This window comes from Passer montanus, unplaced genomic scaffold, assembly GCF_014805655.1.
Source record: "Passer montanus isolate IOZ18808 unplaced genomic scaffold, ASM1480565v1 scaffold15, whole genome shotgun sequence".
In the NCBI taxonomy this organism is placed as follows: Eukaryota; Metazoa; Chordata; class Aves; order Passeriformes; family Passeridae; genus Passer; species Passer montanus.
In genome coordinates, this window is record NW_024362051.1 from 9,651,026 (window position 1) to 9,792,116 (window position 141,091).

Consider the following 141,091-nt stretch of genomic DNA (forward strand, 5'->3'; position numbering starts at 1 on the left):
CAAAACTTCAAACTTCTGGGGCAGGCTGCTCCCCAGGGCTGAGGTGCTGCTCCCCCAAAAGAGACACCTGCAGAGCTCTGGAGAGCTCAGAAGGGTTTGCACAGCCTCTCTCAGCCCATGCAAGAGAGGGGATGGGGATGTTCCCCTCCCACCAACATCCAGCCAAGGAGGAAAGCGCAGGGATCAAGCAGGACCTGAAGCTTCACTGGGTTCCTAAGTGACTCAGAGGAGGAGCAGCCAAACAGAGCTTCCTTTATTGATTTATTTATAGAGAATGAGATATTAATGCAAGACCTGTTGTTTGAACAGGTTTCTCCTGGCTGTGCTGGGAGAGAAGCCCTGCAGTGAGGGGGGTGTGGGGAGGCGTGTGTGGAGTGCTAATCCCTGCCCGGTCCCCTGTCCCCTCCTCACTCCATCTGTTCCTTCAGATGATTCACTGTGACTTCTCAACTTCTCATTCCCCTTTCCCCACCCTGAGCAGGGAGTAGCTGGCAATTAAAATATTAGCAGGGGGGAAACGCTTCGTAATGCATATGATTATTTCTTAGTCCGAGGAATTTTAATTAGCTGAACACATGGAAGACCAGGCTAGGCCAGTCAGACCCCACAGCCTGATGCTGAAACCTCTGTGGCTGCCTTCTCCTGCCCACAACATGCCTGGATGCTCTGTTATGGCTGGGTCAGAGCTTGTGCCTCCAGATTTTCCTGCAGCTTTATTATTATTTTTATGTCTTGAGTTTTACAATACACAGGCTGCAGGGAACTTTTTGTGATGCTGTTTTACCTTGGCTTTGTTTTTTGCTCAGGAGCATAACAAGGTGATGGGATTTATGGGCAGCTCTGGGTTTTCTGTTACAGCATTTCTTAGCAAGATCATCACTTTTGCCACTATCCTTGCTGGCCTTTTCCTGTGGCTTCGGTCGTCCCCAAGAGTCACAGCCCACATTAATTTCCAGCTGTTGTTCAAGCAACCCAAGCAGAGATCACACAGGAGCTATTGTAACTAAATAAAAGTTTCAAGAGCAGCAGGGTTTTAAAAGTCTTCTGAGCTGTTTCTGCTGTCATCTGTTAACACCAGTCTGAGCAAAGCCCTGCTTACTGGGGACAGTGGCAAAAAGCATCCTTGGCTGGAGGGCTAAGGACTAATGCAGAGTCCTGGATGACCAGCTGGGGACTGAGAAAGCAGCCAAGAGCTGCACAAAGCCAGAAGCTATAAATTAGTGGGGAAAAACAAACATAAAAAGGACCAGGGTATTATTTCTTAATGATGCCAAACCCAGGATTCAGGTGGGGAAGGTGTGAGCCAGCTCCAGCCCAAGCTGCTCCAGGAGGAGCTGCCTCCTGGCAGGGGAAGCAAAGGCTCCCCCCAGATGTGGATTTGGGTCTGTGATTTTGGGGACAGCAGCCATGAAGGCTGAGGGATCCCCAGAGGCCACCAGGGATGAACCTTCCTGCAGTTTCCTTGTGAAGGGAAGCAAAGAGCATCCCTGAGCTGAGAGCAAGGTGAGAGTTTGGGGGTCCCTGCCAGGCAGCCAGCAGATCTGCAGGCTGAGTCTGATCCAGCCCCATCCCAAAACAGCCTCATCTGCATTTTACTGGAACTGGGCTAATGGGATTCACCCACCAGCCACAGCAGGAGGAAGAAGACCCAGCAAAAATCTCTACCCCCTCGGTTTTGCGGAGTTATCACTTGAGCTTTGTGGTTTTGTTTAGCTGGAGTCCCAGGCTGGCACCCAAGAACAAAGGGGAGCTGGCACTGCAGCCTTGCTCCTTCAGCATCCTCAGGAAGGACACGGGCCACAGCTCCCTTTGCACACCCTCATTTCCCATAAATGTGCTCATCTCCCTCATTTCCCACAGCTTGCAGAGATGAGCACATTTCAGTGCTTTGCTGACACTTTGCAAATATTGCTCCACGTCTTTGACCAAATGCTGGATTTTTTCCCCTCAAGGGAATATCCCAGTTGCAATGTGCTCTGTGACAGCGCTGAGGCAGGTGCAGAGTCTGGGGGTGGCCCTTACAGGACTGCATTTCCTAGAGCTATTTTTTATTTTGGCAAGTGCAAGATCATTATCTTGCAAGTTCCTCCCTGGAAAAGAGCAGGGAGGAGTGCCTGGGGGTTTTACAGGAGTGGCACAGCCACAGGCAGGGCTGACCCTGTTGGGATGGGGCAGCTTTGCTCAACCTCCTCATGGGCTTCCCCCAGCTCTGCTCCCCCCAGTGCCACTTGTCTCATCAACTACCCTCTCCTTACCACGAAATTTTATATATATATATATATATATATATAAAATATATAAAATAAAAAAATAAAATATAAAAAATAAAATATAAAAAATAAAAAATAAAAAATAAAATATAAAAAATAAAATATAAAATATAAAATATAAAATATATAATATATAGTATAAAATATATAATATAACATAACATATAAAACATAAAAAATAAAATAAAATAAAATAAAATAAAATAAAATAAAATAAAATAAAATAAAATAAAATAAAATAAAATAAAATAAAATAAAATAAAATAAAATAAAATAAAATAAAATAAAAAAATAAAATAAAATAAAATAAAATAAAATAAAATAAAATAAAATAAAATAAAATAAAATAAAATAAAATAAAATAAAATAAAATAAAATAAAATAAAATAAAATAAAATAAAATAAAATAAAATAAACATAAAGAAAGGAGGAATATTTTAGATGATCCTATTGCAGAGGCATGGAAAGCCTTTCCCACAGCAGGAGCTCTCCTCCTCACAGCAGCCAGGGCATGGCAGGGCTGAGCCTGCCCTCTGGCAAGATGAGGAATTGCTCAGTGGGCAGTGTAAATATCTCAGCAGGGTTATCCCCATGTCTAATGCCCTGCCCATTCCCTGCTAATTCCCAGGGGTCCTGTGCAGACGAAGGCTGCCAGGAGCCACTGCAGGGGCACAGCCCTGAGCGGGCTGGACACACATTCCCAGAGCCCCTCAGCCAGGGCAAGGCTCACTTCGGGGCACAGGAGGTTTGGGGGAGATGCTGGGTGTTCATCCCAGCTCCAAGAGCAGGGCAAATGGGAGGCATTAAAAACAGGGGAGGCAGTATTGATCAGCACTGGCACTGGGAGAGCTGGCCCTGCCCCAGAGCTGAGGGGTGATCTCTGGAGTCCCTCCCTGAAATCTGCCTGTGGAAAATAAAAACAGTGACGCCCACCTGAGATTCATGGCAGCACATAAACCTACTCCAGCAAGGTGTGACCACCACTCTGCAAAGCTTCCCTCCCCAGAACTGCAACCAGCCAGGCCAGCAAGACATTATTCCTTTATAGTTGGGAGCAAGATGAGAAATCTTGTCTAGTTTCCCTGCAAGGAACAATGCAAGTAGGGCTGGTTTTCTTGGAGTTTTTTTCTGGCAGACCACAATAAATGGCAGAGGAAGAGGGGGCCAGCCTTTGCAGGCACTGGGCAATGTGAGGTGGAGCAAGGGATGCTGGTGGAGCTTGGCTGAGCCCAGCTCAGGTCTGCAGGGCTCAGCTGCTGCAGGACCAAAGCCAAGCTGGGCTGGTGCAGTGCCACTCAAAAATCATATCAGGAAAATGACAGCTCCAGCTTTAGCAGAGATTTCAAGGGAAATCTCAAAGGGGTGCTTGCTATCAACAATCAAATAAAAAAAAGGGGAAGGATGTGGGATAGAAGCAGAGCTGTAGGTGCTCTGTAATTCCACTTGGTATTCTTCTTTCCCAAACTGTTGGAGAACTCAGTCTGGGCTCAGCTGTCCTTCATCCCACAGGAGAGTCATAGCAGCCCCAGGAGGAACAGTGCCTCTCCTCAGCAGCTTGTGGTCAAAGTAATAATTAAAAAAAAGAGGCAGAAAGCAATTGAAGCTCAGGTGAGTGAGGTGAATTTCATATCAGGTAGGAATTTCCCATGGTTACAGCTTGCTGGCTCTAATGCCACTCTCATAAAAATGAACATTTCTTCCTTGGGAATATTTCAAGATTGATGAAAAAATATGAGTTTCCTCTGGGAGAAAGGGTGGGAGAGCCAGAGACATTCACCTAGTCCCATTTCTGCCTTCAGGGAGAAAACAAAATTAATGGGCACCGGTTGAGCAGTCACATGTTGAGCTGAAAAACCCCACTGAGCTCTCCTAAAGCTGTGCTGAATATCTCCTCCCATGGAAAAAAAAGAAAAGAAAAGAAAAAAAAAAAAGTTATATTGCATTTCACCCCAATTCAGGTACAAAAATCGCTTCAAAATCACATTCTTGAGTAGTGGGTGGGGTTTCATTTCCCAGCTGGCAGCAGATGCCTTCTGTCAGCAAGACCTCTGCTCTCTGCAGCGTGCCCTGCCCAGCCTGCCCCAGTGTCACCAGTTTAATTAGCTGCTGCTCCCAGTGCCTGTGGCTCAGCTTAACTCCATGTGAACAAACCCTGCTGTGCTCCACAAGCTGGACCCCTGCTTGCACCAGGGAGAAATCAGTGCCTTTGTCTCTGGTTTTTTTCCCTAGCCTGGCAGAAATTAAAACTCAGAAACTGGGCCCAGCTGGATTCATATGCTTGGTCACTCAATCCTGTCTTTTATCTAAGGAGGAAAATAGATAAAAAAGGGACCTCAGGGAAATGAATCCTCCACTGAACCTTGATGTGCAGCTTTCCAGATTGCTGGTGTGTGCCTGGGAGTGGGATTAGTACCCATCAGAGGGAATGCACCCTCAGCAGATGCAGGAGGGGACAGAGAGGGTCCAGGAGGGCCACATGGAAGGCTGGCTGGCAAAACAGCTTCAGGCTCAGAAAGAGCAGGATGCAATAAGGAGATAATGGGGAAAGTGGTGGCAAGAAAGGGAGGTGCCTGTTCTTCATCCTCTGCTGGGCAAGGAGGGATGGGTTGAAGCACAGCAAGGACATTGTGTGGACATCAGGAAAACCCTCCCAGGACAGCAGTGAAAGCTGGGGCAGGCTGGCTGGGGAGAGCAGACACTGTCACTGTGGGCAGCAGCCCAGCTGCACTCTCTGCCTCTGGGCAGAGCAGAGGGAGCTGATCCTGCCTGGACACACAGCTCCGGACCACACAAATTCCTGAGGTTTCAATGGCTCCATTTTCCACAGCCCAGGGCCAGCCCCTGCCCGACTCTCCTGGGGATGCATTTACAGCCACTTTTTGTCACTTCGCCACTTGATTTCCCAAGTAGCAGCAGCACCCACACACGTCTTGAGTACCCAGTGGCTTGGGCACCCAGGCACCCCTCCTGTGAAGGGAGCTGGATTTACTGGGCTGCAAGACAAACCTCTACATCCCTGGGTGAGCCAAGGGGCTGCCAGTGTGCATGGCAGGGGGACAAGGACAACTGCCTGCAAATTTTTCATGGGCTCAGACAGATGAGGGGATGGGAAAAGTACCTCAGAAAGGTTTGCTGCAGTAGGATTTTTCTTGCTTGGCTCCATGAACTGGATCAGGAATCTCAGAGCACTAAAGGGATCTCTTTCCCCTTGGATACATGACCAGCAACTTCTCCAGAAAGGTAGAAGAGAGGGGATATTCTTTTTCCAAAGAAGAAGTGCAGCATAAATGGGCTAGACTGCTTCTACCAGACTGACCTGCATCTCCCTGCCTGCCCCAGGCACGTCCTGCTCCTTCCCCAGGGCTCAGCCAGCAGCCAAACCTGCCCCAAGCAGAGCCAAGCCCCCTCCCCACGGCAATGAGCAGCAGTGACCTCAGGGACAGGGCTTCATCTCACTCTCAGGGTAGAGGAGGGGAGTGGGAGGGATGTGCAGGAGGGGGTAACCCTGCTGCTATGGAGTTTACCAGCGTTTTATGGTGTCTGATTTTTGTCATCTGCAAAGCTATCTGCTGAAAACGTCAAATTAGTGCTGTTAGTCCACTGCACAGCTCTTATCTGCGTCTCTCAGGATGGAAGACACTTCAAGATGATTATTGTTCCCCACTGCTCCTGAAATGAAATTGGCCCTCCCAGAGTGCTAAAAGGGAACCGAGAAATTGTTTGCCTGAATTTGCATGAAAAGCCCTGGAGACGTAATGAAAGCGGGTGACAAGCCCAGTGTCACCTTCTGCCAGCTAAATGACAGAGGGAAAACTTCCTTTGTGTTTCTGCTTCACTGCAGGGCCCTGATTCCCTCTCCTGCCCTTTCCCCTGGCCTGTCCCCGAGCCCCTGAGCCCCCTGCATTCTCCTGCCCCACGACTGACATGGGGCTGCCTGTTTTGGAGCCTGGAGGATATTCTGCCACCTGAGGAAGGATGGTCTGTCCTGCAGGGAGATCTGGACCCTATTCCCAGCACAGCAGCAGTGTCTGTGTGCCCTGAGCACAGCTCTCCCACCTTCACCCCAGGCACAAAGCAGGTCCCCCCTGTCCTGGAGCATCCCATCCTGCTGGAGCTTTTCCCCACTTTAGGAAGTCCTTGCACACTGCAAAGAGGTGCAGTGACACAACTTTAAGTCCCAGCCATTGCAGCTTGATATTTTCCTTTTGATCCACCTATTTGGCAGTGAGTAAGCAAAGTGACATGGTCCCTCAGGACAGGCTGAGTGCTTCCAGAGCTCCTCCTGATTGCCACGGGACCGTCAACCCAAACCTGCTACATCCTGGATGGGGCAGGGGGGTAATGATGGGGCTTTGCTGGTAAAAAAACCCCACAGCATCAAGGAAGGCAGTGCTGGGGAGGGGCTCCTCGCTGGGCTCAGGGCAGCATTTCAGCTGCCAGCTCCTGCAGTGCCCAGATGGAGCTCCAGATCCAAGGTTGGCCCAAGCAAGCTGATATTTTGTGTGTGTGCTTGCCCAGGCTGGGCAGACAGCTGGCTCAGGGAGAGCTGCAGCCAGCTTCCAGCAGGGAATTTGCTCACAAGTCACAGTTTGTGAAATTGCTAATTCCCACCAGCCTTGTGGTGTCTGCTGCCTTCTCCCTCCAGGGCTGGTTGTTCCCTGCCTTGTGGCTTTCCTTTGTACCAGGAGCACCTTTTGAGATTTCATACTCCACGAGGAGGCCTGGAAATAATGATGCAAACAGGCATGAAAGCTCAGAAACTCAAAGGAGAATACTGAGATCACAGAAAATGTGAATAAATGTAGAAATTCATGGTGTGCTCAGTTTGGGTTTGCTTTGTCAGGGCAGGGCTGAGCCATCTCCACCCTGAGGACTGTGGAAGCTTTCTGCGAGTCCAGCTTCACTGGCTGCTCTGCTCCCAAATCTTCATCCCACATGGTTTTTCCTTCTTGTGCCTCCAGCCACAGGGGCTGCTTGGGCACCAGCACAAGGATCTGCATGGGTGGAAATGCCTGGAGCTCCAGGGAAGAGCTGAGCTGCAGAGACCTTAATCCACTTTGTTTCTCTTTTTAATCCATACACAAGGAAATGTCCTGGAGGCAGGACCAGCTTAGCTGGGACCTCCTCCTGAGTTTCTTTCCCTCCCATCAGCAGGGGAAGGCAGACAGAAGCCCCTGCTCGGCAGATGGGTGGAAACAACAGAGATGGAGAGTCCAGCAGTGACCCCCAAAACTGGTCCCAGGGCAAAGCTGGGACAATCCCAGAGGATCTGACACAGGGCTGCCACCACGGAGACCGAGTGGGACATCGCCACCTCCATCACTGTCACACAGCTGACACCACCAGCACCACCCCCTCTCCCAGGGGACACCTCCCAAGTGGAACTGCAGCAGACACCAAGTCCCACGGGGTGTTTCCTCCAGGGCCCTGTCTGCTCTGAGCCCTGCAGCAGCCTCTGCCTGTTTGTACATCCCTCCCTGCCCCGGGGCACGGGCTGTGGGGCTCCTCACCCGGGGGAACACAGCCAGAGCCACGGCGTGTCCTCCTGCTGTGCCTGCAGAAGCTGTGCCCGCACATTTTCCCTCTCCCCATCCTCCCACCTCCAGCAGTGGGAGTTTTCTCGCTGCCTCACCTCCCACAGCCCAGCGAAGGTGGATGTTGTGTAACAGGACTCCTCGGGAGGGGAAACTGAGTCACGGCGGGGCGGGCTGGGGGCGAGGGAGGGCGGTGAGCGAGCCCTGCTCTCCTGGGGGTGCGTGGCCAGAGGAGCCCCTCGGAACGGGGGCTCAGGCACAGCAGGAGCATCCCTGCGGCAGAACTCGTTGCCATGGCGGGGAATAAGCGTGCCCGGGGCGAGGCAGGAGGATCTGCAAACAGCCTGCACAGCCCTGGGAAGGCTCCTGTGCTCTGCCTGGCTGCGAGGGGAAAAAATCACAACGAAAAACACACAGCTGGGAATTAGGAGGGACCTTTCAGAGTCAACAAGGATGGTTACGGGGTCAGAGAAGGGAGCTTGTGGGTCAGTGGTGAAATGAAAGCAGCGATTGCAATGGGAAAATGTACGTCTGTATATATGGCCATATGTATATCTTCCTTGTTATGGAGGATATGAGATGTTAAGAATTCAAAAAACAATGAAAATGCCAAGGAAAAAGCATACCCAGAAGGGCTGAGGGCAATAAGAACAGAGTTTTTAAAATTGTATTTGTATTGTTGCAGACAAATGCTTAATAGAGATGGCAAAATTGCTAATGATACATAACAGGCAGAAACAGGCAGCAAATATTTCTGTTTGGTACTTGGAAATGAGCAGGCAGCTATATTTGTCTCACGTCAAGCTGCTGAAGCACTTTCTAGTTCATTAATTATGTGGCCTTATTAAATATCATCTGCCAGGAATAAACACTGCAGAAGTGGCAGGCCAGGGTGCCTCAGCTCCATGCCCTGCCTGAGCCAGATCCTGGAGTGAAGCCCAGAGCCAGGGATGCTGCAGGAGGAAAGGTGAGTTGGCTCCTGGAGAGAAAACAGGGGATGACCCAGATCGGTGCTGCCTGCTCAGCCTGGCTTTAATCCTGTGCAAGTAAAAGACAAGCTGATGTAAGATTCAATTAATAAAGAATTAAAGGATAGAAATCTAATTAATGCCAGTCCACATGGTTTATGGAAAACAATGTCTTGTCAAACAAAGCTGGCTCGTTCCCTGGTGGGGTGATGTTGGGTGAACAGAGGTGACTGCAACGCTGCACCAACACACAATTCCTGGGGTCTGGCTCTCAGCTGGAGGTGCCTGGTCCCCAAAGCTGAGGCTGGCAGACTGTCAGCAAAGGGTGTGCAGTCGGGGTGAAATGTGGGGCTCACAGCCCGCAGCACTGCAGGAACACTCCCCTGCACAGGCTCACCCCAGCTCTGCTGGCAGACTGGGGCTGTGGGACAGGCACAGGGACCCTGCTGCCACCCCTCAGCAACTCATGGCTGGAGTTTCCCGTGTTAACTGAGGCAGAAGAAGGTCTTTGGTGGATGCCCCTCCTGCAGGAGGGACTCTGCCTGTCCCCCTTGACGATGTGTGAGGTGAAATGACCTCATCTCCACTCCTGCTCTTTGCACAGTCAGCCCACCAGCTAGTTTCACACTTTTTTTTTTTCATGATTCCTTGTTGCTTTTGTGCTGATTTCTTTCTTCCCCTTTGTATAAGATTTTGGAGGCAAAATAGACCCACAAACAAGGCACAAGGAAGGGGACAGGCATCTGTGCCACGTCCAATAGTGTCCTGCACATCTGCCACCCCCAGCACAGTGCCAAGGCATGCAGGGCTCTGACGGGCACTGGGCAGCATCCCCCACATGCCAGGACAGGGGTTTACCATTCACATTTCCCCCATGCTGCACAGAAGGAATTGTCCTCAGAAGAAATGCAAAGATGTCCTGCAAAGGCAGGTCCCCAAGTACCTGCCACATCACCTCGATGTGCAGCACCAGAGGAGAGCTGCTTGCAGGGAGGGCTTGAAAATCTCTTTATCATTGGGAAGGAGATGGAGAGAACAGCTTCTGCTCCAGGCAGGTGAGCAGAGGGAAGAGGGAAGCATGGTGGATATCCCAGCCACGAGCCTGGCTGGCCATGCTCCGCAGCGAGGCCACGTCCCTGTGCAGCTGTCCCCTGCTCGGGCACTGTCCCCTCCCCTGGCACTGTCCCCTCCCCGGGCACTGTCCCCAGGCACGGAGCTCAGCGCTTCCCCTGCCCCGGTTTTTGTCAGCGCTCCGAGCTCAGCTCATTGCGATTCCGTGTCCTCGCGGCGTCTCCTGACACTGGATCATTTACAATGCCCAGGAGGCAAATACAATGACTCATTATTATTAGTTAATGAAGCATCCAAGCACTAAACCCACAGTCTGCGAACGGATAAAGAGCTGCGGCTGGATCCCGTTTAGCACGCACCTCGGCGAGCCCCCGGCCCCTTCCAGGCTGGGTGTGGGCAGCAGGCAGAGCAGGGAGCAGGGAGCATCCGTCCCCCTGCCAGAGGGGCTGATCCCGCTCTGGGGTCACCAAAAAGGCACTGGGATCCCCCTCCTGCAGGGGAAAACCCCCGACACGGAGCTGGCTTCAAAGCCACCAGCCTCAGGGGACAAGGGACACCAGGGGACTGGGGATGGTGCCTGCATTTCCAGCCTGCACCGAGGGGTCAGGGTGAGGTGAGGGCAGGGGGAGCCATGAAGGACGTGGCACGTCCTTGGCTGGCAGCACGGATAATGCAGAATTTCTCAGGCTGCATCTCCCTTCCCAGAAGAATAAATATTTGATAACAAATTGCTTTGAAGATAATCCACTTAATCCTTTGCCATGTCTCCAGGTTTCAATATAATTAAAGTGTGATTAATGTTCTAAAGAAAAGCTAAAACCCCATGCCTCTTCTTGCCCCCTCTCCCCAGGCTGCAGGGGATGGGCTCAGCCCATGACAGGCATGATGGGGTCCTACCAAAATCACTGCTGGTGGCCAAGTAACGTCCAAAACTGGACCTACAAACATCCTGCATGGCTCAAAGCACCAGGCTTGGACAAGGACAGGCAAGCCAGATGTGCTTCTGGCTCTGGGAAGGGCTGACACGGGCATGCACTTCCCACTGCTCACACAGATGTATCCCTGGACTGGGAAGGGGCTTTCGACCCCATATCAGCTTCCTTCCAATTCTCCACCAGCCTCTCACTTTCATTAGCCCTTGTTCCCCATTCAGGGCTGCTGATGTCCCTCTTTGGTATCCCAATTTCAGGCTGTGGTCTGCAGAGCTGGTAGGATGTCCTTCTGTGTCTCCCAAGGGCTGATGCAGCTCCAAACCAGGACTTTCAGATCTTCAGCCCCTTAATCCCACCTCCATCGAGGCAAAAATGTATTATAGTGGCATCTTGGCAGGGATACACACGTGCCAGAGCAGAACTGTGTGGGCTGGGGAGCAGCACAGAGGGGAGATGTGTGGGCTGTGCCCTGATGATGGAGTGGGATCACCTTTCCACTCCTCAAGCACTGAAACCAGGGTTGAGTCAGTTGATTAAAAATAGAGAGTGAGGGGAGGTGTGAAAGCCATGGGAAAAAAAAAGAAAACAGGAGAAAAATAAAGAAAAGCCAACCAACCTAAGACAATCTGCATTTGCCTCCCTGAAGGTCCTGGATCTGGGAGGTGGGGGCCTGGCACTAGGGTATTTCAGAGCTGAGATACCTCCAGGGAGCCGTGGTGACACCTCCGTGGGGCTCCCAGATGTGGCAGCACTGTCCCCACGGGGATGGTGGCAGCTCTGACTGGTCACACCTCACAGCACTCAGCCAGGGATCCGAGGGATGGGTGGGAGATACTGGCAGCAGGTGACACCACTGGAGCTGGAGGACAGGACCTTCCCTCTGCTCCTCACTTCCCAGCACAGCTATCAGGGACTCAGATATGCAGAAACACCACGAGGTGCATCCCTCATTCCCAGCAGTGTCCCTTGTCCTGGAGCTGCTTGCAGCAAACCCAGGCTGGATTTTCTGGATTTTGCTGATCAGTGTTGAATAAAGCTCCCTACAGACCATCACTGCAATGTGTCTGGGGCAGCACAGGCAGAGCTTGTCCCAGCCACGTGTGTGTCCCCTACCATCAGGGAGGAGCAGGAGAGGAAAGAGGCTGCTGACACTCATATATTCCACTTCCCTTGTGGCAAAGCAGCTCTCCCAGCCAGCACTGGGAGGATGGATGTTGCTGCATGCCGCTCTGCTCTTGGTCCTGCATGACTGGTGCCACCACCTTGTCATCCCCAGGGGACTCCCCAGTTCTGAGCCAGCTGCTTCCAAGGCTGGGTGCCCTGAGGAGCTCCCAGCTCCAGCACAGGCTGAGGGCAGGCAGAGGAGCAGCCACAGTGGTAGAGCTGGACTGGGCTCCTTGCAGGAGATGATCCTGCCTGGGGACATTGCAGCACATCACAGGCATGGAGCCTTGGTGCCAGGCAAGCTGAGCTGCCCGTGCCAGCCCAGGGAATGTCCCACTTTGCCTGCACCTAACGAGGATATGAGTCCTAAAATTAACACTGTGCTTTCACTGCTCCAGTCCTGGCAGGGCTTTCCTCATTGTGTGCCCTAGGATAGTTGTGTCTCCAGGTCAATCCTGTTAAGAGGAGCTTTGGAGCTCAGGACCATTCATCATGAAGTTAAAAACCCCTTAGCTCAGGGAGCGTGGGAGAGCGGCACGGAGCTGCGCTTATCAGGCAGCTCAGCCCAATCAATGTGGGCTCTAAGGACACTGATAAAGCTGCAGTATTCAGAATATGAGGTCTAGCTATTGAATGTCAATAGCTGGCCAGTGCTTTTAAGCATCAAACACAGCAGGCATCTCGCTGCAAGTCAGGATGCTGCCCTGGAGCACGCGGGCAGGGACATGAAAATCTGCTGAAGAGAAGGAGCCAGTGGTCGAAGCTTGCCAAACTGTCAATGGAAAAAGAGTTACACTGCTGAAGGATCAGTTATTCAACAGAGATGGCAGTTTCATTGCTGGGATGAATCACGGAGCTGTGGCAGCCCTGGTGGGGGAACTCTGCCCGGCAGAGGCTGTGCAGCCATCAGGGTCCGTGCTGCTGGGAGCTCTCAGTGTGATGCTGGGCACCAAGAGCAGGGTGGGTTTCCAACACAATACCATCAGTTTTTGCATCACAAGCTGCAGGGTTGACATTAAATTATAATGACAATGATAAGGAATAAAACTCAGCACGTTCCAAGTTTTTCTCTCGCAGGTGCTCAGCAGAGTGCAGCCTGCAAGGCAAGAGAGCTCTGCTCTTGTACTTTGCTTTTGCTGTACCCCGGGGTGGCCCTGAGGAAGGGAAGAAACAATTGCTTTCACAAGCCTTCCTCCCTGCCACTTTCCTCCTATTTTCCTCATTGAATTCAGACTCCCAAACAAAACTAGGCAGAGAAACTCTCCTGGAGGTGTCTGACCGAGCTCTCTGCAGCAAGAAGAGGTATTTTAGGAGCATCCTGCTGGCCTTCCTCTCTCCCCTTACAGGACCTGGACAGCCATAGTGCTGAAGATCAGTGGTAAAGGGGTTGAAATCAGCCTCAAACAGCACCTCCAAAAAGCACTTGGCAGTGCAGGAACCCCAAAGTCCCTTCCCTGGCTGTCCCTTCCCACTGTCCCCTGAGCCCTGGGATGCTCCTGAGGGCTGTGCCCACACTGAGGCACGTAAGGGTTCACCTGGGGCAATGCCAGCAGGCAAGTTTTGTATTTATTTCCCTTGAAAATATGTCCTTAACAAGCAGTTAACATTATGCTTAAGTGACAAAGAATTACACATTTCATTTAAGAGCAGGCACAAGGAACAGTGTAATTCCCTATAGACTAATGGTGCATTTCTCCTCACAGACAGTCAATTAAATATTTAATCAGCACAATAGCCAGTTAAGTATTGTATATGGCCATAAATACAACCCAATACATTTCCATGCCACATTAAGCTGAAGCTTGTAGACACTTGTCTCCCCAGCATCAGGCACGACAGCTCGGTCAATGCATCCTTCGAAAGCAGATTCTATTTATTTTCTGTCATATTAAGCAGGCATCATTTCTGTCCTGTCCCAGCCAAATGTATTAACTCCTCAGCAGCACCATGTGAATAATCTGCATCAAATTGTGGACTAGGGGAAGACTCCTGCCTTCCGGCTCAGCAGTTGTTTGTGAGGTGACTGCAAATTTATTTGAATAATTTCTCTCCGGGTCACATCCTGGAGCTGCAGCAGTGGCTGGAGGGCCACTGCTCCCTGTGCTCTTCAGATGCTTTAGAAGAGATGAAAGATTCAGCAATTAAAAACACAAGCTACAAAAAGAAAGGGAAAGAAAAGAATTCTGCTTCTTCTCATTTAATAGAGAGGGCTGAGGTTGGAAAAGCATTAAAATTTAGGTTTGCAGACAGGGCACTGCCAGAAGGAGGGAGGGATGGGGCTGATGGAATCCTCCAGCAGAGCACTGGGTGTGGGTTCTTGGTGGCACAGCACAGGCTGTGGGCACAGTGTCCCCCATGGGCAAGGGGAGCTGGCCCCAGAGGAGAGCAGTGCTGGATCTGGGCATGCAGGGCCATTCCAGGGCAGTGTCCAGAGAGAGAAACATTCATTCCTCTTTCCCACCATCTGGGAGATGTGTTCACTCCACCAGTGTCTTCTTTCAGGCTTGATTTCTGCTCTGCTTGCTTTCAGTCCCCACTTCCCAAGCTCTCATCGGCTCAATTATAACCGTAAGAATAAATCTATTTTTGGTGCCTTGTTGCAAAATGAATCAATACACCTGAAGCAAGCACAAGGCCAAATCTTCAACATCCTGAATGGTTTTGTGTCAGCTGCAGCAGGGGCTGCCTCCCACATCCCCCCTGAGTCTCTCAGGTGAGTGCTCTTTGCAAGCATGGGGGTCATTCCTGGGACAGAAATTTAAGCATATGGATTATTGACAGATGATTTTCTTTTCTGGCTTCTGAGCAACTTCAGATACAACTCAAAATCCTCTTTTTAGTTTTGGCAGCCACGGTGATCAGTGCTGATAAGGAATATGAACCTCCTCTTGTGCTTGGAAAAGGTGTCTTTGCCTGATTTCAAGATTTCAAGCACATATCAAGGGCACGACACCTGAATATGGCAGAGCTCCCAAAAATTTGGGACCATGTAACTGGAGGGCTGTATCACAGTAAATGCTACAAAATGCCACTCTAAAAGGCTTTTCAAGGGTTGTGAGCCACCTTTTGGTGGTGTGTAAGGAAAGGTCAAACTATGGGAGGGACACCAGATTTTGGTTCATTTTGCCTGTTTTAGAATAGTTTCTGGAGAAATCTGTCACATTACATAAAGCTTTGGGAAAGTAAAGACTGTGTAACTCACTGGAGGCCAATGCACAGACGAGGCACCCCAGGCTGAGGGGGTCACAGCTGTGGTGGCCAGCCAGGACTGTGACAAGTGACTTCATGACCTCCCAGAGCTCCATTCTGACACACAATTCCATCCTCAGCCCAACTACCAGCATGCTTTTGCTGGCTGCATCCTCTTGGCTGAAGCACAGCAAGGCTTTAAGCCACACGAGTGCCCTCAGTTCTGTGCCCCCTGCCTTAATTACAGCCTGAATTTCATCAGAAGTCAGTTTGATCCTGGGCACGGGGAGAAATGGAGCTGGGAACCCACCCACAGGTGCCCCCAGCCACCCCCACATCATTTCTGTCCTGTCCCAGCCAAATGTATTAACTCCTCAGCAGCACCATGTGAATAATCTGCATCAAATTGTGGACTAGGGGAAGACTCCTGCCTTCCGGCTCAGCAGTTGTTTGTGAGGTGACTGCAAATTTATTTGAATAATTTCTCTCCGGGTCACATCCTGGAGCTGCAGCAGTGGCTGGAGGGCCACTGCTCCCTGTGCTCTTCAGATGCTTTAGAAGAGATGAAAGATTCAGCAATTAAAAACACAAGCTACAAAAAGAAAGGGAAAGAAAAGAATTCTGCTTCTTCTCATTTAATAGAGAGGGCTGAGGTTGGAAAAGCATTAAAATTTAGGTTTGCAGACAGGGCACTGCCAGAAGGAGGGAGGGATGGGGCTGATGGAATCCTCCAGCAGAGCACTGGGTGTGGGTTCTTGGTGGCACAGCACAGGCTGTGGGCACAGTGTCCCCCATGGGCAAGGGGAGCTGGCCCCAGAGGAGAGCAGTGCTGGATCTGGGCATGCAGGGCCATTCCAGGGCAGTGTCCAGAGAGAGAAACATTCATTCCTCTTTCCCACCATCTGGGAGATGTGTTCACTCCACCAGTGTCTTCTTTCAGGCTTGATTTCTGCTCTGCTTGCTTTCAGTCCCCACTTCCCAAGCTCTCATCGGCTCAATTATAACCGTAAGAATAAATCTATTTTTGGTGCCTTGTTGCAAAATGAATCAATACACCTGAAGCAAGCACAAGGCCAAATCTTCAACATCCTGAATGGTTTTGTGTCAGCTGCAGCAGGGGCTGCCTCCCACATCCCCCCTGAGTCTCTCAGGTGAGTGCTCTTTGCAAGCATGGGGGTCATTCCTGGGACAGAAATTTAAGCATATGGATTATTGACAGATGATTTTCTTTTCTGGCTTCTGAGCAACTTCAGATACAACTCAAAATCCTCTTTTTAGTTTTGGCAGCCACGGTGATCAGTGCTGATAACGCAACAAAAGGAATATGAACCCCCTCTTTTGTTTGGAAAAGGGGTCTTTGCCTGATTTCAAGATTTCAAGCACATATCAAGGGCACGACACCTGAATATGGCAGAGCTCCCAAAAATTTGGGACCATGTAACTGGAGGGCTGTATCACAGTAAATGCTACAAAATGCCACTCTAAAAGGCTTTTCAAGGGTTGTGAGCCACCTTTTGGTGGTGTGTAAGGAAAGGTCAAACTATGGGAGGGACACCAGATTTTGGTTCATTTTGCCTGTTTTAGAATAGTTTCTGGAGAAATCTGTCACATTACATAAAGCTTTGGGAAAGTAAAGACTGTGTAACTCACTGGAGGCCAATGCACAGACGAGGCACCCCAGGCTGAGGGGGTCACAGCTGTGGTGGCCAGCCAGGACTGTGACAAGTGACTTCATGACCTCCCAGAGCTCCATTCTGACACACAATTCCATCCTCAGACCAACTACCAGCATGCTTTTGCTGGCTGCATCCTCTTGGCTGAAGCACAGCAAGGCTTTAAGCCACACGAGTGCCCTCAGTTCTGTGCCCCCTGCCTTAATTACAGCCTGAATTTCATCAGAAGTCAGTTTGATCCTGGGCACGGGGAGAAATGGAGCTGGGAACCCACCCACAGGTGCCCCCAGCCACCCCCACGGGCTTCCTCCTAATAAATCCCTTTCCATTAGGAAACAACAGGCGAGCACCAAGGGTGGTTTACACTCTTCTGTCTCTGTTGCTCTTTGTTCAACCTCTGCAACAGCTGCCAGGAGCCATAAATCACCCAGCACAGTCCTGGAGCTGGGGATCACTGTCTTGTAAAACAAACATCTTCCAGATTTTGTAGCACCTGACGCTGGTTACAAACTGTTGGTTGTCAAATTCTTCCTCTTCCATTTATTTCCCAGCCCCTCATCTCTGCTGCTCCTTGTCTGCTATATATCTTCTGTTTATTGTTATTTCTTTTTCCCCTTTGTTTTAATAACTCTTTTACTGTGGATTCTTGTAAAAACAGCTGCTCCAGCCAGTAAAAGAAAAAAAATAAAAAAGAATATCTGGAAACAGATGCCCTGGCATTGCTTCAGCTGTAATCTGTTAGATTTATAATTCCTCTTCAGTTCAATATTGATTCAGAATAAAGCAACTCAAAACACACTGGCAGCTCACATCTTTTTGTAGTCTTCTCCAGTCTTTCTTCTTCTCTGCCACAACATTTCTTTTCTTTTCATCCACACAACTAAAATATGTAGGGGAACAATCCAGTCCAAGCTGATGAGATATACCCAAGTGCCTGTAGAGCAGAGGTTTTTTTTCTGTGGAAGCTCAGAGGAATGATGTCAGCTCATTTTTTATTGCTCACATTTCTTTCCTCTTGTCCAGCATCATCTGCCTCCTCCCAGCACCCTCTTTAAGTCAGTGCCCTGCATTTCAGGGACTCTGGGAGCCCCCAGAGCTCGCAGGGAGGCAGTGGCAGCCCTGAGCCAGAGCACAGCACCTGCCAGAGGACACAGAGGGGCCATTCCCCTCGGGCTGTGGGTGCAGGAGCCCAGAGCACTGGGGCTCCTGTCTGCCTCTGAACAGCTCCACAGGGATTACTGAATCCCCTGGCACCACACTGGGGAGGAAACACTAGAATTTCCCTTCCATAAAGTGCCTTGAGAGCCCCCACAGGACAGGAGAGGGCTGTTAGCACACATCTCAGGTCTGTGGAGAAGAAAGCCCATTTAGGATGCATGTGTTGGAGATAAGGCAGCAGATGTCCCTGCAGCCTGGCTGAAAGTGGCTTGAGGGCCACCCACCCACCCACCAGCACACAGATGCCTTGTGGCTGACCCCACACCAGTGAGACTCTACCAAAATTCTGAGTGGAAGGGTTATCTGAAGCCTAAAAGAGGAATCTGCTCTTTCGAACATTTTCCCACACTTTAGGCAATGCCACCTGGCTCTTACAGCTCCATTTCTCTCAGGACTATTTACTTTGAATGTTGGGACTATTTATAACTGGCCAAGTTCAGGGTTCCTGCCTCATTCCTGAGAAAGCTCTGCCAGTCCCACAGGCTGTGTCTTCCCAGTGGAGCTCTCATTTGGCTACTGTAAATGTTTTCATTTCTTCTTTAGGAGAGGTGGCCTGAGCTCTCATCAGATTGTAAAACCTCAGATGGTCTCCAGTCTCACATCTCACCCAGATATGGTACCACCCACATCCTCCAAGCCCAGCAGATCCCCTTGGGTTTCCCCACAGATTCTCCCCTGTGTTCTCATCTCCTCTGACTTTTTTTTTTTTTTTTCCTTTTCCCTCTGAGGAAATGGGTTTCCCCTCAGATTCTCCCCTGTGTTCTCGTCTCCTTTGACTTTTTTTTTTTTCCTTTTCCCTCTGAGGAAATGGGCCCGGCTCAAGGGCAGCACAAAAAGCTCAGCAGCCACACGTGCCTGTGCTTACCTAAAGCCAGGCTCTAAGAGGCAGAAATTTAGGCAGTATCAGTCCTATGATAAGGTGGAAAATGCCAATTCCAGCAAAGCCAAAGTGCTGCAGGGAATTTGGTTTGGGGGAACAACTCCCAGTCCTCCCAGCCCACAACCAGGCTGTCTCAGCTGGGAAAGAAGTTCACGGATTCCCCTGGCTGTGTCCCACGTCAGCCCAGAGCTGAGAAACCCTCCAGCAATCATTTGCATCCCTGTGCCAGGAATGGCAGAAACGCTTCTAGAAATGCTCCCAGAGGCTCTACGTCAGCAGAAGAGCTGCTCTCCACTCTCTCTGTCTACAGCCTGGAGTGTTCTGCTCTCCCCAGCACGGAGCCTCGTGTGGGGTGGGTGATTTCTCCAGGAGGGATGGGAAGGCACTTGTTTCCAGCAAGCTCAAAATCCACCTGCACCATATTGGCCCAACCTAAATGATGTGTAGCCAGGGAAAATGCCAGACAGGAGCAGCTTTCTGTGCTGAGAGTCCCCGTGGCCCCTAGCTGGATGTCAGGCACAGCCTGCTGTAACCAGACAATGTCCCCTGCACTCTGCCCCAGCAGAGCACACAGACAGTGCTGGAGAGTCACCAGGGAATGGCAACGGTGAAGTAACTGTGTGCTTCCAGCACAACAACTTGGAATAATGGTGGCTGGTTGTGGGTCTGGGGGTGCACCAGAGTGTCAGCACATCTCGAGCAGGCTAGCAGGGTGACAGACATCAGGAACGCCTCCCTGCCTCTGTGTGCAGCTCTCAACAGCACTGGGGGGGTTGCAGCTCCAGTGTGTCACATTTTCTGTGCTGTCCCCTCCTTCCCATGGGAACAGCACCAGGACCGAGCCCTTATGTGAGCTCTCAGGTCTGTCAGCTGGAGAGCTGGAGCCTGTGACCTGTCTGAGGTTTGTCACAGCGTCCTTGAAGTCTGTTGGTGCAAAACAACTGGGATTTAACAAACTGGCAGTCTCTGAGGGGGAAAAAGCCCTGTTCTGTTGAAGAATTTCCCACCAGCTCTGTGGTCACTGTATTTTTCTTTCAGGAACTGATGTGCTGGCAGAGATGCACCACCCACACAGTCCCCAGGGTGGCCTCTCCCTGCCTTGCACCTCCTGCCTCTCCAGCTCGTTTCCAGCACATTCCCCACTGCTGTCCATCACCACTGGTAGTTCCTCTGCCACTCAGCATTCCCGGGAATATGCAGGTGCACAGCCTTTCCCACTGGTGCCCAGGCAGGGACTGGTCCTGCCCTGTGCCAGGAGGGTCCCATGGGCAGCAGGATGGTGTGGGGAGAGCTGGCTTGCCCTGTGCCAGCAGCTGGCAGAGCCATGGCCAGCCAATCCGGGATTGTCCTAATTTGATTATTTGTTGGCTGCCTTCAGGGTGCTAGAGGACAATGCACACAGCCAGGACACGCCTGTGGGCTGGTGATGGAGATTCATTAGGCTTATTGCATACCCCATTACACAGTTATGAGACTCTCTGTGGCTCTGACACAGCTCTCCAGAAGATTTGCAGTCACATTGCTCTTCCCTGGTCTGTCTGTATTTATTTCAGGGGAGAAAGGGGGAGCTAGGCATGATGGTGGCTGGAGAAACAGTCCATGTGGAACTATTCCCATGGGAGAGTCCACACTTTTGCAATCTCTGTTCAAGGAGCAGGGAAATGTGATTTTCCAGATGAGAGCATCTCTTCTCCAGTGCTGGACACATTTACTGTGTTTTCCTTCCCTTCTCCCTTCCCAGCCAGCCCAGCAGCAGAGCAAGATGTTGCTCTCTCAACTCTGCTTCACCCGGTTCCTCCCTTGCTTGCTTTCCTGGGCAAATCTATGCGTCAGCTTCAGGCTGAAATCCAAGAGTCCCACAACTGACTTTCTTGCTCAGTTTCCAACAAATTAAGCAAGCAAACACCAGGACTGTACAGGAGTGTTCTGGGGCACAGAAGGACATCAATTCCTTCCCTTTGTCTCTGCCCTGGTAATAGGGGGATCCCCAATACCACCCCTCTGACCTTCTGACCCCACAGCTCTGGCCAAGGGACTTTTCTGCCTGCTATTTCCCCTGTGTGATATGGTCAGGGTTCAGCCTGAGGTCTTCCTTGGGTGGATGAGTTTTCCTGTCTCCTCTGAAACTTTTTGATGTGTTTCCCAGGAGGGAAAGTCTGGGGGAATCCTGCGGGAAGTGCTTTGTCTTACAGTGCTGTGCCCTGCAAGCTGGTGGTTATTAGCACGCTCAAAGCAGCTGTCAGTTATCTTTCATCCTGCTGCATCCCCTGGGAATAAGGCAGAAAGCTCTGCACAGGGCTTTGCTCAGTAGGCTCGAGTCTTTAACAGAGGGCTGCTGAATTAACAACCCTCAGCAGCAGCGACAGCAATGGGATGTGACAGCCCCAGCCTGGGATGTCTCTGGTGCCTCCTGTGGGCCCTGCAGACTCACCTGCTAATAACACGGACGTGGGACGTGCAGGATTTTGCTTCCCAGGCTCCCTCCAAAGGCAGCAGCATCCCTCCTCTGCTGCTACCCCCAGCCCAGCACTGCTCCTCCCGTGGGGTTCTCCCTGCAGAAGGAGCCCGGGGAGCACTGAGAGCCTGTCACAGTGAGAGCTCCTGGTGGCCCCAGGTTAACCACTGCCTCTCACACACACAGACACCTGAGGCTGTTGTTTGCTGCCCCAGGAGACTCGTTGCTGGCTGCCTCACAGGGCAGGAGCAGAGGAAGGAGGAGGATGGGAGGGATGAACTGCAGACTGCAGGGAGAGGAGACGAAAGGACATTTGGGATTTTCAGGATGAAGGCAGCACTGAACTTCACCTCTCCAAGTGCAAACGTCTGGTCCAAGTAAGTCACTGTAGCATCTTCCCAGCCAAAGAAGGGGAAAATTCCTCCAAAGAAGAAGCTGCCTGTTAGAAATGCCTGTTGGGACAGGGCCTTCCAGGGAGAAAACTGCCTTTTCATTGACCTCCAGATAATCTCTGTGTACTTCTGTATATCAGAGTCAAAATGTAACAGAATTTTGGTTGAATTACAAGATTCAGCTGATGGGAGCTGTACAATTCCTTCCACAATGTCTTTGTGTGTCTCAGAGGCCAGAAGCTTTATCAGGCTCTGAAGAAACAGAAAGAACAAGAGCAACCCTGGGGATGTGAATAAGAAAACATGAGGTATCCAAACCTCTGATGTTAAGATACGAATTCATCTCTAAAAGATAAAAAACTGGCAAAATACACTGAGCAGCTGAGCAGCTCCATCCCTGGCTGATTTCTGGCTGCAGCCACAGGGCAGCCTGGAGCAGTGAGGCTCCCTGAAGGTGCAGAGGGCAGTGGCTTTGAGACACAGCTGAAGGTCTGAGCTGACCCAGTAGGGCCTGAGCAGTGAGCTCCTGGTGCCAGAGCTGCTGGCTCTCTCTGTTCATCACACAAACTTTCCTAAACACCATAATTTTTAAAAAAATACTTATTCCTAAATACATCAAATTATAAAACCTCTCTACCTAATCACCCATAAAAAACCCACTTTCCACTAAAACCCTAAACAACAACAAACCTTTACCCAAATTAAACAAAAAAAAAATCACTCACACAATAACCCTTAACCCAATCAAAACAAACCCAAATATAAAAATCCTACTCTACTCTACAACCAAAAACCATAATTTATCTTAAAACCTTTAACAAAAAATACCTTAAAAAACCTCAAAACCAACCACTAAAATTTTAAAATCAAAACTACAAAAAATATAAAACCAACTATACTCAAAAAAAAAAACCCAAAAAACCAAAACAAACAAACAAAAAAAACCCCAAAAACCCCCAACCTATTAAAAAAAGGGATCAGCACCACGATTCCAAGGAGCACCTGCCCTGCCAGTCTCATCCTCTCATCCCATCCCATCACCACGACTTCCTTCCTTCTCTGCTTCTCAAACTCAGCTTTTTCTGCCTTTCTTTGTAGAGACAGAATATGAAGGACAGAGGTCCTGGTTTCCTTCTAGCTCTTGAGCACAAGAGCCCTTGGAGAGGATCTATTTTAAGAGAGGAGAGCCTTCCCACTGCTGGCGAGGCGGCCCAGCAAGGGCAGGCTCAGTGCCGTGCCCTCGTCGGGCACTTGAGACACCTGCTAACAGCCACTCCAGCTGCCAGGGCTCCTCCAGCAGTGCCAGAAATCAGCGCCTCCACGGCAAGCCCTGCCAGGATCCAGGGGAAGAGGGGGGAAGGCGAAGCCCCCACTGCACATCTCCTGCACTGGCTCATGGCACGGGTGCAGCAATGCCACCTTTGCCCTGGCGTGGGCAGAAGCACCTGCTGGGGGGCTCAGGACCCCTCCAAGGCTGAACATGTTGTGCTTTTAATCCAGAGGGCTGGAGAATCATGAGACTCCCATGGGAAGAGCTGCTCAGGCTCCTCTTGCTGAGGGCAATCACTTTTTTCTCAGTATGAAAAATCCTGTAGCTGATTTTATGTCAGATGCAGAAGGCAGGGCAAGATCCCACAGAAGCACATTTTGTTCTGTGCTTAGAATCATAGACTCACTTAAGTTGGAGGAGACCTTTAAGATGATGGAATCCAACTGTTAACCCAGCACTGCCAAGTCCACCACTAAAGCAGCCCCAGGCTTGTGCTCCAGGGTCACATCTCATCTTGGAAAGCCTCAGTGTGCCCACTCCAGCCTTGCCTGGTAGGTAATTCCCTGCTTTTTTGATTCTCCACTTGGGAAGGTTCTTCTTGACATCTGTTCTGAATTTGATTCTCCTCTATTTAGGTTTTATAGCCCTTTTTCCTCTCCCCTTGGTAATTCAGATGATATTATCTGTATCACTTAAGTTTTTAATCACTTCACCTAAATTTTCTTATAATCAGCTTTATTTTTCCTTTTCCATATTTTTTTTAGTGGTGGGTTAAGCACCTTTATCCTGATTTCCCCTTTCTACATGGTTATTTCTTAGTGGTGTAAACAGAGTTTATCACATTTAGCAAATAATCTGTTAAAAGAGAGCTTGAGCTTATAAGCATTCTGATCCACTGCAGACCCACCCTAAAGAAGACTTTGGACCCCAGTGATGTTCCTCTCACCCCAGAATGCATCCAGCCAAGCTGGAAGAAGAGCAGACCTATCCTCCAGGCTCAGCTCAGTGATGTAGAAATGAATCCTGCTCGCAGCAAAGCTGCAAACCTCCATTGAAACCAGCTCTTTGTTGCTCTCACATATGCATTGGAGAGTGTCTTTAAATTCCTCCTTGTCAAAACCATGCAAGCCCTTGGCGTGCCCATTTTAAGAGCTGGTACCTGTTCCAAGCACTAATGGCTGCTTCAGGGAACAGAAAAGCAAGGCTGAAGGCTACGACGTTCAAAGCTGCCTTAATTATTAGAGCGTGAGCTTCCAAATCCCTTGAGAAGCACAGGGAGTGTTGGCCTCAAAATCCACAGCCTGCTCAGAGGAGCCAGGGATCCAGGGAGTTTTGGGGACATCTTGACTGCAGTCTGTCTGCCTGGCTCCACTGGCTTTGGAATGAGTCCGATTCATTGTAGCAGCTCTGAATTCAGAGCAGAGGGAGCAGACAAGGCTCATTGCCTATTCCAGCCAGAGAGACTGCAACAACATTTGTGGTTTGCGTTTTTTCTTTAAAATAAGGTTACTTGAGTAGACAGCCAGGAATAGACGCTCTGTCTCCTCGTTCCTACACTGAGCCCCACTGATAATTATGCACAAACTGTCAGGGCTGCTTTGGAAAAGCAGTTCTAGGACTGAAGCAGCCTGACATGCAAAGCTTTGCCTGGAGAAGTGGTGTCCTCAATGACCACCAAAGTCCAGCAGGGAGAGCTGGGACCATTCAGACCTTACAGAGTGCAGCAAGAACTTTTTCTCTTGGCCACTAATGTTCCTGAAGGTTGGGCAGCCTGGCCAAGAGGGGCGTGGAATCATGTTGCTCCCGAGGAAAAATATATTCCTGTGCAAAGGAAATCTCTGGATGTGTAGGTGCATCTGTTTGCAATGTGGCATGCGTGAGGCTCCCTCCTTGCTTCACACTCTGCTCTGGTATTTATCCTCCCAGCAAGCCATCACTGCCTCATCTTCCAGGACTGTGCTTCAACTTACACATCAGCAATTTCCCCTGCCACAGGCAATCAGTGAAATTACCTGATTTAAGGCCAGAGGAGTCAAAAATGTTACACTTTGGAAAATTCTTTCCACAGCTCCATTGCTTTTGTACATCTCCAGGCTGCAGACGGACCCAGTCACTTCTTCCATTTTGCACCAGGCTGGAGGAGTGACCACTGGTGATGGCACCACTTTCCATACAGGACCCTGAGCATCCTCCACCAGCATCCAGCTTCAGCCACCCTCTCCTGCCCTGCACTGCTGGGCTCTGTTTGTCCAAAGTAAATTCAGGCAGATTTCCCTGTTGACCGTGGGGATTTTGCTTGCTCAAGTGGATCACCATTTTTATTTTATTTATTTTTCTGCTAAAAGTCTGTTCTATGTGGATAAAACCCCAGGTCAGTCATGCCACAGGTAACTCCCAGCCAGGGCACAAGGATTCATGGATGTTGGTGCTGCCTCTTCATTTCTTGGGAGGGATGGGGAGAGGGTTGGATGCTCTCCCGCAGTGACAAGGTTTGCAATTTCTTTTTAAAAGCCTGTAATCATCTCACTTCTGTGAGCTATTCAGGCATTTACATTGTTTTTCAGCATCTTGAGTGCTGGCTGGAAGCAGCTCCAGGGTTTGGGGGAGTGCAGCAGGATTGCTGTGGGGGGCTGTGCTGACAGGCACCCCCATACTGAGCAGAGGAGGGCTGTGCTCCTGCCCACAGGTGAGCAGGTTCCTCAGCATTGTCTTTTATCAGGAAAGAAAAAAGGGGGTAAAAAACCCCAACAAATCAATTCTGTTCACATGAAATATGAGCTGAACTTCAACTAATAAACACTGAAGGATAAAGAAATGCCACGAAAACAAAAGTCCTGTTGTGACACAGCCATGGCTGAGGTTCATTCATTTTTTAGAGATTGTTTTTCCTTTTCTCCTCCTGGCTAAAAATGAGATTTTCAGAAAAGAGAAAGCATCACCAGCATACAAACACATATCAAAAAAAGGAGCTGTTTTTCCCTGTGGGTGCAGCCATCTGACACAGGACACAGTGTGGACACAGAGACCTGGGTGGGAGCTCCCAGACTCCAACCCCACAGTGGCAGCATCTGGGAACCCAAGGGAAAAACCTAACAGGCTCTTGGGTGGTATTTCCCCCATTTTCCCCTGGCAGATATGCCATGCCTCTGGCAGTGTTTTCTCCCCTTAACCCATGCTGTGAGGCTGGCACAGCAGTGGGAGCATGGAAAGCCAGCTCTTGTCTCACTTATGACCACTTAGCAGCAGAGGGGGGATCCCATAACCATTCACCTCACTTAGAGGCATCCAAAGGACTCCCTGCCTTCCTTTAGCCACCCCTGCAGAAGCTCCAAGGTCGGAATGCAGCCCTTCACAAGAGTCAGTCCCTGCCCCGAGGAGCTGCAGTTGGAGACAGAAGGCAGGGAACACTGATTCCCTCAGCCTGTGCCATCTCGTCTCCATGCTGTCATGCCATCTGTGGGCTCTATCCCAGGAGCTCCTGTCACATCCACTCCCATTTGCATTTTTCAGTGCTCTCCTGCCCTTTCCCAGCATCTGCTGATCAAGTCCCTCTGGTCAACCCTGCTCCTCATCCTTCATCAAGGCTTTTAATTTTGATGATGCTGTTACCCACTTTTGCTGCACTCTGCCCTGCAGCAGCTCAGCACACGAGCTGCAAACCAGGCAGCCCAGCTCGCTAGCAAAGAGAGCTTCCAGACAGGGATTGAGATGCTATTAATTTATCCTATATTTGTTTTGAAAAGATGCCTGGGGAAGGTACACCATTTCCCTTTCCAGTTAGAGGCTTAGCAGCCACAGGCTTTTTCCTTTCTCAGAAATGTAAATCCATGTTTATTTTGCATGTACTCGATCAATCCCCAAGGCATTGCATCCAACAGGCCAAAATCAGAGCTCTGACTCCACCAAAACACTTCAGGAGAAAGAGGGGAGGGAGACATGCTCTACCTTTACTAGAAGAAACATCTATTTATTTGGGACCAAGGCAGCTGCATGGAGTATAAATTACTTTAATTGGTAAGCCCAACAGGACTCACTCCCTCTTAAAGCAGAGAGAGAAGACCTGGAACAGCCATTTCCAGAGTGATCACTGAGGAGCAGCCAGACTTCAATTTCTACGAGGCTCTTCAGAGGGTTTGATCATTCAGGATGCTCTCACATATACAAAATACTAATCTACCTAAAATACCTGCAGCACCAGCCATAATCTGCTCCCAGTTAGAACTTGTGCAACTCTGCTGAAGCCAATTTATGAAGCAAACATTTAATTTAGCGAGCAGGCTCACAATCCTAAATTCAAACATATGTCAAGCCAGCTAGTGGCTTTGTTTTAATTAACTCTCAAACTTTGTGGCTGTCATTTCCTTATAGAAATGAGGATGTTCTGCCAAGGGCAGCCCGTGTGCATCCCTAGGAAACCTCCTGCTATTTCACAGCCACTTTTCAGAGAGCTCTTGCCGAGGTAAGGGGATGTGGATGCTGTTATGAGGGTCCATATGGCAGTACACGGGCACTGCAGCATTAAATCAGGGGTGTTGTAGCTCTCCAGCCCGGATTCTCACAGCGCCAGGTAAAGCATACGTAGCTTTATTGTTGTACAATTTTAGCGGCCATGCATTATTCAGGAGCAGCCCGAGTCTCGGCGCTGCCGGAGGTGATTCAGCGATGATAAAGGGAATACGCTTTGCTCTAAAGGCAGGAGAAAAGGGATTTCACGGGTCGCTATCTTCTCCTCCCACGGAGAAACAATGGAAGCGTTAACACTTCTGCTAAAGAAATCAGCTGGCGACAAATTCTCATCGATAATTAAAATGAAAGCGCAAGCTGCCTTAACGTGTAGTTAGACTCAGGAACTCTAACCTGCTCTCTAAATTAAATGCTTTCCTTGATAATTTGCCTCTCGCAGCAGGCACTGAAATCTGCCAGAAGATGCCATCTAGTGGGTTATGGAAGTTTATTTAAGTTTAAATCCACTTGCTGATGTGGGGCGAGGGTGACAAGAGCCGCAATTGCTGGGGTGCATAATGGTTTCCCTAGATTTTTTTTGTTCTTGCTCCAGGAAATCCGGTATTTCCCTGCGGCTTTTACATTGGAAGACAACTAATATTTATTTTCCCAGTGCCCAGCAGGGCACCGGATTGTCACAGCCCTGCTGTTGACACAGCCGAGCCTCGCGGCTGCTGTGCTGGCAGAGCATCCTCCCGAGCGCCGGGAAACGGAGGAAACGGATCCGCTCCCTATTCCTGGGAAAGCTCTGCCGCCATTCCTTTTTTTCCCTAAAAGCACCCTCCAAACGCTATCCCGTGCCTCTGAATTATGTAGTTTTCATTATTAAAGCCGCTTAATTGCTATCCAGCTACCCTAAAAACACCCTTCAAACGCTATCCCGTACCTCTGAATTATGTAGTTTTCATTATTAAAGCCGCTTAATTGCTATCCGGCTAAACAGCGTTGTTTTTTAATGAGAACCAGGGATGGATCTCCATCCCTGGACTGGCTTGTTGTGCCCCGGTTATTCCGAGCCCCTGGGGCGAACTCCAGCCCTTTGGGGAGCATTTGCAGCCCTCACCCTTCGGACCGCTCTGCTTCTCCCAGTCCCCGCTCCCACCTCAGGGCCCCCTCCCTAATTAAGGCGTTTTAAGCCAATTAACCACCGTGACTCCCCCCCCACACCGCCGGCCGGTTCGAATCCCGCTCCGCCCAGACACCCCGCCGTGCCGCCGCATCCTCGGAGCGCCGTTCTTAGAGAGTCATTAGCGGGCAGTCATTAGCGGGGAGTCATTAGCGGAGGGTCATTAGCGCGGGGTAATGAGCGGGGAGCGGGGCGGGGCCTCCCGGGGCGGTGGGCGGGGTCTCGGCGGCCCCGCCCCCCGCGCGAGCGGAGCGGAAGTGCCGGAGTTGCCGCCCGGCGCCGCCGAGCGCGGGCGAAAGTTGCGCTCCGGGAGCGCGGCGGGGGCGGCCGGACCGCGCTCCCTGCTCACCGCCCGGCTCCTCAGCCCCATCCCGCCGCTCGGCCCGCTCCCGCCAGCCGCTCCGATGCGGCGGAAGCAGAAGCGGCTGCTGCAGGCGGTGGGGCTGGCGCTGGCCGCCCTCGTCTTCTTGCCCAACGTGGGGCTCTGGTCCTTGTACCGCGAGCGGCAGCTGGAGGGCGGCGGCGCGGCCGGCGGGGACAGGGCGGCCGCCGCGGGGGCAGCGGCCGGCGAGGCGCCGGTGAGTGGCGACTCCCGAGGGAACCGCCGGGCGAGCGTCGGGGGGCTCCGGTGGGAGCCGCTGGGCGAGGATCGGGGGGGTTCCTGTGGGAACCGCTGTGCGAGGATCAGGGGGCTTCCTGTGAGAACCGCTGGGCGAGGGTCGGGAAGGTTCCTGTGGGAGCCGCTGGGTGAGGATAGGGGTCTCCCGATGGAGCCGCTGGGTGAGGATAGGGGGTTCCTGTGGGAGCCCCCGGGCGAGGGTCGGGGGCTCCCCAGGGGTCGGGGTCCCCGAAGGAGCCGCTGTGGCGCGGGGCTGGGCGCGACCCCTCCCATCGCAGAGGGCAGCGAGGAGCGGCAGCCGCCCCCATACGAGGAGGGGGCAAGGGAGGGGAGCCGGGGTGGGCTGCTGTGGTCCCCGGGAAGGAGCTGGTTTATGTATCCTGTGTTGGAGGGGGAGCGCCAGTACTTTCTTGGCAATGTGCGGGGACGGGAGGGTCTCCTTGCCTTTTTCTGGCTGAGCGCGGTAAGGGAATAAAGCAAGGTCTCTGCTCCTTGCGCCAAGGAGCGAGGCAGGGGAGCTCGTCCCACCCGTGCACAGAAAAGAACGGCAATCCCGTCTCCCAAGGGTGTGCCTCCGTGGCATTTCTGTTCCCCTGCCTCGGAAGGTGTGGGAAGCAAACATCACCTGTTACTCCGCGTCCCCGCAGAGCTCAGGGCGAGGGCTCGCCGAGAGTACCAGGTGGAGCTTGCGGATTATGTCAGTGCAGCGATGCTCCTTTGGGAAGAGAGAAGCGGATAACTCTTCCTGAGAGGCAGAGGATGCCCGCCGGATATGTGGCCTGAGGATGTTGCAACACATGGCTGCGTTCCTTTCTTGTCCCACTGGTGTAGTAGTACATTTAACAGCCAACCTGTCTGTGCAGGGTGTGAGTCAGGAAGGCTGGATCACCCAAATTAGACGTTTGGAAGCACAGTTTAGCTGCACGTACTTTCGGCTGTGTAATAGCTTTGTCCCCTTCTGGGTTTTAGCTTTGTGCCATTAAGAATGATTGGGACTTGAAAGCTTGAAATGTCATTGTGTAACTATCAGTTCAGCTGCCACTCTAAAAGGCTTCGCTTGTTCAAAACCACTTAAAACTCTTAGTCGTCTAAATCTTTTCCTCCTTGGAGACTTCCTGCTGTAACTGCACCGTAAAGGTGGAGAAACCTGCTGTGACAATTTCTGCTCTGAGGGAGAGAAGGCTCTCAAAGAGCTGTACTCAAACTGGGACTGAGCTCTTCTTTCCCCCAAGAAATGCTTTTTCAAATTCAAGCTTTTCAGTGTAAGTCTGGATAAAACCATTCCCATGTCCCATGCTGTTGGGGAAAGGGATCAGCTGTTGCCTGTCGTAAAACATAAATTTGCAGCAGATCCTCAAATCTGCGCAGAAGTCCTTCTGACTTGATTGCACAGTGATCATTATATGCCTGGAGTTCCTGATGTTACTGCCTTATGCTTGTATTTCTGTGGGATGCAGGGAATCTATTTTGCATGACTGCCAAGCCAAGCCCTGCTCCACAGCTTCATGTGTTAGGGCGAAATGATCTTTGTAAAATCATGTGTCCTCCGGAAGTAATGAGGAGAAAGTTGGTAATTATTCTTAGGAGGCATCAAAGTGGCAAGTTGGCTTTTATGGTTTTAGTCTTCCAAAATTGTCCTTGTACTGTAGGTTTTGGGTAGATGCAAGCCAGGCAGCATCTCTGCTGATTTCTGTGTCCTTGCAGTGTTCTCGGCGTTCAGCTCTCCCGAGCTGCCTGTGTTGTACACAATGCCTGCTCCATTTTTCTTTATGTCTCTGTAAAGTATGGCAGCTGTCAGTGATTTGAGATCTGCTTTTGTTTTGATGGTGTGTGGAGCTGGGCAGGAGACGCCTGTGCAGCTCGCAGGAAAATTTGCAGTAAAACCTCTCTGCACTTGTGTAAATCACAGTTGCTGGGTTTTAGGCTGAAGGCTTCATCTTCCACTCTAATTAACGTGGAGTTATGGGCTGCAGGGGGTCTGTGAGTGAAGATATATTTGTGTTATGGGCTTATTTTTTGAATGATTTGGCTCTGCAATGATAGCTCCAGTTACACTGAGCAAGGGAAAACACAGCCTTAAGGACAACAGGCTGTCTTGGTAAAAATAATTTCAGATGAAGCAGAATAAAAACAACTCAAATGTGATTTTGTTTGTCTGTTTAGTTGTGTGGGTTTGTTTTACTGTTGTCATAGAGGTATCTGCTAGCTGACTGCAGAGAGTTTTTGGGCATCCTCACAATCATTGGTTTCAGCCTCCCTTCCTTGGTCCCGACAAGCATTCATGGGTTTTGTACTTAATAATCAACTTCCAGCTTGTAAATGAATATGCTGTTTGTCTGCTTGTTCTTGAAGCCTTTCGAAAGAGCTGACTTCTTAATACAAAAAACTCCAGATGATAGGAAGGAATATAATGAAAAAATATATTCAGAGCAGTCAGAAAAGATTTTCTTCTGTTTCTGGGTTTAATTTGCCTTTTTGTGCAGGCTAATCTTTGAATTGAGGACATTTCCTATGTACTTCAGAATTGAGCTTTTCAATGAAATCTCTGTCCAGGCTCATTCTTTCTCTTTAAATGGTGTCTGCTGTTTCAGTCAGTAGTTTTATCCCTCAGAGTAAAAGCAGAAGAGGGAAAAAGGTTTTAAGAAACAGCTGAATTAAAGCTATAAAGCAATTCCTAGAACCTTGTTGTATTGCTACAATTTTGAAGTTAGAAACCACCCAGGAGTTTTTGTTGTCTGTCTGTGCTGCATGTTACCTTCAGTAACATGGCAATATGCATCACTGTAGGTGATTTGGCTTTATTTAATCTTTCTAGTGCCCAAAACAAATGTATCAGAAAATTAAGCAATCAGAAATGATGTAAATATATTCTAGGGAAGATTATTCTAAATGGTTTCTGCGGAAGTGCCTAGGCAGCTAATTGCTTCTGTATTTACATGTTCAGGGGAAACATTATGGTGGCTGAAAATAGTGTCTTGCTTTAATAAGGAGGGTGAGGTATCTGCTCTTTCCTCTGCCTTTGGGTTTGTTCTTTTGCAGCTCTGTGGGTGTTTCTCCCTCCACAGAGGGGAGATGGAGAGAAGTCATCAAGGTCTTGGCCTCAAGGTCGTGCTGCAGATCTCCTTAGAAAAGCTGAAGCTCTGAGTTAGTCCTCGCTTAACTGCTGTGTGCTCAGAAGTGGCCTCTGTCACTCTGTGCAGCGCTCAGCAGAGGAGATGATCTGGGAAGTCCTTTTTTCCTGGGCTGTGTAACAGGTCTGGCATTAAATGGGGCTGGTGGCATCGTGGTACTGAAGTGTTTCTGCTGACAGCTTAGAAGCTGCCTTGACTTCGTGACTGTGCTGTTTGCTCATCACTACGTGTGTCTCAGTGTGCTCACGGAATGCAGATTGACTTTTCTGTAGATTCATCTTTTTCTTTTTTTAACAACTATTCAATAAGTAAAAACATACGATCTGTGGGTGTGGGGGTAGGAAGAAGCAGAAGGAATGCAGCTATTCCTTTTGTCTCTTGGATCTCTGCTGTCTGCCTCAGAGGCTGCTGAGCATCCTCAGCCCAAATGTTTAATTGATGTGGATGTAGCTTTGCAGTGTTTAAGCCCTGGATGAGTTAGGCTGTGGGCTGGTGGCTTATGTTTGGGCTAATGCAAGTGTTTATGTGGCTTTCAGTGCTCTGCAGAGCTGCTGCTCTGCTCTTCTGTGGTTAGGCTGGAGATCTGCACTGTGTGAAACCTGCTGTTCTGGGAATGTGGCTTTTGAGCTCAGAGAGATACTAAGCTGGAAGGTTTTTCCTTGAATTGCTGGCTGAAAGCACTGTAGCAAATTAGCTGCCTTTCGTGGCAGTGCGTTTTTATCTGATATGATGAATGCTTTATGGAGTCGCCCTGTAGCTTGTTGTAGCAGTAATTTGTGCTCTATAAATTAACTTGGGAGCATGATGGAAGTGTATAAATCACATCGGTGATTGTGTGGTGCCCTCTGCTGCCGGCCGGCTGGAGTGATGTGGGGTACACCCTCCTGCTGCTTCCTTGGCAGTGAGAAACCAGCTGCAAACTTGGGATTGAAAAATGCCTTGGGAGGGTGCTGCTCTTGGAAAGTTTGGGGTGATAAACTTTGGTTTTAGTGCTATTGAGCCTAAAGTTTCCAGCCAGCATGGCTGAAAATGCAGCCCTGGTGATGACGGAGTGGGGAGTGATGCTGCTCGTGTCCTCTGCTGAGGAAGAGGATGGGATTTGCTGTTCTGACCTGGGGGCAGCTGTGAGCTTGTCAAGGTTTGTCAGCATTGTGGTGTGGTTGGCAAAAACTAATAAAGAAGGGGGAGCCTGTTAAACAACAGGCTGGAGATGGAGGAGAAGGGTTTGGGAAAAATTAGAGGAACACCTGTTCTGCTCTCTGCCAGCCAGAAGGGAATTGGACAAGCAGCTTGCTGTACTTCACAGGTTCCTCTGGCAGACTGGCGTGTCCTAGACCTTGCTGCTGCTCCTGTCTGGGGCACTGCTGTGTTGGCAGCTGTGTTTGCCAGGCACTCATCAGCTGATGTAAAGGGAAACTTTGAAAAGCTTGTTTTTGTAAGTATAGTGGCATCTAAGGACTGGAGTGCAAGTGCTACAGCTGAGCAAGCCTGTTTTGATTGAGGAGTGAGTGATGGAATTTGGGCTACTCTGAAGTTTATCACTTCAGTGAGTGCACTTGTAAAATAAGCAGGGTTTCCTGAGCTTGGTAAGTGTGGCCTGCACTTGGGATTGGCACAGGGAGCTGAAGTGTCGTGTCTAAACCATCTCACAGCTGCAAAGTTCAAAGTAAAATTTGAAAATATGCTTATAAAGAAACTGGACCTTTCAGTGGCCTTCACTCCAGGTCTCCAGATTGTGGTGATCTTTGTTGTAATAGCAACACAGAGCTGAATGAACAAATGGGCTGTATTGTAGGTCTCCTAGGCTGTGTGAAAATAAAAGGTTTATTATACCTTGTTCTTCATCATCGAGCAGGTCCTCCTGTTATTGGAAAAGTTTCACTGTTCAAACATGCTCCATATGCACTTAATTGCTGCAATGGTGACCTTTCTTCGTGGTAGGAAGAGTTCTACTGCAAAACTTTTTGGGTCCTGGCATCTGGACTGTGCTTTAGATCACCGGTGAAAACCATAATCGTGTGGTGATCTCCAGAGCTGTGTGCTTTTGCTGAAAGAATATGAATCCAGTTGCAGGAGACAGCTGATTTAAGAGCAAACCACAGTTGCAGATTTCCTGGCAGACAATTACTAGGTATTTGACTTAAGAGGACTGAAAAACTAACAGGAAGTTACTTATTACCAGTGAGGAGGGTTGGTGAAATTAGGCAGAAAAATGTTATCAACCAGACTTTGTTAAATAGTGCCACCTTCCACTCCCTGTTTGAATACAGGTAAAAGGTAAAGAGCTGCAGTTTCCCTTCCTGTCACTCTGTATTTGCTTCCTTGTGGAGCCAGCTGTAACCTTGCTTACACTGTGTAGGAACAGACCCTGTCTAACTTTCAGGAAGTTGTATCCAGGTGTTAAAACAAATCTGCATGCTGCTCCTGTTTGTTTCAGCCTTTTCCAATGGCAGGTGAAGGCAGGCAGCCTGCAGCTTCCTTCTGGGAAGTGCAGAGCTGGTGGGGTGCATTCAGAGTGGGTAGGAAGGATTCTGCTGTGTGCTGGAAATATCAGTAGAAGAAAAATTGTGCTGCAGGAATTTGTTTTGATTGCCCATGAAAGCAGCCATTTCAACCTGCGAGCTTGTTATTGGGTAGGTTTTAGTGGAGCTGTCAGTGGTGGGTTTTTATGGAGTGCACGTCAACCGGAGTGCAGTGTGCTGAGTTCCCTGGTGTTCAGCAGGGTGGAAGTGCTGTAAATGCTCGTGGAAACAAAGCTGCTGTGATATTTGCCATCAGAGGACACTCTCTTTCTCTGCTTCATGCTTCCATCCTGTTAACTCTGTAGAGTAACTGGAGTTAACAGTTCAGCTTCTGTTCAGTAGTAGCACAGTTCTGTGTACACTCAGGGAGAGAGGTGGCTGCAGTGACTTTGTGAATATGGAATTTTTTATTAGTTACAAGTCCCCTCAGGTGAAGTGACCTGAGTGTGTGTGTAGATTTATTTTTTTTCCTGGATCACTGTGTATAGAAAACTGGAAAGGCTGAATGGATTAAAAACTGTCTGCTGTGATGGAAAGCAGACATTATAATTATTTTAACAGTCATTCATTTAAATATTACTTAAATGTTGCTTCAGTCAGACTGAGCTAGATTGGGAATAGTTACTTTCTGTTAATTTAATTTGCTCTTTGTTCCTATTCTGAAATCAAATCAGGAATAGCCTTTCTGCCTGACATTTGCACTTTATCTTAACCTGATCTCCTATCCCTGGACAGAAGGATTTTGGTAAGTCCTAGTGCAGTTTGGCCACTTGCATATTCCTTCTAGATACAGCTTGGCCTGGGATTCCTCTGCTTCTGGAGAGTTGTATAAATGACATTCTATCCTGCCTTCAGGCCCCAGATTGTTTGCAGAACCAAAAGCTGTCGGTGAGGATTTTTAGCAGTTCAGGGATAGTGTGAATTTGTTTATCATGTTTCACAGACTCCTGAGCAAATTCTGGTGCCTGAGTCACTTTCAAAAGTGTAACAGTGTGATGCTTAATTTCCAAACCAGGGATAATAGCCCCCTCTTTCTAATTTTAAAAATTCATGTTCTGCTTTCAGACTGCCTTTTGTCTTGGTGATGGTGAAAAAGCTTCCTTATTCTCTGTTATCTCTTGAAGAGTGTGCTTGTGGTTTTCCCTTCAGGTCATGACTTCTTACAGCTCAGGGAGCCAGTAAGTGCTGCTGGTGCTGCTTTATTCCACATGAAGCCTGGCCTCTCAGTGGCAATGGTATCTTTTTTATCAGTGTAACCAACACCCGTGGTGGTATTTCCTGCATTTGTGTTATCCTGCATGGGTGATGGATAGGCAACAAGGAATAGAGTGTTTATCTACACAGCTTTGTTAAGAATATAAGTAGTAGTGGATATCAAATTATGGCTAACTTGTCAGACTCTGCCTCTTTTGTTAGATTTACAGGGTCTGGCAAACGATTGGAGAAAGCTACAGATCAGTAAATCAATACGAGCACAAAGAGTTGCCAGGCAGTCCTCCTTTTCAAATGCCTGGGTAGAAGAGTAACTTCTACTGTGTCTGAGATCTGCTGGCAGCTCTGCACCCCCTAAAATACAAGAAATGAGTTGTTTGACATGTCTCCTTATTGTTCCTTGTATAAACTTGATAAAGCTTTAACTTGCAGCTTCAAAGAAGGGAGGTCTTCCATTTTTTGGTCCTTAAGTTTGCTTTTCTTTCTAAATAATTACCTCTCTTCCCTTTTGCAGTTCCTCCATTTTCTCTAATCTTAGCTCTAGGTTATAAGAGAGCTCCCTAGAGCATATATCTATAATTAAGGCTTTTAAACCACAATTACAGTGGAGCATCAGTGGTGCTCTGGTGCGACCAATATCCAAGGGAGAAACTTGCTTCAGCAGAAAAGTTGTTGATTTTATTACAAACGAAATCTCTCCTGTCCCACTCACAGTTTCCTCTGATACTGCTTCATGCCTTCCCACTTTGCTAAGTTATCTTCCTAAAGCTGATGGCCATTAATGGCATGTCTTGTGTAGCTCACAAGAATAAAAAGGTTTTATTTAGTCCCTCTGTCATTTTCTGGAAACACAGGCTGCCAGCTCTACTGCAAATCATGTCCCTCACGAGTACATTCAGAAAACTCGAGGGTTTAAAATGGAAACCCTGTTTTAAGCAAACTCACGTAGCTCATGTGGATATTTTGATTCTTTCTTTGGCCAGAAATAGAAAGCAAAGGAAGGGAAGGAGGATGGTGTCTATGAAGGCTTGACTGTGTTTTGCTGCCCAGCTTGGTGGAGAAGCTCACTCTTAATGTCACCAAATAAGATGACTGTGTTTTCCAGTCTCAACTACTTATTAATTTCTCAGCTTTAATACCCTTTTCCTTTGCAATTAGCACAAGCAGCAGAAAGCAACTTCTAAAACCTGTCTTTGAAAACAGTGAATGTTGAAATCCTTCCCTTTTAGGGTGCAAATTGCTTCTGCCCAGAGGTAACTAATTTCTGATCAAAGCATCTCCCCTCACCACTAATGTGTATTTCTCATGTGTGTGCCATGTGTAGCTGATCTAACAGTGACCTGACGCTTTTCCCTCATGTAGCTTTCAAAGAGAGAACTTGTCCTGTTCTTTGTGGTTGCAGATCACAAGGCAACTGCTGAAGTGAAGTTTCCAAAAGGCTCATTGGAATTTTTTTTTAAATACTCAGAAAATGCAGCTGTTTACTAAAATAATGACCCACAAAGGGGTTAATTTCAAACAAAAAGGACTCGTGTCTTTACAAGACTTGCCTGTAAATGAAACCTGTCTTCCTGCTGCAGAACTATTTGGTCATAAATGTAAAAGATTCACAGAATAACAGTAAATCAGTCTGTCTCCTGCAAGAATTTTAATTTTCTGGATGCATGGAATTTCTTGTTTGAATACTCTCCCTTTCAAAAAATCTGGTTAGATTGGCATTTTGTCTTTGTTAGTCAAGGTCTTGTGATGTTTTGGGACTTCACCAGATCGTATCTGTAAACACGGTCAGCTGTCCCTCCTCCACACAGAGCTGCCTTGCTTCAGCCCTCCTGAACAACTGGGCCTTTTTTACAAGCTTAAGTTGCTATGAAAAGTTCTGCTCTGCTTGATCCCTAAAGCCTGAAATCCTTTGCTTGCAGCTATGTGTGCAAGCTAAGGTGACTTTTCAAAGCAAAGTAATTTCATTCTCTGTCTGCTTATGATTATTCAGAAGACCTAATATTTGAAATCCCCTAGTAGCCAGTCTTGGTTTTTTTCTCAGTGGAAGATCACATAGGCTTGTTTTTCTGTAATTTGCCTTTATTTGTGTTCATATTAATTTGGGAGGTTGCTTTTACCTAGTTCATCACACTAGCAAGAAAACAATTTTTCTCCATGATGGCAAAGAAGTAGTTTGGTTTTTTTCCTTCTTGAGCTTCCCTAATGTTTCCCAGCCTTCAGATGGAGTCCAAAGAAGAAATGTTCACAGGGATTAGTAAGCATGAGGTGTTTCTTAATAAATAAAACAGGTGAAACAGAGTTTGAGTGTTCTTAACACTTAGACCAAAGTTTTCAAAGATGTCTTAGAGTAGGATGTTCCTTTGAAAAATAAGAGTCTTAGTGACTTTGATCTAGGGTATGGTATAAAAATAACCACAACCAGGACTGGCATCCCGTAAGATTTCTTTTTGTTTGTTTTCTGGGTTTTTTTATAATATTTTTAAAAGAGTTAGCAGCTCCTTCACTTCTGCTCAGACTGACTTTAATCTTCACTCTGCTTCCTTGGAAGTGGCTCTCTTTAGAGACTGTAATTTCAGCTCAGATAAACACAAGCAAAATATATTCCATCACTGAAGAAAATCAGAACCCCAAAAACTAGATAAATACGGACATAATGATGTTGTAAAAGGCTTTCATTGGGCAAGGAAGTAATTTTCTGTAACATTACAGAAGGTCACTTAAATTTAGCCTGTCAGTCCATGTTAGCCACTGTGTAACAGGCTTGTTCAGGATCTCAAAAAGAAGTGAACCCTGTGATTATCTTCTGTTTTCTCATTTATCTCCCTGGTGGCCTGTTGCCAGTGTTTTATGTGTGATAGCCAAGTAAGAAGGAATAACTCCTTTTTTCCACTCCTGTGCATGTTGGTTTTGCTGATCTACGAAATACACTCTGGGCTGTCACTTCCCTTTGATTCTCAGGCTGTGGCTTACTGTGTCAGAAATATTTAAAACTCCTATGGATATCTTGCTGCTGCATGCTGCCTATTTTTTTAATGTGTGTGGCTGTTTTGGAAACTGATTCAAGGTACTAATTTAGCCTAGGGAAAAAAATCTCCCTTCAGAAAACCAGCGTCTGCTCACAGGTCTTATTTGCAGCAGTGAGAAGTTATATTGGTACTGTTAAAGTGTTTGGAGTGAGATTTCTCAAGATTATTTTGCTTGCTTGGTACTGAGGGCATGGAAGTAAACTGCAAAAATATCTGCAAAGTATTGGAAGACCTGGAATTTCAGTGTAGAAACTGGCAGAATTGTATCTGGTTATGTGTATGGAGACCAGAGAACCATTCCAGGTTATCATTGCTGCTGTTGCAGCTGATTTTTGGAAACGTGATTCTTGACCCATTGTGCCCCAGATTGTTTCTGATCTTTGGATATGAATTGTGTGCTGTGCTAATGGAAGATGGGAAAAGTCTTATCTGCAACATGTGAAGGTCCTACTTGTTGTCCTTGATTTTGACTGCTGCAGAGAATCTGTGTAAAATCTGTTAAATTAAAAACATAAGTTTTCATTCATTGTACTGTCATATTTTCTGCAAATAGGAACTTGGGCCTGCTGATTACAGAAAAAGAGTCCTTGGCAAAGCAATTGCAGACTAACAAGAAAGTGTTTTGAACCTCAGTCTGTGCCAACATCCTTTTCTGTGCATTTTGGCCAGAGCTGTTATCAGCATAAATTTACACTGGTCATCTTGGGTGAAAGGCCTAAGCTGAGGAAACAGCTGATGGTTTGTGGCTTTTCAAGTGCTGATATTTTTATAGTAAGTGGCTGCTCCTGGTAGAAATGCATCTGAGAAGGTATGAATTGTCATGAATATGTGAGCAGAGAGCACTGGCATTGCTGATACATTAACTGGGAATTGTCAGTTGTGTAGCAGAACTCAAATATTGGCTTAACCTGAAGATGTGAAATTAAATAGAAAAGAACAGATTTTTCTCTCTGGATACTTGAAAACAATAACAAGTCATGTGAAAACTTGTTTTAGAAATTATTTCTAGAGGGTATGAGTTTTCAAGCCTAATGCAGTGAAGTCTATTTTTATAGTCCTTGAAAACAAAACCTGACAGACCATATTTGCCAGCACTTATATTGCTCTGGTGACAGTGCTTCTTTTTAGAGCATGCCAGAGGAAATACTCAGTGCTGGAGCATATGTCAGTGATTAGTGGGACCAGTGCTGCAGGATGAAGTGGAAGAAATATGGTTGTGTGAAGAAAAAGCTGAATGGACAGAACGTGAGAAATGTAGCGGTTTATGGGTCGGGTTTAGGGTAGGAATGGAAAAGAGTTATTTTTAGGGATGTCTGTATGTAGCTGACAGTCTCTCTTCCAAATCACTGAGGTTTAACTGCGAGAGGATGACTGCTGTCTTTCTTTCTGTGTTCCTCTTAATTTCTTCTTCGTGTAGAAAACTGTTTTCCCTTTGAATCGATCAGTGTTTGCATTATGCAGGTGTTAGATAATGCAGGTATTTGTATGCTCAGGGTGAACTGGAAACCTCAGGAAGTGAGAGACTTTGGCACCCACCCCTTTCTGTGAATTTGTGGATTTAAGGGTTGAGGCAGAGGATGATCCTCAGAAACCAGCTGAGTCTCTCCAGACCTGACATCCTGGCTCCAGAATTCTTGCCAGTCCATGAGGTGTGTGCTCATGTTTGGGTTTGGGATTTGTCAGCTCCTTCTCCCCCCAGAGCCATCCTTGGCATGGACCACCTTGTGGAGGATGCTGGGGTCAGAGCTCTCAGCCCCAAGTTCTGCACCAGCCATGGGGGACTCTGGGTGCTTTGTTCCAACTCCTGGCTGGAGGGAAGAGGAGGAGGATGGAGCCCTGCTGCTCTTCTCCAGGATCACTGACAGCTTTCACTCAACAGCTGCAGTGCAGTCACTACAGCCTCCCTGCTTTGACCATCCAAAATAACAAATATCTGTGTTCTGTGCAGGCACCAAAGCACGCAAACAAGTACAAGTGATTTGTGTGCAATACAGAGGCACCACTGTACATAAATGTAACCTGGAGAAGCCAGGTGAAAAGCCTGGCATACCCAGATGTTTTAATGGGATGTGAAAGTGCCCACAGACCTCACTCAAGGACACACACCCCACTGTGGGAAACACAAAGCTGGAAGTTGAGCTGCAAGATGCACAGCCTTGTGATTTTCAAGTTTCTTGTATATTTAGCCCTTGACATCATAGGTTAGTCATCAGTCAAGTGCTGTAAAAATGTTCTGCTGCCTCACCCTGTTTTTCATATCTTGTCACTTACGTTGGAGTGCTCCAAAATTTTTGCTATTCAACATAAATGGAACAAAATGAAAATGCTCTGTTCCCTTTATCACAGTTGATGCCTGTACTTGAACTTTGCCAGTATTTGTTTATGAAAACTGCTTGTTTTCCCCTCTGAAATGTTTTTGTCAGAGCAGCTCAACACAACTTGTATTAGGGGAAGTCAGAATAGGTTAGAGAATCCCTGAAAACTGGAAAAAGAAATTAGATTGCTACATAGAATTACCTGATATCAAAATTAGACTGCTGCTGCAAAATAGACGTTTGACTATTAATATTTAGAGAAATAATGCAAGAAGCCAAGCAATATTCAATTAAATGCAAGTCATAAAATAACTGTCTTCAGCTCACTACACCTGTGATTTACCTGATTTAGACTTTTTTTGGCAGTTTTCCCTCATATTTAAGTGTTTTTAAAGCTATTTTAGATCTGGTTTTTTTTTGCTAAAAAACCTGTGAAATTCTTGCTTTTGAATAACTCTTGAGATAACTGGAAAAACAGAATTAAATTATTTGGGCCCTTTAGGGAAATGTGAAGGCTTCATGAGATTTGATATGTATTTCTGTAGCACACAGGAGGCCTAGTCAGAAGTCTGCAAGGAGAAAATAAAGCACCCAAAGGCAGACTGTTTCCCATAAAGTAACCCAAACTGAAAGTATATATTTATTTTCCTTTCCTAAATTTGCTCTGTAGAAAATATCTTAAAAATTTGAGTGTTTGCTGGTACTTGTACAAAAAAAAAAAAGAAAAGGAGCTTCTCAGCAGTGCAATAATTAGATTTTGTACTGTGTTGCCAGTACTGCATGGATTTCTGAAAGGGACATCTGGATTTTCACTGGTGACTGAATCCAGTGTTTAAAGATCTTGGTGTTTTCAGTCTGATATGTGGTGTCTCCAAGTTCTGTAATTATTTTGTACTTGAATCTGCTGGCTCAGGCATGAGATTCATGGATCCAGTTTCCTCTTCCTTGGTTTGTCAGAGCTGTGGAAGGAACTGACTTTGAAACCTTGATTATAGTTAATCTTTGTGCTTCCTTACAATTGTTAAAGGTCTAAACATTTAAGAGGAGCACCAGCTTACCTCATTTGGGAGTCACAGCTTCACAATGGCACGGTGTCTTCAGCAAAATGTTGTTCTTGTGGAAGTTGGATCCATTTGAGATGGATTCACATTGTGTCTGCAGATACAGTCTGGGTTTTTTTTTCTCTTCTGCTGGAGGGTGGTGAAAGCTGTGGCTCTTGGTGAAGTGTTGTGATGTTACTGTGGACTTGTTCATCATCTGCAGTGATCTCTGCTCAGGAGGTGGAAGAGAATACCAAAGGAAATTTCCTTCCATCCTGCTTAGGAACTTTGTCAGCTTAACATGAATGAGTTTGGGCTTGTGCTCAGTGCTGCTGGATTATGCAGTTAGGATTCTCTTCTGCCTTCCTAAACAGGAGCAGCCTGTAACACATCACCATTCAGCATGTGTGCAGCCTGCTGTGGCTCTGTGCAGTAGCAAGAAGGGTCAGGATTTAAATAATGAGATCAGATCATGCACCTGGATCTTGTTTGAAATCGCAGGGTGAAAAGCTTCTAAAGCCTCTAAAACCTCTCAGCAGCTCCTCAGAAGAGGAGACTGGTTGGCAGACAAGACCCTGAAAACTGATGGGTTATGGTGTACTCTTAAAATTTAATGAAATGTAATCCGAGGTTTTAATTGCATGTCTGGGTTTATGCATTTAATGTTGACTTTAGCAATTCTGCTTAGTACCTAATGAGGCTGAACTCTTTGTGTAACAGTGTACCTCCTCCAAAAGATCTTAAGATTAAGAAATACTTGAAAAAGCAGGGAGGGAGAGGCAGCAGTTGCAAAGATACCACCTATTTTCTTGAAGCTCCTTGAGTTTTAAGTGTCCTTTGTGGTTCAAAGTAATCTTGGCTTCAGTTTGTTATGAAAATTCCCTCCTTGCTGGTCTGCAGAATGGCTTGGGGATCCATGGCAAGTGTGTCAGAGATTTCTGTCATCTGCAGCCAGAACAGTGGAAGCATCAAACAGGCTCTTTAGCAAACATACTGCAGAACAGCTTTCCAGAGGGATTTAGAAACGTCCCTTTCTTCATCTGCTCCTCAGGCAGCATCCTAATCCCAAACCCAGCCAACAGAGTGGGCTGTGATGGGCAAACACTTGGCACTAACTCTAGGAAAGCTGATGGGCTGTGTGCTAGAAGCTGGCATCCTGTGGATCTGACACAGTGCTTGACATAACTCCTGATCTGTGTTAATGGAATTGCCTGAGTGGCTTTAGTTTTTTCACTGTGGAGTCAGCAAGGGGGATGTTTCAAGTCTGTGGGGTTGAGTATTAGCTCCCAAGGCTCCCACCCAGCTCCAGGGTGGGATCTGGGTTCTGGCGCAGCAGATCAGTGTGCAGGTGATGGTGGCTGCACTAAAGCAGCACTCTGAGGTGATGGTTGTGTGTCCCCTCTCTTGCTTTCATGTGTCAGAATTGCTCTGCAGGTCTGCAGCTTGAAAGGAAATGTCTGTGGTGTAAACATTTTTGTGTAAGTATAGCAAACTGTAAACACTGAGGTGTTTTGGTCTCTTACAGTGTAAGGCACCTTCCAGAAACAGTGGCATGGGTTGGATGGGCAGCTTTCAGAAAGAGAAAGGTGTCTCTGCTGTAGCTTTGCTGCTCCATCTAATTCTATCAATATTTCTTTTGCTAGAAGGGGACTGGCTGTACTTTGGAAAGGTTATAGTTGAAAGAAGTTACAAAACAGCATCCAGCAGGGTATAATCTCTTCTAAATAAGTACTTGATAAGTCAGTTCAAGACATAAGCCTTCTTTAAAGAGTAAATGAAAGTTCATTGGTGTCCAGACAAAGACCCTTTGGCCATCTGGACTTGACTTACTGTTGTCTGCTCTTGCTCGTGGGTGGAGGTGCTGTCTGAGCTGTGGATATAAGGTGCTGTGCAACACTTAAGCTCCCTTGACCTAATTCACTTGCTTTTTTGCTGGAGCATGGATTAGCAGTGGCTTGCTGGTGCAAAAGTAAGCAGCAGTTAATTCTTGTAAGTCAAGTCCTGTATGGCTGTGATTTGGGTAATGCCATCTTTGTGGAAAAAGCAGGGCAAATTCCTCAAATGAAGTGATAGAAGAGTGGCAGGGGGGATCCTGGAGGCAGATACCCACACAGCACATAAACTGTGTGTTCAGGTTTGGATGATGCTGCCTTCTTCTGACTGCTGCTTTCCAAGTCATGACTGATCTCAGCTCAGGCAGAACAGGCTTCCTTGGAGGCCTTAACACATTCCACAGGATTCCAGATTGTTCTGAAAATGCTTTCTAAATGCTGTGTTAATTAAAGATTTCTCTAAGTCAGAATTAAGTTATTAAAATGTTCCAGGCATTTTGTAGAAGTCTTTAGAAAGCTGACTGTACATTCCTTTCAGAGTTGATCTACTGCCTGTTATGAGTTACAAAGTAATATTGTGCTGCTTGTGGGTTGCAGATAAGTTCAAATAAACAAATGGTTAGGGCTTTTTGCAGTAGTTTGCCTTTTTGTGAACTGACACTGCTATTGAGTCACTCTTTAGGATTTTGCAATTGTGTAATTGTGGTTCTTCAGCAGTAATGGAAGCAAATAAATGTGCCTAGGAGGGCACTTGTAAAATCCCTGGGTATGTCAGGGCAGGTAGTGCAGCATAAGACAATGGACTAAAAGCCATCTAAAATGCTTTTGTTTTGTTTTGCAGAAGCTGTGTCTGCTTCTAAAAGACTGGGTGATCATAGATGATAGATTTTGTATCATACAGAAAAATTGCACTGTGTGGCAAGTTTGTTCACTCAGCTGTGGTGCTGCAAGCCTTCAGTGTGCTGCTGAGGTGATCTGAAGGTGACAGTGCCAAACACAGAGAAGCTGTTCTGGGTCTGTCCCTGCCAGGCTCTGTGAGAAGAGCTGGTTCTCTGCCCCCAAAATAGCAGTTACAGCCTCAATGCCAAACCCTGTCCTGACTTTGGATGTACGTACTGACATGGATTGAGTGCTGTTGTTCTGGGTTTTAATCAGGCTTTTAGTGTTTTAAAGGCACACTGCAACCAGAAATATTCTGTGTATCAAACTGAAAAGGCTGTGCATTAGAGGGAAATGGATTTCTGTAGCAGTAAAGTGAAGTATTAAAATACATGTTTGTAAGAGAGCTCTGGTTCTGCTTCCTTTGCAAATCCAAGTTCTGCATAGATTATTTTGGAACAGCTTTAGTGGAGTTGTCACCTCTTCCTGGCTAGTGTAGTTAACTTCTGCAGGAAGATGATAACCAGTGTCCCCTTGACTCAGCCAGTGTTGGGAAACCTTGACTGCTGGTTCCCAGGTAAAGTCAGTGCACAGGTGCCTTCCTGAGCTTGCAGTTGGCTTTGGCATTTTGCTGCTCAGCTCTATGAAGTTGCAAAAGGTTAAAAAAAAAAAGAATGAGAACCTTGTCAGTTTATGTTGCTTTTGCCGGGACCCATGAGTAGCTGTGAAAGAGCTGATAAAGTTGATGTTCCAGTTCTGACTGGAATTTGGAAGAGCATTTCAGGTTAGAACTTGGCCTGAAAGCAAATGTGTGGTTATAGAGAGCACTGTTGTCATGTACATCATCCCAAAATCTTTTACAATAAGTGAAATGTTAATTGTTTTCTGTTTGCTCTGCAGTCTTCTGGTGTACCAAAAGCTGTGCAATTATCTTTCCTTATTAAACGTTCAGCAGTGGGAATGGATGACTGTGTCCATGTTTGCTGTGCAATTACTGTGAAGTAATGGGAAAGCCTGCTGAGGGGTCAGTCAGCAAAAGCATCACTGGGAAACTGCATCTATGGAGCACGTGGGAGCAGAAGACAAATCTTAAATGTCTTTTGTGTTCTGAAAGAAGGATGGGAGGCAGCTCTTACAAACTTTGCACTGAGATCAGAGTCTAGGCAGTGAGTGCATTAATCCGTGGCACTGAGAAAATGTTTCTTTTCCTAAGATAACAAAGTTTGACAGGGCTGTTTATCTCCCTTAAGTTTCACAGGAGGTATGAACTCCAAATACGTTGTGCTCAGCCTCTTCTATCATTGTGCCAGATAATTCCTTTGTCAAACATCTTGCCCGGAGAGGTCAGGTTTTTAGCACAAGCCTTGCTCCTCTGTTCCTGCTCTGGTTTTCAGAGTGTTTTGCAGATGTGCCTGGTTTGTGAGAGGTGCTTTCTTCAGGGCAGCAGAGGTAAAATGAAGTTTAGAGCTGCTTGCATTTAAAAGACAAGGCAGCATCATGGCTGTGTGAACAGTTGGTGCTCTCTGACCCACAAAACAACAATTATTGGGAAGATGGAGTTTTTGGGGACGGTTCACATAGTTTTTCAACCACCTCACTGCAGTCTGGAGCACAAGTTGTGTGTTTTGAGGATTTTCCATTTGCAGTACATCACTCTCCCAGTGCTCTTGGTCTGGATCTGGCTGGTGGAGTGTCCTTAGTGATGTTGAGGCCACAAAATTGTGCTGAACATTTGCTATTTAAATTGAACATTTTTGCCTATCTGTAGCACAAGTTGTTTAAGCTGGCTTGAACCTTTACATTCAGGAGTGCCTGTTTAGGGCCATGGGAGCAGCAGCTCAAGAACCTTGGCAGCAGGAAAATCCTATCACCTTGTTTGAATGGCTTTCATTCAGAGGGAATGGAAGACCTGGGTCAACACTGAGTTCCTGACTGATTTAAAATCCCTGCTCTCATGTACTTCTTTTGAAGCAGTAAGCCACTATTTATTTGAGATGAAGTTTAAATTTAAAACCCACAATGTAAATTACTTGGGAAGGGATGTCATTTTGTGCACCCATAATGGCGATAAGCTGAATAAAACAATTGCAGGAAACTTATTTCTGGGGGAGAAGCCAAAGGAGGTATTTTAACCATGGCACTTTTATGATAACTTCTGGAGCTTACTCCTCTTACCAGAAAGATTATGGATGTTTGACTGGTACAATCAAAACCAGCTGGATTTGGGGAATTTTAAGGGGTTGGTTTTTAAAGCATTTTTATAAAAACCCAAGAAGTCCAATTAGTAGAATTCAATTCATAGGAGTTTAAAAATTAATGGTAACTTACCTTATGAAATATGGATCACTTGAGACCAAACTAAGAGCAGACATATGGTTTTGATTTTTTTTTCCCCTTTAAACACGGGCACGGTGCTAAGGCCAGACAACTTTATTTTCCTGATGCATTATAACCAGCTGCAGATGTTTTAGATGTTATCGCTTCTAAATGGGCTCTGACAAATGTCTCCTGGAAGCCAGCAGCTCTAAATATTACATACACTGTATGCTGAGGAAATGTTGAAAATAAAGTTTTAGGAATTAAATGTTCAGTGTCTGAATCAAGAAAATTTACTTTCTGCCTTTCTCAGGGGGATTTGCTAGCTGAAAACATTCTTTTGTGAGACAGGCACAGATGTTAGTCAAGACACACATGGAGACTGGAACAAATATTGCCACAGATGGCTTTGCATGGTGTTATTTACTGGCTCTCTACTGCTAATACTAGAAGGTGGACACTTGGAAAGGTACCTTAACATATAACTAAATGCTGACCTGGAATTTTTAACAGGTGTACAGCTATTCAGCATTAAGGCAAAAAAAAAAAAAAGGAAGTATTTACTGAAGCATATGGAAATGTGTTTTGTGCATCTGTGAGCTGAGAATGGCCCTCTTATGAAAACTTGTGATATTTCACTTACTCTGTTCAAGATTAAATAGTTTTAACTAAAGTTTTTTTGTGCTTTTTGTCTTTTCTGCATAGCTTTGAATCCTTTGAATCACCCAGAAGGACATTTTCACATATATATGGGATACAAAACGTTGCTTCTGTATCAGATGTGTGGCTTTCTGGGGGAAAAGGGACCATATGAATATTGACATGGGAATTGCATCTGATGTCCTTGACTTGCAAAATTCAGACAGCTTGATTCATCGCTGCATAAACCATCCACATTCATTTTTCCATACCCTGGGAGAGAGTGGGAAAATATCTGTGCTTTGCTGTAGACACCTCATTACTATGTGATTCCATATGCAGCTCTCAGAGTTCTCAGGTCAACAGGGGGGGAAGGAGGTGTCCTGAGGGGACAGGCTCAGTGACTGAAGGCTGAAAACTGGGCAGTAGAAATACCTCTTCTGGCAGGGATGTGCTAAATAGGCACTACGTCTGATAGGGCTTGTTCGTATGTTAGCAGTTCACCAAGTAATGGTGGTCCTTGAAATTTTGTTGGGAGTCTTGCCAAAAATCTTTGTGGAGTTTTAAAGGAAAATGGGGATTGCTGAAGTGTTATCAATAACTTTTTCTTTTTGTGTGTGTGTGAGAGCCGTTTTGGTAAAAAGGTATTTCAGAACATGGTATGTACTTATGTGTATAAAAGGTTAATGATGCATTTAGTTTGTACCACACAGGGTGACCAAAGGGAATCTCCTTGCCTGTCTGTGTTACCCCTAAAGAGCCTTGCTCCAGCTTTGGTCTGGTTTAAATATAAGCCAGCTTGTGCTCACTGGAATCCCTGGAGTCTGCCTGGCACTGGGGAGCAATTCCAAGAGCAGATTAGGGCTGGAAGCATCAATGGGTAAGTGCTGGAGCAGGGACCTGCATGCTTTGCTGGGAGGGACATGGCACCGTGCCCTGGGTGGGAGCAGAGCCCAGCAAATGCAGGTCTAATGATTTGGATTTTGCTATTTCACATTAGTGTTTAAAACTGCTTAGATATAATCCCCCCAGCAAATCTCTCCATGCTCTGGGATGGTGAACATTGGCTGCTGCACGCTGGTTTTTAAGTATGAACTGGTTACACTGAATTCTTGTCCAGCTGAACAAAGGCTCTCTCTGGTGCCTGGCAAAGAGGAGAAGTTTTCATGTCTGATTCTGTTTGTACAGGAGCATAAAATGGGTCTTTGTATCAACATGCTATAACAAATGAAACATTCAGACAGAGGTTTGGTTTGATACTTGCCAGTTGTGTGGTGCCTCTGGAAAATCACAGAATGTATGTATAAAATCCTTGGCAAGGAGGAGAACTTGCACTGAGTTCAGAGTCCAGAGCTACTAGTTGCATGTGTTGAGTTGGACATTTTTCTTTGGCTTACAAATCATTACTAAGAAAGTTTATACATTGAAGGTTGATGTTCATAATATGAATATTTTCTTAGTGGTTGCTCACCTGAGCCACAAAGAAGTTTCTTCCTCCAATCACCCAGGATATTTCCACCATCTCTTGAGCTTGCTCTGGTGTCATGCCACAACTCCATCAGAAAAAGAATCTCAAAGCTAGTATGTGCCCCTCAGCTGCAGCTGTCTCAACATAATTATGCTGAGAGGTCCCTTTTCTCCACTGCGTGTGGAGCCTGAATCCCTCACATTCCAGATTAAAAGACAACCCACAGTTCATTTTCTGAAACATCAGTCAAAAGCACACAGTATTTTTGTGCAGCTCTCAGAAGATTGATCTGAATACTCTGAAATCCATAGAAGCTATGAACTTTGGCTTGCATCTTCTTAAGGAAAAGAAAATGATCCTACCTTTGATGGAATCTAGCAGAAAGTTGGCTTCCATTTAACTTGAAGGAATTTGGGGTGGTTTCTCCTCTCTGTGGTCTGAGTGGAATATCTTGGCTTGTTTGAAATAACTTGCTTCTGAAAAAATGCATTTAAAGGTATTTTGGAGGTTAAAGTATTTGATTTTCCCATGTCACTCATCATGTACTGTAGTTTCTTCAGACTTTCCCCCTCTTGGAGGAAATGTTCAGCTTACTGCAGTGAGAGCTGCTGCAGGAGTTCCAGACAGTCAGGAGGGTTCTTACAGAGGATAGAGGATTAAGTGATGAAAGCTTTTATAACTACATGAGCATTGGGCTGGTTTTGGTGTTTTGGGTTTGTTTTTTTGGTTGTGTTGTGGTTGTTTTTTATTTTGGTTTGGGTTTTTTTGTTGTTGTTTGTTTGTTTTGTTGGGGTTTTTTTATGCAAAGGTCTTTCTGAAGCTTGCAAAGAAGATTAAATAGAACAGTGTTACTGTGGAGTTGTTGTTTAATCAGGCTCTTCTTTGACTGTCACTGAGATTAAAAATGTTAACACAGGCTTGATGCAGTTCTAGAAACTAAAGCAAGTGCCTGTTTAGAGTTCTCTATAGGGAAGGTGGCTTAAATTGCAGCAACTAATTAGATTCAAATGTTTGGAGATGTTAAAATAGGTGTACTAAACAGACAAATGTGTGGAATTTCTCACCTACTAATAATTATTTATTGATTCCTTTAAGGCTGGCACTGAGGTTTCCCTTCTCTTTTGACAGAAGCAGCTTTCTGCTTGAAAAGGTTTTTAACCTCTTTGGTTTGATAAGCCTAAAAGTTAGAGGGAGGTGGAGACTATACATGTTCCTGTATAAGGAAGTCTGAAAGAGTTTTGCTTTTTTCGTGTGGGTAGAGATGGCAGGAAGAATAATAAATTAATTGCCTGAATGTGCTCAGCTGCCTGAAAAATAAGTGTCCAGTATCCAGGGCCTTTTAAGGAGGACTTTGACAGGGCTTGTCTCAGTAATAGAGGCAATTTGATGATCTTGCCCCCATCTTCCAGTTTACTTTCCCCTCCACTGTGCTGGTACGGCCCTGGATGGGGACTTACTGCAGCCAGATCGATGAGAAAAGCTGGATTTGAGACAAGAAAAAAGCCTTTAAACTGAGCTCTGCTTCCGAAGATGATGAGTGTAGAACAGCAGTGTACTTCAGCAAACTGGTTTTGCTCAGCTGTGTAGAGTAAAAAGTCTGTTGGTCTCACCCCTTCAAGGCATTTGCAAGGATTTACTTCAGACCATGGACAAAAGTGTCAGGACTTATCAATCTAAGATTAGCTTTACTTGAAAGTACAGAGCAGGCTTGAATTTTGTTTTGTTATGCAAATTGGACACTAATTCCACTGAATTGCATGAATCTTCCTTTTTACTTTTTGGCAAGATTGACATCTCATCATTACAGTAATGTTATGGTCCTCCCTCCTGTTAATGTAATTTGTGAAAATCCAGTCCTATTTAGGCTCTTCTGAGCAGCTGTCCTAAATGGGATTACTGAAACATAGACATTTATCTGAGCTTTTTGCTTTTATAATTCATAATAGTCAACTGCTCTGGCTTAGGCTTTTTGGGATGGTGAACTTGTCTTGCCTCTTTGCACAGTGGTAAATTTATGGAAATACATAAATATTTCCTAATCTGGAAGCATCATGTAGACACTAAAATCTCGATGTCTCTTTGCTTACTTCAAGTTTCAGAAGCTGTTCTTGGAAATAAAAAAGACTAGTTCACTTTATGTGTGGCCTCTGGAGTGTTTTGTAACATGAGGCATGGGAAAGTAGGTCTGGTTGAAGTCATCTGTGAAGAAATACTGAGAGAGAAGTGGCACTTCTCTCTGAGGTAGATACTGAGGAGGGGTGAAAGTGTTTCCTTGCTCTGTCTGCGTGGTGGAGTGAATTTAGATGCGTCTGAAGACCACTCTGGTTGGCATCTTGCTGTGAAATGCCAAGGCTGACTTTTAGTATGTGTTAGATATGAATTATGAAGTGATCTGGGTCCATATTCAGTGTGCATCTCTTAATAGCATAAAATTATTCAAAGTTGACTTGTTTCCATGCATTAAATGTCTGGCATATTTATGATTCTCTTGCCTTTCTATGAAAGGTAGCAACTTCCACATCTAACATTTCACTTGTGTTTTGGGAAGGCAGTTGCTTTTCTTTTATTTTTTTATTTCTTTTTTATATTACCTTAAAATATGTAGCTTGTCTCCCAGTGATCTTGCATGTGCTGACACCCAAAACTGGCACTGTTATGTAATGAATTTGGGATTCAGAGTAATGTTCCTGGGCAAAACACACTTGCCATTTAGCATCAGGTTTCATGATCTCATGGGGAGAGACTGCTCACAGGATTAGGTGTGGCTGCCTGTGGTTTGGGCTAAATAATCTGCCTGCTGACTAGTGCTAGTTTTGGTAACCAGTGTGGTGCTTTTTTCCCCTGAAGCTTGACAAGCACCTGTACTGCTGCAGTCCCACCTTCACTTAAAGCCATCTTTCTTACCACAGCCTGTCTCATCCATGAATCCTTACCCTGAGAGCAGCACTGCACAGGGGATGTTTTCCACAAGAGGTTAGTTGATTAAATGCTATGACAAATTATTACAGCTACTTGAAAGCTTCTGTCTTCAATTTTACAGTGTCAAGTTACTTAAGTGCCAGCACTTTCCAGCTGCCTTTTGTCAAGGTCACTGTACATGGCTCACCTGTAAACATGTTCTCTTCCCTGGGAGGGGAGAACAGATGTTTCTGCCTCCAAGAGATGCTCCAGGCACTTACTGCAGGACATGGTCAGCAGGCTGTCAGAAGCAATCTTTATGGGCAGGCTGGTCTTTCACAAGGAGATGTGTTTACAGAGCATGAAATGAACATTTTTGCACAGAAGCAAATAATTGCTTACAACGGAGACTTTAGTAGCAGATTTGAAGCTTGAATGATCATTAGTAAGGTCAGCTGGAGCACACATGATGTCCATCTCCTGAGCAAAGTCATTCAGGACTTTTTAGTTGTTCTTTTGTGCTGAAAGGTTTTAAGACATTGTAATATTCATGCCATGAGCTTGTCACTTTTGATAAAAACTTATGATAGGCTGTGTTGCTACATGTGTATATGTAGTATAGTTTCTTCAAAATCATTCTTGAATGGAAAGCTATTTTTTGACTTGCAAGAAGAGAGGAATGAAGCCCATGCCCATTTTCTCAGTCTTAAATTAATATTTAATAGTATTCCAGCATTGGCAGGGTTTTTAAGATTCTCTGCATGAAGTGTGTGTGAAACAGGCTGTTGTCACAAGCAAAAGGGATCTCTGTGGAAGCTTTCTGTGGTCAGGAGATGGGTCTGAAGGGCAGCAGCTCTCAGGCAGTGTTGGGTGCCCCAAAATGCTCTGGTTAATGCTCTCACTCCTCAGGTCAGAGCTCTTTCTTGGGCAGTAATGAAAAATGGTTTCCGAAGAATGGCTATTGGCAAAATTAACCAGATTGATTCTTCACTGATGACACAGATCAAGACTTGAACTTCAGTCTTCTATGGTAATAAGACCAGTTCATCATCAGTAATTGCATCTCTTTGTTCCCAGCAGCTTCTTCAGCCTCCTTACTCTCCTGCAAGGTCACTTCCTCACTCAACAGATGTGCAAGTCTGGCAGAGCATTTAAAAACCACAGAGCTTGAAGGAGATGAAGTTTTTGTTAAAGCAGTTCAGTTTGATTGCAGCTCACCACGTCACAGAATTGAGAAAGTCTGACTGAGGTTAACTGTGAGTGCAGACAAACGTCAGAGCAGAGGGAGCCTCTCCTCTCTGCACACCACAGTTGGAATTGCTTAAGGCTTGCAGGGCTCCATTTTCAAGACATCTGTGCTGCTTCAGGGAGGGAAAAAATTGCCAGTGTCACAAAGGCTGTTCTGAAAATGTCTTTAAAATGCTGTGTGTTACACCCATGATCTTCCCATTGCTTTTCTGTAGGACATCGTTCTCCAGAGGGCAGTGACCCTTCTTCCTTCATTCCCATTGTGCAGAGCAGCATTAACCATAACCCCTTTCAGCAGAGTTATCCTTGTCTGTGCTGAAAGCCAATGAATGTGGCTCTTAAAAGGAACATCTGAGCATTGCCTGAATACTTCCAGAACAACTGTCCTTGAGTCCAGGGAACACACAAAATCTAGGATACAAGTTGTGTCTCACTCCCTGTCCCCATTAAAAGGAGGCTTTAAAATAGTTTATGCTGCTCTGTACAAGGCTGAACAGACATTCACCTTCAGAGTTCCTCCAAAGAGCTGAAGTGGAGCTCCCTGTGTGAGCTGAGCAGCCAGCATTGTTTTGCCAGTGCTGTTTTTGCCATGAGGTGTTACACCATAAATTTTCAGAGGACTCCAGAGAGATGAACACACAATGAATTAGTCAGGCCCTCTGTAACACGACCTGCTAATAGCCTGCCCTCTCTGAAACAGTCCCAGCAGTGGGAACTTAATTCTTTTTTCCTGTTTAATGAGACTTGGTAGAACAGACACCTAAGCAAATCTAAGGGGTTTGTAGCTGTCATTATCTGCTGCATCTCATGTATAACCATGCATTTTATTTCTTTATTGATTTTTTCCCCCCTTTTTGTCAGTGCTTTAGCAGTATTCTTTCAATATGGAGCAAGACTCATAAAAATACCAGATATAACACATTCTAGTCAAATTGGGTGCTTCTTTATTCTGGTATGAGAAGCTACAAAAACTGTATTTCAGAGAATGTCCTGCTGTATAGCAATTTTTCTCAGTCCCATGGAGCTTCATTACAGCGAGGTCAGACTATGCCGTAGAGAAGAAAATTTATATTTTATCATAGGGCTAACTTCTATGCTCTTGTAATGACCCTGAAGGACAGTAAATGCTCTAAATAATTCAGCTTCTCTGGAATTCAGTTCTACTGTGCTATAGGAGCTAGAATAGATCTAGGAAAATAGAAAATATTGTGGTATATTTTAATGTGATGCCTAAAGGGTGCTTATGAGGATATTTGCTGCTATAACTCTATCCAGGAAGTGGACATGTAAAATTTCAGGAATTCAGTGTATTCTCAAGGGAAAGAGCTCCCTTAAGATCCTTGTGGTGAAATGAAACTCCTCAAAGTCGAATTGCCTCTTGGCCCAGGATGGAATATATTAATTTCTCTCTCTTCATAATTCCATGTGTGGTACTTCTAATTTCATGTCTTGGCCTTTTCTTTGCAGCTGTGTGGAAAAGTGTGAGGGCTATTTGTAATGCGTGCCTTTCCTTTTCTGCCCAGTCATCTCTGCCCTCATCAGCATCCATTATTTTGCATTTTTCTGCGTGTGATGTTTTTGTAAATATCTCAGGATGAAATTAGCTTTTTTCAAACAGCAGGACAGAGCTCCATACAGTCATGATGATAGAACAGCTGCTGAACAGCTGCATAAAAAAAATCATTGAGGTCTCACATTTGTGAAGCTGATGTCTTCTTTACCCTTTGAATTGTATCCTAAATTTTTGATGCTTTTTTCTGCGGCCAGGACTGCTTTTGAATTTTAATCCCATTCTCCAGTTAGCGACATCAGCAGATTTAACAAGCCTGTTTTCCATTCCAGTATTGAAATCGATAGATAATTTTACAGGCTCTAGAAAGATCCTGGCAAAGATTGTTTTGACACATGACCTGAATGTTTGCATCAGAATGTGTAAGTTTTGATTAGATTTAAGTGAATTCCAGTTTGGATATTAACAATAACAAGACTCAGCATGCTCAGTTTTACATCACTGAGTGACACCTCTCTTTTCTCTCCTGTCTGCCTGGTCTGCTTGTTTCTTCCCTTTTAATCCTGACACTGCTGTAGTTAGCAGCAGTTTGTCACTTTTAAGATGACATCCAAAAGTGATTTGTCACCTTTTAGCCATATACAATGTTTTGGTGTCTGCATCCCCAGCCCTGCTCTTCCTCAATTCCCCAGAAGTGTTCAGCATCTTTCAGTTATTGGAAATACTATCTGCCTTCCACAGGCAGCCTAACACTGTCAACCAGCTTCTTCCCAGACCAAATGAATTTGTTTTTCCACCCAAACCAGGCTCAGTGGTCACTACTGGAGGGCATCTCTAGAAGGGACTTGATCCTTTCCTGGCCTTGACTCAGCCTCACCTCGCCCCAGGGTGCAGACGTGGACAGTTCAGCCTTGGGCTGGCATAAAGATTTGTGATATTCCTAATTCCCTGCAGTGTTTGAAAGGGATGGAGTGAAGCCTCGTGAGCAGCTTGCTCGGGAGAGGAGTATGAAACTTGGGAAGCGTGAGGAGATGATGCACACACGGTGCCCAGAACAGGAGTGCTGCAGGGAGCTCTGCCAGCTTTCCCTGGGGAGAGGGTGCCAGACGCTCTCCCTCGCTGGGTACGTGTGCTTGGCACCTCAGCTTTTAACTGCTGAGAGGCCTCTGAACATTTCTCTAAATGCAAGTTATTTTTAAGGTGCTGAGCACTTGTCCATGTGATAACCTACCCTGAGTGGTTCCTGGTGGGTTTTTTAGTCCAGAATTGTGTGATATGTGTGTTCCCTCCATCATTTTTGCCACCCATCAGTGGTGACCTGGTCTCCTAGAAGAGGTTGATGACTGAATTTGGGATTTTTGTGCAATAACTCTGATCTTTGAGAATTTGGGAATTTTGTGCGTTTACTGGGTGAGCAACAGTTAAATAACTCCTTGGGAAGAAGAGCCCTGTTTAATGTTTCTTTTCAGTGCTGATGTTTTCAGTTTAACATTTAATATAACACTGTCAAGAAGCATCAAGTTTGCCAGGAAGGTGGTAAGGGATTCACTTTAAAATCTTTAAATAGCTAAAAGGGAAATAGGAGTATTCTGTTGATGAAAGCCAGAAAATTGTGGTTTTGCTGCATTGCTGCTAAGAAAAAGCTGTGCTGAGAGTGATGCTGTTGGTGGGAATCAGGCAGCAAACCTGTTTTGGAGCACCACCTGAAGTAATAGTAATAGTTTAGGGAAAAAAAATCTTTTTTTTTCAATAAACTTAAGCTGTCAAAGTGGTTGTTGATTTCCCCATGTCTGCAAGGCAAGTGAGCAGTGTCAGCTCTGAAGGTACTGCCTGAAGAGTGGAGAATCAAACAGAAAAATGTTTGTGGTTCTTTTTGCTTTGTTGGCATTAGCAGGAACTGTTTGGTTCAAGATATGTGGTTATGTAGGCAGGCTAATTGTTCCTAGAGATAAATGGGGGAGGAGTTCACTCTGAAAATATCCGTAGGCCTCTTGATGCCTTAAGTTCTCCCTAAAATCCTTTTGGCTGAGTATTTATTGTGCCAGCTGCCTGCATTTCCAGGGACAGTTTAGGGTTAAGCTGCAGTCGTGCTCTGCTGAGCGAGGTGAGCTGGCAGAGCAGGTCTGGGGATCATTCCTCTGTTGGTGGATGCTGTTCATGAATGTTCTGCCATGCTCTGGTTTTGGGTCTGACTCTTCCACAGTCAGATTGTGCCTCCTCTCAAATATCTGGCTAGAGATACTTCATTAATTTTATGTGTAACTCCTAATGATGGGTCAAGGCTCAATGAAAAAACCTAAAATACAGATTTTATTTTTTTTTTCGTAGTAGCTTTCAAAATTCAGGGAAGAAACAGTTTCTAAGCATGATATGCAGCTTGCTGTGGGAAGCACTGTGCTGACATAAAACACATTCTCAGTACCTGGCACACAACAACGTGGCAGCTACAGTTCCTATTCCAGTTTTTGAGTCATATCTGTCACGTAGGTTTTGTATGGCTTGAATATATTTTTCCATAGCGCTGAACATTGGGTCTTTTTTTTACCTTTTTGGAGATTTCAGAAGAGCAGTATTAACCTTTCTGAAGCCAGTGTACTGTGCTTGCTGACAAATCTTTGCCCCTCACCAGGCATCAAACCCTCCATAATGTGCCCTTGAATTTTGTTTGTGTAAGTTTGGCAGCAGCCCATTTTCCATGAGGAAAGGTAAATATCTGATCTACACTGTCAGCTGTTGCAGACTGCAGCAGCTCTCTCAGGCTTATGGATGCCTTATGGTGCTCTGCCTGCTTTTTTGGGCAAAATCCTGAGCGTTTCTGTTTACTATTATGAACTATAACTGTTGGCAAGCTTTCAAACTGCCTCGCTCATCTTACCTCAGAAAACATGTTCTAGTGCAGTCTCGCTTGTGCCTTTATCACAAAGTGCAGACTGTCCTGGTAGTATACTTTGCACATTGGTAAGTGCCCAAAATTTAAGTGTTTTTCTCTTGAAATGTCTCTCTCTGTGGAAAGTACTTAGAACTCTTTTGAATGTCTAGCAGCTAAATTTTGTCCTGTCCTTGATTCAAAGATTACTGGAGCATAAGCACCCTTATCTTCTTTTTTTTTTTATTTTTCTTTTTTTTTTAATAATTTGATTTCTGTTTTCATACCAATTGTGCCAGTTTATACCAGGACTTATAGCAGGGTTTCCCAAGGACACAGTCAGGTGGATTCTACTGAATGCAAGGCGCAATTTACCACGTTTTATCATTCAAAGAGTTATAAATGCTGTATATTTTTTCCTGTAAACTGAACAAGTCAAATTTGCAGTCACACGTTTGGCTGCAGCGTGTCCACATAGGTCCACCTATGTGCAGCACCACCTGAGCTGTCATCTTGTATTGGTTGAGTGCTGGGAATTTCACCTCTGTGTAGTATTTCTGTCTTGAGGATATTCAGGATGCTCATTTTGATGTATTTTTAATGAGATTCCTGCTAATATTATACACGGTGTGCTTCTATGCTCGTGTATAAAATATTTGGAAGTTGTGTTCGTCTGAGCAGTCCTTGATTGGCTTAACATTCCTCTAATCTGGTCTGGAGTTTATAGCTCGAGTACAGGGAATTCACCAAAATGATGGAATTAATAGGTTTTCTGTCCTGCATTTTTACTAAATACTGATTATTTGCCTATTTTTGCATATGCAGCATAATCTGTAAGTCTTACTGGAAAGTCCGATTTCAGAAACAGTGCTCCAGAGTTTGCCCTTGTGGGAAGCCAGTACACCTTGTGGGCTGTTCAGCTGAGTTAAATGCATGTGGGTATCTGCAGACATGTGCCAGGTTCTGCTTCCAGTGGTCAGTTCTCAAACTGATCTCCACACCAGCTTGCTCCCTCCTTCTGTGAACGTAAGGCTGTGTTTAAGACAGCTCCAGCTAGCACTAGATTCTGTGCAAAGTGCTTCTCTCTGGATTTTATGCCCGAAGCTTCTGCCAGGAGTTGCAGTCCAAAACCAGCTCTTGGACGTGTGATAAAACACTAAATGTGCCCTGGTTCCTTGGGAGAGCTCATCTAGTTTTATGTTTCCAGCAGAAAGGGAAGGTGGAGGGGTGGGAGCTCTGATCTTATTTGGAATGGCAATTGAGAAGTTACTTTTGTCTGCATCTTAATTTTGTGTGTTTGTTGTCCGAGCCCCTCCTGCTGTTGTACCTCAGGCGAGGTGAGGAGGGGATTGTCTCCATCAACCAGAGGCCAGCCAGGGCATGAGATACTCTTTGGGAATTTTATAGGGTGTTGCTGTATCTTAGAGCAAGGTGAAAGAAATGTCCCTATTGCTTGAGGGGAAAACAAGGTGGTTTAGCCCAGCTAAATGCCTGCAGGAGCTTATTCCACAGTGTTCAGCAGATTCCTGAGACAGGCTCAGAGTGGGAGGTGGAGCAGTTCTGTAGATGGAAAGGGCTGTAAACGTTCTAGTGAGCAGAAAAGATGAAAAAAGCTGTTGTGGGCAAATGAATTCTAAAACTAGGCCAGCTGGGGTTTTGACAGCTGAAAGCAAAGTCTGAGACTGAAACTGCTGTGCTATACAAGATGTGCTTAAATTCAGGGAGGGGAATGCTGCTTGGTGCTCTGTGCTGACCTTAGAAGGTGCTGTGCCTCTGCAGGCCTGGGCTGAATTAGTCAAACAGTGAGTTCAGAACAGCAGACATCACAAAACTATAATATTATATCTAAAGGTAAGCAAAGAACAAAGTGTGAGGTGTTTGGCAGAGATGGATGACTAAGCTGGATGTTGTGTCACTGTCCTCAGCTGATGTCTGCAGACTTTAATCCACTGATGATCCAGGACTTTTTGCAAGATGAATTTTTTTAAGGGATTTTCAGCAGTTGATGTTGAATAAAACTTGTTAACTGAAGGAATTTAAAGGGAGGGGGGAGTTTAATTTTAAACAAGTACTGTTCTAGCACTTGATCCAAAAAAACTTACTGCATTAAAAAGCAGAGTCAGCTGAAAGCAGCAGGCTGTTTTAATCTCAAACAAGTACTGTTCTAACACTTGATCCAAAAAACTTACTGCATTAAAAAGCAGAGTCAGCTGAAAGCAGCAGGCTGTCCCATCCACTGAGGAGCTGGTGTTCTGCAAGGAACATATTCTTTAATAGCTCTACAACTCCCAAATGTCCCTGCACAAAGGCTCTGCTTTGTGCCTTTCTGCACTGATCCCTTCAGCTGTTCTGGTCCAGCTGTGGTTTCATTCTCTGACATGGGGTAAGGACTGATCCAGGAGTGCCCACAGTGATCTGGGGCTCTACTGCTGAAGGAATCAGGATATTTCCATGCTCCAAAGCTTGGCCTCCTCAAAAGCAAAGCAGAAATATGAATTTCAGTATTACTGATGTTACAGGTGGGAAAGAAAATGATGGCCAAGGTATAGCATTCTGCAGGAAAAATTCAGGTCTGGTTCAAACCTGTTGCTTGGATGTGAGTCCCAACAAGCTGTGAAGATGAACTTGGCTTTTTTGTCTTTGAAAGCACTTAAAAATTCTCCATGATGGGGTACCATTTAGTCCTGCGTTGCCTTATAATAGTTCCTGAAATGTTGAAGGTATGAATTATGTTAATGTACCTTTTAAATTTTTTATGGACTGAAATAGCTTCAAAAATTAACCTTTTGAAAACACTTGGGTAGATCACACAACAGGCTTTTAGCAGCCTTTTTTTCCAGTAGTGTGCTGCCTCCTGTTCCAGTAAATGAGAAGCTGTGATTGACTGAGGTTGTGCTCAGCTTCCTGACCCAGGAGCAGCCTCCAGCTGATGCTGGTGATATTTTTATTTTTCATTAGCTCATCTGAAAGTCTCAGCTGTTTTCCTGCCAGTAAAAAGGATGGAGTCTGTGCTGTAAGTGCTGTACCAGTTTGTTGTTCAACACTTGCTGATGGAGCTCTGACAAACCAAAAAGAGAATTTACTTTCTTCGTGGTGCAATAACACTTGCTATCTATTTATTTATTAAAGGGTTCCTTACATTTGGCATGGATGGCCCCATGATCATTAAAACCTGAGTTTGCTGCAGTGAGAGGGAGGATTCCTCCTGGATCTGGCTTCCCTCTCATTTTGCTTCCTGAAACACCTCAGGTACTGCAGGTTTTGGAAGAATGGAAAGAATCTGTCTGTAGATGTTTTCTCTTTGTGCTCTGCCATGTCACAGAATGTGACAACTGGGTTGTTCCCAGGTGTGTGCTCTTGAGTGCTCCACCGAGTTCACCTCAGGCTGCAAGTTCCTTTAATAAACAGAGGAATGGTTCTTATTTGCTGCTTTCCCTTTCCCTCTTATTTTTCTTGAATTATTTTGGCATCTTCTACATCTTCTTGGAGGATATAAGTGCAAGACAGACTTGCTGAGGTGCTGGGTTAAATGAAGAGGTCTGGAGTGAAGCAGATGCCCTGTTTGACACTGTCCCCAAAAATCATGGGTCTGATTATAGCTCTTTGGTTTGAAAGAAAATAATAAATCAGCAAAACAAATGTTGGAAGAGGGTTTGAGATCTGTACAGCATTATGGTTAACAGAAATGCTTCAGCAAATCTCTTTTCCTCATGTGTAGAAAACTCTTGGCTTATGTCTCGATCCACACTTCTTTTCTTTTTTTATTTTGGCTGCAGCCAGGCGCACTAAATAGTGATTAAACAAAAAATTAAAATTCTGTTTTTGTGCATTTGGCGTTTGAACGCTGATCAATTGCTTTGGCTGCGTGTTAAGTAACAGTGTGGTAGACAACAGAAGGGGCTTATTTACAGCAATCTGTCTAAATCCATTTTCAATGTATTGCTTAATATGCCGTTCTACTTTAGTTCATTTTCAGTTTTTAAAAAATGAAAGCTGGAAACAGGCAGGAGAACAGTTTAAGATATTGCTGGAGAAGTAATCACTCCTTAGTGGTAAACAACTTCCAGTTCTTAAGGGAAGGAAAATGTGCTTGAGCTGAAACAGAACTTATGGGCTTGTTGGAGGAGTGACTGGATGGAATTCAATTGTTGGTGCACTTATATAGCCTGACTAGATGATCATAATGAAACCTTCACGCTTTAAAATCTGCTTTTTACATGATGTTTACAATTGACTATTTAAAAAAACAGCAATATTTTTGCAAAATGGGAAATTGACACAGAGCAGAAGTGAAAATTGCTGACCTCTTTTATAGGGATAGAAGTCCACATCCATAATGTGAATTTACCCTGACCATTCAGAATTGACAGCTCCAATGTTCAAACAATGGTCACTGCATTCCACAGATAAAATGCACATAAAGGGAGGATGTGGTGGAGGGTTTGGACAAAAATGTTCTACCTCCTGCTATGCAGTTAGAGTTGATGAGAAATTAGGATGAGAGTGTAAATGGAGATGAAATACAGCATTACATGTATGACATAACTCCCATAAATGAGATGCTTGTTTAAGAGTTAAAGCAAAAATCAGTCCTAGGAAAGTTGCTGTGTTTTGCAGATTGCTCTGATATCACAGTCTAGAGCATTTGTTGAAGGAGTATCATCAAGTTATGTAATTTGCATAATTGAGTCAAATCCCATGCAGCATCCCTGAAGGAAACCACTAAAAAAAGCAACATTCTGGTCCCTGTATGCTGTGTCTGGATTTCTGGAGCCTCAGACATCTTTTACAAAGAGGGTGGTGGGGCGGGAAGCAAGAAAGAATGAAAAGAACTTCCAAAATCACATCAGTGTCAGCAACCTGCCCATCTTCCCCGTGACAGGGACTTTGAGGACATTTGTGCACATCCTCCCTCTGCCCTTGGTGGCATCGTGCCTGCAACCTTACACACAGCTCTGCTAAGAGTGATGGCATGAGATGACTGCAGTCAAGGAAGGGGAAGGCAAGTGTTTTATAGTTCACACTGACTTTTTTTGGTGGTCTGCTGAAATGAAGTTGGTGTTGAAAGTGGGGTTTTTAACCAGAAAGAGGATGCTGATCTGGCTGCTGCAGCTGCACCTTCCCTCCAGGGCTGTGTGGATGGTGAGGGCTGGCAAGGTCACCGAGGCAAAGACACTGATACTCCTTTTCTAGCACTGCAAGTCACTTCAAAATTAATGTTTAGACACTGTTGACACAACTTGTCAGTGACTCACAGCAGACTTTTCAGTTATGGTGTTTTAACAGTGACCTGCAAAACCAGTGTAAGCATTGTATGTTTGCTTGCAAGGGATACACTAAGGAATATTGTAACCTCTTAACATTTACCCAAGCTGACTTAAATGTAATGGAGGACTCCAGTGTTGGATGAACTAAGGTAACTTCTCTGCCCAAGACCAAAAAAAGCTGCAGAATGCAGCATGTCTGCCATGACCTGGAATTGTGTCTGCCCTTCAGGATTCTAAAAGCCACTTGGAGTTTATGCTGATCCAGCAGAGGTTCATGTTTTGTCCTGTGTGAATAGGACAGTTTGGTGCCAGCTGTACAGGGCAGAAGCATCATGAGCTGTGCAGGCAGAGGAGCTGATAATGACTCACCCTGCACAGTCCTCATTTCATTTTGTCAGTGCCAACATGAAGAAGTGTTGATCTTTGTAAGTCTCCAGAGTGAGAGCTGTGCAGAGCCTGTTCCCAGCACTTCAGGATCAATAACTCTCACTCTGTGCACCTCTGAAGTCCCACACTGCAGTTCAGAAAGGTCTGAATAACTGATGTGTGTGCTTCATAGTTTTCCTTCATGCTAAAAGGGTACAAATTACTGACATGTGTGGCCCTGACAGGGTTAGCTTAACCCAGCACACAGATGCTTTTGTGTGTAAATTTTTCTGTGAGTGAGAGAAATACATCTGTGTGCTTGACTTTCTACTGTCCATCTGCCTGGTTGGTGCAGTGGGTAGTGCAGTGGCAGTCTCTGTGGGTTTTTTTTCTGTTTTTGTTTTCCTTTATTTTAGCAGCCCTGGAGGATGGTGTGCTGCTGCCTGCTTTCCCTCTATCTCAGGGTTTAAATTGCTTGCATTAGGTTGTTGCTTGCTCTGAGGATGTTTACATGCACATTGCTGACCCCTCTGAAGAATGGCTTGAAGCTGTGCAGAAGATTTACTTCCCTGCACACATTATCCTACACTGAGCACACAAACACAAGGATCAGTCCAGCCTGGAGCTTGGGGCTGCGCACGCTGAGCAGGGATGGCTGCAAAGCTTTTTAATGGCTTTTAGGCTGCTGCTGTGGTGGGACAGCTCTGTAATGGTGAGAGATGCTCCTCCTCACCCAGCCCAGTGCTGTGGCCTCCCTCAGAGGGTTCTGGAGACGTTGGTGTGAATCCTTTGGGGTGTATTTCAAACCTCTCTCCCGGGGGCTGTTGTGGAGGACAGCTCCAGATCCATCCCATGTGCATTTCAGTGTGTTTCAGAAGGAATGTGTTGTGGTTGTGTCCCAGCTGGCAGCTCACCCCCGCCGTGGGGTGGGGATGAGAACTGGCAGAGTTACAAGTGAGAAAACTCATGGGTTGAAATAAAGAGTTGAAAAAGTAAAGCAAAAACCCCACAAAGCAAAACAAACCAGGGAATCCATTCCCCACTTACCACGGGCAGGCAGGTGTTCAGCCTATCCCAGGAAAGCAGGGAAGATAAATGTCATCACTCCAAAAACCCTGCTTCCCCCCTCCTTCCCCCAGCTTTATGTGAAGGTGACACCACATGGTCTGGGATGTCCCTGGGGTCAGCTGTCCTGTGTCCCCTCCCAACTTCCCATGCACCGCCACCTTCCTCTCTGAGGGCAAAGCAAAAAAACCTTGACTCTGGGTAAGCCCTGCCCAGCAGCAACAAAAACATCCTTGTTTTATCAGCACTTTCCAGCACAAAGCCAAGTCACAGCCCCACACCATATCATGTGGAGAAAATTAATAACTCTGCCCAGCCAAAAGCAGCACACAGAGCCATCCCCATGGGTACCTGCAGCAGTGGACAGGTGTTTTCCATGGATGTGTTCAGAGGGAAGGGAGGTGCCTCTGCAGTTCTAGTTTTAAGATGCCCAAGTCCCAGAAAGAGATGGGATTTAGCAATGCTCTGTTAGACAGATTGGATGTCTGTTTGCTGGTGGGTCTGAGTTTTCCTCTTTTTCTCCAGGTTGCCTCAATTCCCTGCTCGCCTTGTTTGGGTTTGCCTTGGGGTGCTGGGCTCCCACAAGCACAGTGGGTGTTGTGAGGTTCAGAGTTGCAATGTGTGTTCTTCCTTCTGGATGCAGTCCCTGGACACTCTGGCCATGCTCTCCTCTGCAGTGCTGGGGGGGGTTTCCACAGCAACTGCTTTGAAGGGATTTTCACATGTTTAATCCCAGCAAATGGCAGGAGGGACAGTGGCATTGTCAGTGATTCTCCTGGTGTGTGCGTTCAGTCCAGAACACTATAAACAAGAGACAAGAGACCTAAAATACAGAGATTTCAGACCTGCCAGTTGTTCCTGTGCCCATAATGATACTTGTGCAGAAGGCTAGTGCTCAGAAAGTTGGCAAAACTCTCCTGGCAAGGAGATGCTCTGGCCTGTGAGAGCTTTCCAGGACTTTTCCTGGCAGAGGAGGAGACTGGTCAGTGAGCTGGCCTGGCAAAGAATTGTTCTTGTAAAACAGAGGCAAAATTTTACAGGATGGCAGTGTGCTGTAGTGTGGGTTATTTAGTGGGAATGATTCGAAAGGGTGGCATTATCACCAGGCAGGAATCCACAGGAGAACCATGGTGTTTAATGGGACAGCTGGAAAACCACAAGGCAGGTTAAGCAAATTAGTTTGATATTTATGTTTGGTGAGTCGAGGTGAGCCCTTGCATGACAGGAGTGTGTGGTTTTTCACCAGCTCAGCTGCTCTGGGGCTGCACTTGCCTTCCCCTGCATGATGTGAATCAATAAGGCTTTTGCAGTGCCTCTCATGACTCCTCTTCCTTCAGCAAATGTGAGTCTCCATCCTGTGCAGTCAGAGGTGAGCTGGAGATGTTGGATTACTGGGGATCTTCATTTGCTCACTTGTTTTCAAAGCACCCGTGGCTTGAATTTCGGGAAGAACATAATGAAATAGAATCTCTAATTGGGTTCAGCAGCAAGAGTCTTAATAAATGACCTTTTAAATCTTATTTTGATTTTATTCAGGTGTGGTAGCATCTCATTAATAATGATCCTGCAATAGGTCTCCCAATACATCCTATTTAATTAACAAAAAGGCTGTAAGATGTATTGGATGTTTTCAAAATGAAAATGGGAGTTTTTAATAGATTCTCTGATTAAGAAATAATGTTCTGCATATGTGATGGTGCCTGGAAAAATATCACTTAACAGACACAGATAAAGTTCTGAGACAAGCAAAACTCACTTTCTCCCTCACCCCTTTCAGGCTAAAAGCCACTTGCTTGTGATGATCTTACCTTAAGGGAGATGTTTAATTTCCTCTTACAGGAAGGGGAGGCTGCTGAGGAAGGGTTTCATTTGTTGTGTATTTATTATATATCCAATTTTTTGTTTAAAAGGCACCATACGTGAGGCAAAAGAAAGACCTTTACTTTGCTGATGGACAAAGGAAAAAGGACTGGCATAACAAAGAAGCCATAAGGAGGGACTCTGAGCGTGTAGGTATGTAAGATTGCTATAAAAATGTTTTAATACAAATTGTAGCTTTGATTTTATTTGGTAGGCTGAGTGTAGAACAACATGTTCAGCTTTAGGGTCAAGGTGATGTTCTTGACGTGATGCAGCATTAAAGCCAATTCATCTGTTAATATTTTAACTGTGTTAATCCAAATTAAATTCCTTTTTCCTCAACTCCACAATAACTATTTTGAGGTGCAAATGTAACACTTAAAACTTGGTGGTTTTATGACAGGTGGAAAATTGATTTTTAAAAAACCTAGCCCCCTCTCCCAAAAATGGGAAATCGAGAAAGGAAGAATAAGAAGAATGTTCTGTAACATTCATGCAAGTCCATTCCATAATCTGGGGTTTGTCTTGCATTGCAAATAAGGCCCATTTTGAATGCCACAGCTTTACACTGATGTGTTTGCAAGGGCTCTGCCCCTCAGTGCAGGAGCACAAATCCATCTGTGCTGAGAATTCCAACAGTGCTGAGATATTCAAACCACATGGATTCTTCCCACTGTGAAACAAAAGGCATTCTGTAGGTCTTCCACAGCATTGCCAAAACCCTTCATCTGTTTCTGGTGTTAGGAGGAAGACTTTTACCTTGGATTTGCACAGCCGAGTGGTTTGTAGCAAAACTGCTTATCAGATAAAATTGTTAAATTGGCATGGTTGACCTGGTGCTAAATGACACAGAGTACAAAACTCATAAAGTAATGTTCAAAGGACTATAAGATGCTCTTTTTTTCTGCTATATGGATTAGTTTCTGGCCCGTTAAGCACTAATTAGCAGCAATGATCTGTATTTGCTTTCTGTCTATCCACAGGAAATGGAGAACAGGGAAAACCTTACCCAATGACTGATGCAGAGCGAGTGGACCAGGCATACAGGGAAAATGGCTTTAATATCTTTGTGAGTGATAAAATTTCTCTGAATCGTTCCCTTCCAGACATCAGGCATCCAAAGTGAGTATACAGTTTGCATTTCTAGGAGTGAAGCTTTGCAAGCCCTAAATTACCACCTCTACAGGAATGTGTTCTTTTTTATGATGGTCTCTTGTACCTTTGTTCATAAAATCCAATCTTTGTACAGCTGGCTCCTGGTATTTCCTTAATAAAGGACAGTGTAAAGTAATTTTAGTGGGAAATAGAAGAGATCAAATCTGGGGGAAAAATTGTTTTTTGATTTCAAAAGACTTTAAATTACCACAAACTTACAACCCTGCTCAGAAGAAATCTTTAATGTAACCCAGAGATTCTACTTATGTTGGCCACTAGCTGGAAATGACCATTGAATACTCAGGAGCAGAAAAAGATGTGAGTAGCTTCACTCAACTATGTATGAAGAGTTTTACCAGGTTTATGGATTATTTTTGTGGACATCTTCCTCATAAAAGCAGCCTCATCAGGGTTTACAAGTAGAAATAAGTTCCAATTGAATACTGACTTTAGGGGTCATCTAGTTTTGGACAATATACTGTAAGATGGTGTTGAACTGGATTTTGGTTAAGCCAGAAGTTTTTCTCTTGTAAAAGTGCATCAGTTAGGACGTAGACCTTGTCTATACAAAGCTGAGAGGTTTTTAAATACTGTTTGTGAGGTTCTTAGTCTGAAAGCATTGTTAGATATATGAATCTAACATTCTTTTGTGTAAAGCTGTATTTATCACATTTTAGTAAATCTGAATTCAACATCTACTTTATTCACAAGATACAAGTTCCAGAAGTCAGGTTTTATAATTTGTTAACTGCACAATTGATATATTACCTCTTCAGCTGTCACACCAAACTAATCAAATATACTGGCTTGACACCCTTCTCAATATAAACACATAAAAAAGTAGTGAGTGTAGCTCCATAAATATTTTAGGCTTGCAGCTGAAATGTTTAAACATAGAGATAAATCAGGTAACTGAAGATGTGTGTGGATCAGCCCATGCTCAAGTTTTAGGAAATACAGTTTGAGTTTGCTAATCTAAATTCCACCTGGCCTCCATTCACAGGGTCTGCCTTGGGCTCTGGGAACTTAACAAAATACTGGCATTATCTGATATTCATCTGAGGGTTTAATGTGTTACCTCACATGCTCCAATGTTTCCTGAAATTGCCAACTCAGTGTTGCTAATTTTGCTATTTGTGAAATGTGAAATTTCTAACTCCAGCTCCAGATAAAATTAATAAGTGAAGTGTCATAAGTGAAGGGACACCAATGACTCTAAGCTGTGATTAATGGTGCTGCTACAGTGGTTTGGTTGTTGCTTGACAAATCCTTTCCTCCAGCAGAGCAAACTGTGACTGTGGGGGCCTTGAGGAGTGGATAAACAGCATGTGCCTAATGGGTGCTGGGATTAGCTGGGCAGGGAGCAGGGTTACCCATAGTGGGGTGTGCAGAGAAGGAATTCATGACTGGAAGGATCTGCTGTGCATTCTCTGTGCCCATTAAAAAATATGCACATTAAATGGTATGGTTTGTGTTACTGGAGAGGTTGAAAAGGGCAGTTTATAACAAAGTTCGGCTGAGACCTAGCTATAAAGTTACAAGTCCATAAAGAGTATTCCAGAAAGAAGGGAGCTGTGTTTTAGAGCCTGTTAGATGCAGTGAGGAGTGTGAGATGTGCTGGGGAAAAATGCATCATCTGCCTTGCCCTAAGCTTTGGGGCCAAAGCTGGTTTTCTCCCCAACAGCTGATGTGTGAGATGGTTTGTGTGGACTTTAATACACCACACAGTGTGTCACCTCTGCTTTCTGTTAATTGTGGGACTCGGGGAGCTGGGGCACAGCATGTATTGGATCTGCCTGGTGCACACATACAATTGTTTGTTTCAACAGTCATGTCTTCCCCTGATAACAGTTCCTTTAAGCTCCTCTAGGGTTTTTAATATTAAATACTAATTTTGCAGGTCTTGTAAAGCAATTGTAGATACAGTAGCTGGAGGGAAGCAATTTCTCTCCACGCTTAATGGTTAAACTTAATAGCTAAAGTTTTCCACTTGTTAAAGTGAGTCAGAAAATGAGGATTCTAGTTTAAGAAGAGTTAGAAACAATTCAAGGGCTCTTGGTTCATATTGGAGCAGAACTGTAGCTAGTAGCTTTTGGAAGAAGGTTAGGGTGGCAGTGCCAGGGGCTGGATGAAAGCAGTCCCTGCAGCTTCAGTTTGCATCTTGCATCTGTGCATTGCAGCCACAGCCTGCAGGCTTTTGGCAGCACCCCAGGACAATTCATCACACCCAGAATAAGTCACTGTCCTCTCACACAGGCACCAGAGTAACTTCCTGTAGGCACAGATGCATTGAGCTTGTATAACATAGGTACATCCTTCTCTGTGCCCTGGGAAAGGTACCAGGAAAAAGCTGCCACTGCCAGAGCTGCTTTCATTCCTGTCTGCCCTTCCGGAGGCCAGGGCAGGGAATTACTCCTGTGTGCATGGAATTGTGCACAGAGTGACAACCTCCCAGGGAACTGGCAGGGCACAGCCTGCACAGCAGCCTGGGGGCTGTGCAAGGGACAGGGAGCAGCGTGGGACCTCCCTGCCCTGCTCCTGGGGCAGCTTGTCCTGCTGGCACTGTCCTGGCACCCTCCACACACCTCCATTCACACAGCACATGCTGGTTTGTTCTGGACACAGGGGGCTCCAGGGATGGATAGATTCTTGACCCCTACTGAATGTGATTTAACTACATTGGGTCACTGTGTGGCTTTAGTGGAGGTTACCTGTTTAACCAGATGTAAAGTCCAATTACGGCCACGCCTGCAGGAAAGTAAACACTGCACTTCTTACTGCAGAATTTTATTTATGAAACTGCCTTGAAACCAACCCTACAAGGTAACAGTTTGCCTATTTCAAAATCAAGAAAATTAGTGCCCTCTGCATCATTTTGAGGAGTAAAGAAGTTTACTAAATTTACTTGCTAAGTTGCTTGCTGGTAATTAATACAGAAGTGCTGGTGTGTTCTGGGTGTTCATTGGTGTGGCTGGTGTGTTCTGGCAGCACCTTTTGACTTGCTCTGTCTGTGTCCAGCTGCAAGAACAAGCTGTACCTGGAGAAGCTGCCGAACACCAGCGTGATCATCCCTTTCCACAACGAGGGCTGGTCCTCGCTGCTGCGGACGGTGCACAGCGTCCTGAACCGCTCCCCGCCCGAGCTGGTGGCAGAGATCGTGCTGGTGGACGACTTCAGTGACAGAGGTAGCATGGTTTCTGTGTGACACCCCCGCCAGCCTGCCCTACCTAAGGCCTCACTGCACTTGCAGATACGTGTATGATGACCTGTGGTTTTTTATTTGCCAGCAGCAGAGCTCAGGGCGATCTTGCTCTGGTGCGTTTGAGAGCAGAAAATTCATGTTCCGTATTCAGGGTGTGCTGGTTTAGCTGCTGCTGACATGGACTGTTCTGTGTTCTGGGCAATATGAAAAGCCAGGGAAGCTGGTTTTAATATTCAGCTAAGGGCCTGTGTAGCCCTTAATGTAAAATGTTAAATGTTGACTCTTGAAATAACAAAAAAAAGCCAAGAAATGGGAATAGCTCACTCCTTACATTCTACTTTTTTTTTTTTCTTTCTTGATGCAGGACATGTGAAAGAATTCTTGATAAAAGGTTTCCATCTGGAACTGCCCATGATTTGGCTTGTCTTTCTCATGAATTTTTTGCATCCAAACGTTTTCTCTCCCTTGCTGGGAACTTCCCTCAATATTCTGTACTGCACTGCCTGGAGTAGTCACTTTGGGCTGGGTTGAAGTGCTGTCTGCAGAGGTGTGGAGTCACTGGCACCACACACCACCACGAATGGAACAGCCACTTGTCCTTGCAGCAGCAATGTGTGCATGTAGTTGCTGAGATCTTTTTCTCTGAGCCATTTAAATGGTGCCTGATGCAAATTAAGCTGCACTTTGCCTTGTGTGTTGCACCCTTGCTGTGGTGGAAAAGGCAAGTGAAGGAGGAATCAATGCCTCTGTCATGTAGGCATTGCATAGGTGGACAAGTCCCATGGGAAGTCCTCTGACTGGTGTTGAAGAGGGCACAGTGGCTTTGAGGGGTTATGGTCAGATCTAGAAACTCTGTTTTCTCCTTTAAAGTTACTGTTTAGCTTTATGAGCTGCAGAGTTCAAGCCACTGATACTACTCAAGTGAGGCAAAAGAGCTTTCTGTACAGATCCTAAAGGATACATCTCCAGAAACCTGACATCTAGGAAGCTCCTAAATGAGCTTGCAAACAAGCTTGTGAATATTTAGTGTTCTGATCTATACTGCCTTCCAAATAGGCATTACCCAACAGCTGTAGTACTTGGTCTGAAATTCTTCTCTCATTAGTTTGCAAGCAAGGCATGCTGCATTGAACAAATCAATGTTACATAAAATAAGTATTTCTTTAGAGAATTTTCAGGCTAAGGTGAGGAGAAGGAAAACCCACCTTCCTGACAAGGTCTTTTTATTGCTACTCAGTCTAGAAGCAAATTAGACAAGCTCATGCTGTAGCCACAAGTGAATTGCACAAATGGGTTTGTTTTCAGAGAAGTGGAAATAATGAAATCTAGTTTCCTGTGGGTCTGTTTCCTTGTTCTTTAGATGTGCCCTGACCAGGTGAAAGAGAACCTTCCTGGCTCCACCCCTGCTCCTCAGTCTATACCTGTGCTGTTTGTCCAGCTCACTCTTCTCTGTTCCACCTGCCTCTGATAAGACAAAAACTCTTCTCCCTTGGTCATCCTTCTTTCATACAAAGGTTGTAAGAAGTAGCTGGGATTCATTTGTGTGCAGCATCTGTTTATAAATGGATATAAAAGATTCCAGGTGCTGGACAGTAAGCTAAATTCTCAAGGGAAGAGAATAACACTCATACAAAGAATGTGTTAATAAAAACTGGTGTGGGGGTTCTCTTTTGGTTTGATTTTTTTTTAAAACCAGTATTTTCCTGCTAGCACAGTTGATTTCTGCACACTGGGACAATTGCTGGTTAGGATGAAACATCTTCCTTCAGTGCTCTCAGTTCTGTGTCTGCACTTTTATTCCTTACCCACACTGGGGTTGGCTTGCACATCTCTCAATGGGCTTAAATAGATCCTTAGTCTTAGGAGGCTCTTAATTCCTAATCACATGATCTTGACTTGAAAGGCTGATGGTTACAAATTTCTGATTGTAACTTATCCATTGTTTAAAAAAAAAAGGGGGGGGGGGGAACAAAACAAAAAAATTCCCCAAAACAAAACCTACATAGCAAACACTTCAACCCAGTAACTGAGAAGTGACAGTTCAATGCATCAAACTGAAATGCATGAAGGAGCAGAAGTTCCAGGAAAGCTTTTACTTGTAAGTTGTATGTTTGAAAAGAGCACATCCTTGGATTTGGACTGTTTGACAACTGCTCTGGTTATCTGTTTCTTATTATTAAATTGGGCAGATAATAAGAACTCCACGTCCAAGCTGATGATCATCACAGCTGTGCCACAGAACTGGAGAGCAGTGAAAAGAATGAGAAGAAATTTCTTGATTTTTTTTTTTTTGCAAATCATAAATTATTGGTCCTCTGCATTGTCTGCAAAGCATTCTGTATTGTCCTCAAGAATTCTGTGCTTCTGTTTGAAGTAATAGTCCCTAAATTTGTAGCAGCATCTTTCAGAGTTGCAGAATCTCTGTTGGATGTGCTGACAGTAGAAGCCATGGCTGAGGTCAGAGGGGCATAGTAGGAACAGTAAATGTCATCTCCTTCCCTGAAGAGATCAGTAAATAGTCCCCATAAACTCCAGTGAAAAGCCAAGGATGGGAAGGATAATCACTCAATAAAAATCTATTATTAATTTTTTTATGGAGATGTTACTCTGACAGGATAAAACATTGGATATCTCTGCTGTATCGCATGCTGGCCTTTCACTCAAGGGTTGTCTAAACAGACCTCCAGAACTTTAATAACTCTTTAAAGAATTTTCTTCAATAGCTTGACCTTTCCTGGCAAGGAGATTCTCTCTCTCTCTCTCCCCTGCCAGCATTTCTTGTGTGCTGACCTGTGCTGGGGTTAAATGTGCTGGGGCTTGCCAGCTGCCCTTGAGGTGCTGGAATATTTCTCTCTTGTTCTCTGTTTCACTGCTTTCTGGGAGTGGTGATATTGGTGCTGATCCATCGGCCTCTTTCATCCCTGTATCTCTCACATGGAGAATCTTTGCTGCACGTGAAGAAAAGAGGACTTTGGTAATAATAGAAATAGTAAGTGTGGAAACCTGGCTACTGCAAAGAGTATTTTTCCTGACAGATGTTATTTTCATCTGTTTTTCATCTGGTTTTAAGCTTGAATGCAAGGAATTTTTGGTGTGTCTATGAAGAAGGCTGAGATGTGAAGAGGACTTTGGTAATCATAGAAATAGTAAGTGTGGAAACCTGGCTACTGCAAAGAGTATTTTTCCTGACAGATGTTATTTTCATCTGTTTTTCATCTGGTTTTAAGCTTGAATGCAAGGAATTTTTGGTGTGTCTATGAAGAAGGCTGAGAAGTTGGCTAACAGAGTGACAGGAGAGTGAGGACAGATTTCTGGGTTAGTTGGTGGCTGCTGTGGTCTGCAGCAAACCTGAGGGGCAGCTGTGGCTGTGCATTATTGGAGCTCCTGGACAGATGAATCATCATCTGGAAGTGTCAGCAGCCATTTATTTCTTAATTTGTTTGAAAGAGACAACTCTGTGACCTTTAGCAATAAACATTTTTCATCCAAAAAATGCTGTCCCGATGACAGCAAATCTTAACAGGGAGCAGCAAAAGCTTTACGAGTCATGTTTTTTAAATGTTTCCTTTGCTTTGTACTTGGAAAGTCAAAAGGTGCTGGAAGAACTTGCTGTCTGGAATGCTTTGGGGTTTATTGTATGCCTGCAGTATAATGCAAATGGTCCAAATCTAAAAAAAGGCTAGAGCCTCACCTCACCCAAATTTTGTGCAGGATTCCACATCAAAATGCTGTGGGAAAGGCACTGTCAGTGGGGTCAGTGGGTCTGGTGGCTCCATCCCCTTTGCCTTGAGCTGCAGTTATTGTCACCTCCAGCAGCTCCTTCCTGACACTTAAATCTTCCTCTGTGGGGATTCCCTTGGTAGGTTGGGTTGATTTAAAAGGAGCTGCTTTCCATCATGTGCCATTGGTCACAGCAGAGTGAATATTGCAGGGCTGGTTTTTACTTTCTCTGCTGGTACTCTGCTGTCTGTGTAGCCTTGCATTAAGACTGCTGTAATGCTTTTTTTCCCCCACAAATTTGATTGACAGTGATGTAAGAACTTTTCCCCAGTTCAGAACACTTGTAGGGATTTTCTGTGCAGAAGAAAATAGGTTATATTGAAAAGGGAGACACCAAATCAGCAAACTGTTGTTGGAGAGTAAGAATTAACCTGGCTGGCATTGGCTGCTTCTTCCTGCATGGTACAGAGAACTGCCAGAGAGCCACAGACTGACCTCCAGGGTTTGATGAACCTCAGCTATTGCAGGGTGGTCCAAAATAATGCCTCCCCTTCTGAATAAGCAGAATTCTGGATGCAACACATGTGAATTACCACTCTAGAATTCCTGATCATAAAAACTCCTAGCTGTGGCAGTCCTGTGTGGATTTGTGGCTTCACTTTTAATTTCTATAGCTGTTCTTTAGGTCTGATAGTGTAATTTAAACCTTTTCATATGCTGGCTTGCAGGATACTAATTGCATCCCTCCAAGCCTGTTGTTACCAGAATGGCCCTAAGTGAACTAAAATGTTTTTTCCATGTATATCAGTTTTCTCCTGGGGTCTGTCATGTGAAATTTGTTTGCTTTTTGAATATCTAATTACTATGCTGCTGAGGGGGAATTTGGTTCTATTCTGTCATAGAAATGGGAGGAGGAGAACTGAAGTGGAATTGCAGGTCAGCTTGTAACACTGCAGGTTTTTCTGTCAGCTCTGATGGCATTTTGTTATTGATAGCTGGCCACAAGTCACAGGCAGGCAGTTCATGGTTCTTCAGGGTCTGCTTCAGTCCCTGGGCCTGCAGCAGAATTGCTGTGGTGAGAAATGGAGCTGTTGAGCTCTAGTGTCTGTCTTGTACTAAATGAATTGTTGGTCTGCACCTCATTCTTGTAGCTTGTGGACACCCCTGCTGTAAAAGCTGTGTCTGTAAAAGCTGTCTGTGCATGAACAGATGTAAAGCTGTCCTCTGTCTCAGTAATAAATGATCAGCCCTGAGCTGGAGGAGCAGGGGATGGCAGATCCCTTTGCAGGATGCTTGTCACGACCTCCTTTGCTTTTCACCTGGTACATATTTGGTAGCACAGCAGTGGAGCATCAAACACTCCTGGTGAAAGGCAGAAGGCAAACTCCTTTGTTTTGGAGGAGAGGTCTCTTACAGGTGCAGGTAGGACTGGAACAGATGCAGAATCACAAACAGTTGAGTTTGGAAAGGAAAGGCTACAGCAGGTTTCTCCAGATCTTATTATTCATTCAAATTTTGAAAATCTCCAAGGATGGAGACTCCCTAATGTCTCTGTTCTGCTGTTCAGTCAATCTGTCAGTGACCTAGTTTAAAAAATGCCTTGTGCTTAACCAGCATTTCCTCTGCTTCAGTTTGTGCCCAAGGACTCCCAGGTCCTTTTCTGCAGAGCTCCTATAACTTATCTAGGAAACACCTGTAAAAGAATACCTCTAAAACAAACTAACTGTTTGCATTTACATGCTTCTGGACCAAACTGATATCATGGATTTTTCAGCCTTTCCCTTAAAGTCAGACATGGTAGGATTGTTACCTTTTCACCCTTTGCAGCAATGGAAATTTAAAAATTATTCTAGACATTTGAAGCTTACTGTGTGCAGGAGGCTGTGACTTAATTGCTGGATGTCATTAAAAGAAACATCTTGTGGTGTGCTTGGGGCTGGCTGTGTGCTCAGAGGAAAGGGTACACACCACACAGGGTTTATCTTATTTTATGGCTGAGCTTGACAGAAATCAGTGATTGTGGCTAAGTGCTTGAATTTCACATAAAACTCACGTTTCAGCGTTCAATTATTTGCATATTGAATGACAGCCTGTTCTTACTTGTTTTTAAGATTACTTTGGTATAAATGACAGTGTTTTAGAACAAATGTTGTCCCTTGTTGAAGATGAGAACTGCAGCATCAGTCATCTCCAAAGCATGAGTTACATGCAAAGCACTCTGTTGGTACAGTAATGAATCTGGCTGTGGCAGCACTGAAAATACTGCAGTCTCCAAACATCAGGATTGTTCTGGAAGTGTTAACCCAGCTGGGCCCTCTGCCCATGGTGTTGCATGTCTGTGCAAGATGTGAAATCTGAGCATCCTTCTCAGAGCAGCCAGGCAAAATCTGTCCCTGGCTGTGGAGGGCAACAAAGCTTTCAGCCCAAGTATTGGAATGTGTTTGACCCAAGATGACAGTGACATCTGCAAAGTGAACCCTCTGGCCTTTACATTAAACACAGCCAGGTTTAGGGAGTGGCTGTCAAGGAGGCTCTGTAAATACACCCTTGGCTGCAGTGGATTTCAAGGAGACAATTTTGTTCTGAGGAATGTGTATGGAAACTCATTTTCTCTTAGGTGGTCATCATGGAGATTTTGGATTTCAGCTTCATCTTCCAAGACTACTCTGTTACCTTGAACCTCATCTTAATTTGTGGAAACTTTTTTTAGGAGACTATTCTACTAATATGTTCAACCATTTTAATTTTTTTTTTAATTCCTTCCCTATCAGAGAGGAGACACAACCAAATCCTTCTTTTTCCCTTGACAGATAAATCCCTGTGACATTTTAAACCTCTCTTTATATTGTACAGGTAATTCTGGAGGTATGGGATAATCTGAGTGGAAAACCAAATGTGAGTGAGGTAACTTGGCTGAACCATGAGCAGCATAATTTGGTCTGGAGGGCAGAAGTCACTGAGCAGTGCAGTGAGGGAGAAGGCCAGGGGTGATTAATGTGTCATTTGGTGCAGCAGCAGGTATATAGCAAATACAGCTCTGTTCCATTAACCACATCTGCCAGGCCTTAATTGAAAGAAATCATGTTCTTAGTATCTGAAATAGAAAAAGGTTTAATACTTGAGTCCTTTTTGATCTTTAAATGGAACAGTAACAGATTTATGCAGCTAAAGAGATTATCTTTTCATCTTCAGGCACATGCACTGTAAAAGTAATTTTTTTTCTCTTAAATGCACTGAAGTGCATCTGGTTAGTACATCTCAGAATATGGAGTGACTGTGCTTAGGATGAAGTGATGACAGCCTTTCTTGCTGAATTATCAATATTTTCATCTTAAAGCTTCTTATCAGAAAGTATGGAGAAAAGAAGAAAAAGCCAGCTCTTTTGGGCCAACTGTGTTTTTCCACAACTTTTTTGAAGTGTTGCTTTCAAGGTCTCTCATAAAAGTTGTGTCCATAAAAGTATTGCCCCAAACAACTGATAGAAAGATTATTTTTGTAAATTAAGTTACAGAATAAAGAGGATTTTTTTCCTTGTTAGAATTCATTGCAGACCATTTCAGGTCTGTTTAGACTCAGGAAAAATACCTTTGATGTAAAAGATCTCCCTTTGGGTGAGTGGGAGAAGGTTGGTTCTTCTTGGGTGGAGAGATGTGAAATTTCTGCCCCCAACTGCAGCATGGCTCCCAGGGAGCACAGCAGAGCAGGGACATGAGTGTGGGAGTGAATTTGTGAACTCACCAGCACTCCTTTTCATAGTGAGCACCAAAGGGATAAAATAAAAGCTGGTGCAGACATCCCATTTTTGTTCATGAGAAGAGAGTAATTTGTTATTCTCCATTTCTGGCACTGTCTTGTGGGATACTTTAGATAACAGTGACAAAGTCTGCTTTGGATCAGAGTGAGATGTGGATGAAATTCAATTTTATGTTTCCACTTTTTTGAGTATTCATTTTTAATGTGTTTTTAATGTCTGTACTTGTGTATTCCCTTCATAAAGGGATGTCTAAAACCTGCACTGTTCATTAGGCAATGGCTGGGGAGCATTAAAAGTTTATTCTCTGGTGTTTTAAAAGTATGAGGGCCTATTGTAGTTGTTTACTACAGCTTTGTTTGTGACAGCCTAAATTAACTAAGCAGTTTACTTTTCATCATCTTGTGTTTATTTCTCTAAGATCACTTGCTGTGGCTGAAAGATTTTTCTAGAAAGAAATGAGGTGGTTCTAAAAGGTCGAGTATACTGTGACCTCTTTCTCAGCTAATTATTGTGTAGTGAAGGATGTCTGGCAGTCTAAAGTTTTAAAAAAATAAATAATTGAGGAGCAGAGTTTCCATTACAGCTCATTAAGGAAATCTCTGCATTGCTTGCTACTAAGAAACCCTACACATGTAGCTTCTGTTAGAGGAGCTTTGCAGGAAAACAGCTTTAATTTCATTCTCCTCACCTTGAAGTACATGTCCTCATCTGCTAGGAGTCAAAAATCTAGATATCTGCCAGCTGCAGTGCAAATCAGCATTTTAATGCTTTACAGCTGCTTCTGTATAGAAGTTAATTAGAAATGTGATTCAAACACCCTCTGCCCATATAAGATATCTATTACTGGTAATCATAGTTTCTGCTATTTAAACCTGCATTTGGAGTGGCATTAACAAAGCAGCTGTTCCACACAGGGACTTTGATAAAGGTGGAAACTTCTTTGACAAAACTGGAAGCTAAATGCTGCTTCAACTGAAAAATAATAATGGATAAACCAAACCACATTCCTTTTCTAGTTTTAATTGCAGTTCTATTTTCTTAGTAGAGAAATGGCAGACAGTTCTGTCAGTGTAGCATCAATTCCTGTTGCCTGTTACCCACAACAGGGATGCACTGATGGACCACAGTAGTTTAACTCTGCTGAGCAGGGGGAAGCCAGAGCTCCAGATTTAAAAGCAGGGACCTTCGGCTATCAGTCCTGCCCTGTCCTCTGTCATCCAGATAAAATTAATCTGTTACTTGAGAATGATTTTGCCCACAAGATGGCTTAGTTTTGGTATCAGTACACCTGTGAACAGGCCTGGATTTTTGCTTCAGGATTTAATGGATTTATTGACCTTTCTAGCAGATGTCACTGACTTGCTGTGATAGCTGCATTTCTTGTGAGTAAAGTAAACCAGAGTGTTGGGAACAGATGGTGAAGAGGTCTAGAAGAAGAGTAAAGTGTGAGTTTGTAAATTATACTTCTGGCATGGCAGAGTTTGTTACTGCAAGTCACTTGTGTGTTCTCCCTGCAGCTGTATTGCTATATTTTTCATTTGCCAAATACATTGTTTTCTTTTCTCTGACACACAGTCTACAGGACAGACCTCCTTCTGCTTTGTCATTCATGGTTATTAATGTTCAAGCATCACTGTAGGACTAAAGGATTATCAGTTACTTTTCCAGTATTCCAATTTGGCTGCATCCCCAGAGCAAAAATTTTGTAGTTCTCTGCCATTAATTTTAGGCTTCATAGTTGTTCTTCCTCACTTAGACACTTGAGATCAGAGCCTGTGGGACCCGAAGGGGTGCATTCCTACCAAATCAAAGCCACTTTCAAGTGAGTTACATCTCGGGCCTAATGGACTGTTCTCTAACAAGACAAAAGTCTGGAGCAGATTTCTCTGTCAATCCTTGTGCTCTTTCTGGAATATTTCCTTTTCTGATGATTTGTACAGAGCAAATACTTTCAAGCCAAGAAGTTCTTTGCCTCTATCAGCAATATTCATGTACAAAGCCAACTCTCCGAGGACTGGTTTGTTTTGGCATCTTCTTTTCTTTTTTTCCCCAGCAAAACTCAGTGACTTTTAAGGCTTTAATCTTGCAACTTTGATATGTTCCAAAATGTTTCAGTAAGAACTGTCTTAACACTTCATCTGCCTGCATCTCTTCAAATGATAGCCAGTTTTGCTTTGCTGTTGGTCATAGATTTTAGGTTCCTGACATGATTCACTGTGCAGAACATCACTGGCAGCAGTGGCTGTGTCCTGACACACTCCCTGGGCACAGAGGAGGCTTTGGAACAAACTTCTGAGATGATTTTGCACCCCTGCTTGTCTCTCCAGTGCCCAGAAAGCAGCTGATGGTGTAGGTTCAAGGCAATTGAAGATTTTGAGAGTGCAGGCATTCCTTTGGTTAAACAACTGGGCAGTGAAAGCTCCTGATGTGGCCTTAAGATGAGCGCAGAGATTGCTCGGGTTGAAGGCAGTAATTTGGGACAGTAATGCCCTTCCTTGCCAGTCACCATGGCTACATCAAACTTGAGCTGAATATTAAGTGTACTGCAAGGAATTCACCCCTGTTTTGTAGCTACAAAGGCTGTGTAGGCCAAAACCTGCATCTCTCCAGTGTGTGTGTGCCAGCACAGCAGCTCTGAGGTTCAAAGCAATCAACAGGAAATCACTGAGAGTCACAAAATACCCTCTCTAGATGAAACGTAGTCAACAGAAGAGGGAAAAACCTAAGTGGGTGCTTTAATCTTGATACATATTTAATGAAATGGGAAGGGAGAAGAGTAAACTAATGAGAATGACTTGACTGTTTCCCCTGGGAGAGATGGGTTCTGGCAGAGGGGGAAAAACTGATCTTGGGGGGTGGCCAGGAGGTCAGTGTGCGGGAATTAAGAGGTGATGCATACACCACAGGTTGGCTGCATTGCTCCCAAGGAACAGCAGGTTTAAACCTTTACAGCATGAAGGAAAGATAACTAAATGGATTTTTCTGGATTCCCTCAGAAAGCAGCAGTTGGAACAGACTCTTTTACAAATTAAACTTTCCTGGGAGATTGAGAGGTTGTGCTGTCACTAAGATGATTACTCCCTGTGTATTTCCCTGCTTGGAAATACAGCCTACTAAACTTTCCTTGGGGTCTGGGTGTATTTATATACTGATGCCAGTAAGTGTAAATTTTCCCTTTTTAAAATTACACCTTTGTCTCTGTATTCATTGCTATTATCTCCTGAAGGATACCTGAGCAGGGTTGGGATGTCTGCTGTAGCGTGGAGGAAGAACTGAGAAAGTTCCCTTTGCAGACTGAAGGGTGAATTGATGGCACAGGCAGGACAGCAGAAGTTTAGGCACCTGACTTTATCACAGCCCAGGCTCACACCAGTGGTCTTTTCCCCACTAACTCTCAATCTGGCTTATTTTTTGGGCACATTCTTCCACTTCTATGCAGTTTATTGTGCCTGAAGTGGAAGGTTGGTTTGAAACAATTTAGAGAGAGAACAAAACCAGTAAGGTTTTCAGCAAACCCTTTTAATCTTTGTTGAAGTCCAGACCATGCTGTATTATCATGTGGGGTGCTACACATTCAGCTGTTGTCCCATGCACAGAAACCCTTTCCCCCCTCAGTTTCTGTTTTTAAAGTTGTGCTGAGACCCAACACTGATGCAGAATGGGCAGTGGAAACTGGGCCCCCTCCCCTTTTGGAGTCCACCCCAGAACTGTAATCAGTGAAGCAACAAATATTAATTCTCTCCCCTCTCAAGCCTTTTCCTCTTTGTAAGAAGATTCAGCTTGGAAAGCTGTGATCAGCCTAATCAGTTTTCTATTACTGAGACTGGTGCTCATAGTACAATTTCTTAAATCAATTTATTATCCTCCCAACCAACTTCAGTGATCAGAGCGTGAAAACATTGAAAGAAAATTAAAACTAGTGGAAGAGCTGCCTGTTTGGATAACAGCACATTTTGCTGTTTCAAAGGATTACTCATCTGCACCAAAACAGGGAGAGAAGTTAATTTCAATGATTTAGAATCTTCTATTTCAGGGAGGCCTGGCTTGCACATTATGATGGATTCAGGAAGAAGTATAATTCGTTCTTAAATTGTTAAACAGCACGCTGGGGCCAAGTGGCCAAGTAAAAATGAATGGATTCATTTGTAATCTTCAACAAGCATGTCTGTGTGTGGGAGGGTGGGGATGGCAGGCTGGGGTAACCTGTAAACAAATGCCAGATGCATGCTGGCACTTCAGGCTTTGGTGCTGGAAAGCAGCCAAAATAACCTGCAGAGAAGGGAAGTGGTCCTTTTCTGCCTAAAATGGAATTCTGCAGATCCTCCAGCCCTGTCCTCCTGTGCCCTTCAGTGGGAAGGGCAGGTTCCCTGGATTTTCAGAGGGCAGTGGCTCTCCCATCTTCACACCTTCAAGCTTCTGAGTGTGAACTAAAGCAAAGCACCTCAGCAGGATCCTGTAGGGCAGGGGGACCTTTGGTGTTACCAATGGCATCTGAGTAACGTGGGAAAGTGTCTGGGAAGGTTTCCTTTTCCTGCAGTGCTGCTCCTTCTGGGCTGGGTTGATGATACACGTCTGGAAAAGGCACTGGAGCTGCAGATGTGCTGCACAGTGTAAAATTCAGAAACCAAAGCTGATGGTATCACATGAACCATGAAATGTTGCGCTGGCAGGACAGAAGAAGTGTTTCACTCAGTTCTTTCACAGGACATAAATCACTTTAATAGTTTCAAGTCATGGCTGGTATTTTTTTTTCTAGGGCAAATATTGGTACTCCCTTCCCTGCCAAACACTGCAGTGCTGTTACAAGGACTATAAACTGTTAAAAAAAAAAAAAAACACCTTCTTGGACTCTTCTGTCTTCCTCCAGCTTCTGCGTATGCTTGGTTTTGAATTTCTTAGGTGCCTCTTCAGGTGGCAGAGTACAGTGTTGGAATGAAAAGTCAGCTGGATATGAGGTATTCCAATCTTGGAAAGTCCTTGCCATGGTCACCAGACTAGAGGGATCTGAAGTCAGCTCTGCTTGGGTGAGGCCAGTAGGAAGAAGTTCAGTAAGGCCACCACAGAAATTTGACCTAGGGGGAAAAAATGCCTTATTTTGGAAAGTTTAGGGCTGCCTCTAAAGCTTCTCTGCTGTCTTCACTCAGCTTTATTTACAGCTCAAAGTAAAGAAAGCAGTTCTTGACTGGTACTCTTAATGTATACACTGTACATCAACTTTATTGCAGAGTGTGTTAGCAAACCACCAGAATAGTTTTTAATCTGCAGATAATCTTGCTCTCATTTATTTTTTTTGGGCTGTGTTACTTTGCCCAGCATAGGCAAAGCCATTGGAATCTGTCCAGTTCACCTAACAACTTTCATTAAAGAAAATTGCCCTTGTAATAAAAATTACTCAGTGTGACAAGATTCCATAATATATTTCTTTTAAAGCTTCATTAAATTTTGTAGCAGTTAACAGCACTTGTTTGGATTTTTAATTTTTCTTTTAAAAGCAAAATTTGGCTTAATTGGGACAATATTTGAAATAAAATGAAATAACTATTTTCTGTCTGGGTGCATAGAAGCCATCATCCTCACAACTGATGTGGCCAAGGCCAGTGACTGTGTTCAGCTTGTGGGGTGTGTCAGACCAGATCCCAGCACATTCCTGTGTTTGGTAGCAGGCTGAGTGTGCTGTGCTTGTGCCCCTGGAGGAGTCACTTCAGCTGCTCCAGGTGTCACCTCAGATGAAATTGCACCACAAACCAGAACATGTCAGAAAGGCAGGTGATGCTAAAATGGAAATGATGAACACACATGTGGTAGACAAACCTCTGGGATCGTTCATAGTCTCATTTTAATCAAAATAAAGAGCTGAAGAAAGGCTCTTCATATTTTCCATTGGTTTGGAGCTTTGGATTTTTTAAGACATCCCAGTGTTTTATAGATTTGGCTTGAATAATGTAAGTATTATGTAGTCTGATCTTCCAAGTGTCTTCTGCTATTATCAATCTCTGGCTGTTGTTAGGGAAATCAGACTGAGAGTGGCTGTGTGATGGTTCCCTCCTTTATTATAACGAGCACCAGCAGCCACTCTCGTGTTTATCTTGTCTTGGGTACATTAAGTAAAGTCTGCATCCTGGTTTGGGCTTAGCTGATTTATGCTTGAAGTGAGGATTGTTTGTTCTCTGTGATGAAACAATCTTTTGTGACAGACTAACAATGGCAAGGGATGAGCTCTGATGTTAAACAGTGGTAGCTTTTCTTTTCTTTTTTTTTTAAATTCCTCTCGTTTTAAGTCTGCCCACTGCCTCAGGAGGAAGGCAGCTGCACTAATAATATGTCTAGTCTCTGTGGAAGGCCCTTATTTGAAAAATCTGTAATTGAGTGGACAAAATTTCTGGTTGCTTGAGAGGATCTATTCAGAAGAGACCTGAAAAGGATGAGGGAAAAGCACACTAGACATCAAGAAGTCCTAAGGGCTCTGTTGAGAGGGAAACCTATGTAGATATTGTGAGACAATTGCACTTGTCAGGCAAAACACTAAAGTGAATCAGTGAAATAAAATCCTGGGGAATGTTAAACAAAGCTTTGAACAGGGCAGAGAGCTTGCTGGGAATACCTCAAAAGCATGGAGGTGTATTTGGGTGATGTTTGAAGGAAGGCACATGATGGCTGCTTCAAAGAGCAGGCACAGAATGTGTCAGGAGCCACAGGGCTCCTGACCATCCTCACAGCTGCCAGCTCAGCACAAGGGGGAGAACTCATAACTGGGTTAAATTTATTTGCTCCTTTGCTCTTTTCAGTGAGCTGTTCCAATGCCCAGCCTCCCTGGTGCCCTGATCAGGGACACTTTCCTGCTGTTGGCCTTTCCAGCCCCTGCCTTTCATGCTTCCTTTGGAAGCTGAGGAAGATGTGCCGTACAGAGTGGAGAGGATGTGTTCCTACAGAAGGCAAATAGCCTCACAGGGTTATTTGTATTTCAGTGATTGCCTCTAGTCAAGTTTTGTTGTGTGAGATTTTAAGAGTTACTTGCTGAGATGTAAGATATGAAGTTTTGTCTGGTGAGGCTTCTTTCCTGTATGGGTTGCTGACTGCAGTGGGTGGTGTGGGGCATTAATGAACAATCTCTGGCACCCTCTGAATGGGCTTTGCTGTCAAAACTTCAGATGCCTGAAAGATCAACCCATTAGTGATGAGGCCAGCATCAGCTCAGCCTATTTTTAGGTTTTTCTTTGCTGCTTCACTCTTTGATGTAAAGGCAGCTGTGTTCCCCTCTCTCATTATGCAGACCAAACTTTTTATCTCCACTTTGGAACAAGCTGTCCATTGTTTTGATCACTCAGTGATCTTTCTCTGCAGCTCTCCTGTTTGAATTCTTGTTAATCATGGTGACTGCCACTGTGTTAATTCGGATGTGGCTCCAGTCCATGTTCAGTTGTGTAAATATTTCCATATTTAAATGCAAATCTCCTCTGATAAGCATTTAAGGAAGCCATCCCCATACACACTGTGGCTGTGCCTGCCTTGCAGCATGGAGAGGTGTCTGACTAGGCTTTTTCCTGGTTTTTATTTATGCATGAGTACATTGTTATGTTGTGTGTTTTGAAGAAACCACACAGCACTTAAATGCCCTGAGTGTGGTTTACTTCTGAAAACAAATTCCTCTGTGTCTTTTCTAAATTACAGTGGTTTTCCACGTGTCCAAGAATCCTGGCTCATGGTCTGCCAGCTGTTTCTTTATTCTTTTTCCTCTGCTGCGTTCTTTCTCATCCCATACTTTTTGTTCCTTTTTTTTTCCCCTCCTCTGTTTAATTGCTTCTAAAGTTTTGGAACACCTTCAAAAGTCTTGCTTAGGCAGTTAAAAAAGCAAGTAACTTTTATTTCCTTTTTCCTGTTGCTGCATTTGTTACCTATTGAGGCCACACTTCCAAAGCCATCTCCCTCTGGTACAGACAGAGCAGCATTCTCAATAAATTGTCTGTTCCAGCATCCCAATGTCTCTTCCCCCGCAGAGCACCTGAAGAAACGCCTGGAGGATTACATGGCGCAGTTCCCGAGCGTGCGGATCCTGCGCACCAAGAGGAGGGAGGGGCTGATCAGGACCCGCATGCTGGGGGCCTCGGTGGCCATCGGGGACGTCATCACCTTCCTGGACTCCCACTGCGAGGCCAACGTCAACTGGCTGCCACCTCTGCTAGGTGAGTGGGGCGTGCTGAAGTTATTCCCACCTGCTGCTTTCCCCCCGTGCTGGAAGTGGGTAAAAATGAGGTGGAATATCGTAAAAGAGAGAGCAAACCAACCACAAGACTCAAGTGAATGGTTGGCAATTTGTTGTGTTTAGTATGAGGGGTTTTTTGTGTTCTGGAGTTCTGCACTGCGCAGTGACCTTGTCATATGCTTTTGTTAATTAAAGAGCAGAAATCATATTCTTCTGTTTCCTCATTAAATGAAAGCTGAAATAATTTACAGCTTGGGTAAACTATTAAACTAACTAATTAGAGCAAGAATAAACTATCACATGGTCATTCAATAGCTTGCAGAAGGAATGGCTTTATGATACAGAAAAGATCTTTACATACAATTTTTGAGTAGTTTTAAGGTTTTTATCGCCTATATATCTATATTTAACTTCATAGTCTGCAAGGCTGTGAAAAATCCTTCTTGTGAATGAGAGCTGCTGGTGTGTATTTGTAGAACATGGGCACCCCTTTCCAAGGCAGCTCTCCATCTTTGAGGAGGTGTCAGTTCCTTTCAGGGATGACTAATTGAAGGGACAGTGTCTGTTTCTGGTACCTGCCTGCCTCCAGCCAGTACCAAACTCCTTCCCAGCCCTGCTGCCCGTGACCTGTCAGAGCTCTCTGAGGTGTGACTTTCTCAAATAGGCTGTGGCAACAATAGTCAAGCAGATGTTTAAGAGAGAGTTGGATTTTCCTGCAGGATTGATGGATGGTTGTGCTGTTGCTTTCACTACAGTTTATATTTGGCAATAGTTTGAAACATTTGCAGCTTTATGAACCCCAGGGAGGGAGGACAGAATTAGCTCCAATGCTGTTTAAATGAGAACATGAAGAGGATGCTTTGATTTGTAAAGCACAGGAAGGATTTCTGTGAGATGTGTTTTGGAAGCTGAAACATCATTTTATCACCTCTGCTCTAAGAGCTAACTTCCAACAAGAGACCCTCTCAGTAACAAAGTGTTTAAGAACTTCCAGATGTTTGTGCAGGAATTTATCCTATGTTGCATTATTTGATTGGAAGAAAAGGTTGGAGGGGAGGAGGTAACACTTGCATTTCTGCTGAGAGTATTTATGCCATTAGTCTGAAATGCTTCCTGCCAGGTTCTGGCCTGGCAATTAGGGCTGGGTGGTGCAGTGGGTTATTCCCTGGATCTGGATCTGCACAGAAGGGGTTCAGTTCACATCCTGGTCACTTGTGGAAATGAGGATTGCTCACCGAGTACAAGAAGTCTGGTTTGAGCCTGGCAGTCAGTTCTCTGTGGTAGTGTGGCTGTGTCTTCCCACTCTGCTTCTGGGTGATGGGTGCCTGGTGTTTTTCTCTCAGTGATTGCAGAAGTAGCAGGTAAATTGATATAAATTGGAGCATCTGCTCACGAGAGAAGGAACAGGAAGAAAGATGTGTCATTCTTGGACAGCTTCATATTTTGATGCTCTTTTTTTTGTAATTTTGTAATTTCATGGTGAAAGCTGGTGCAGGTTTTCTAACGTGTTTCTCCAACCTTCAGATCGCATTGCCCGAAACCGCAAGACTATCGTTTGTCCAATGATTGATGTTATTGATCACGACCACTTTGGATATGAGACCCAGGCTGGAGACGCAATGCGAGGGGCATTTGACTGGGAGATGTACTACAAGAGAATCCCTATTCCTCCTGAGCTACAGAAACCTGATCCCAGTGATCCCTTTGAGTAAGTTACTGAAACTGCTAAGAGCCAGCTAATGAAATAACACCCTGCTGCAGGGTTGGTTTACACCTCAGCACAGCAAAAGCCAGAAGCTGGTGTTAAGCTACTTGCTTTTTTGGCAGCTGTTTGCTTTGCTGGTTTAAAAGAAATGCATTGTGTAGTAGCTGTGAACACTTTCCTTTTCATTGCTGTTTTTTGCCACTTTAATTCCTGCAGAAGTTAACATTTCATTGAAAAACTCTAATGTGTAACAATTAATGCGGTCATTTATTACTGAGATCTTTCAAACATAACTTAGTATCCCTAATGCTCTGCCAAAAACAACAAATCAATGGTGGGTTATGTGTCATTCCCAGGTGGGGGAAGAAGAAAACTTAGCAGAATAATTACAGCAATTTTGATTATTACAGTGCACTGCAGAAGCAAATCTGTGATCAAGTTGTGCTCTGCTGTTGCTGTGCTTGCCAACATTGAGACAGTTCTGCTGTCCTTTATACTCTGCAGTGTTTAAAAAAAAAACCAAACCAACAAAACACTTTTTGAGGTCAAACTCAAAGACTCAATCCTACAACAGAAGCAGAGCACCATGTGTGGAGCATACAGGTCCCTTGGGCTGAGGTGGTGTCCTGTCACTTAAGGTCACCTCCCTGCCTGCTTGGAGGAGAGGCATTGGCAGGTTCTGAAGGGAGCCTGGTCTGGTCCTCCTTGTTTGCAAGTGGGAAATCAGTAGATAACCCCAAAACAACTGTTTGATGCACTGACAGGGCTGTAAAGGCACTGGAAACACTGGGTAGTGAAAAGAATATTTTTCAAATCTTGCTTTGTTTTTTAAATGTTTAGCTAGAGATCTGTGTCTTTGTAATGTGTTTGTAATATGGAGTCTGGTTTTTCCTTAAGGTCTCCTGTAATGGCTGGAGGACTGTTTGCAGTCGATAGAAAGTGGTTCTGGGAGCTGGGAGGGTATGATGCAGGTCTGGAGATATGGGGAGGAGAGCAGTATGAAATATCCTTTAAGGTGAGCCACGTTCTCTGGAAATTACTTTTATTTTGAAAAGTAAGAATTTGTTCTGAGGCACAGAATGTGAATGATCTGTCTTATCCTTACTTTTGCTTGTGACTAAAGGTGAAAGAGCTGGGAGTAGTAAGATAGTGCACAGAAGAATCAGCACTGATGTGAGCAGTGACTTGTGAGGGTGAGTTTTGGAGCAGGATTAGCTGGGGTGTCCCTGTTCTGGGCTCACAGCTCTGATGCATGCACTCTTCCCAGCGAGGGTAAGTCAGCTGGTGTGGAGCTCTCTGCCTCTGGGGCTGCTTAGTGCTCACCCTGGCAAGATGGTGAAATACTCTTCTCCTCAAGGGAAGGAGGATTCCAGTTCCAGGAGGACCTCAGTGCTCAGCTTGAGTTCTCAGAGAGAACAGCTTTGTCTGTAGTCAGTCCAGCTGACCCCTGGCTGTGAGGAGCTCAAGCTGTTACTTACCCGGGAAGAAATCTTCAACAACTGGAGTCATTATGGCAATGACTTTGGGTCATTATCTGCCTGGCCTGGGGACAGCTGTGCCACTAACTGATTGACTGAGCTGGTCAGTGGAGGGCTTTAAGAGTTAGCCAGCTGATGAAAAATGCATACAAAGAGTAACAAGTCACTGTAACCCACCAAGACTGCTGGTACCACTGCTAGGTTGGAATATGGCACTCTGAAATCCAGTTTGGGAAACCAACCAGGATGTCCCAAACCCCTGAAGGCAGGTGCCCAGTCCATAGCCTGGACCAAACTGAGTAAAGATGTCTACATTAAACTCTGTTTGATGTTTCTTTCAGAGGTAGAATATTTGATTTTACAGGTGTCTGCATGCCACTGATCTAAACTAGCTGACCTTAGCACGAGGCTAGGGCATAGCAGGGATGTACTGCACAGTTTGGCTTCAGCAGCTAAAATTCTGCCTGTCTTGCCTGACAAGTCCTGGCTGGTGTCTTACAAAACAGATTCCAGAATCTCCATGCCTCTGTGCAGTTCAGAGCATATCAATCCTCAGCAAGCCACACTGCATACACACACCTCATGTGCTACTGGGCAGAACACAGTGGGAGAAAAGACCCTGATTTTGAGACAGCCTTTTCTTCCATCATTTCCTCACCAGAACCCAGGTCACCTTGGATGTCCCTTGTCCTCTGTGACAGTGGCAGGAAGGGAGGGCTTAGGGCACCCTCTCTGGGGGTGTCAGTGTGGTTAGAGCCATTTCACCTTTGTGTTGCGTGTAATGAAATTGTGTAAGGCACTCATTCTCTGCAGGAGGGCAGCATTCAGGCTCTTCCTCTCTCAAAATGCTGGTTTCCAAGAGTGATGACAGTGGCTGGGCAAGCCCTTTGTCTCCAGTGCCACAGCAGACAGTCACACTGCTTGATCTGCAGGAAATAAGACTGCTTCATTCATCTGTTTGCTTATCCCCTCTGAAACATGCTGTGTTTTATTTCAGTCCAGAGATGGTAATTTATGGAGGGATACATTTGCTTTAATTAATCTCTGCAAAGACCCCCTTTCTTCTTTCATTGTGCGGCAGAAAAATGAAGTTTTCACTGAAAGAGGCTCAGTGTATTTTCAGAAATTAAGATAAATTGATACATTCATCTGTGGCTGATAGATTTAATAATTTTGCTGCAATTGCAGGAATAGAAGGTTTGTTCATAGAATTTATGAAGCTATGACATTTCCTGGTGAGCTTAGAGCTACATCTTTACCTTTAGAAGCAGACTGAGATTTTGTAGTTAAAGGTGCACTGTCAAACAATTTAAAGCTCTGGCTTTAGGCATGGGGTACCCGCTTTCACATTATTTATTATCTCATGGGAATTCAGATTCTAAGCATGCCAGATTTACAGCCCAGCTTTAACAAAGAATCTGTTCCTGTCCCTGGGTGTTGTGGGTGCAGGTACTCTTCTGAACTGCTCATCCATTGCATTGGATTTGGCCTTCTTGAGCCTCACCAGGAGTACAAGACCTCTGGGGGAGGTTTTTTGTGTTTTGGATTTTTTTTTCCCTTAAGCATATTCTTTTTTTGGCCATTCATGGACTGTGCTTTGCTGGTTTTGCCTTTATTTTAAAATACAGGGCTCTGTTGCCAAGAGAGTGGAAATAAACAAGTTTATTTAGGAGTCTCTTGCCTTTCTTTTTGGAAATCGTACATATTTCTGTTATCAGCTGGCTCTGCTTCCTTCTAAACAAAAATTTTCAAGCAAGCCAACAGAGAAAGCATCAGTGTTTAACACCTCAGAAAACATTTTGCTAGAGGGTAGATCAAACTCTAGAAGCCTTGCACTTTGTATGAAACATGTGCATCAAACATCATTAGAAAACATTGCATGTAGGAGTGACAAAAAATTGAGGTGAACTTTCTAACCTTAACTGCTTGTTTGTTGTTTTCTTGGTCTTGGCAATCCCATAAAACAGAAGTTTCTAGTTCAGAAAGGAAGGAGTTGATCTATCCATTCCACATTCAAGCACAAACAGGCACTGCTTCCTTCTCTTGCATCCCGAGCAGCTCAGTGAGGCAGCACTGCTGCAGGTCCCGGTGTTCCTGGCCAGGTCACCCCAAACACAGCAGGCAGATCACAGTCTCCACTGGTAGTTACAGGTGAATTCCCAGGTGCTGACCTTGAAGTGCGTTCCTGTGTTTTGGAGAAAGGGTGAACAAGCATTCACAGCTGTCTCTGTGGGGTGTTTGTCACCTTTCCTTTCTGCTGCCTCCTGGTTCCTCTGTTCAGCACGCTTCATTCAGGTGGGGTTCTTTGCTTTTTTGGAGCCGCTTCCTCACCTCTCCTCTCTTGCAGTTTTTCTTGGTCTTTTTTTATCTTCCTGATTGAGGAAACAAAACTCAATTCTTTACCCAAAGTTATAATGGACCCTTCCTCTTCTAAACACAATTTAGCAGCTGCCTACGTAAGCGTTTTGTTGTTTTTTTTTTTACATAAGTGCATTTAATTTGGAGCAGTATGTGTGAAGCATTTAAACTGTTCCCTTCTGCAAGTGCTACATTGTACAGCACTTAGCTACGCTCAGTTTTATTTGAGATGGTGTTGCCTCTTTTCCAGTGTTTTTGTGGCTTCTATTCTGTTTGGCTTACATAAATCTTCACTAAACTGCTTCACGCCTCTCTTCCATAAATACATAGTCTCTGATTTTTTTGGTTATGGGGAAACAGAAGAGTAAAAAGGGATATGTCTGACTTGTGTAGGCATAAATATAAATGTACTTTGTTTCTCAGACCTGAGTGGTGTGGTTCTAAGTCCTTTAATTGCACACTGTACTTGAAGAGCAAAGGGGAATCCGGAATGTCCCTCTCTAGATGATAAATCATTTCAGTTTTAGAAATGTTTGCCTTGCAATTTGGAGATTGTAAAGCCTTCATAAAATGCAAAGGGCTTGGTGCAAACAAGCCAAATTGACAGTTTCCCTGAAAAGAACAATTAAAAGGGAGACAAAAGAGCTGGTTAGTACTTGTGGTCTTCAATTCTTGCTTCAGCAATAGGAAAAGAGCCATTGCACTTATTCTGGTCATTGTAGATCATTGCATTTTTTCAGATTCTTTTCCCAAACCATCAACGTGGATTGCTTCTGATTTCCACAGGATAAAACATGTTACATGTTTTCCAACAAATCCCAGTGCTGCACAGCTTCTGTTCACATGTCTCATGCCTGCCTCTCCTGTGCCCCATGCCAGCAGCACGTTTCTGATTCCCATTTTGCCACTGGGCTCTGGCAGGTGTGTAGTTTGGGTGCAGCTGCCAAGGGATCCCTTCTGACAGCATTTCTTCTTGTGTTGCTGAAGTTAGTGCTGATTGTGAGCCTGCACTGCTTATTCCAGGCACATCCTCACTCCACTTTCCAGCAGCTCACGTTTGCCCACACTGGAACAGGCCGGGCATTCTGCTGCTTTTTTTGTGGTTTTTATTTTTTTAGCCAGCACATGCTGCTTAATTCTAAGGCCCTCAGCTGCAGTACAGGGTGGCTTCTTTCTCCCTTCCTATCTGGTGATGCACAGTTCAGTTTCAGACCATTGCCTTGAATTTTTTACCTCTGTGCAGCCTTTTCTTGGTTCAGGTTCCTGAGCAGCCTCCCACCAAGCAGCAGCAGGGACGAGCTCCCCTCCACTCCCAGAGATGTGATCATTAGAAAGTGCTGTCATTACTCTGAAATGCTGCAGATGGTGAGGATGGGCTCTACTGGTGTGTGGTGTGTGAGAAGGTGCTGTGTAAACACACAGATCCCAGTGCCTCACAGGCTGCCTTAATCTCTCAGAGAGCACCAAGTCCCAGCAGCAGGAGCAGCTGATGCTTCCAGTATAGAGGATTACAATTTTCCTGAGTTACTGCCCTTACTTTCATCCTCTCACCTACTCTGTTACAAAGAGACCCCCCTTGACTTATCCTCTGTGCCCTTTTCTTCCCACCTTTCAGTGTGTGCTCACACAACCAGCCAGCTGCTCTCTGTTGGTCCATCCCATGGTCTTCATTTCTGTTGTCTCTTGCAGAAGCAGCTTTATTTTCAAGGCTTAACTATCCTTTGTGTTTTTTCCCTCTTGGGAAGCATTGGCACATCATGGTGCAGTCTTTGGAAACCATAAACCTTGTATACCCAGATAATTTGTGTTCACACACCAACTGCAGCATTGTATTGTGTGTTTGAGAGGAGAGGTTCAGCTGTCTTACCTGACATTGTTTTCTGAAATTGCAGAAAGGGAATTGGATCAGCATAACATTCCCATGTAGAGAATAGGTGGCATATTATCTGCTGCTTTCACAGCATACTGACTGAATCAAAGGCTCTGGAGTCGCTTTATGAATATGGAGTTACAGCTCTCCAGGCTGCTGGGAAGATGGAAGCAATATCACCAGTGCTAGTTTATTTCCCTTGTGTAGTTTTTATTATTAGGGTGAGATTGTGGCCTTAGCTAAATCTGCTCAGTGTGCCCGTTGACCTCACTGTAGCCAGGTTTTCTCTTAATTCTAGCAGATCTGTCAGCTGCTGGATTCCAAGCCCAAAATGAAGATTGGCAAAATTGTGCCTGAGGAGGAAGAGAAATTTCCTGTTCTCTCTTGATGAGATCTGATTAGATTATTGTAAGAAGCACTGTCTGCCTGACCGGCTTTAATTCTTGTTCTTACGGCATAAATGGCTGTTTGAAATCAGGTGCAAGGTCAGGCTCTGACGTTTTCTGTCATGTCAGCTGAGGAGTGAGGCAGGATGTGTAAAACACCTAGAAAACAGGTCTAGAGAAGGCAGGAAGTGGCAGTCAGTGTTGTGGGGGTGGCATGAGGTGCTGCCCCACAGCCCAGCACCATTTCAGCTGTCTGACAGCACAGTATTTTTAGCAGTGTACATTCTGGTGTGTCGTGCCTGGGAACTATACTCTTGTTTAAAAACAACCAAATATCAGTAGCTGAGCAGAAGCATTCCCTCAGCTAGCACACAGCTATTTTGGGTTTGCTTCTCTTGCATTTACTCTTTGACAGACCCCTGGATGCGATTCTCTGACCTTTAGCTCTGGCTTTCTAATGCTTTTGTTAGCTGTGTTTTACCAATGCATATCACGCTCTTTCCCTCTCCCCTTTCTTCCAGTTGTATAGATAAGGACTGGTAATTGTCTTTATGGAGGTTGTAATGAGTTCTGTCACCACACAAAGCAGCTCACTAATAAAATAAATCAAAGCAGCAACGAATGAATGGAAAGCATGCCTTTAAAATTAGATTTGTACTGCGGGTGCCATACTGTCACTTGCAGTGTGAGGCGACGTTAAAAAGGCACAGAGGTAGCAAAGTACCTTGAAAGGGTCACTGAGCTGTGCTGGTAGGGATTAGGAAGCCTTCCATTGCCTCCATTGCAGCGTTGTTTGCAATATTTGAAAGCATGAGTAAGAAAAGGGGATATTTTAAGCAACTCGGTTAAGTAGCTTTTCTGATCACATTGCATGTGTTCATGTGATGTTGTCATTTATGCCTGGAGTCTTGTACCAGCTTGGAGCTCCTGGCCCATCAGTTCTGTCCAGCTTCCCACTCCTGCTGCCTCTCCAGCTGTGCAGCACAAGGACAGCTCTCTCCTCTCCAGCCGTACCATGCAGGGCTCTGCTGCTCAGCTTACACAGGGACATCATGTTCCAGAGAAATGGATTCGTGGTGGCCTGGCTGAAAGCCTTTCCTTAGCGACAGGGCAGGTGAGGCATCCTGTGGGCAGGCAGCAAAGAGAGCAGTCTGGTGTTTGCAGGCAGGCTTGTGTTACACCCAAATGCAGCTGCTGTGACCCCTCAGGCTTCTTGCTGCAGGGTGCATTGCAGGGTGCTGAGGAGTGTGTGTGTCTGTGCAACTGAGCTCTGGGCTTCTGCTGCTGCTCCTGGAGGTTTTACGGTTCCCAGGTCTGTTGCAGCTCTTACAGCCTTGCACAAACCATTTCTGTCCTAGAAACACAAACCATGTCCAAATTCTTGTTTTCTCAGTCTGTTAATTTCCCAGCAGTGAAATCATGCTCTGGCCCTTTGCAGCCAAAAGCACAGTCACTGCAGAATAAAAAGCATTTCTAATTCCATAAGAAACTTCACAGAAGCTGAGTGCTAGTTTCTTTTTCATCTCTTCTGCATCAGCCTCTCAGGACACAGCAGGGACAAAAGGAATGAAATTTTGTAGGAGTGTTTGTCAACTTTCTTCTTGTCTCTCTCACCGTAACGACATGTAATTAAGTACCTTGAACTTTAGAAGTTGCCCGTGAAAAATATTTCTCTAACTGAGAGCAACCAACCTCCATTAGGTTATAAGCAGTCAGCAAATGACTGTAATTATTAGGGCCAGCAGACAGAGCTGAAACTCCAGAGGACTTCAGTGTCAGAGCTAATAATTATGCAGCAGCCTTGGCCAAATATTTCTCTTCCGAGCTAAGTATTTAATATTGTCGCTGTAGAATATTAATGGAATTGCCTGCTCTGTGTGAAGCTGTTGACTAAGCTCATTGTACAGTGAACTGTGGTGGCTCAAATTAGCCCCAGTGAGCAAGGAAACCAAGAGCACTGCACCAGCCTGCCCAAAATCCACGGCCTTTGGGGCTCTCCCATGGGATCTGGGGACAAACAGAAAGGCAAAGGCAGTGCCTCACTTCAGGAATTCAGAAAGTCATTTCTTTTGCATTCTAGAGGGTACTTTAAGTATTGATTGGATATTTCTGAGAAATACAGAAATATTTCTTAAACCTAATGAGGTAGATTGGCTGGTTTAGAAAACACCTCCTTTTTTTTCACTTGGACAAAATTACTATGTCCATGCTATAAAGAATAAAAGAAAGTTGGTGTAGAGTGCTGGCACAAAGTGAAATCTTCCCAGATGGGGAAGGAAGGTTTTGGGCTCACTCTAGACATTAGCCAAGCATCAAGGTAGTCATCTCCAACTTAGCAGTGAGTTCTAGTGACTTCCTGAGGGCTTTTTTAAAGCTAGGCATTCTAGAGGGTACTTTTTCTTTAAGTATTGATTGGATATTTCTGAGAAATACAGAAATATTTCTTAAACCTAATGAGGTAGATTGGCTGGTTTAGAAAACACCTCCTTTTTTTTCACTTGGACAAAATTACTATGTCCATGCTATAAAGAAAGTTGGTGTAGAGTGCTGGCACAAAGTGAAATCTTCCCAGATGGGGAAGGAAGGTTTTGGGCTCACTCTAGACATTAGCCAAGCATCAAGGTAGTCATCTCCAACTTAGCAGTGAGTTCTAGTGACTTCCTGAGGGCTTTTTTAAAGCTATTTATGTGTTCACCAGGCAGAGATTTCCACTTAATTGTAAGGCTGCAAAAGCAATGAATGAATGTCAGCAATGAAACCATAAAAGAGCAGTGATAACCACAGGAAAAAGCAGCAGTTTCTTCTGATTTCTGGCACTTGAACAGGCTCATGAATTCCCTGGAGCCTTTTGCATAACACATGACCACCTGTACTAGGGAGATGGCCTCCCTTTTACAGCCTTGTTACACAACCTACACCCAGGTTTTTTTATGGCAGCCCAGTTTAACTGTTGTGGTTACTATTGCTGTAATAACATATATCAGTTTATAGCGAGGTGTGTGCTGTTTTCTTATTGCTTGGATTTTTTTTCCCTGTTCTTTTCTGTATAGAAGGCTTGAGAGCACTTTTGCTAAATCAAAGCTTGCTGAATGGCTCTAAGCAGGTTGTTATAGGATTTGGGACTAAGGCAAGGAGGGGAGGGGATTTGGGAAGAGTGTACTTTAATGTAAAAATCTGGGTTAAGTTTTTTTATTACTTGGAAGACTTTTCTTTTTCATTTTCCTCCATAAAGCCAAGACTGAATGTGTTTCTCCACTGTTCCACAGGTCTGGATGTGTGGAGGTCGCATGGAGGACATCCCTTGCTCTAGAGTTGGTCATATCTACAGGAAATATGTTCCATACAAGGTTCCCACAGGAGTCAGCCTGGCAAGAGTAAGTGGCAGTGGCATTGCCCACAGCAGGAGTCTGACTGCAGCGTGGCTGTGCTGCTGTCTGCTCTCACCCTGCAATGGGAGGTAAATGTAGGGGATTTTGTCTGTAATTTGCACTTTGTGCAGTGCAAGCTGAGCAGTTTTGCAGTGGTGGGTGTGTGCATAAAGGGAGCTGCAGATGTGTATGTGAACAGCTGCCATGCTCCAGACATCAGCCGCTGCTGGGTGCTGGGCAGGGACTCTGTGATCAGGCACTGGCTATAAAAACAAGATATGGCTTTATTTGTATAATAACTTCAGTCATTTTATAGCTGTGCTCTCTAAGAGCAGCAGGCTTCAGCGTGGTGATTAGATTTGGTGATTGAAAGACCTCTCAACTTCAAGCATCACAGACCACTGAATGGGCAAGCTGTAATTTTCCACAGTGGAATGTTCCCTGCCATCTTATTTCTTAATCTAGTGTAGCCCAAAGAAGAAAGAGCTTTCGTCTATCCTGCACTGGGTTTCTCTAGCTAATTTTCAAATTGAGGAGGGATTGCATTGCCCTCTGGTGGGAGAAAAACATCCTAGGAGCAGGAAGGCTGCAAAACTAAAAACCTCAGAGAGGTGTCCTGCTGTTCTGAAATCTTAAGGCTTGCACAGTGTTAAAATGCTTTAATGGCATCACCCAGTTATAGATTTGGATTTATTCCTTAGCCCAGCAATGACCTGTCAGAACAGCAGAGCACTCTCCTGTCTGTGCCATCTCTTCAGGAGGGAGCTGTACTTCTTTTGATTCATAGTGTTTTGATTTCAAGTATTTGGCTCTTGTGTACTCCCACAGTACTGGAAGGAGACAGCAGAGAGGTAGGAAAGGCTGTTTCCTGGCATCTTAACAGACACCTTGAGGTAAACACCTGCTCCTGTTGTGTGCAGGTTGCATTTGGGGCAGGATCAGCACACTGCTCACTCTTAGCTTCCTAACTTTTTTGGTAGTAAATGATCCCTGCTGGACTGAGCAGCTTCAGGTGGGGAGTCACAACTGCACATGGCACATCACCAAGGGGCACCAAGAATGTGCCTGATGTTGCCAGAGAACAGCCCAAGCTCCAGCACTCTCAAGGGCACTGTGACAAGCAGGTTGTCTTCAGTGGGTGGTTATTGCTGTCTTGGAAGTGCACAGGGGATTAAGCTTTACAGCAATACATGAAATGTGCTGCTGCCACAAGGTAAAACCCTTTGCTTCTGTTCTGAAGGGTCATCACCTGAAAGCTCCATATTCCTGAGGTATCTCAGAGTTTTACCCAAGAAAATGGAAAAATAGTGCTAAGAAAGAGTATTGTGAACTAGAGCTTTTCAGAAGGGAGTACTTCAAATCCCATTCCTAGATGGATATAAAAGATGCAATAAGAAGGATTTAAGAAAGCAGCTTTTTGTCAGAGACCTTTGAATGTCCTGTGGTATTTACCAGCATCATGCTCTGACTAGTTTCCTTACAGAAAAAATGGGAAAAAAAACCCTTTTGATTAATGTTGTTTTTCTTAGCCACAAGGAACTAGATATAATGGCCAAGTGCCAGGATTCTGTTTTGACCTCAACTGAAAATATCTTTCTAAAAGTCCCTTGGAACTACAGAGTAATAAAAATAATCTTTGTCCTGAAGCTGGAGAGAAAGAGTGGATGTGAATGAAAATCCTTTCTGAGCAAAAACATGCGAGCTGCTCTGAATGCTAATGGTGGCTTGTGCAGCACTCTCAGGTGGTTTCCCCTCTCGCTCTCCCCCACAGAACCTGAAGAGGGTGGCTGAGGTGTGGATGGATGAATATGCAGAGTACATTTACCAGCGCAGACCCGAGTACCGGCACCTCTCGGCGGGCGACGTCGCCGCTCAGAAGGAGCTTCGCAACAACCTCAACTGCAAAAGCTTCAAGTGGTTCATGAACGAGGTCGCCTGGGACTTGCCCAAGTTCTACCCACCAGTGGAGCCTCCAGCAGCTGCCTGGGGAGAGGCAAGTTTGTGCTCTGACATCTGCAGTGGGCAGTCAGGCTGCAGTTTGGTTTTTTAAGGCTGCCCGTGTGCCTCGGTTGCTGTGAGTAAGGTGCGAGCGAGTGTTTAAAGATCTGCTTGATGTTTCAGAACCCAAAACTCTTCTACCATTGCACTGGCCTGATCAAAGCAGGCAGTTGGGCAGGCAGCTGCTTCTGTTAGTGCACAGCTCCAACGAGAATAGAGCCTTGGCTTGTTCTGCATGTTTGTATTTAGGAGAAAGCAGAATATGCCAGAGGGAGGATTAGGGAGAGGCAGCAGCTGAGCAATAGTGAAATCTTGTATTTCCAAAGGGCTTCACAACTGTGTTGAGCTACACTTGTCCTTAGCCTTCTCATGTGAAAGGCAGGAAAACCAATTGTATTTTTGAAAGTCATCTGTGTTCTGGGAGTAGAATCACCCCAGGAGTGAGGCTGTGAATTGTTACACACAACTCTCGTGGCTGAGTGTTTTGGGTCGCTCAGAGAATCACTGGCAAAGATGTTGGCAAAAGCAGGTGTAATATAAAAGTGAAAGCATGACAAAATCTGTTGGTAAGGTTCACTCTACTACTTTCTAGAGGGTTAAAGCACACAAAGAAGCAAACTGAAGTCTAAAATAAATTAATCTAAAATTGAAATAAACCAAAAATTACCTGTGTGAAGACTGGGGATGGAAAAGTGTAAGGATAAAAAAGGATAAGGGAGATCCTCCCTTGGAGTCACAAGGTTCAGAGTGGACCCCCTTACTAAACTTAGCTCTGAACTCAACCAACAGTTTAAGCCTAATGGTTTAACAGCACTTAAACTTAACAACGCTTAATCTATGGCTTAAGTTAAATAATTCAACAAAATATTAATGTGGAATTTACTATAGCATAAGAGTAACTCACAAATATAAAGTACTTAAGAATCCAGAAGAGCAACATTCATTGTACTTTTGCTATAGCATATTCACACTGGCACAGACTTAAGGGAGGAGGTACAAGGTACAGACCTGTGGAAAATGGCACCACCAGACAACCCAGCCCACAGTGGGCTCTGCAACCCTGTCACTGCTAGGTTTTGCTGTGTGCTGGGGTACAACTGGCTTCTGTGCTTGCTTCCAGCTGTTACTGGCCAGCTCAGACTCACAGTTAAGAGAGGAATCTTAAAAACTATCTTCATACAAATACTGCTGCAATTTGAGACTATTTGAGCTTTCTTTCCTGGTAGGAGTAGGAGACTCAGTGATTTATTCACTATTTCAGATACGCAATGTGGGAACTGGACTGTGTGTGGACACCAAGCATGGAGCCCTGGGATCCCCACTGAGGCTGGAAAACTGTGTGAAGGACAGAGGAGAGGCAGCATGGAACAACGTGCAGGTAACAACCTGATAAATCATCAGCCCCTGAATGTGGGCAGGGAGAGGTTCCAAGGACAGTGCTGAAGGAAGCCATTCAGAGCTGTCAGGTGCACCCCAAGGCTCACATGCTGATTGTACTTTGGGATAGGATGTGGTTTGTGCTTGTGGCACAGGGGGATCTGGAGCCTGGCAGACTGTGCTGAGCCTTTTACCTCTGCTTTGACGTTCTCAGAGTGAACAAAAGAAATGACAAGAAAACAGTATGCCAAAACAATAAACCAGTAACAAGGCAGCTGTAATATGTAACAAAGTGAATATTAACTTCAAAGGTTGTGCTGAAAGAAGTGATAGAGGAGCATCATGCATATTAATGAACCTGCAGGAGCATTCAATAACTGTTCACTATCATCCTCCTGACAGGAGGCAAATGCATTATAAACACCCAACCATTGCTGGAGAGATGAAGCCAGCCAGGTTATAGATTCACCCTCTCAACATATGAGGTGCCAGAAACGACAGCTTTATTGTAACAGAAGGGAGGAAAATATTAGTTTGTCTAAACTGTAGCAGCTGAGCTGAGAAAGAATCAAGAAAACAATGCCTTTATTACAGAGCCATGCATAACTCTTCAGGGAATGGCTTCAGTAGTAGGAGACAGAGGGTTGTTGCATATCAATTTGATGCGTGAAAAATAGAAACAAAACCAATTTACTCAGGCACAGTCCAAAACTAAGCCTCTGTTGTGTCAGGAGGATCTTGAAAATTAGTTTTGGCTTATGTTTAGGAAGAGAATGCGGCTTGAACTTCTGAGTAGCGTTGAGCCTAAATGATTGTGGTAATTTCTGTCTCAAGAGGGATTTAAAAGACAGCTAAGAACAAAATAGTTTCTTTGTGCAAAAGTTTTTGGCCACACTGCTTCAAATAGCAGCACCCTGATCATTACTTGCCTTTCTGAGTCCCCATGGGAGATCTCTGAGGAGAACTATTCCTCCAGCTGACTCCAAAGGAACCTCCAGAACAGCTTTTTCCATAGGGACTGGAAGGGAGGCGTGCTGGCTGGCAGCCCTGCAGAAGCACATGGGCTAGTGCTGCCCTTCCATCAGGGCACTGCATTGCCAGGCATAGGTGGTGCTCAGTAACTGGAGTTAAAACTCTCTCCCTCCCTCATTTCACCTGAGTGCTGAGAGTTCATTGCAGGGTCAGTAGAAGGGAGCATCAGGAAGCAATGCCCAAGTGTTTGCCCTTCCTGCACTCCTGTGGGTGGGGTGGGAAGCTGTGGCTCCTGCTCTCTTGTCCCAGGAGTGTGGGACAGTTTCTCAAGGTGACTGCAGGCTGCCTGTGCAGACTCTGGTGTTCACTGCCAGCGTTAACTCCGAGCTGCTGGAGCTCTCTGCCTTTTTTGCTGGCTGGGAAGGGCTGTAATTGGTCAGCTGCTCACTTAATCCTTGATGTATGTCTGCATTGCAGAGACATCCAGGACTGCTCTAGTACCCAGGCTGACCAGCATGGCTGGCTGCAGCAGCACAATCTCGTTTCACATTCTATGTGATGGCTGGTACAGAGTCCCCTGGTCAGCAGTCCCTGTCCCCAGAGGCAGGAGGAGTTTTTCCTCTAGAAGATACTGTCCTTCCCTTGAAGCCATCCTGTGGGCACAGGGAACAGCATTGTGCCAGTGACAGTATCACACCCAGTACCAGCCATTGTGAGGCTCCTGTTTGTCCTGACAGGTATTCACCTTCAGCTGGAGAGAGGACATCCGTCCAGGGGATCCTCAGCACACCAAGAAGTTTTGTTTTGATGCCATTTCCCACAGCAGCCCTGTGACCCTCTATGACTGCCATGGAATGAAGGGGAACCAGCTCTGGAGATACCGAAAAGTGAGTCTGTGTGTGTGGGCGTATTCCCATCTAAGGTGTCAAACTGCCTGAGGCGCTTACGTTTCCTCAAAATGTCACCACAATGTTTTATTCCTTCTCTTCGTGTAGCTGTAATGAGAGAATCTGCAGACAACCTGTTGTCATTGTGCCATTGATTAAAAAGAGGTGACTCCCCTGTTTCACTGGTTAGAAAGGTGAGGACCCCAGGGCTCCTGAGCAGAGGACACTCTCAGTGCAGTGTCCCCACAGCTGACAATGAGGTGGTGCAATGCCCTGGTGTTTGCAAAGAGGTGTTCTGAGAGTTGATTTGTTCTGAGCACTGCAATGTCCTGCCAAGAGGAGATGAGGATTTATTCATCCTCCTGCTAAGCAATGCTGCTGTAGGCCACAGGTAAGTAAATTGTTGTCTAAGTGCCCTGTCCTAGTCCTTGCAATGTGGTGGCATGGTGCCCGAGAGGGATGCAGCAGGATTCCAGCCAGAGCCCCTGGGAAGCTTCAGAGGGTCCCAGTGCAGGTGAGGGATTGGGCTGCATTCTGTTGGAAGGGGTGGGATGAACCCAGACACTTGTCAACCACTTAAGTGTGGAACAACTTCAGATACACCCAAGTGACATGACTGGTCTTTAAGACTTCTTTCTGTTGATTTTAAAACAACTTTCCTTCTTCACTTAAGCAACCTCACATGAAATTTCTCTCCTCCAGGACAAGACCCTCTACCACCCAGTCAGCAGCAGCTGTATGGACTGCAGTGAGAGTGATCGAAAGATCTTTATGAATAGCTGCAATCCTTCATCTCCAACACAGCAGTGGATATTTGAACACACAAACTCAACCATCTTGGAAAAATTTAACAGAAACCTTGATCTTTAAAAGACTGAGAGAAAAAATATATATATTTTACAATTATAGTTTTTACTGGGGAGGATTACAAAAAAAATTTTTAATACTTTTTTTTAAACACTTAATGAAGGTAAAAGGGAGAATCTCAGGAGAAGGTTAACTAGCAGGCCAGTCTTTATTGTGAAGATGCTGCATCCTTCTCTTCTGGGGATGGTGGAATTTTAAAGGCTTTGCCAGAGCCACTTCTGTGCTGAGACTGAACAGAAACTCTGTTTTTAGAGGAGTCTGAATGTGTTTCAAATGACGCTTTTTATTTTTCACCTTTTTTGTTTTGTTGTATTTCCCACTGGGGTCTGGTGTTAAATGATTTTCTTATCCAAGACCCTGCAGGACTTTTTGTAGCTGCTATACCACCCACTGAAGCATTCCCACATAGGTGCTTTATCTTCCAAACCCCATATAAGTAAAATATTGAAGACAAGATTTAAGTCTCCAATCAAAAAAAAAAAAAAGCCCATTATTGTAAAATGAAATGTGTATTTTTTTGCCCTGAACCAAATGTATTTCAAACAGGTTGAGTATTATTACTTTCCAAATCATAGCTCTGATGAAGGAATGAGCTCTAGTGGAAGTGCAGCCAAGTGTTGGGAATATGGCTGTTGTTATTAGCCATGAGGAATCTGAGTTTCTGGTCCATTCACTTTGCAGTCAGTTTGTCACTCACTGTTGAATCTTCAAGGTGAAAGATTAGCAGAGGGTTTTAAATAATCACAGGTCTTGTAGGGAAAGACTTTATGCTAAGAGCCTTTGGATATCAGGTTCCAAATTTGCCTCTTATAACCTTTTTAGCACAGACATCTCTAGGATTTCTGAGTTAAATCTACTGCATGAAGACAATTTCCATTCTTCCTTTAGAGGTTTGAAGGCTGAGTTAATTTACAGTTGGTGTGAGCAGATTAATTCAGGATAATAAAGTCAGGGCTGAGATTAGCCATTGGTCTTTATCCATTTCTTCATCAGTCTGTAGTTTGTGGTCAGTGGTGTTCTAGCCTTGTGGAAATGTGCTGTTAATCTCTCCTCATTTCCCAGCACCCACAGCACTGTACAGTTTACTGTGACTGGAAATCTGTTTGCTTTACCAGAGATGTGGGACTGATGGACCCATTTTCCTGGTACCCTCTCCTTTGTGCAGTGCAAGGTGTTACCCCTTCTGGTTTGGCTGTGGGATGTACCAGACAATGAACCAGGATTGTCTCCAGGAGCTGGAATGTACTGACACTAAAGAATGAATGGAGGATCATTGGTTCAAGTCTATCTGAAGCAAGTATTTTTTAAAAATCTGATTTGAAATGAAGTTGTTGCAAAAACACATTTACTAGTTCCCCTGCCTTAGTCTTGTACTGAAGGGAGTGGTGGCATTTTCTGGTAAAAGCTGGGAATGATGATGCAGTGAACAGATGCTGTGTAAATTAGTAAACAGGATTCCTTTGCCAGGAATTTCCCAGCTCCTTGGTTTGTCTAGCTGCCCATGCAGGGGTGTTGCAAAAGTAGCAGGCACCCAGCTCTGGGGTGATGGGGATGGGACCCCTGTGGGATGCTTGGTCAGCATGGTTCATACATTGCCTCTCCTCAGAGGCACAGGGAAGCTCTGCTCTGGGATGTCTTTTGTGTGAAGGCAAGGAGATGCTTCCCTGGTGTCCCAAAGTAGGCAGGGGAGCTCCCTCTGCAGAGCTCCAGAAGCAATAAGCCCTTTTGTTGCCAATTGTAGGGTGTCAATTGTGTCCCATGTTTCAGATGTGCTGGAGGCCATGTAGTGGTGTGCCTGGCAGCTGGGAGCAAACAAGGACAGAGCTGTCTGTCCCCAGAGTCTGCAGTCTGGTTTATTGAGTAGGAGGCTCAGAATCATTTCCCCCTCTCTCATCCACCCAGCTGAGGCCATGTCTGATCTTTCCTGCCACTTTAGCTGGTCCATGAAGTCATGGAGAACAAGAAACATGGGCACTGTGTTGCAGCTGGGACCAGGCTTTCCAAATTTTGGTGTCTAAGATTTTGGGAGTGAAGGAAGAAAAAACAGCCCTAGATTTCCCTTACGACAGTTCTGCAGCAGTATTGGATGGAAGTGAGACCAGCTTCAAGCAGAATTGACATCTTATGTTCTCAGTTACTCCAGTATGTCTGTCATTACATCCCTTTGCATTTCTGTGGGAGCCTGAGTCACCTTCCAGCGCTTTGTGTCTGACTGCTGCTTTCCTAAGTTATTAATGCTCTCATTAGCAGAGTAGTGCTGACTGTGGAGCCACTAGATGGCCTGACTAGATGTCTTTATGAATGTTTTAATGCCTGTGGAACAAGAAGCTGTTTGTCCATGAGCAGTGCTAGTTTTTTATAACTGGGACACAATCAGCATATTCTATAAATGGACTGTAGGTTGTTCTGCTTGCAGGTTGCAGCTTTGTGTGTCTTAGTTTTCTAATGAGAGGATTAGCTTCTGTTTCTAAACTGCATGGCTTGCTTTGTACTTGGGCTCACCTTGTGAAGGGAGCCCTCGCTTGGCTCACTGGATTCTTGCTTCAGAGAGAGCTGCAGCAATGAACAGGTCTTTTACCACTTGGTAATCTTAATTTGGAGAGAAAGGTCAGCTCTTAGCAGCTTGGACCAACAGATTAGGCAATAGTTGAGGCAATTCCTGTTTGACAACCACCACCAGTACACAGAAACCAGAGATTCAGTGTCAGTGTTTGTACCAGGTCCGTGTCAGTGTGGTTGATCTCTTTTCTGAAGGTTTGGGATCTGAGTGTGGCAAGAGCCTCACAAATTCTGTATGCTTCTGACCAGCTCACTGGGCTTTGAGCTATTAATTATTTGCATCAGTTACACTTTTCAGTACCCTAGAGGCTTTGTTGACTAATGCAAAGACTTAATATTAGCCAACCATCCACTGATTGAGAAATATAAGCTGTATTTTATCATCTGCATCTTTAACTGAGCCTTTGCAGGGCAATCTCGTTAATTATTCCAATTACTTTTGGTTATTTGTAAGCAAAATCACTAAAGCATGAGTACATAATCAAATCTTCACATCTGCATGCAAGTCAAGACTGGAGATTAAATACTGGTGATTATCTAATGCCAAATACATGTTTTCATGTTTTCCCCCCAAAGGTATTGAAATACCCCTCTCTTCATGGCTGCATAAGTTTGCTGCTTTTAAGTATCAGAATCCCAGATAACAGGGTGTCTGTTATGTTGCATAAAAATACTTTGATTTGCTCTTGAAGCTGTTGTTGATCTATACTGGTGCTAATCTCTAAGGCCTACAGACAGTAAATAGGTTTGGGGCTCTCATGTGTGCAAGGTGTCTTTTCTCATACCTAGGAAATTAATTATCTTTTTCAAACCACAATAGAAGAACATGTGAGCCTTCCTGAAAGGGGAATACAGCATCATTAAAATAAAGATGTGCCTTTTTAAATGTAAATGTACAGCAAATGCTTAAACTTGAACCATTTCCTAGTGCCTTGCTGGACCAGAGAGGAGAGGGGAAGGGGTTGGGGGATAAGGATGTAAGAGAAAGCTTGACTCCTGCAGGGTTTGTTTGTGGGATTTTTTTTTAATGTCTGATTTTCAGTGCAAAATCTGTGTGAACGACAGTAATTCAGAAGCTCCTGGGTTCCCTCTGTTAAATCGATATGGTTAATGACTCTGGGGAGCTTTGTCACTCCTAATAGGAAGACTTGGAAAGGTTGGCAGCTTCCTCTGGGTGTGCTGTAGCAGCTGAAGCTGTACTGGAAGATGTCTTGGTTAGCTGCTGGATGTTTCACCTCATGGTGAAGGCTCATGATTTCACTAGCATGCAGCATCCTGCATTTTATTTTCTAAGTATGCAAATCACAAATAGTCCCAAAAGCATAGAAAATCTGTAGCAGAAGTCTTTCAGAAGAAATTGATGCTTTCCATCACTGGGAAACTTTTTCAAGAGTGTATTAAAATCTCTAATACAGAAGTAGCAAGAAAGCAATTTCTCAGCCTAACTTTCCTCATGGTTGGTTTTACAGCAGTCTGTGCACAGGGCTTTGCTTTCCTTTACTACTGGAGTGTTCCAGTCAGCAAACTTTCCTTCTCCCTGCTGCAGTGAGATCAGTGACCTGAGAGTGCAGCAGGCACCAGCAGCATTGCAGGAGCACAGTGCTCTGGGGCTGCTGCAGGGCTGTGACAGCAGCTCTGCTGGCTCACATCACCCAGGGGACACATCTCATAGTCAGATTGGGCAATCATGGAACTGCCAGGTGAAAAGGGAGAAGATTTTATTCTAAATTGTCTTTCAGGACACAGACAGGGACTTAGAATTGATTGGAGAGAAGAGCCAGGCCCTGGCAGTCAGCCTGTCATGCTTGCAGTCAGAGGTAAAGCCTTGTGTGAAACAGCCCAGGTGATGCAGGTGTGCCCTGCATCCCACAGCCACTTCCAGCTGCTGGGTTCATGGATTCTGGGTGGTTTCACAGGTTACACTGCAAAGGGGAGCTGGCTTGTGAGTCAGGAGCACTGGGTGCTGCTCCCAGCTGCCATGGCCAGTTACTTAACTTAAGCAAGGAAAGTCTGTGTGCTGCAATTTCCCAGCTTGTGTAGGATTCACCTTTAAGTGATTTATTTTCTGACCTAATGAGTGTTGAGTCCAGATTTTAAAACAAGCTGGAAATCCTCACCTGGTTCAAGTGGAGGGAGATGCAGTGGGTGGAGAATGGGAAATGAGATCTGAAATTGCCATCAGCATTCAACACAGACTCATCAATTCATTTCATATTCCTCATTAACCAGTCAGATTGATTTATTCACATTATAAATTTGAAGTGTAACCAAAATAAGCTCACCTCCTGCTCTGATTTCTACTTTGTAGTGCCATGTTTTAGCTTGGAGAATCTGTATGGAACTAGGCAATGACACATCATGGAAACCCTAATAAAAAGTCTGTATCTGTTTTTGACTCTGCCTCTGCTAGCTGAGTGCACTCCTTAATTGGCTGCATTTGAGCTTTCTTGATGCTTCTGTATGACCCAAAAGGCTTCAATGATTCCAGCAGTTGTGAGTGATTTGGGAGTTTTATGTAAAGCCATTGGATCAATGTGGTTTTAAATATACTAGTTCAACTCGTGGAGAAAAGTCTTAATCCCTGGTAGTGAGCAAACAAATGTGAACTTCAGCCACAAAACAAGATAAAAACTGATCAAGCTAACAGGCTGAAACCTTAGCCCTTACGATAACAGCAACAAATAGCTTTAGCCTCTAGGGTGAAGAGAATTGGTTTCAAAATGCATTCTCTAGGATCTCGGTGATTAGGTCTAAGTTTGTCTGTACCTTGTACTGCATGCATTTTCTCTGTAAAACTGGATGGTGCCTCTTGAATCAGTGTGTATTTATTTTGTGCGTATTAGGACCAACAGCCTAATATCTGGGGGTGGTAAAGGACTTGTAGCACTTTAATGTAGTAGCTTTCATAAATTGGGAATCATTGATAGAATGCCTAGTGTTTTTAAAGTTGAATGGACTTCCTTTTATAATATATTTAAAATAAATTTTTAATGTGTTTTCTGAAAACGGTGTACGCAGCCATCACTGTCCCTGCCTCTTTTGCTCCAATGATTGATTTCTCTTCTACTTGTGAGAATAAACCCAGCTGCCCTGGTGTGGTGTTTCCCCAGCACAGGTTTCCTGTCACTCCACGCCCAGTGATGCAGTCCTGAAGGAGCCACGGCTCTAGTGGACAACTTGTGCCCACCCCTGGGGTGGACTGGCCTTGGGAGGGCACACTGGGGAGCACAGAGGAACGGAGAAAACCCGACTGTGACTCTTCTTTCTCTGCCTGTTGGCCTGGGGAGTGACTGCTGGGAGATCCATCCCCATGCCTTGGTTTGCAGGGAAGGGCTTGAACAGCTCATGGCCTTGTTTGTGTTCTGATCTCCACGTGGGGAGAGCAGGCTCAGCCCAAGACAAGAGAAGTATCAGCATTGCTCCTGTTCCCTCTTGGACCCTCAGTGCTTCCTGCTGTCACCACTTCATTTCTGCAGTGGCCTTCTCAATACTCCTTTTTACCCAGCTCCATTGGGTGAGAAACATTTGAGGGGGGAAATGGATGGGAGACAAAGAATGAAATGTGTGAAAATCTGTGTGTGGGAAAAGGAGCCTTTCTGGGGGGACCAGCAAGGCATGATCCCCAGGGAAGGCTGTGCTGTGATTCTTGGCCACGGGAACATTGCCCAGGGTAAGTATGTGCCAAAAGCTGTGACAGTTTAAGCATTTTAGCAGGTTCAATATGTGCAACCCCAGGAAAGTGCTGAGGAGAGTGGGAGTCTGGGGGAAGGTGCCACAGCAGTGTTTTCATTGGCCTCCCCAAGGTACTGCGGAAGGAAATGGTCTGATTTCTGATGATGAAAAGTTTAAAAAAACCCTTCTTCCCAGGACTTCTCAAGCAGCACAGACCGTTGGGAGAGAAATTTCTGTCCTGACCCCCCTGAATGGCTCCATTAAAATACTCAGTTCCCGATGACAGGTACACCACTGGCTTCTCTTCAGAGGGGAGTGCTGCTCCAGGTGAGATTTACAGGCCTGCACAGGCTGCCCTAATTTGATTAGAGGCTGACTGGGATGGCCAGGCTATTACTGCTTTAGTGGTACTAAAGCTGCCTGGGTACTGATGGGTTTATGAAACATTGTTTCTCACTTCATTGCAGCTCCCACAAAGAATTATTGGATCAGGTTAGTGATAGATTCCTAATAAAGAATGTCTCTATGAGGCAGTTTATTTTGCAGAAAGCTTGTTCCAGACTAGCAGACTGTGAAATCTGGAGGTTCCCATGAGGATAAATATGCTGAAATAAACTGCAATTATAAAAACACCTCCATGCATTTTTTTTTAATTTTGTAAGACTGAAAAAAAGGTGTCATCGTGTTAGCCTGAGCAGGAGGTAATTAGCATCGAATTAGCAAACAGACAGTGACAAAAGCTGGGTTTTTTTCCTTCTAGTGAGCATTCCAAAATGACTTAAAACGTTTTTATCTGCAGGGATGAGAGGTTGCAGCCCCAGATTAAATACAATCTGATGGTCAATGCCAGCCTGTTCTGACACTTAGGGTGCCTGTTTCTTCCCAAAATATAGTCAGGGAGCACCTGCACAATCTCCTCCTCAAGGGGACAGGAAGAAGTTCTGCTTATTCCCCTTTATCTCCTTGCTTGCTGTTATTATCACCTGTCCCTACAGTCTGTGGGGTTTGGCTTCCTGAGTGTCAAGATAATCCTTCTGCAAGATTTCCTCAGCCAGTCATTTGATTTTTATTGGTAATGTTAAGATAAAGCCAGAAAGCTTGTTATCAGCAGCTCCGAGATCTCTGTCAGCCTCTTGGTGTTTTCCCTTTCCCCAAAACAAGGGAATATCTGTACGCCTTTGCCAGGAGGATGTTACTTCAGGCGGGCAGATTCCAATCAGTTTGGTCTGGGGTTTTTATAAGCCGTAGTGTTTCACTGCTTTAGATGTCTTTGCTCTTTGCTAACTGCTTGTTTGCTCCGTGGGTAAAAGCATTTATTTCCAGCAGCTTCCCGTGAGAGCGGCCGGCTCCGCGGGAGCGTGTCCCCAGGAGGGTGCTCACAAGCACAAACAGAAATTACCGATTGCCCGAGGGCACCCGCAGGAAAAGCCAAGACAAGAGGCGGAGCTGTTGAGGAGAATGAAGTCCCTGCCCTCCAGATCTATTCTGAGGCTTGTTTGGTATTCTGAGGAGTGCTTGGAAAATACAGATTTTGGCTTTGCTCAGTTGTCTTGTGCAGAACTGGTTGCTGCGTGGAGCAGCCTGAGCTGATGGCCAAGGGCTTTGAGGAGTCTCTTTCTGGCGAAGGTATTTTGTGTGATTGAGCACAGCTCACCCAGCGCTCGCATTGTTCCGTGTGCAGGATTGCAGGCTTTGAAGTCATTTTAGTCTACAGAACCTTTCTTCTGTCAGAGCAGAAAGTCCTTTATTCAGGAAGATGAAATCCTTTTGCTTTCAGAGCTGCTCAGGAACCTCTGACAACAGCATTTGCTGTCTGGTATTACAGAAGTCACAGCATTTCCAGAAGTTGCATCTTCTCTTCACAAATCAGCAGGAATTTCATTCTTTCCCTGCCATCCCCCACTTTGCCTTCCCCTTTTTTCTCCCCTTTTTTTTATTTTTGGGGAGGTTTGGGGGTTGGGGTGAGTGGGTTTTGTTGGTTTTTTCGGGGGGGGGTTCTTTTTGGTTTAGGTTTTTTGGTTTGTTTTTTTTTTTTTCCCTTAAGATGAAAAATGCAAAGTTTAAAGTCGTTGCTTTGAGAAACACTTCTCCAGGTCCCATCTTTTCACTATCCCTGCTTTTGTGACCAGGGGAAAAAAAGAAAAAGAAAAAAATAAATAAATATTGTATTTCTTATAACATAAAAAATTACATTTCAGCCAGACACTCCAGCCTAAGCGATGACCCAAGAACAGGCATTTGTGGCTGTGCCGCCCCGAGTTTGGTACGAGGCCGGGTGGGAGCCGCAGCTGCCGGCCTGGTACGGCTCAGAGCCGGCACAGGAGCGGTGCCGGTGCGGCTGCAGGAGCCCGCGGTCCCGCGGCTGCATACGGGCGTCCCGTGCGCGTCTGGGCAGCAGGGGAAGCCCAAAGGCCGGCGGGGCCGGAACGCCTGCCGCCTCCTCCGGGCGGGAGCAGCCCGGCACCTGCGGAGCAGCGCGGGGAGCGCCCGGCTCCCCTCAGCTCCGGCCGGGCCGAGCCGCCGCTCCCTCCGCGCGCCCCTCACGGCGACCTTCCGGCTGCGGGGGCCGGGCGGCGGCGGCGGACGGACAGCTCCTCCTGCCAATCGGCGCTCGGAGCGGCGCGGGGCGCCCCGCCCCTCCAGCCGCGCGGACTAATCAGAGCCGCGCCTGCGGGCCGGGGGCGGGACTTCCGCGGCCGGGGAGGCGGTTTTGTGTGTGCGAGCGCTGCGCGGTCCCGGCTCCCCGCGGGCGGCGGCGCTTGGGGGGCCCGGCCCGGCCCGACCCCGCGGGCAGCGCTGAGCGGCGGCGGAGGGGGGGTCCCCTCCCCTGCCGTAGTGGGGGGCCCCCGCGGAGGCGGCGGGGTCCCCCCGAGGGCGCGGTAGTGACGGCGGCTCGTCCCCCGGTTGGTCCCCCGGTTGTCGGCTCCCCGCGCGGGGTGAGGGGCGGGCAGGTGGGCGATGAATGGGTTCAGCACCGAGGAGGACAGCCGGGATGGGCCGCCCGCCGCCCCCTTTTACGGCCAGAGCTGCTGCCTCATCGACGACGGGGACCGCTGCGTGCGCCCCGCCGGCAACGCGTCCTTCAGCAAGAGGATCCAGAAGAGCATCTCGCAGAAGAAGCTGAAGCTGGACATCGACAAAAGTGTGAGTGCGGCCTCGGCCGGGGCTGCCGGGCGCTGCCGAGCCCCGCGGAGCGGCGGCCGGGCCGGCCCCAGCCGCCACCGCACTGCGGTGCCTCCGGGGAGCTGCGGATCCGCCCGGCGAGCCGAGCTCCCGGGCGGCCGGGGGGGTTCGCCTGGCCCTGAGGGCTGCGGCCGGGCTGCGTGAGGCGCTGCCGGTGCCTCCGCACCGCGGCTGCCCGTCCTCAGCCTCGCGGCGCTCGGGAAGGGGAAGGACGTGCCTGGGTGGACCCGGCTGCTCCCCGGGCGCACAGCCGGCTTTTCCCGTGGCGCTGCCCGGCTGCTGAAGCACAGCGTAGCTAAAGCAGGAGGCGGGTGGTGTGCGGGGAAGCTGTCGGTGCTTCGCAGGCACGGGTGCCGTTCCCATTGCGCTCTCGGGTTGGAAAGGCTGGTGCTGGCAGGTGAAAGCAGCGCTGTGGTTGCTGCTTCGGTCAGGCGGCACTGACGTGACTTATTAAATCGGTTAAGAATTGGTGTTGTGGTGAAGCAGGTTGAAGAGCGAGCCGGCAGCGAGGCGTGCTGCCTCTCCGGCGGGGTTTGTTCGCGCACGGAGCAGCCCGGTTTGCTGCCTAATGACATTGACAGCTGTCAGCTCCAGATACAAGCGGGTTATTTGCCCAGCGGAGAAACAGGCAGAGCGGAGCAGATCACAGAAGGAATTTCTCAGAAGTGACTTCGTTAACGGAATTCAGCTCTGCACGCTTTTTTTCGCCTGATCTGTAAAGATCAAAACCGCTGAAAACAAAGCAGAAGCAAAAAAAAAAAAAAAAGGTGAAGTTTTGAGTCGGTCTGTTTGGCAGCTCCCCCAGTTGGTTGGGTCCCTTCTGCACAGCCAAAATGCATCGTGTCACGGGAAAAGTGACTCAGTTTGAAACATATTCTTGAAAAATAGAGCATTTCTCCCAGTTGTAGTTCTCAGCAGATTTGTCTAGTGGCGTAGTAATTTCTTGTATTTTAGAAATGAGTCTTTGTTGACAGATGCCAGGCTTTAGAAACAAAAAGGGGAAGTGAGACTAATGCAGTCAGAACAAAGGGAAAGTGTAAAGCAGGCTGCATAGAGTGATTTTGGATGTAGAGTGCCTGTGTTATCTGAAGATATTTTGCCTTATAGATACCAAATAATTTTGATCTCTTTAAGTCCTTTGTTTTGCTAACTCTAGTGAGATAATATTTGTTAAAAGGGAGGTTCCATTGCTGAACAAGCAATAGGAAGGAGGCTATTCTGCATTTGATCTGTTTGTTTTAATTGAGGTGATCAGCCCAAGTTTTATTTGACAAGGTTATGAAACACTTGCCTGAATAATTCTGTGTACTATTCAAGCCAGAAACTTCACAAGAGTGGAATAGAATAACACGTTTTTTTGGTATTTGGTAGTTACCTGCTAGTAAGTCCTGAAATAAATGCACTTCCTCCAGACAAGCACCCATTTTTTTCCTTGACGTATGATTGCAGCCATAAAAAAGGAATTTATTATCTGCAGAGGTTCAATTCAGCTGTAGCTTGGGTTCTTTGTTTTCTTTGCCTTTAGTCTTTGTAAGGTGAGTTATCTCTGAATAAAGAGTGTGATATCAGGGCTGGGATTTGAGATTAGAAATTCCTTGATGTCAGTCGGTCATGCCAACTTGAGTGATGCACCTGACACTGGTGTTGAAGTGGCTGCTGTTGGATGCTCTTTCACACTATCTTTTTTGATTGCCTTTTTACCACTTCTGGTTCTCAGGTGAGACATCTGTACATTTGTGATTTTCACAAGAACTTCATTCAAAGTGTGCGGAACAAAAGGAAGAGGAAGACGAGCGATGATGGAGGTGACTCTCCTGAGCACGACACGGATGTTCCGGAGGTTCGTGGGCTGCTTTCCCCCTTCTTAGCATGCTGAACTTCCACTTGGATGTTCTCATAGATCAGAAAATATTTCTATTTTAAATTGCAAGGCCATTGAAGCTGCTGTGGAGTTTCTTTTACTTTCCAGGAGGAGTTTTTTCTAACGTGTGGTGTCCTGATTTTCTTCATTCCCCTATGAGTTCTTTGCCCATGTAAAGTTTTCTATAAAAAAAGGTGTGATAAGGTAACTCCACAGCTTCATGTGTGTACAGTTAAAATTGTATTTGATGCTGTTTTTTTAAGGCTAAAAATAAGTTCTTTTTGGTGGTGTCTGATGCCCCAGCATAATTCCTTATTACTTAGTATGCATCATTTTGCAAATACACTGCAGAATTCAATAGGTCACTGTCTTTGATTGGGTATTTGATACCCGTGGATATTGAGCTGCTCCAGAGATTTGCATATATGGTATTTTTAGCATTATTTAAAACTACCTTTAAATAGTTTGTGACACATTTTTATTTTCAGGAGATAGGCCTGGGGGAAGTTTTCTGTGATAAGAGAACTCTAGAATAATCCTTTCTCTGTGCCACTGCGTGCTGCACTTGCTTCAGTGATGTTTCTGGTACTGTTGACATGGCAAAAGTTGTGCAGGTGATGTTCAGAGAAGCAGAGCGTGGTCACAGTCAGCAGAGCCCTCTGCTGGAAATGCCAACCCTATTGGCAAAAAGCTGTTTATTTCTGAAAGGAAAAAAAAAAAGCCACCAAGAGTAATTTTGCCAGCAAAGCTGTGTCTTGGTGCAAAGCTGGTGCACACACCTCCTGTGTGGAGGTGTTGAAAGAGTAGCAAGTTTTTGGTATGGAGTTTTTTTTTGAGATAACCTGACCTTTTTTTATCACTGTTCATGTTTCCATTTTACAAGCTTCTCCATGAAAACTTTCCTGTTCAAGCTTTGCAGTAGTTGCCAGGGTGATTGCTGAAGACCCAGTTGGCATCTAAAAATGCTCTGGTAGAGCACACAGAGTATTTGGTGACTGAAACCTGATGGATGCACGTCACCCAGCTGAACTGGGAACTCTGCACCGTGTCAGTTTTAATGTCATTTCCCTCTCAGTTTTCAGCAGAGATTCCTTTTGTCTTTGAAACTTGGCATTTCCCACATGATCTTCATTTTCTCTGCTGTAACCTCGCCACCACCCCCTTTGCTTCTAAACTCTGCACTTCCTATTTAAGTATTTGAATTTCATTTCATCTCTGTACTCTGTTTTATGTCACAAGCCGTTTGTTCAGTGCCTGCTAAATTGTTATTTCATGTGTGAGCTTTTTAAACCTTGTGGGAACAAAAGGTTCCCCTTTGCTTGGAGGTTGCAGAGGTGTAATTGAGAGCAGAAATTGGCCAGCAATTCTGTTGACAGCATGTGAACCAGAACAAAAATTTCTATTTCCCTGAGGCTATTTTGGTCCTTTAGCATTAACAAATACAAAATATACTTAGGTTTGTCAGTAAGACAAGCCAGTGTGGTTCTGAATGCAAGCAAGGAGAAGCCCTGTTGAGGAAGAAGTAGTTATTTTTAGATATTTTTAGATAAAATAACCACTCATAGAAGCTAAAGGTAGTGCTCATGCCCTCTTCTCTTCGTCACTTCCAGGTTGACTTGTTCCAGCTCCAAGTGAACACCCTGCGACGTTACAAGAGACATTATAAGTTGCAGACTAGGCCGGGACTCAACAAGGCTCAGCTTGCAGAAGTAAGTGAGGACAGCAGTGGTGTTATCTCTGTTACAAGAAAACTTTTTATCTCCTCTGTTCAAGGGCACATTTTGTGGGCACTCACACTTGTGGGACTCCCTGGTATGGACCAAGTGCCCACTGGAAGGTTTCAGGGAATGATGCCAGCAGAAAGCTGCCTGCTTGCTTTCACCTGGTTCAGGCTTAGAAGCCACAGACACTGGCTGTTGAAAGCCTGTTTTAGTAACTTACTTGTCTCTGCTTCCTTTCCCACCTTTTTCCTAGTCCCAGTTGGTGCCCTTTCGGGAGCAGAAACAGGACCCAGTTTTTGGGTGTTATGTGGGGATGGCTGCTCAGCTGAAAGTCAGACTTAACCCACTAATCATCTCCCTACATGCTCCTGTTAGTTTTTCTTTCCTTACAGGCACTTGAACTTGTTAGAAGTGCTTATTATTGAAGGCAGCATCACTGTCCATGGGTTCAAATTCTTCATTTCCCTCCTTTGTCCTAACGATTCTGTGTTATAAAAGGCTTTTTTCTTAAGGGCCTCTGCTGCTTTCTCACCATATGGGCTATTTGTTCAGAAAGAACTCTCTGTATCTCTCTGGTATTTGGGCAAGTTGTGCTTGCTGTGCTTCTGCTCTCTTTTTCCTTGATCTGAAGCCATGCTGTGGGAAAAATCTTCTCTAAACTTGTAAAAACTGTAGTAGTTACTGATTAGTACTGAGGTTGATTTTGTAAGTTGTGGCTTTCACAACTGTCTGCCTAAAACTGGCTGGTTTGCTTTTACTTTTGCTTTAAAGAACAAAAGCCTGACAGACCAAAAAGTCAGCAAGACACTGTCTTCCTCTCTTTCAAAGTCATCCAGGGAATGAATATTTAGAGTATAGAGAATGTGCAGTGTAGGGCATGTAGGAGTAAGTTGAATGAAGTAGGGTGGGGTTGTTCCTTATTAGCAGTCCTGATTTGTCATATTTTAACCAACCAATTCATGTCTGTCAGCTGCCTCCTGCCATGAAGGACTGCCTGCTTAAGGAATTTACCATGAATGTACCCAAGAGGAAAGAAAAGATCAATTACTGTGCAGGTGGAAAATAAAGGGAGCCTAACTTAAAGCTGTCACATAGTTCCCAGATTTCCTGTGAAGCCTGAGCAGCTCTGACTCTATGCTGGATCCTGATCCACCTCCCATACTTCAATCACTGCTGCCTGAGGCTGTTTCACTCCTCATGCTATCCCACTGTAAGGGAAACTCCAGGTTCCATAAATCTCCTTGGAGTGACCTATTGCTCAACCTGCATCAGAATTCTGTTCTAGAGCTGTGTTGGGTACCAAAAAAAGAGTTTCTTCTGTGTGAGGAGCAGGTCTTGTCCAGCTCCAGCATGTTTTCTATATTCATTTCCTAAGGAAAAAGCAGCTAATGTTTCAGGGCTTATGCTACTGTCAGAGAGGGGTAGCCCTAACCCAACCCTAACCCTCCCATTGCAAATTCCCTGATGTTCCTTTCAGTGAAAACTTAGGAGTGCCGAGGAAATCTTTTTGAATAAAACTTTGCTACACCTGGTTCACACAGCAAAGTGCTGCAGTGTTTCTGACACTCTGCTTCAAAACACGGGGAGGTGCAGGGAAAACTCTCTCACTAAATAATCTCAGCACAAAATGTCGCTGAGGAGAAGCTGTGCTGCTTTGGCAGGAGGACATTCTGGCTTCCAAATTCCTCTTGTAGGTTGGCTGCAAATCCTGCTGACATAGCAAGGCTATGCTGTGTTCATACACACATTCCAGCTGTAAAGAGAGAGGGAGGTAAATGAGGACTGACAGTTGGAATTGGTGCATGTTTCACTCAAAGGATAATGCGCTCAGTGGCCATAAAATCGTTTCTGGAAAGTGAAGAGAAACCCTGTTCTGATGATTTCTAGTTTTTAATTCCAGCATTTCTGTGTCTTTACCTGTTGTTCTTCTAGACTGTCAGTCGTCATTTCAGGAATATTCCAGTGAATGAGAAGGAGACACTTGCATATTTCATCTACATGGTGAAGAACAACAAGAGCAGGCTGGACCAGAAATCAGAAGGCAGCAAGCAACTTGACTGAAGATTAACAAGACTTGGAATAAGAGAGACCTTGAAGGAACATGTGGTATTGTGCATTTTAGGTTTATAAAAACTGTTAAAGTATATTGTAAATTTTTTTTAAATGCAGTGTCTGAATGACAGAAAAAAATATAGACATTCTTATGAGGAGTATTTGAAAACATGTGCCCAGCATGTTTCCGAAGACTTCTTCCCCTCATTTCAAAGTCATATTGGAATAAAGAAATGAGGATAATGGGGAAACCAAATAAATCTGTAGAACTGTGGAGTTTGTCAACTTGGTGTTTTAAACCATTTCTGGAAATCTACATCTCAGTGCAATTCAAATGCCAGATGGATTTTTTTTCACTGAATTCAGGCTGCATCACAAACCACCATGCAGTTTGTCTTGGTACAGGACTGGAAGAGCAGCAGAGATAAAATTCATGATCAAGGTGCATGGGTCAGAAGTTTGTCTGAAGCTTGCTGCTCACCTACACATGCTCTGTCTTGCCTTGAGTCAGTGCTTCAAGTCCCAAACTTCTACAAATGCTCCAGCTCACCAGATCTACTCCAGTGAACACTACTTGACCAGTCTGAAATTGATGGGGTTTTTTTGCCATTTTTTTCCTTCCGACCCCATCCGACACAGATGCCAACCAACTCTCTGCAGTCTCTTTTCTAATTTCTTTTAAGAACTCATTAATTAAATTTTCTGTAAGCATTTAAAAATTTCTGCATTCCTCTGAATGTGGTATTAAGGCAAACACAACCTATGTGCTGTGTCTGATCATGTTGGTAGAAGTGCTTATTTAATTGATTTATGCATACTTCAGTGATGGTAGGTGAAACAATGGCTTGAGACATCAGTCTCTTAATTTCTGTGTCAGGTCAGTATCGGTCACAAGTGATGTGCATTTTATACTGAAGCTTTAGCAGGTGTCACAGAACTGCTGTGTGCATTCAGGGGCTCTGTTTAGTATAAATCAGATTTATGGGTGAGGAACCATAACCAGGGCAGTGATCTGACTGGAGCATTTCATGATACATTTCATTTCCCTTTGCAATGGGCAAGAAGCATCAAAGCATTTGCCTTTCATGAACATTACATGTGCTTTCATGAGAGCTGTGTGAGTGAGGGTGGCACACTGGTGCTCCCTGACAGGGCACTGTAGGAGGAGATCACCCTGATTTTATTTAAAGCCGAGGTGTCCTTACAGATAATAGTGATTATTTTGGCAAAAGGAGATTTTAAAAGTGTTGGTTGTGACTGACTGTTCTCCAGTGACCTCAAATTCTCTTCAGGGGAATTCATGATTTAAAGCACTGCTCTGTTTCTTTGCTGTCCTGACCAGTGTCTCCATTCTGGTACAAGATGCCAAGACTCCACATTGAGAGGATATTCTTAACAAGCCTTAAGCAACAGAATGAACAGTAGAAAACTTCAGCTAGCATTTTGTAAAGGGCAGGTTTTATTATTTCAAAACTGGATGAAGTTTTGTTTAAGAGCTAAACACACTGGTCATGGTCCCAGCTTAGTACTGCATTGTGTTTTGTAAGGCATGAAGGGTTCACTTAGTGAAGCTCTTGTTAAAGCTCTCCCAGAGTCTCTTTAAAATTGAAATCACAGTTTAAAGCAAGTTGTTCACATCACTCTGAATTGTTTGCTAATACTCCAAAAAACATGTTCAACAAACTTCAACATGTCTTAAGTCCTGTGTCACAGGCAGAAATACTCTGTTATGGTACATGTCCCATTTGTGACATCTGCGGAGTGTGATTATTTCAGCATTTCCTTGTTCAATTCTGTGTGGATTTTTAGAACATCATACGAGAGAGAGGTTCAGGGAATGAGGAGAGAATGTCTTGTGTCAGTATTTCATGAATGTTTAAAAATTTCCTATTTGTGCTGGTCCTTTCCTTATTGAAAGGGTGGAGTCGTTCCCACATCAGTCAGCATGATCTGGCTTCTCTCATTCAGGACAGATGGTGAGAAGGGTACATTCTCTGACTGCATGTTAACCTCCAAAGTGCTCATGTAATCAGAGGATGTTACCAGGGGAAAATGAGTTTCTGAGTTGAGAGGATCATGCCTCATAGTGATTCTTCCCCTGCACTGGGCACTGGTGAGGGCACACCTCGAGTGCTGTGTTCAGTTCTGGTCCCCTCGGTTCAGGAAGGACATTGAGGTGCTGGAGCAGGTCCAGAGAAGGGAAGCAAAGCTGGTGAAGGATCTGGAGCACAGGTCCTTTGAGGAATAGATGAAGGAGCTGGGGCTGCTCAGCCTGGAGAAGAGGAGGTTCAGGGGGCACCTTCTCATTCTCTGCAGCTCCCTGACAGGAGGGTGGAGCCAGGGGGGGGTTGGCCTCTTCTCCCCGGCAACCAGGGACAGGACAAGGGGGAATTGCCTCACGCTACACCAGGAAAGTTGAGGTTGGACATTAGGAGGAATTTCTTCACAGAAAGGGTGATTAAATATGGGAATGGGCTGCCCAGGGAGGTGGTGGAGTCACTGTCCCTGGAGGTGCTTAAGGAAAGACTGGCACTTGGTGCCATGGTCTGATGGACACGGTGGTGTTTGGTCATAGGTTGGACTCGATGATCTCAGAGGTCTTTTCCAACCTAATTGATTCTGTGATTCTGTTATTCTAGACCAAAACTGTAAAAATGTAGTTTGTTTGGGATTTACTTTTTTTTTGTGGTTGTATTTTATTTTTGTTTTATTTTTAAGAGTAAATAAATCTGTTGGGGTGTTTTAGTAGCCAGCAGCAAAATGATTCTTTTCAAGGAAATACGGTGGCAGGTTCCATCTGTTCAGGTGTATTCACTGGAATGCTTTTGCGCCGAGGTGGTATCCAGGAAACTTTTCTTTTCTTTTTTTCCTGAAGTAGTCAATTGATGTTAAACGTGATCCTTGTTGGTTTCACTGCTAAAGCAATTATACTTTTTTGAAAAAAAAAATTCTTAGTGAAGTGTGATAATGAAGAGATGTTTACCAGCCATTAGCAGTTGTTTATAAGGTGGAAAGCTTGGAGGCAAGACACCAAAGAAGCAGAAGAATCTTTGGCTGTCAGACCCCATGGCCTTATAAACCCCTTGCAAATGCCTTATTACCTTGTTCTCAACTTAGCTAGAGCAAAACACCTTGAGCAACAGAAAGCTGATGGTCTTGTTGGAAGGGACAGCCACTTGCTGGCTCCCGTGCTATGAACTGAAACCACATGTCAATTCAGTAGCAATATCCATGTTCAGGGTGCCTGTGATTCTTGAAAAGCATTTAGTGTCTAATAACCAGAAAACGCAACAATGCAATTGTCGTTGTGTACGATACCGTGCTGTGTGTTCGATTCCTTATGCTGCATGCCAAGTAAAAAAAGAAAAAAAAAAAGACTTTCCAACTTTTTATTTTAAATGTCAAATTAAATGTGTTTGAACCTCACACTTGTGAAGCCATGAGGTGGGACATTTTCTCAGCACTTTTAGATGGGACTTGTTGGAAAGGTGTAAGACCCAAATCGCTTTGGCTGGTATGATAAGATTTTTTTTTTTGCATTTTGCTTTTCACAGATGGGCCTTAAATTCTGTCTAGCTTTGAACCATGGAGCACAAGCCTTGGGGGCATGGAGGATGACCAGATGTCATCTTCTATTTATAATAGTGGAAGTTTATTTCTTACAAGCCTGCATAGGTGACATTCACCCTGGGGCAGAGAAATTGTCTCTGAAGGTCTCCAGCCATTATATAGCCTAATGCAATTCCATAGCCTAGCTCAATTCTCATTGCAGAGTTCCATTAACTTAATTAGAGTTCTGAATAGATCCAAAGCCATTAGTATGCAATCCAAATAATGCAGAAACATCTCTTCTGGGGTTAATTTCATCCTGTATGCTGACCCTCTGCTCACTTCAAGGGAAGAAGAAGAAATCGTTGCTGGTAGTTATTGGCTTGAGCTCAACTCAGGGGAGTTGGAAGCATGCAAAGACTCGAGTCAGTAGCAGCCTGATGGCTGAAAAGTGCAAACACATCCAAGGAGGCTCTGTTAGAATGCAGTTTTCAAAATTTCATAATCTGAAAGATTATTGTATATCAACCTGAAGTAAACTATTGCAGTAAAAATTAATGTTTCTTTTGCCAGGCACTTTAGATGCTCAGCCTGAGAAAAGCAGAGCTTTGTACCACTTCTCTCCAGTATTCTGGTGTCCCAGTTTTCCTTGGAAATGTGGCTGTAAACCACAGATACCCCAAGGTGCAAGAATTGACCAGAACATGTCAAGCCTAGCATTTCAAGTGAGTCTAAAGTGCAAGCTGGGTTCAGAGAGGCTTTGAACACAAGAGCTGAAATAATCTACAGTAAATGGGAGTTTTCATGTGGGTCATGATGGCACAGGGAGGATGAAGCAGGACATGGCCCACAGGGAGACTGAACAAAACACATTTCCACAGCAGCAGCAGCGTGGAGGGAGATTTGTTCTGTGTCAGCTCTTGTGATGGATGTTTTATGAGAGGGGGAGGAGGGTGAGCTGTGCACTTTACATCTTTTGGTTGAGCCAAATGTAAATACCAATGGGAGATCTTCAGCAGGAACTGCAGTTGCAGGGGAGAGGAGGGGTCTGCTGAGGGACTCTGTTTAAGTTCACAAATTGCTGAACTGCCTGGAGCACTAGAGTCACTTTGTGTCTACAGTTTAGAAACGTGGGTAATACAAGGTGGCCTCCCTTCCAAAAGGAGTCCTTGTGCTGCCCAGAGTAAGGACAGAAGAGTCCCAAAGGTGAAGGAATGTTATTGATGCCTCACTCCTCGTGTCACTGATGCCCTTTAACCATCTCTAGCTTATCAAGTTAGGGAGTTCCCATTTTCCACTTTCAAAGTGTAAATGAACTGTTAGGATGTAAGATACTCCTTGCACTTTTCACAGCTATCCCTGATCTCCTGTTTTTGACTTGCTTGTGAACACAGATGTTTGGGGTGAACTAAATGCTTGAACAAAGTGTGGGGAGAGGGGGAGGCTCCTGCTTTAAACCTGAACTTCCCTTGCAAGCAGCTCTGCAGGCCATCCTGTGCATCAGCAGGCTCCAGGAGCCTCTGGCTCACCTGAGCCTTACCAGGGCTGGGTTTACTCCTGTCCTGCCCACCCCTCTGCTCCACAGCTGCTGCAGGGGAGGTGGGTGGCAGGTAACTTGCAGAATGGTTTGGAGTCTTTTGGCAGGCTTACTGGGAGAGAAAACTGTGTTCCCTCTTCTGTTTCTGGCCTCCATGTGTTGTGCTGATCTTATGCCAAATGTTTTGGACACCTTGTATTTTTAACTGTGTAATATAGCTGTGTATTGTTAAAGCAACTTAGTAACTTATAGCAAAAACTGTAGAACTCATTTCTCTGAGGTGTAGGAAATGTCCTGCTTCCACTGTGTATGAGACTTTAACTCTGTACTGTCTGACAAAGATAAAATTCTGAATTTCACTTTAATAAATGATCTATCTAGCAACCCACAGAAAGGCCCACATTCCCTTGTTTGCCTTTCTGCCCTCAGCACTGATGGTTCCAGAGCCAAGGGAGTCCTGCTTTGTGTGGATGTTTTGTGCCAGGCTCTCAGATTCACTGCCTTTTCCAGCCCACCTCCCAGGGCTGAAAACACTGCAGACATGGAGCAGAGAGTGGCACCGCTCAGTGGGAATGCCAAACTGCAGTGGAAATCTCAGCTGATGGGATATTTTCTGACAAACCCAGGTGGGTTGCAATTCATGGAATGCAACATGAATTGAATGCAACAAAAATACAGCTTGCAAGAAAGATGGAGGCTGTTGAAGAGTCACATGCCCTTGCATTTTGGGGAGTGTTTCTGTGATGGGAATTCCTCCCCTCCTGTATCATGAAGAGTGTGTCAAGTGCAGCTTCTCATTTGATTCATGTTTCCTATTGAATCTTCATGTCTAGTTCAGCCCTGTGCTTCTGCTCCTTTCTCAGGCACATCCTTGGCTTCGTTTCATGCATGATTTATGGCTCCTGTTGTCCAGAGTCAAACCTGCATGCCCAGCTGACAAGGTGGGCACTGCTCCAGAGCAGTAATGACATGGACCATCCCAACATTCAAGATCCTTTGCCATGAAATGCTTTGTTTCATTTCTTTTTGTGATATTGCTCCTGACCATCAGCCTTACAAGCAAAGGTGCCTCCCTTTTTGCTGCACTGAGGAAGCAAGTGAAAAAAACTGGGATTTGAGTATTTGTTTGTCTGAACTCTGTTCTGGTGTTTTTAAAGGTTCTGCTGGCACTGTTTAATTTGTGCTTTTAGCCTTGATTTTTAGCCAGGAGAGAGGTTGTAGTGTAGCTTTTCACACACTTGGGTTCTCACAGAGGAGGATGATCAGATGTCAAAAGCTTTACACCCAAAACAGATCCTGGTGTCCCCAGTGCCTGCCTTTGTGGGTGTGTGTGGAGGCCTTCATGAGCCAGGATAGTTTTGGAACATGCTGCTGTGCTACAGGAGGCTGTCCCTGCCCCGGGGAGCTCTCAGTTGAGGAAGGCAAGACCAGAGGTGCCACAGGTGGGCACCAGGGGTGGAGCACGTCACACAGCCCGTGTGCTGTCAAGGGTTTTTAGGAGGTGTCAGAAGTGACTCTTCAGGGCAGCATACCCCAGTGGAAGGGGAAAACTGTGTCATTTGCATTCCCAAATTGATGAGTGGGGGCCCTTCTGCCAGCACAGTGAGGAGAGGCAGCAGGGCTCAAGGAGGACAGCTGTAAGCAGCAACCTGTTGTGCAGGTGCTGACTTTAGTATGAGAGGGTATAATGGAAACTTGTGACAGAAATCTGCCAGTTAATCTGCTATTTGTACAGAGCAATGAACAATGCCACTTAATCTCATGTTTGCTCCCCGCCAAGAAACCCACAGAAGATTTCAAGCTCGAAACCAAGGCGGAATCTGCTCAGTCTTTTTGACACGTTCACAGTGACAAACGAAGGAGCCAGCAGATTGATCTGGTGGCCGAGAAGTGCACATCGCTCCCTGCATGCCGGCTGCCGTGCGAGGGCAGTGTGAGCTCGGGGATCGCTGCCCTCCGCGCCCGGGGCACCCGGCCGTGTCCCCATCCCGAAGATGCTTCCTTGGCAGAGCTGGCTGCGCCTGTCAGAGACCGGAAGCGGGATTATGCTGTGCTGGGATGTGGAGATCATAAAAACGGTTTGTTTGGGTTTGGAGGGGTTTTTTTTCGTGGTTGGACATTGAAATTGAACACGTCCGATCCTCTGCGTGAGCCGTCCCGCGGCCTCCCTGCAGCCTTGATGGAAACCAGGCATTGCTTCCCTGCTCCCCAGCAGAAAGGGCAGCACAGAGGACCAGGGAAAAATGTGAATGTAGATTTAATGGTTTTGTGTCTTAGAGATGTGGCTGTGCAGGAGGAGTGTGGGGGGAGAAACTCAGGGCTTGCTTTTTTTTTCTGCTTTTTAAAAAAATTTCTCCCCTATCCAATAAGGAATAACTACACAGCTCCACCAGCACTCAGTCTCACTTTGCCAGGAGCTGGAGTCCATTTTACATCTCTTATCCTTACAGGCAGTGCTGGCTTCTTCCCTAAGTACCAGAAAACCCTCCAGTGTGCTTTTACTTAATTGCCTTTTGCAATTGTTTTGTTCCCTTTACATGTTGCAGCACTCACGCCAGCACCTTCAGCAGGAACACCTTGGTGCTGTCAGGTAGCTGAGGTGGCTCTGCTGCTTCTCCTGCCACAGACATCGCAGGCCAGAGGACACAGTGATGGGCATCCCATAAACCCTGTGTCTCTTCCTGGCCTTGACACCTGTGTGGGCAAAGCCTGTTGTATCCAGCTCCTTTGCACCTCGCTTTGGTGTCTGGGTTCTCAGCAGCTCCTGCACCCAGCCCAGCAGCTGTGGCTGGGAGGAAGCCCAGGTGAGCAGAGGAGGGAGTTTCAGGGTTCCTAACTCAAACTCAGAACTCCTTCCCACATCTCAGCTTGGGAAGGAGCTCCTGGACATGCAGTTATACCAGCCCTGCTTTCCCCTCAGCTGCTCCTGGAGGTCAGTCACAGGCCACGACAATTTTGTCAAGGTAGCTGCAGTTTGAGGGGAGAAAAAAAAAAAACGTTTTTCCTCTCAATCCCTCAGCCTTCAGCTGCCGGTGATGCCATAAATTCTCTTCTCTGGTTACTGTAAAGTCTTTCAGGGTGGTCAGGACCTGAATTCCTCACACAAAGGAAGAATCAGGGGGAAAGGAAACAGCAAGAAGGGCCTTCCCTGCCTTGGGGATCTGTCACAAGGGCTCAGCGAGGCTCCAAGCATGTGCTACAGCTCTGCAATCCTGCTCCAAGGTAAGTAACTCCCACTCCCCTCTCACCAGTGCACATCCTCCTCCCAGCCTGTGCTCCCCACTCGTGTTCCTTGGCCCTTCTGATCAGCTCCAGGGCTCCTGGAGCTGCAGCACCCCCAGGTTTGTTATTGCACTTCAGCTTTGGAGTAACCAGGAGAGACAGAGCTCGTCCAGCACCACAGGGCTGTGGCAGAGTGCTGCTGAGCAAAGTGCCTGGGTGGTTCCACCCCTGCCCTGAGCTGTACAGCACTGGAACTCTGCCAGCCCTTCCATCCTGGGCCTTAAATGCAGCTGCTGCATGAGACACAGGTGGGCTGCTGTGCCCCCCACACCCCCCACCCTCACCTGAGGCTGTGCTGAGTTGTTGTGGGAGATCACTGGGAAACTGGCAGCAAAGTGTCAGCACTGCCAGAGAAGGTGTTTGCTGTGGGGATTGCTCCACACTGAGCAGGACAGGAACAGGTAACTGCAGAAATCTCTACATCTCCCAGTCCTCTGCACTGGAGAAGGAGCCTTCATGGAGTGAAGCAGCAATGCAGGTTGGCTTTGGAGAGGGAGGGATGTGGGATGGATGATGAGTTTGTCCATTGTTTAAAGATGATCTTGGGAAGGCTGGCCCAAGGTGTAGGGCTCTTGGTCTTTTCCCAACAAAGGCAGCTGCATGGAATAATTTACCCTGAGCAGAGCTCAGTGCAAGCAGAGCCACACAGGAGCTGCCACAGGGGTGAAAACCCAGAAAGTTTGGATTTGGTTTAGAAAATAAAATAAAAGCAAGAAAGTAAAAAAAAAATCAGTGCTAATCTACCTTTGGCTGCAGAGTCTTCCCGTGTTTGGACATCATTCCTACAGGTGAGGATTAGAAATGCATCATCTCTTCAGATGGGTCTGGGCATCATGTGACTCCAGGAGCAGGGAGATTTGAGGAAGAACTGTTGAATGTCATGAACTTTGCAAAAAAAAACGGTTTTCCTCTCAATCCCTCAGCCTTCAGCTGCTGGTGATGCCATAAATTCTCTTCTCTGGTTACTGTAAAGTCTTTCAGGGTGGTCAGGACCTGAATTCCTCACACAAAGGAAGAATCAGGGGGAAAGGAAACAGCAAGAAGGGCCTTCCCTGCCTTGGGGATCTGTCACAAGGGCTCAGCGAGGCTCCAAGCATGTGCTACAGCTCTGCAATCCCTCTGCCCCAAGGTAAGTGCCTCTCACTCCCTCTCACCAGTGCACATCCTCCTCCCAGCCTGTGCTCCCCACTCGTGTTCCTTGGCCCTTCTGATCAGCTCCAGGGCTCCTGGAGCTGCAGCACCCCCAGGTTTGTTATTGCACTTCAGCTTTGGAGTAACCAGGAGAGACAGAGCTCGTCCAGCACCACAGGGCTGTGGCAGAGTGCTGCTGAGCAAAGTGCCTGGGTGGTTCCACCCCTGCCCTGAGCTGTACAGCACTGGAACTCTGCCAGCCCTTCCATCCTGGGCCTTAAATGCAGCTGCTGCATGAGACACAGGTGGGCTGCTGTGCCCCCCACACCCCCCACCCTCACCTGAGGCTGTGCTGAGTTGTTGTGGGAGATCACTGGGAAACTGGCAGCAAAGTGTCAGCACTGCCAGAGAAGGGGTTTGCTGTGGGGATTGCTCCACACTGAGCAGGACAGGAACAGGTAACTGCAGAAATCTCTACATCTCCCAGTCCTCTGCACTGGAGAAGGAGCCTTCATGGAGTGAAGCAGCAATGCAGGTTGGCTTTGGAGAGGGAGGGATGTGGGATGGATGATGAGTTTGTCCATTGTTTAAAGATGATCTTGGGAAGGCTGGCCCAAGGTGTAGGGCTCTTGGTCTTTTCCCAACAAAGGCAGCTGCATGGAATAATTTACCCTGAGCAGAGCTCAGTGCAAGCAGAGCCACACAGGAGCTGCCACAGGGGTGAAAACCCAGAAAGTTTGGATTTGGTTTAGAAAATAAAATAAAAGCAAGAAAGTAAAAAAAAAAAGTCAGTGCTCATCTACCTTTGGCTGCAGAGTCTTCCCGTGTTTGGACATCATTCCTACAGGTGAGGATTAGAAATGCATCATCTCTTCAGATGGGTCTGGGCATCATGTGACTCCAGGAGCAGGGAGATTTGAGGAAGAACTGTTGAATGTCATGAACTTTGCAGCAGGGCGGGGCCTCGGCTGGCAGAAAACCTTCCCACCTGAGCAGGGCTCCCAGGAGACAGCCTGACTTAGGAGCCAGCAACTGGCCCGAGAGGCTCCAAGTGTTGGGAGAGGATCAAAAAGCTCCCCTGGCAGTAAATCTTTCACCTGCCATGTGACTCACTGGGGCTTGTGGCCATTCCTCCGAGGTCGGCCCCGGGTCAGGATTTCTCCTGTCTCTTTAGCCCCCAAACCTGGAGATTTTTGTCTTATCTTTGACGCCATCTTGACACCGAAAACAAATTATGGCCCAATTACCCTTACTCGGAGGGGCTGGGGCTACCTTAAATGGCCACAACTTCCAGGCGCTTCCTTAAGAGCGGTAATTAGGGGGGCGTGGGGGCAAGGACTGGGGGTACCCCTGGCATGAGGCTGCCCTTGCTCCCCTGTTTGCCAAGGCAGGAGGGGCATCCCATCCCATCCCATCTCATCCCCTTCAAAACCTGCTGCACTCCGGGCTCCCCGGAGGCCCAGCAGAGGTGGGGCTCCCCGGTGTCCGGGCTGGGGGCTGCCCTGCCCCCTGCCTCCCCCAGCCCCGTGTCACCGCCTGGGCCAGCCCAGAGGGGCCCCGTGACGGGAGGCAGCAGCCCTGGCCCTGGCCGTGACCTTCGGGACGACCTCGAGTGAGTCCCTGCCAGGGCTGGGGACCGGCTGTGCCTCTCATTCCGAGCTGGGACATTCCCGTGCTCACCCCGAGAAACACGGGACAGCAGCATCACGGCTGAACCGCCAGAACAACCGATCTGAAATTTCTAAAAATTATTTTTCTTCCCATCTTTCAGTCTTATTACCCTGTCCTCTCCTCTGCTCTGTCCCTGGGCATTTTTTGCCCAGGGTTGTGCTGTCTGCCCGAACCCAGCAGCTCGTTTGGGAGCTGGCAAATCCAGCCTGGAGCCTGGGCAGTGCTCACGGGTGATCGGGTGGCTGGGCCTGGGTGTTTCTTCCCCCCCCTTTTTTTTTTTTTGTCAGATTGGTATTTTATTTGGCTCCATCCTGTCTACCGAGCTGTCCAGTGTAACCCTTCCCTTGCTGCTTCTGAGATAAGAATAGGCTCCCCCGAGATCAGATAAACAGGCCCATAAATACCTACAACAACAAGAAGCGGGGTCTGGGCTTGGCAGGAAAGGAGGGGGAAAAAAAGTCAGAAAAGGAGCCATTCTCTTCCATGCCAAACCAGGGGTGCAGAGAGAGGGGAGGCCCGACACCCCGACAGCATTGCCCCTTGGCCAGACAGGGAGCCAGGGGCCAAGCAGCGCTGGCAGCAGCGTCCCCTGCAGTGTCCCTCGTGGCTGGATTCCAGCGGCAGGGACCTGGCACGTAAGATGCTGCCCCGGGGCCAGGCGATGCCGGCGAGCGCCTTCCCCTGCCCGGGCAGCGCCGGCCCCGCCTGCGAGCCCCGGGCCAGCTGCTCGCAGCCGCACCAAGTTCACGGCAGGGTCGGGCCGCAGGTATGCGCAGGGCCATCCCCCCTGAGCCATGAGCTAGGCACTTCGGTAGCCAAAACCCCAAAGCCGGTGGCCACAGCGCTCTTCCAGGGAGTTGCGGTGCCGGCGGCCCCGGAGCTCTGCCGCTCCCAGCCGGGGCTCGCAGCCCGAGGAAGGAAGGGAGGCTGGCCCTGTGCAGGGCTCCCTGCAGCCCCTCTCCCTCTGGGGGTGAAGGGGTGACCCCATCCTAGGCTGGGCTGCAATCTCGGCTCCCCGGCCCGGCCCCCGGAGCTGGGGAGGAGCTCGCTGCTGGCAAACTCAGCCCTTCCAAAGCGCTTTGGGCAGCGGGGAAGCCCGAGGCTACAGGAAATGTTTAGTGGGGTTTTTTCCCCTCTCTCCCCCCAAACGCTGAGCCACTACCTCACAGGAAAACCCCTTTGCTGGGCAGGGAAATCCTCTGCAGCCGTGGAAACGGAGAGCGATTTCCTTGCAAAATCCCGAGGAGCGGGGGAGGCTGGCGCTGGGGACACCTTCCCCAGCAGGTACCACCACCAGAAACCTGTGGTAAGAAAAGAAAAATTCCTGCGGATGCAGGCAGAACATGGCCCTTGGCTGTGCAGGGCGCTCCTTCCCAGAAGCAAAATTGGAAACACACAAGGTAAAAACCAGCGGAGGTTTCTGGTGGGGTGAAAGCGCCGGCTGAGAGGGATGTACCGCGGTGTGCCGGCACCGGGGACACGATTCCCGGGCACTGTCACCTTTGCCTCACAGCAGAGCAAGTCCCGAGTCCCCGTTTAATCCTTTCCCTCATCGCTACAGAAGGGCAGCCCCGGTTGGAGCTGTATGGATACACGGATACCGGCTGGCACATGTGAACAGGACTGCGGACACATTTATGGGGCGCTGGGCTGTAGTGTTAGTGACAGCTTGGGAGCTTTCCCATAAGAACCCAGCCTTTAGGAGACACTGAAACTGAGACATAAAATAGGATCTTTGAGGCTGACTTTCTGTAAGTTTCCTTTTTTTTTTTATTTTCTTTTTTTTCCCCTTGAATGCATTCGGGTTTAGGAGTGCCCTACTCTACTTCACTCATGGAAGTGTTATCATGCTAAACCTCTTATAGCTCAAACAAAAAGTTCCACTGCGGGCGGGCATTGCTCTTCTCTGGCAGTCAATTTTCATCTCAGCCTCGCTCAAAGGGATCAGAAAATAGATCAGGGGCAGGGAAGGCAGCCGTGCAGCGGCTCCGGAGCGAGGGAAGGCTGATTTACGCAGCCAGATTCTTCTTCGTCGAGAGTTAATTACACTGGTACCCCACAATGTTTGTGTGTTCCTCCATCTCTATTTGTACACAAAGTGGCTATAAAACCCAAGCCGCTCCCCGATGGGTGAGCTGGGGTATTTTTGGTGTGTGCAGATTAATCGATGTGCCAGTATTTTACAGAAGTTGCATTATTATTTCTATACCTTTAGTCGCAATCAAAAGCTTGGTTTCAAACAGAAAATGTAAAAATCTCTGCTGTGAGCCCTCGGATTAGCCCTAGAATAAATAATGTGCACATTTTCCCGTGCTGTTTTTCTTTGCCCCAGGCAGCCTCCCGAGGGTCAGGGTTTATCCCGGTGTCTCTGGGAGCGGCGGCGTGGCCAGGCTGGGAAGGCAGGATCAGGCTCTGAGCCGTGCGCGCACGTCTTGGACTCTTTGGTGGGAGCACCGTGTGTGCCCAGTGGTGAGGTTTTGGCTTTAATTATTAAGGATTTACGCCTGAGTGGTGGCAGAATTTGTGCTGCGTGAGCGTTGCTGTGTCTGAGGCTGGCGGCATCCATCGCGTTCGGATGGCGAGGAGGGGACGCTGCTCCTTCCAAATGCGGCCGGGGCAGCGCCCAACAGGGGATCCCTGTCAGAAAGCGCTGCCGGTGCCAGGGCCGGGCGGGCTGCCCCGGCAGGACAGGGGAGCCGAGCCCCGGCTCTCCGCTCTCAGCAACGAAACCCGGGGCTCCGCCGCTCTGTGGTGCCATCCAGGCGCTGGAAAGGCCTGATCCTGCCATCCTTCCCCAAGCCAAATACGAGTCCAGTCCCTCTAGCTGGGCTCCTGGGAGGGAAGGAAGGGGTGGAAGGGCCGGGCAGAGTCCGCGCCCCGGAGGAGGTCGCGGGTACACGTTTGCAGAGCTCCACCAGCTCCTGCCGAGAGCAAGGACGGCATAAACGAGTCTGAAAGGATCCCGAGCTCCCCAAGGAGGAATTCCCTGACATGGATCGGCCCCGCAGCAGAATAGTGACTTCAGGGATGTCTTTAATCCCGCAGCATCCCTGTGGGCAGCACAGGGGACCCGGCCAGACCAGCGCGACTGCCGGAGCAGGGGAAAGCAGAGGGCTCGGACCCGAGGCCGTTTGCATAAAGTTTAAATTTTATTTTATTATTTTTTTTTTAGCTATTCAGTTTTAAATACGTGGTGTGGCGCGCTCGGTCCCTCGGGAAGTGGTCATGCAGATCTGAGGTAGAAAACCCGGCACAGGAGTGTTCCCAAATGCACCTCTAGGTAGTTTCACCGCAGCCGCACGTCGGTCAGGCAGCGGACGGGGAGAGGGGATGGGGAGCTCGTATTTACAACAGCGAACGAATCGAACCGTTCCAGTCCGGCCCGGCAGGGCAGGAGCCGCGGGAGGGAGCAACGATTACTGCAAATGCGGGAAGGGAACGGGGGAAAGGGCCCGGCTGGTCCCGCTGCCGGCGAGGCGGGCAGCACCGAGCCCGCGAAGCGCTCTCGCCTCTCCCGCGGAGCATCCCCCGGGCCGGGGGCAGCCGGGCCGGCTCCCCGTGTCCTGCGCCTGGATGGGCTCCGGGGCCGGGCTGGGCTCTCTCCGGCATTGCACATGGAGGGGCGGGCGGGGCAGCTCTCAGGGGTTCAGTTCCAGAGCCCAGACCTGCTGGGGCCAGCCCGTCCGGCCCTTCAGCTTCTTCTCGCCGTGACCCAGAGGCTGCGAATAGACCTCGGGCTGCTGCGGGAGAGGAGATAGGGAGAAAGGAGCGGTCAGGAACGGAGTGGGGTCCCGGGCCGCCCGCCCGCCCCTTGCAGGAGCTGCAGCTCCGAGCGGCTTTGCCAGCCCGGGGACAAAGAGGGGCTGTAGAGGTCCCCAGCCCGCCACCCGCCCGCCGCAGCACGGGGAGAAGCGGCCGCCCTGGCTCCGCATCGCTCGTCCTGGGAGAGCGATTCACCGGGGAGGTGAAGGACAGACCGGGGCAGTCCCGGACCCGCGGGCTGACCCCTCGCGGAAAGAGCTCGGCAACCCACCCGGCCCGTCGGAAGGGCTATTTTTCGACGAGTTTTCCCTTCACAGATTTGTTATTACTATTATTATAATTGTTGTTGTTGATGTAATTACGCTGGGGAAAAAGGCTTCAGCGAGGCCGGGAGATTTTAGAGGATTTTTCCCCCCAGCCCCGGGGTTTTTCCTGCCCGCTCCTGGCCCACGGCGAGCAGGGACGCGGGTCCCGATCCGCCTCTTACCGTCTCCCTTTTCCTCTTGTTCTCCCTGCCGTCCGCCTTCTTGAGTTCGGCTTTGAAGCCCTCGGTGTCCCCGGGCTGGCTGTCCTTGGCCAGCACCTCCATCAGGTAGGCGATGTAGCTGGTGGCCAGGCGCAGGGTCTTGATCTTGGACAGCTTGGTGTCGGCGGGCACGTTGGGGATGCACTCGCGGAGCTCGGCGAAGGCGCTGTTGATGCTCTCCGTCCTCCGCCGCTCCTTCTTGGGTGCCCCGACTCCTTTTCGCCGTCCCAGGCGGCCGCTGAGCGCCTCCAGCCGCCCCGGGCCGGCCGGGCCGTACTCGGCGGGGCCGTAGCTCGGGCTCTGCCCGGCGAGCTCGGGGGCGGCCTCGGCCGGGTTCAGCACCCAGCCGGGGAAGTAGGCGCGCTCCTGGTGGCACCGCGCCGCCGGCCCGAAGAGGAAAGGGTCGTGCAGCATGTGGTGGTGATGGTGGTGGTGGTGGTGATGCTGGTAGCCCCCCACCAGGTTCATGATCCGCTCCGCCGGCCCGGGGGCCGCTCAGCAGCGCTCCATGGCCGGGCGGGAGGCGCTCCCCGCCGGGCGGGCGCGGCGGGCTGCGGGGAGCGCGGCTCCGGAGGCGGCTGCGGGCTTTGGGGTTTTGGGTTTGTTGTTTGGGGGTTTTTTTAACCCCTTCTGGAGCCTCCCGACCCTGCCTTTATATAGGGCCGCGGCCCCCCCGCCGCGGAGCCAATGGGCAGGGGAGGATGCGCGGAGGCCCCGGGGGGAGCGGAGCGGCGGAGGGGGCGTGCGCCGGGCTCGGGGCTTTGGGCTCACACCTCCCCGCCGGCCCTGGCTCCCGCCCGCTCCTCGCTCTCAGGAGAAGGGGGTGAGGAAGAACCGAGGGGCACCGCACCCCCGTCCCGGAGCTCCGGTTCCCGCTGGGGCGGGGGTGTCCGAGCCCCCCGAGAGCCGGCCGGGGCAGCCGCTGGTGGATGTCCGGACCTCCGACGGCCGGGCCGAGGGAGAGGAGAGCAGCGGGGCTGGGAGGATGCCAGGGGATGGGGAGGAAAGCGGGGCGAAGGTATCGGAGTGAGGCAGGAGAGGCACCCTTGAGGCTGGGGCGGCAGGGATGGGAGGTGGGCTCCCTGCCTGCACATGGGGCTCCTGGCCCTCGCCTGTGTTGCACAGCTGCACAGGGATGTGCACTGCACGCGTGCACAGCACGCAGCCACGCTGTGCAGTGCACGCTGCACAATTCCACACTGCACTGGTGCTGGTTGCACCATGCACTGCTGCTCACACCGCTGAACTGCACACGTTGCCCACATGCACCACAAAGATGCTGCATGCACCACACAACTCTGTGCTGTGCACACACTCCACAAACACGTCACACTCGTGCACCCATATATGTTACATACACCAGCAGCACGGATGTGCCACATGCACGGTGTCATTATAAGTACATGACACACACACATGTGGCACATGCACAATGTCATTATAAGTACATGACACACACACATGTGGCACATGCACAATGTCATTATAAGTACATGACACACACGTGTGGCACACGCACACCCATCACACACACGGCTTATAAACACACGTGTGTGTGCTGCTCACCCGTGCACAGACACTGCGTAGGTACATAAATATATAAAAACTATACTGGCCATGCACATGAATGTATTTACAGCAGGGAAGGGAGGACCTGCCCTGTGTTTCCCTGTCCCAGCCTGGCCACGAAAGGGCTGGGGGGACACGCTGGGGTTGGGGTCTTGTACTTCACCACAGTCCCAAACCCAAGCCCAGGGAGGGGCCCTGAAGTGGACAGCACATCCTGCTCGCCTCTGCACCCATGGGTGACAGATCCCCAGGACGATGTCCCAGAGCCGGGCCACAGCTGGGGCTGACCCCTGCCCTGGCTGCAGCGGCTGCAGAGGGGACAGGCTGGGCACGGCAGCGGGATCCCAGCACGGCGGGGCAGGAAGGGGCTTTGGGCCCAAGGTATGTTAGCGATTAACGGCGCTTTCCAGCGATTCATCTTGCAGCGGAGGGTGGAAACGTTGGAGGGTTGTTTGCAGGCGCTTGTATTAATCATCCGGGCTAACACACCATTAACGTCCTCCTGCATTTTAAAGATGACAAATTTTATTTGACTTCTCTCAATCACGGTTCCCGGGCGGATTCGGGAGCCACTTAAATGCCTCGGATTTTCCATCGTTAGCTGTTACAAGGCGAGTTGCGGGGGCAGGAGGCTGGGGGGGCCGGGCAGGGTGCACGCAGGTCTCCGGTTCTCCCGGCGGCTGGGGGGGAGCGGCCGTGCCGGATCTGCCCAGCTTTGTTCCCCCCCTGCTTTGTTCCCAGCTGCTGCAAAGCCCCCGCTTCCCCATCCCCTTTAAACGAGCGCCCTGCAAACATTTGCTAGTGATTACTCTGCTGCTAGAGCCAGGCTTGGGTAGGGTAGGGCGTCGTGTCCCCGATTTCCTTCCAAGCAGCCGTGGGTAGGTGGGATCCCCGAGCCCGGCTCGGAGCTGATGGGAGCCAGCTCTTCTCTCCACCTGGGAGAAGTTCAGGGGTCCCACTTCACGCCTCACCTCTCCGTGCTGGCAGAGCATCACCTGTGGAGCCCTGCTCCTCTTCCAAACCACCCAGGCTCCTCACTGAGCTTCTCCCCAGCCCTGACAGGTGAGAGTCTGTGGCACCCAGCCCCAGCTCTAGAAATACCTCCCAAAAATACCCTTTTCATCCCCACAGCCCTGCATTGCACAGGCCACTTACAGCCACATCCAGCTGGGAGCTGTCACCTCGAGCCCTGCACCAGAGTCACCTCCAGCTGCCAAGCCAGGTAAGTCCAGCCCAAACCTGGGCATTATTTTGCTTAATCCACTCCCTGGTGGAGGTCCCTGGACCCTGCAGAGTTTCGAAGTGCTCAGCTGAGCAAATAGTGGGACCAAAGGGTTGATTTTTCCTTTGGAAAATCATTCTAATCTTTCGCGTTTTAATAAAATAATAAAACCAGAGCCCTTTTCATGCCGACACCTTCTAAATCAAACCAGACTGCCTTTGTCATGGCGTCCAAATTTAGCACTTCTCAAACTTTTGGTGAGTTTCCTTAATTTCACATCTCCCCACTCGCATGGGGGAGAAAACGCCGAGCAGTTTGGATTAGGAGATTTATGGCTGGCATGGCAGGAGGAACCACGTTTCTCTCCACCTGTTTTCCTTCAAATCAGAGAAAGATTTCCTGCCCTCATGGCCAGGTGATGGTGAGGGGGCCAATGCTTCATGCTGGGAGTGAGGTTATCCCAGGTCTCTGTGAACCCCAGCACCCCAAACCCGGCAGAGGCCACCAAGCCCTGCATCCATCCCCATTTCTGGGCCAGGAGCTGAGGTTTTGGCCCTGGCCCCTCAGACACCTCCTTATCAGAGTGCAGCCAGCGGCAGCCCCGCTGTCCTGTGACTTTGACGCCAGCTCTGCTCCCCCCTCCGGCTCCCTTATCTAAATAGGAGCGTAAATCAGGGCCTTGGCAGATGCCCTGGCAGGACAGGGACTCCATAAAAAGGGGCTCTGCTCCAGCTCTGTTTACATTGCAGCCCCGTAAAATATTCCCCTTGTCTTCCTTGTTAGCGTCTCCCTGCAGCATCCCAGCACCCTGCTGCACCCACATCCCCCCCAGCCCGAGCTCCTCTGAAGGGCCAGGGTGCAGCCAGGAGGGTCCCAGCCCTGCCACCCCACATTCCCACACCGTGTCCCCCATCAGGTGGTGCCCAGGGTACCTCCTCACTCCTCCACTGATCCCTCCTCAGGCAGGGCAGGCGCAGAGCAGGGCTGAGCCAGCTCCCCTGGGCAGCTGGGTTGTGTCTAAAGGTGCCCCTGGGTATTTATAGCACTTGCCTGGAATAATGCAATAATAATCACTCAGCACCTTCCTAACAGTTCTGCTCTCAGAGGCCTCGGGGGACGGTGGCAAAAACCCTTGGGAAACTGAGGCAGAGTCTGCTTCAAGGAGAGCTGCAGAGAGCTCTCTGTCTGGGGGATTCTTTTCCTCCTGGCAATGTGAGGAGCGAGAGAACCTGCAGAAGTGAACAGAATCAAGTAAGTTTGATCAGCAATGAACTCCGGGGTCACAGCCAAGGCTGGGCTGCAAAAGCCCACTCAGGGCATCCCTCATCCCCAGCAGGGTTTGCCACACGTCCTGCTGTGCCAGGCTGGGTTTCACAGGGGTGAGGGGTGCTGCACAGTTCACACTTGCTGGTGCCCACGCTCTCCTGAGCCCACGCACTGCCTGTGTCCCCCAGGCTGCACTGCTGGGCTGCTTAATTCTGCACCAGCACCACAGGAGCAACTCCCAGTGAGGCAGAGTCTGTCAGAGCCCCGTGGAAGGAGCAGGAGGAATGGGGGGTGAACACAGGGCTGTGCCTGGATGTTCCTGTTCCCAGCAGCAACCCACAGCATCTCCTCTGCCCACACCCCTCCTGTGCCACCCCTGTGGCGACACACATGATGACTGTAACCATTGCCCCTCAAGAAATGCCATCTATTTATGGCCAAACAGCCACTGTCTTGCGTGGATAAATCAAAAGGAAAACAAAGCTTTACGGAAAAAAGTATTAAATTTTCCGTGTGCTCCTGAAGGGACGGGCCAGGCACTCACTGTTTATTTTTTGGGCTCTCTCTTTGCTAGTACTGTAAGTGACATTGTGTTTACAAAAGTTTTTATGTCATCAGAGCAAAGTCACAGCTCAGCTTCCTCTCCTGTGTATTTTATGTAGATGGATGTGTCTGTGAGGAACATTCAAACTAAACAGAAAGCTGGTTTATAGGAAAATGTATTTATTTGAAAAATCGTAACTCACAATTTTGGCAAAACCGGGTTCCACATTTATTGCTGCTAATGGGGTGTGGCGGCCATAAATTAACCTGGAAAATTGCTGCAGCCATTTCAACAATGGCTCATTGTGCTGATGGAGCAGCAGCTCCTCAAAGATGGCTCATGTCAATTGGCGATTAGGTTTGGATGCAAACAACAGGTAAAGGGAAGGTAACAGCAGCCTCACCACTGGAACCAGCCCCAAAATCATTGCTCTAGACTGGCATGGGTGCCCTGAGTCTCACTTAAAGCAGAGCTGTTCCCTCATCTGATTGCCATGGAAGTCAGTGGAAGGAGGCTCCACCTGCCATAAGGGGAATTTCTATTTATATCAAATTACCTGTCATAGACACCTAATTGGAGATGACAGAAAAACCCAGTCCATGAGCTCTGTCTGGCAGCCCAGGACAGCCACATGCATGGAGAGTGGGTCCAGTTGTTCCCTGGTAGATGTCTCTTCTTGAAAGAAGTTTTGCATGGAATCAGGAGTGATGCTCCTACCCTAAAACCTCTTCTTTCCCACTCAGATTCCTTGCTTAGACAAACACTGATCCCCAAAACCTTGAGGCTGGCTGCTGACCCAGGGGTACAAGCTGCCACTATCATTCTCCCATCCTTGATCACCTGGCCCAGGGCACGGTTTGGCTGCTGGCTCCTGGTGGTAACTCTCCACTCATGGGGAATAGTGGAGAAGAGCTCCCAGATGATTCAGGTTTCTGACAAAAAACAGTGCCTTTCCCTTCTCCAACCACTTTCCACTCCTGAAGCAAATTTACAAGGGCTCTAAAATGTCCTGCTCCAGGGCATCAGCCAACTGCTAATGGTTGGGGATTGGGAAAGACATTTCCTCTGCTCAGAAGGATTGCATAAGCGCTTATTAAGGCAGCTCCTGGCGTCTTCAACAAAAGCATCTGGTTTGGGGCATAGCTGGAGACAAATTTCTGGGTTTGGATGGGCAGAGCTGGACTTGCTGCTTCCAACCCTTCCCTTAATGCAGCTTTGGGTCATCTCCTATGTGCTGGTGGGGAAGGGGAGGTGGGTCATGACATGAGACGTGTCCTTCTCCCTCTCCCGCTGCTCTCCATTAATCCTGGTGGTGCCACTGTGGGGACTTCCCTTCCCACTCCTTCCAACTCCAGGAGCTCAGGGACCTTCCAAGCCCAGGTACCACAACATCACGTGTTCCTGAGGGATTTCCCTGGTCCCTGTTACACCAGCATCCCACATTCCTTGAAAGAGGGCTTCCCTCCTGTCCCATTGCTACTGTCCCTGGCACAGGGACTGGCCTGGCTCAGTGGGTGAGCTCCTGCTCTGCACCCTGGCTGTGTGACGTTGCAGGTAAATGCCTTTGTGGTGAGAAAAGGCTGCTGACAGTGGTCCTGACCACCAAAAAATGTTGGGATGTTTTTAACAGGGCTTTGCTGTGTCACAGGCTCAGTGTGATGTGCTGGCACTGCAGAGCAGCCAGAGCCAGGGAACAGCATCCTGTCCATGTTTCCCTGTGGTGGGACCATGTCCTGGGATCCCTACTTCCCTCCTTCCTCTCTGTGTGGATCCACATGGGGTTTTTAATTCATTTTGTCTCTAAGATTTTCAGGCAGCTCCAGTTCTCATCACACAGTGTCTCATGCCAGGTCTGGCTATTCCATCCCAACTGTGCCAGGGTAGGAGGATGAGGACTATTAGTGGTGTCTTAGTATCCTGGTTATACTCAGCTCTCTCAAAATTCCAGTTTTTCTCTCTGCTC

At 46.5% G+C, this 141,091-nt stretch overlaps 3 protein-coding genes and 1 long non-coding RNA gene across 6 annotated transcripts; 2 read left to right on the forward strand and 2 right to left on the reverse strand.

Moving 5' to 3' along the window:
* Nucleotides 1–28,925: 28,925 nt before the first annotated feature.
* GALNT10 (polypeptide N-acetylgalactosaminyltransferase 10) lies at nucleotides 28,926–104,540 on the forward strand. 2 transcript variants are annotated; one of them, XM_039701536.1, is made up of 12 exons: nucleotides 28,926–29,223; nucleotides 66,775–66,877; nucleotides 67,708–67,846; nucleotides 70,898–71,064; nucleotides 86,550–86,735; nucleotides 88,280–88,463; nucleotides 89,358–89,475; nucleotides 97,819–97,926; nucleotides 99,692–99,913; nucleotides 101,180–101,296; nucleotides 103,005–103,154; nucleotides 103,263–103,847. In XM_039701536.1, the coding sequence occupies exons 1-12, from the start codon at nucleotides 29,050–29,052 to the stop codon at nucleotides 103,266–103,268; spliced, it is 1,674 nt and encodes a 557-aa protein (XP_039557470.1). In that variant the 5' UTR covers nucleotides 28,926–29,049; the 3' UTR covers nucleotides 103,269–103,847. The 2 variants fall into 2 exon arrangements, with proteins under 2 accessions (XP_039557470.1, XP_039557469.1); XM_039701535.1 differs by lacking the exon at nucleotides 103,263–103,847 and adding an exon at nucleotides 103,857–104,540 and having other exon boundaries at nucleotides 29,050–29,223.
* An 8,400-nt stretch (nucleotides 104,541–112,940) lies between these two features.
* On the forward strand, nucleotides 112,941–124,540 carry SAP30L (SAP30 like). The gene is made up of 4 exons (XM_039701294.1): nucleotides 112,941–113,396; nucleotides 115,153–115,275; nucleotides 116,907–117,005; nucleotides 118,950–124,540. The coding sequence occupies exons 1-4, from the start codon at nucleotides 113,211–113,213 to the stop codon at nucleotides 119,076–119,078; spliced, it is 537 nt and encodes a 178-aa protein (XP_039557228.1). The 5' UTR covers nucleotides 112,941–113,210; the 3' UTR covers nucleotides 119,079–124,540.
* An 8,858-nt stretch (nucleotides 124,541–133,398) lies between these two features.
* On the reverse strand, nucleotides 133,399–136,010 carry HAND1 (heart and neural crest derivatives expressed 1). 2 transcript variants are annotated; one of them, XM_039701593.1, is made up of 2 exons: nucleotides 134,489–136,010; nucleotides 133,399–133,976 (listed from the first exon to the last, which is right to left on the reverse strand). In XM_039701593.1, the coding sequence occupies exons 1-2, from the start codon at nucleotides 134,993–134,995 to the stop codon at nucleotides 133,878–133,880; spliced, it is 606 nt and encodes a 201-aa protein (XP_039557527.1). In that variant the 5' UTR covers nucleotides 134,996–136,010; the 3' UTR covers nucleotides 133,399–133,877. The 2 variants fall into 2 exon arrangements, with proteins under 2 accessions (XP_039557527.1, XP_039557526.1); XM_039701592.1 differs by having other exon boundaries at nucleotides 133,401–133,979.
* A 135-nt stretch (nucleotides 136,011–136,145) lies between these two features.
* Nucleotides 136,146–138,311, reverse strand: LOC120498698. The gene is made up of 3 exons (XR_005626712.1): nucleotides 138,251–138,311; nucleotides 137,252–137,383; nucleotides 136,146–136,598 (listed from the first exon to the last, which is right to left on the reverse strand). It is a non-coding gene; the product is annotated as an uncharacterized LOC120498698 (long non-coding RNA).
* Between the last annotated feature and the right edge of the window lie 2,780 nt (nucleotides 138,312–141,091).

Bases quoted from the DNA above. Each gene is read 5' to 3' on its own strand.
- SAP30L (XM_039701294.1), top strand. From the start codon at position 113,211: ATGAATGGGTTCAGCACCGAGGAGGACAGCCGGGATGGGCCGCCCGCC. The intron at 113,397-115,152 runs GTGAGTGCGGCC...TCTGGTTCTCAG, and splicing joins AGCTGGACATCGACAAAAGT to GTGAGACATCTGTACATTTG. The intron at 115,276-116,906 runs GTTCGTGGGCTG...CGTCACTTCCAG, and splicing joins ACGACACGGATGTTCCGGAG to GTTGACTTGTTCCAGCTCCA.
- GALNT10 (XM_039701535.1), top strand. From the start codon at position 29,050: ATGCGGCGGAAGCAGAAGCGGCTGCTGCAGGCGGTGGGGCTGGCGCTG. The intron at 29,224-66,774 runs GTGAGTGGCGAC...TTTGTTTAAAAG, and splicing joins CAGCGGCCGGCGAGGCGCCG to GCACCATACGTGAGGCAAAA. The intron at 89,476-97,818 runs GTGAGCCACGTT...ACTGTTCCACAG, and splicing joins AGTATGAAATATCCTTTAAG to GTCTGGATGTGTGGAGGTCG.
- HAND1 (XM_039701592.1), bottom strand. From the start codon at position 134,995: ATGAACCTGGTGGGGGGCTACCAGCATCACCACCACCACCACCATCAC. The intron at 133,980-134,488 runs GTAAGAGGCGGA...CCTCTCCCGCAG, and splicing joins ACAAGAGGAAAAGGGAGACG to CAGCCCGAGGTCTATTCGCA.